The sequence below is a fragment of the Phyllostomus discolor genome, chromosome X (genome assembly GCF_004126475.2).
Source record: "Phyllostomus discolor isolate MPI-MPIP mPhyDis1 chromosome X, mPhyDis1.pri.v3, whole genome shotgun sequence".
Classification (NCBI taxonomy): domain Eukaryota; kingdom Metazoa; phylum Chordata; class Mammalia; order Chiroptera; family Phyllostomidae; genus Phyllostomus; species Phyllostomus discolor.
Window position 1 is genome coordinate 85,503,287 of NC_050198.1, and position 144,179 is coordinate 85,647,465.

General features: G+C 38.5%; 1 protein-coding gene across 1 annotated transcript; it reads left to right on the forward strand.

Annotated features, from left to right (window-relative positions):
* The first annotated feature begins 7,820 nt into the window (after positions 1 to 7,820).
* On the forward strand, positions 7,821 to 105,621 carry ADGRG4 (adhesion G protein-coupled receptor G4). Its single transcript, XM_028523373.1, is given in 24 exon segments — positions 7,821 to 7,846; positions 9,120 to 9,151; positions 10,439 to 11,044; positions 30,422 to 36,433; positions 37,774 to 37,868; positions 40,078 to 40,142; positions 42,062 to 42,101; positions 43,337 to 43,416; positions 47,811 to 47,974; positions 49,531 to 49,663; positions 51,673 to 51,791; positions 61,753 to 61,969; positions 64,728 to 64,890; positions 70,430 to 70,564; positions 76,772 to 76,891; positions 78,046 to 78,091; positions 79,845 to 79,948; positions 81,979 to 82,100; positions 84,948 to 85,213; positions 90,377 to 90,455; positions 96,652 to 96,932; positions 102,295 to 102,396; positions 103,287 to 103,454; positions 105,497 to 105,621. Coding segments are annotated over 24 exon segments (9,300 nt in total).
* Positions 105,622 to 144,179: the final 38,558 nt, after the last annotated feature.

Genomic DNA, 144,179 nt, shown 5'->3' on the forward strand with positions numbered 1-144,179 from the left:
CCTTTTCTTCTCCTTCTGGTATCCCTATGATTCAAATGTTGTTGCATTTCATGTTGTCCGCAGTTCCCTTAAGCTGTCTTCATATTTTTTTAGTATTTTCTCATGTAGCTGCTCTACCTGGGTTTCATTCTACCTTGTCTTTCAGCTCACTAACTTGGCCATCTGCTTCAGCCAGCCTACTTGTAATTCCTTCTGGTGTAATTTTTATTTCAGAAATTGTATTCCTAATTTCTTTCTGGTTCTTGTTTACAGTTTCTATTTCCTTTTTATACTGTTGTAGTTCTCACTCAGTTCCTTGTAGTCATCTATGAGTTCCTTGAGCATCCTTATAACCATTCTTTTGACTTCTATATCTGATAGTTTGCTTGTCTCCATCTCATTTAGCCCTTTTAGTGGGGTGTCTTCCATTACTTTTTATTGCAGGTTATTTCTTTGTCTCCCCATTTTAGGTGACTTTTTTGCTTGTTTCTGCACATCCTGATGCTCTGCTTTGCTAGCTGTCTTTGTAGGGTGAACTTCTATGGTAGGAGTTCTATGGGATTCTCTGGTGTGGTCTCTTTGATCTCCTTGTCTAGATGATCTAGTGTTGCCCTTTCTTCCACTTGTGTGGGCTCTCTTGTTGTAATTGGGTTTTACCTCTTGGTGGTCCCTTTGTTTGTGGGTTCTCTCCTCCAGCGGGTATACAGATGTTTCACAACTCCCATCTTATCTTGTATGTGATTAGTGGCAGGGTGAAGATGAAATGGTGTAAGACAATGGGAGAGTATTCTATGGAATTTAAAGTACTAACAAGTAGGTAACAGATAGGAGATCCTTTGGAGAAATACAGGGATAACCATGATATTTTACCCAAGTAGCCAATTTTCATAAAAGGTGAAAAAGAGATAAGATTCTTATTAGAGGGGAGAAGGAATGTGAGCTTAATTTAGAAAACAGAGTGCTTGTGTGAGGTTAGATGGTGAGATATAGTGAGAGTAAGAGATAGAAACTAGGCATAGTTTGTGAGAAAATAAAGTTAACCACAACAATAATGAAGCTCAGGAAGATAGTGAAATGGGCCAAGACCAGGGAGGGGTGCTGTGTCTGATTTACAATAATATGGAACAACAATAATTTACAATAACACAGGGACAACAGTAATGTGACAAGAAATATATGGTCTGAATAAAAAGATTAAAAAGTAAAAGACCAAGAGTAGTGTGTTATTGGAATATGAGTGAAGTGAGAGAAGAAAAATTAAAGTGCAATGTGAAAGGGAGAACAAAGAAAACCAGTCAAACAATGCAACTGAACAAACAAAATGAAGAAAACTAATCAGAAAGAAGAGAAATAAAAAAAGAAAAGAAATAAAAATAATGAAAAAAATAAAATTACAAAATAAAATGCAAGTTCTGTAGGATAGCAAAGTGAAATTTGTCTCAGTTTCTCAGTTGTTGGCAGTAGCCTTCTGATCTCTCTCTGGATCAGTTGTTGGTCCTTTTACAGCTCCAGGTCTTATTGTCTCACACTTGGGGCAAAAAAAAAAAGAGTCATCCTGCTGACTTTAAACCCGCCAAGCCAAGCGAGTTCTGCTGGTCTTCCTGGATGCTACAGGCAGAGGGAGGGTGGGCTTCAGTTTTTTTCCTTTCCTCTGGTTTTGTGAGAATGGGGGCTGCAATATTCACATATGCCCAGGCTCTAGCCCAAGCAGTCAGAGCACTGTGCTGCCCTCACTGTCCATCTGAGCCAGCCTGGTGCCTGTAATCTACCACATTGTGCCACCTGTGAGGTGCACTGATTTGGAGCAACTTGCACCTCTCCTACTCTCTGTTTGCTAGCCTGGATGTTACACACTCTCAAAGTCTCTTCCCAGCAGTTTAGTTCCCCGATTAAGTCTCTCTGGGCACTGCTAACTCTCTGAGCCCTTGCTGCCCTCCTGTGATTACTCTGTGCAGTGCCCCTCCTCCTCCTTCTTTGCCGGCCCAACTACTGTGCAGCAGAAGTACTTTCACAGTGGCTGTAAGCTGGTTTTTTTTTTCTTCAGTGATTTTCCCTAGGTTGTGGGCTGCAATTCTTAACAAGCACCCAGCTTTTAACACAGCCCAACTGTCTGAACAGTCCCGACACTCTCTGGGTCATAGTCAGTTGCGACCCAACACTTCTCCCATCTCCAGGTGTCTTCTTGCTCCCCAACCTCTCTGGTACTGTTCCAGCCAGTGACTACAGTCCAAGGTGGGGAACACCCCCTGCTGTGTGTCTCCCACTGTGTCTTTATTCCCCCAGCAACTTCAAGCATCCAGGTCTCTCCTAGGCAGGACTGGCTTTCCTGATCTGGGAGGGGAGGGAGCTGCAAAGTGAAATTGCTGACCTGACTCTCTTCCAAAGCTCCTAAGGCAGTAGGGACCAGGACCACAGCCTCCACATGATGGTCCCAGGCACCAGGCCCTGCGACCTTCCCATCTGCCTACAAATTTCTTTACTGCCCATTTTTAATGTCCTCTGCAGTCTTTGACTTCCTAACTCCATGTAAGCTGGGATTCCATTTGCTGTTCACTCTGTTCTTTAGAAGATCAGCTAGGTGTCCCAGTTAGGTGCATGAGCAAGTGTGTTAAGTTCCTACCTATCTTGTTGTCATCCTCCAACTCCAGTCTCAATAAATTTAAGAAAACTTAAATCACATCATGCTCTGACCACAGTGCTATGAAACTAGAAATCAATCACAAGAAGAACACTGAAAAACATGCAAAGACTTGGAAGCTAACTAACATATTACTAAACAATGAATGGTCAACAATGAGATCGGTGAAGAAATCAAAAGATACCTTGGAACAAATGAAAATGAGAACACAACAACCCAAAATCTGTAGGACACAAGGAAAGTAACCTTAAGAGGGAAATTCATAGCATCGCAGGCCTATAAAAAAAAAGAAACAAGAAAAAGCTGAAGTAAACAATCTAATTACACTTAAAGGAAATTGAAAAAGAACAACAACACAACCCAAAGTCATTATAAGGAAGGAGATAATAAAGATCAGAGCAGAAATAAATGAAATAGAGTAAAAAAATGACACAAGGGATCAATGAATGCAAGAGCTTGTTCTTTGAAAAGATAAACAAGGTTAAAAAACCTTTAACCAGACTCATCAAGGAAAAAAGAGAAACCAAATAAGTAAAATCAGAAATGAAAGAGGACAAATAACAACTAACACCAAAGAAATACAAAGGATTGTACAAAAATATTATGAACAACTATATGCCAACAAATTGGACAACCTGGATATAATGGATAAATTCCTAGAAACATACAACCTTCCAAAACTACATCAGGAAGAATCAGAGAATCTGAATAGACAGATGACACCTAGTAAAATTGAAGCAGTAATAAAAAAAATTCCAGCACACAAAAGCCCTGGACCAGATGGCCTCACTAGTGAATTTCATTAAACATTTTCAGAAGACCTAACACATCTCCTTCTCAAACTATTTCAAAAAATTCAAGAGGAGGGAAGGCCCCCAAACTCATTTTAAGAGGCCAGCATTGTCCTAATTCCAAAACAAGATAAAGACACTACAAAAAAAGAAAATCGTAGGCCAATATCCTTGATGAACATGACACTTAAATCCCCAACAAAATATTAAAAAACTGAATACAGCAATGCATCAAAAAGATCATATTCCATGATCAAGTGGATTTATTCTGGGAATGCAGGGTGGGTACAATATTCACAAATCAATAAATATGATTCTCCACATAAACAAAATGAAGGATAAAAACCACATGATCATATCAATTGATGCTGAAAAAGCTTTTGGTAAGTCCAGCACCCCCTTATGATAAAAACTCTCAACAAAGTTGGAATAGAGGGAACATACCTCAATGTAATAAAGGCCATATATGAGAAACCCACTTCCAGCATCATACTCAAAAAGCAAAAACTACAAGTGGCCCCCTTAAGATCGTGAACAATACAGGGATGTCCTCTTTCACCTCTGTTATTCAACACAGTATTGGAAGTCTTAGCCACAGCAATCATACAAGAAGAAGAAATAAAAAGCATCCAAATCAGAAAGGAAGAAATAAAAGTCTTTATTTTCATATGATATGATACTGTACATAGAGAACCCCAAAGTTTCCACCAGAAAACTACTTCAACTAATATAATGAATTCAGCAAAGTAACAGTATACAAAATTAATATCCAGAAATCAGTGGCATTTTTATATGCCAATGAACTAACAGAAAGGGAGGGAAAATCCCATTCACAATTTATTCAAAAAGAATAACATACCTAGGGACAAATCTAACCAAAGATTTAAAAGACCTGTAATTGGAAAATTATAGGACATTGAAGATACAAATAAGTGGAAGCACATACTGTGTTCCTGGATAGGGAGAATTAACATCATTAAGATGTCCATACTACCCAAAGCAAACTATAGATTCAATTCAATTCCAATGAAGATTCCAATGACATATTTCACAGAACTAGAACAAATATTTCAAAAATGTATATGGAACCATAGAAGGCCCTGCATAGCAATAGCAATCCTGAAAAAAAAAAAAAAAAACAAAGTTGGAGGAATCACATTACCTAATATGAAACTATACTATACTGGCATAAAAACCAACACAAAGATCAATGGAACAGAATAGAGAGCCTAGAAATAAACCCACATGTTTATAGTCAATTAATATTCAAGAGAGAAAGTAAGGACATACAATGGGCTAAAGATAGTTTATTCAATAAATGACATTGGGAAAATTGGACAGATACACCTAGAAAATGAAACTAAACCATCTTGGTACACCAAACACAAGAATTAATTTAAAATGGATCAAAGACTTAAATGTTAGACCTGAAACCATAAAAACTCTTGAAGAAAACATAAGCAGCAAAATCTCAGACATTGCTTGTAGCAATATTTTATCAGATATATCTCTCCAGCAAGGGAAACAAAAGAAAACATAAACAAATGGGACTATATCAAACTAAAAAGTTTTTGCACAGCAAAGGAAACCATCAACAAAATAAAAAGACAACTCACAGAATGAGAGAACATATTCTCCAATACATCTAATAAGGGGTTAATATCCAAAATTTATAAAGAACTTACAAATGTCAACATCAAAAAAACCAACAACCCAATTAAAAATAGGCAAAGCACCTGAATAGTTACTTCTCCAAAGAGTATATACAGATGGCCAATAGATGTATGGAAAAATACTCAATGTTTCTAATCATCAGAGAAATGCATCATTCAAACCACAGTGAGATATCACTTGTCAAAATGGTTATGACCAGTAAATCAACAAACAACAAGTGCTGACGAGGATGTAGAGAAAGGGGAACCATTTTGCACCATTGGTGGGAATGCAGACTGGTGCAGCCACTGTGGAAAGCATTATGGAATTTCCTCAAAAAATTAAAAATCTTTCTGCCTTTTGACCTACCTATCCCACTTCTAGGAGTACACCTGAAGGAACCCAAAACAGTAATTCAAAAGAACATCAGAACCTCTATGTTCATTGCAGCATTATTTACAATTGCCAAGATGTGGAAGCAGTCCAAGTGTCCATCAGTAGATGAGTTGGTGAAAGAACTATGGGACATTTACAGAATGGAATACTACAGCTGTAAAAAAAGAAATTTTTATCCTTTGTGACAGTATGGTTAGACCTGGAGAATATTATGCTAAGTGAAATAAGCCAGTTGAAGAAAAACAAATACCATATGATTTCACTCATATGTGGAATCTAATGAACAAAGTGAACTAACAAGCCAAATAGAGATAGAGTCATAGATAGAGAACAGGATGACAGCTAAGGTGGGAAGGTTAGAGGTAGAAGGATTGAGCAAAAAGGAAAAAGGACTCGGGGACATAGACAACAGTGTGGTGATTGCTGGGGGGAGGAGGACATAAGGGGGCTAAATGGTAATGGAAAAATACAATAAAAATTAAAAAGAAATAAAGTATTTGTTTCCCCTTAGGACCATCAGACAGTATTCTGTCTAAAATGTTATTTTAAAAGCAAAAAAAATGTATCTTATTTGTTGTTCTAACCTGTATTTTAAAAATAGTGAGAGGCCATCTTTTTAAAAAAGATTTTATTTAGGATTTCTGGCAAAGATGGAGGCATAGGTAGACACACTGTGCCCCCTTGCACAACCAAGATAGGGACAACAATAATTTAGAAACAGAATAACAACCAGAACTGACAGAAAAGTGAACTGTATGGAAGATGGACAACCAAGAAGTTAAAATAGACCCGTTTATCCAGACCGGTAGGAGGGGCGGAGTCAGGCTGCAGGGCGTGGGTTGCGGGTCGCTGCAGGAAGAACAGAGACTGTTGGGACTGGGCACATAAGGCATCCAGGGTGTGCAAGACCACAGCGGGTGGAACCTGAGTGCGCAAGTGGCAGCTGGCAGACCCTGGCTGAGGGGTGGCAACCAGCAGACCCAGTGAGGCGGTGATTGTGAAGGAAGGCACTGCGCACAACCCAGGATCCCAGCACTGGGAAATAGAGCCTTGGGGCACTGACTGAAAATACCTGTGGAGGTTGAGGCGCAGGGAGAGACTCCCAGCCTCACAGGAGAGGTCCTTGGAAAGTCCCACAGGGTGCACAAGCCCAGCCACATGGGAATTGGCACCAGAGGGGCCCAGTTTGCTTGGGGGAAGTGGCAGAAGGGACTGAGGTCCAACAGAGAGTGCAGCAAGCGCCATTGTTCCCTCTCGGACCCTGCCCTCACATATAGTGTCAGAACCCAGCAACTGGGGTGTCCAGCCCTGGTGAACACCTAAGGCTCCACCCCTCATATGTAACGGGTGTGACCAGACCAAAGGAAAAAAAAAAGATGGCTCAAACAGAAATGAAATCCTCAGAACCAGTACTTTTAAGCAACCAAGAGATAGCCAACCTATCAGATGCACAGTTCAAAGCACTGGTGATCAGGATGCTCACAGAATTGGTTGATTTTGGTCACAAATTAGATGAACAAATGAAGGCTACAATAACAGAAATGAAGGAAAATGCACAGGGAACCAATAGTGATGGAAAGGAAACTGGGACTCAAAACAATAGAGTGGACCAGAAGGAAGAAAGAAACAACCAAACAGAAAATAATGGAGAAATAAGAATTCAAAAAAAAATGAGAAGCTTAGGAACCTCCAGGACATCTTGAAACATTCCAACATCCGAATTATAGGGGTACCAGAAGGAGAAGAGGAAGAGCAACAAGTGGAAAAGTTATTTGAACAAATAACAAAGGAGAACTTGCCCATTCTGGCAAAGGAAATAGACTTCCAGGAAGTCCAGGAAGCTCAGAGAGTCCCAAAGAAGTTGGACCCAAGAAGAAACACACCAAGGCACATCATAATTAGATTAGCCAAGGTAAAAATGAAGGAGAGAATCCTAGAAGCAGCAAGAGATAAGGAGACAGTCACCTACAAAGAGTTCCCATCAGACTGTCAGCTGATTTCTGAAAAGAGACCTTACAGGCAAGAAGGGTCTGGAAAGAAGTATTCCAAGTCATGAAAGACAAGGACCTACATCCCAGACTACTCTACCCAGCAAAGCTTTCATTTAGAATGGAAGGGCAGATAAAGTGCTTTTCAGATAAGGTCAAGTTCAAGGAGTTCATCATCACCAAGCCCTTATTTTATAAGATGTTAAAGGGACATGTCTAAGAAAAAGAAGATAAAAAACATGTATAGTAAAAGGACAGCAAACTCACAATTATTAACAACCATACCTAAAACAGAAAAAAAGAAACTAAGGAAACAACTAGAACAGGAACAGAACCACAGAAATGGAGAACACATTGAGGGTTAGCAGCAGGGGGATGGGACGAGGAGAGAGCTGGAAAAGGTATGGAGAATAAGTAGCATAGATAGTAAGTAGAAAATAAACAGGGGGAGAGCAAGAATAGTATGGGAAATGTAGAAGCTAAAGAACTTATGACACATGGACATGAACTAAAGGGGGGGAATGTGGGTGGGTAGGGTGTACAGGGTGGAGGGGAATGAAGGGGGTAATGGGACAACTGTAATAGCATAATCAATAAAATATATTTTTAAAAGATTTTATTTATTTATTTTTAGAGAGGGAGGGAGAAAGAAAGAGAGGGAGAGAAACATCAATGTGTTGTTGGCCCTCGCATGCACCCTACTGGGGACCTGGCCCACAATCCAGGCATGTGCCCTGACTGGGTATCAAACCAGCGACCCTTTGGTTTGCAGCCTGGTGCTAAGTCCACTGAGTCACACCAGCCAGGGCAAGAAGCCATGTTTTTATATTTCTGTTTTAGTCAGTTGCTTCTTCATGTCCTTGCAGTTTGTTTTATATTAATATATTGCAGGGAGGAGAGGCCCTTGTAGACAATATAATATTATAATACATTCTCTTTTAAGTGACAAATAAGCTCTGGAGATTTATGGTCATCATAAAACTCATTCTTAAATGTTGTACTTGACATTATTTTGTAGGGTTGAACAGAAAAGCAATGTTAACTAACTACAATCAAGCCTTGGGTTTCAAAATTATTGCTTTGTTGGAATTCACTCTTGATTTATTAGCCACATAAAAGATGATAATATATTCACATAAGCCAGGGACAGATATATGCATTTTTTCATCCACCATGGACAGTTCAGAAATAGCTCCCTAGCAGGTGAATGGTATGAGTTCTGGCACATGGTTATGTGTATATGTGTGCATGTGTGTGCAGGTGACTGTGTATGTGAATGTGTATGAGCAGGCATGTATTTGTTTGCTTTTGAAAGATGTCCAGTGCAGCAATAGAGGGAGAGAATACTGCAAGGACAGAGAATATCTTGAAGGTTTAATTTGTGGACATCTCCTAGAGCAGGAGAGTGGTCACTTCTTGCCAACCTCTGTAGTGTGCTGTTACAGCTGTTAGTTTTAGATTGGCAGTCTCAAGGTTATACCTCTAATTCAGAGAGAAGTTGGAATTCTGTTCTTGCTGTAAAGCTTTTTTATTTTTTATTTATCTTATGCTGTGCTGGGACTGAAATTAGGTTGATGTTCAGCAATCATATATTTGCCTAATGGCTTAGGGTGTGAAGGTTATAATGGTGATAATATAGTAATTCATCAATAATTTTCTATATGAAACAAATAGCATACTCAATTCTAATTTTCTTTTTTAAAGTAGTTTTATTTTTTAAAGAATTTATTTATTTACTTTTATTTATTTATTTTAATTTATTTATGTTTAGAAAGAGGGGAAGGGAGGGAGAAAGAGAGGGAGAGAAACATCAACGTGTGGTTGCCTCTTGCATGCCCCAAACTGGCAACCTGGCCTGCAACCCAGGCATATGCCCTGACTGGGAATCAAACCGGTGACCCTTTGGTTTGCAGGCCCGCACTCAATCCACTGATCTACACCTGTCAGGAATTCTAATTTCCATAGATATTGCCAAATTAACCATCAAAATACTGTAATAATGGACATACTCTTCAGCAATATTTGAGAGGACTTTGCATGTATCAACTCATTTAATTTTCAAACAATCCTTTGAGGTCAGTAGGTAGGGGTATTTTCTAGCATAGATAATAATGTGAATGGTGGCCCCTAGAGTTGTGCATAAATACAACACTGTGTCCCTGAATCCCAATTTTACTGAAGCAAACACGGAGGCATTCAAAGGTTAAATTACTTGTTCAAAGTTACACAGATGATGAACGTCAGGGCTGGCATTCTGCCCCAAGCTGTGTGACTCATGAGCCAGTGATAACTGACTCCATGGTCACCTAGAGCCTCTTAAAGCTGCTGCTTAAAGCTGTAGCCCCTCTTGAGGAAATAGAGTGATAGAATCAGGATACACTCAGAGTTGTTCCATTTCTCTCATTCCTGGGTGCAAACATAAGCCCTGGCATTTCGTATTGTCCAGCTGGCTGTCCTTCAGGCCCTTGTCAGTGCCTTCAGTGAGAAGCGGTCTTCAGACACAGAATAATCAGATAATTTGGCTCAGGAAAAGGCTTTGGAGAAATAAATTGCTATTGCGCCATGAATATAATAAGGCAGTTAGGTAGACAGAAATTTTTATCTTTTGATTATGTAAGTGAGAATTATGTGCAGCAAATTTTAAGTCCAAGCTGCCTTTTTCTTGGCCTCCTCCCATTCCACTAACCATACACTTCTAATTGCTCCCCAAACTGTCCAACTTGTGTGTGCCCTGGGAACACTAATCTAAGTTTTCACATTACCCCAGGCAAAATATAATTAGGAATAAACTCTTATGCCAAAAAAAGCCACATACCAATGTGAAATAGAGATGATTTTTGTATATCTACTATTTGGCTTATTTTCACCAGTATTGAGTCATAATAGTATTGCATAATCTGGATTTAACTATATGGCTAAAGAAGATTACAAAATTGATTTTTGATACTAAAATTTCATTTGTTTTCTCTTTCTCCTTCCCAAAATTTGGACAGATGCACTTTCACTAAAAGGAAAACGGCTGGATTTTTATGAAAGAGCTGACACATACGTAAGCCTGACCAAAACCATTCCTGAACTCAGTCGATTCACAGCATGCATGGACCTGGTATTTGTGAATGGCAAATCAAGTGATTGGATGGCTTTTTCCTATATTACTAATAATATGAGAGAAGACATAGACCTTGGACTTTCAGGAGATCATCAGCACTTAATACTATACAACTTGGGCAAGACCTTTTATATCCATTACCATCTGACCCCATTTCAATGGCATACAGTATGCTTGATATGGGATGGTGTGAAGGGCAGATTAGAGCTCTTCCTGAATAAAAAAAGGATACTAATAATAATGGATCAACCACAAAACCTGACACCTAATGGAACTCTGGTTCTAGGGCATTTTCTGAAGAACAGGGACATACAAATTAAAAGCATGGTGCCTCCCTTCACTGGCAGCTTGTACTACTTTCAACTCTGGGACCACATCCTGGAAAATGAGGAATTTATGAAGTGCTTGGGTGGAAATGTAGTTAGTTGGGAAGACGATGTTTGGCTTGTCAACAACATCATTCCAACTGCTGATGTGAAACTGCGCTGCTGTGAGTAACTTACAAACTATCCTCCTTAGCAAGGGTAGCAATGATGCAATACTGTTCTGCTCCCTACTGCAAATAACCCACTCCTATGCTATGGTGCTGTGTTCCTCAGAGAGGCCAAAGCTTACCAGTTTTGTCATCTACTTTGTAATATAGAACAAATACTATTTGTCCTTTATTTTGATAAGACTTCAAACTTACAGAAATATTGCAATAGGACAAAGAACTTCTATATATTATTTACCCAGACTCAACAACTGTTACATTTTCCTCATATGTTTTATCATTCTCCCTGTCTTTCTCTTTCTTTTCCCTCCCCCCCCACACACTATTAACAGTTTGAAAGTTGCTGACATAACATCTCATTATCCCTAAGTATTACACCCAAATATTGCAGTGTGTATTTCTTAAGAATGAGGACATTCTTTTATGTAACCACAGTGCAATGATCAAAATCAGGAAATTAAACATTGACACATGCGACTAATGTGGACTAATGTGACTAATACATCGTCCACATTCAAATTTAGCCAATTGTCCTAATAATTTCCTTTATTGCTATTTTTGGCTTGGTCCAAGATCCATTCCAGGATCACACATTGAATTTAGTTATCATGTCTCATTAGATTCTAATCTAGAAAAGAACATTCTTTCCTTATCTTTCATGATGTCAATTTGTCCCATTACTGGTGATGATAACTTTGATCATTTGATTCTGATAATGATTGCTAGATTTCTCCATTGTCAAATTACTATTTTTTCCTTTGTAATTTGAAAGTAATTTCTGGGGAGACATTTGGAGGCTATGTAAATATCTTGTTCTTATCACACTTTTACCCAGTAGTTTTACATCTGTTGATGATTCTTATCTCAATCACTTATTATTTTAATGGCTGCAAATTGATGATTTTTAAAGCTCCATCACTTTTCTACATTTATTAGTTAGACTTCTATTGTAGGTAAGAGTGTTCCCTTCTTTCCATTTACTTATTTATTTTTTCAGTTGTTTATGTGTTTGTATCAGCATAAACTCATGGACTCTTACTTTAGGTTACAATTTATTGCTATTATTTATTTTGATGTTCAAGTTGGCCCAGATTTGGCCGGTGGGAGTCCTTCAATGTGGCTCTTGTGTCCTTTTCACATATTCCCATAATTTTTTGAGCATTTCCTTACTTTTAGCACAGCAAGATGTTAGAGGCTCATCTTGTATTTTCTCTGTTCAGCTCAGGAATCGGCAATTTTACCAAAGAGCTCTGGTTCCTTTTAACAGGGAATGGTATTTACGAACCAATTCATTTTTATTTTGAAAATAATAATGATATTGGAATGGAGTTCTTGTAAGAAAACTGGCTTTTTGGAATTACCCATATATTTCCCACCTTCTTTCCAATTTTGATGAGGAATATAAGATTTTTTTTCTCTGTACAACTCCACAATCCCCTCAAGTCCAATCTTCTGCATCATCAGCGCAGCAGTCCTGAAGTGTGGGTAAAGTCAGTGATAACAGTATCAAGATTGGACTTTATCTCATTTCCTGAAATGTTCACTTATTCTTAGAGGAGTATAATTTACTGCTCTTGGGCATTTCAGGTAGGGGGTTAATTAGTGAGGAAATGGGGGCTAGATCCATGCCTAATAGAGCTCTCACAGAATATGGAGATATGTTTTTACTAATTGTCTTGATGCTGTTGTTTCAGCTAATGGCAGAGGCACATTCCAGAGGGTTGCCGTGTTTCTTTTGAGATCAGACTAATGCAAAGGAATAGGACAGCTATTCCTTTGAGTTACTTACTACCTGAATACATTTGTTCTCTTTTTCTGAAGCCTTGAAAATAAAAGAGAATAGTACTACCTGGCTCTCATTATAAAACTGAGCTGAGTACTAGTAAAGTGAAGTCTGAACAGCTTGCTCAAATCAGTTTAAAGTGATTTTATCTTTGACCCAAGGAACCAGAAGTATGGTTCCACCAAATCCACATGGTTAGCAGTGGCCTTTGAAAACCTAATCTGACAGAGAATTGCCATGACCCTTCCTACCACTTTGCTGGTAAATCAGTAAATCTAACTGATGTGTCAAAGTGCTAGACAACCCGCGTTTATTTTGCTCTTCTATACACTTAATGTAAAATATATAATTTTGGTCTGATTAAATCCTGGTAGCCATAATACACAAATAATCTCACACAACAAACAAGCAAAAGAAAATACAATCTAAAATAATCAGCAAAAGGAGTACAAAATGTTACTTCTACTACTCAGATTTCTTAAAATGTTCTTTCCAAACCTTAGACCAGGGATTCCTCACCTAAGGTCTAGAATGGCATTGATAGGTGCACAAAGACCTTGTATGCAATATCCTAAAAATGCAAGGTGTATTTTTTTCCTGAGGACAGAGTCTATAGTTTCTATCATATCTATCAAAATAACATGATAATGACTGCTTTTTACTAAGTTCTTACCACATGCCAGGCATTTTTCAGAGAGGTCAAGTAACTTTATTTGAAGGTTACCCATAAAATAGGTAATGGAGGTGGGATCTGAACAGAGATTTGTCTGGTAGCAAAGCCCATGTTCTTTTCACCTCCCATATCATTAGTACTTCCTCAAGGGAGGCTCTGGACGCCCAAAATGTTATGAATCAGTGTCTTAAAATTTTCCTTTGGTGGGTATTACTGGTGCTGATAACCCACCTGGGGAAATTAAGATGCCAGCTGCAATCACTGCCTGCTCACCATTGAAGAAACTGTAACACCATAGAATTTCTTCTACTTCTATCTTGGTCATATGACATCTGAGAAAAAAGGGACAATTACATGAATCATTAGGAGTGATTACAACATGTCTAGCTTCAGCTTTCACCTAAAAAATTGTTATTTATGGTCCATAGAAGGATTATGACATTTAAAAATAAATTTTAATGAGCACATTTCTAGATTAAAAATTTCAATAAATCTACTTACACATAAATTATGTATGTATATATTTATATATTCATGAGAACAAGGCTTTTGGGGAACATTTGCTGAAACCTGTGAACCTTACCTGGGTTTAATAAACAAGTACTTCATATAATTAGAAATGTCTCAGGGATATTTAAAGAGCACAATGATAAATAATAATAACAGCAAAATTGCTAGTCATTAGTAATTAGTTTTGGAGTAGTTTTAGTCTTTATTTTTAAAAATGACAAATGTATATGTTATGATTGTGAATAAAATTAACTTAAGTAATACAATAGTACATGAAGTATAAAGTAAAACCTACCCCAAATCCTTTCCATGGAGATGTCTATTTTTGGATTTTTTTCCTCTGGGTTTAAGTAAGTGTGTGTGTATGTGTGCATGTGTGCATGGATGTGTACAGTTTAAAACAAAACACACAAAAAAAGCCCTCGCTAGTATGGCTCAGGGGGTTGAGTGCCAGGCTGTGAACCAAAGGACTGTTGGTTCGATTCCCAGTCAGGGCACATGCCTGGGTTGCATGCCAGGTCCCCAGTAGGGAGTGCATGAGAGGCACCCACACACTAATGTTTCTTTTTCTTTCTTTTTACCAATTATTTTAAAAATAATTTTAATTACTAGAAGAACAGGAATACAGGTTACTTAGTACTTTTTTCTTCAGCAAGGATATTCACATGCCATCAAGATGTAATAAAAAGTTCCACATGACTTTGCACCTTATGTATGTCCCCCTTTAAGAAGGGTCTGTTCAGATCCTTTGCCCATTTTTAAAATTTTTACATATATTTATTTTTAAAAAGATTTTATTTATTTATTTATTTAGAAAGAGAGGAAGGGAGAGAGAAAGAAAGGGAGAGAAATATCAGTGTGTGGTTGCCTCTCACATGGACCCCACTGGGGACCCAGTCCACAACCCAGGCATGTGCCCTGACTGGGAAGTGAACCTGTGAACTTCTGGTTTGCAGCCCACGCTCAGTCCACTGAGCTACACCAGCCAGGGCTATTTTATTTATTTTTAGAGAGAGGGGAATGATGGGAGAAAGAGAAGGAGAAAAACATCAATGTGTGGTTGCCTCTTGTGCACCCCCTACTGGGGACCTGGCCCTCAACCCAGACATGTGCCCCAACTGGGAATCGAACTGATAACCCACTGGTTCTCAGGCCCACACTCAATCCACTGAGCTACACCAGCCAGGCTTCACCCATTTTTTAATTGGATTGTCTTCCTGGTGTGGAGTTGTGTGAGTTCTTTGTATATTTTGGAGATCAAACCCGCATCTGAGCTATCATTGGCAAATATATTTCCTGATATAGTTGGTTCCCCTTTCATTTTGCTGATGTTTTCTTTAGCCATGCAGAAGCTTTTTAATTCGATGAAGTCTTATTTGTCTATTCTATGTCCCTTGCTCTAGGGAACATATCGGTGAAAACATTGCTGCATGGGATATCTGAAAATTTCCTGCCTATGTTCTCCTCTAGGACTTTTGTGGTGTCATGGCTTATATTTAAATCTTTTATCCATCTTGACTTTATTTTTGTGTATGGTGTAAGTTGGTGGTCGAGTTTCATTTTTTTGTGTTCTTTTTTATTGTTCAATTATCGTCCCCATTTCATGGTTTTTCTCTTCCTCTCTTTCCCCCTCCTTTGCTCTTTCTCTAAAAATAAATAAAATCTTAAAAGAAAATAAATAAAAATAAGAAAACAAAAATAATATGTATGTAAATATGTATTGTTTTATAATTTATTTTACCATGTTATCATGGACACATAAGTACATTTAGATGTACTATAACTTACTTAACTAATTCATCATTGATGAATGTTTAACGTGCTCTCAATTTTTTGCAATTACAAAAATGCTACAACAAATTACCTTATATACACATCTTGGTATCTGTGGGCTTGTAATTTCATAGGACACATTATTAAAAGTAGACTTTCAAGGGAAAAGGATATAAACTTTTATAAATTAACTTGATTTTCTATTTTTAATAGTTCTTTTGTTTATTTTTAAAAGACTTTATTTATTTATTTTTAGAGACAATGGAAGGGAGGGAGGAAGAGATAGAGAGAAACATCAATGTGTGGTTGCCTCTTTTACGTCCCCTACTGGGGACCTGGCCTGCAACCCAGGCATGTGCCCTGACTGGGAATCAAACTGGCAACCCTTTGGTTTACAGGCCAGTACTCAATCCACTGAGCCAGACCAGCCACACCAGAGCTGTTAACAATTTCTTATGTATTTTTGCAGAAACAATTTGAAACTTGGGATCACTTGATCTTTGTTTTTTGTTTTCCACAGTTGGAATTATTATTATATGTATAGTCTTCTCTATCTTTTTTTACATTTAATAACACAGTTTGGAGATATTTCCATATCAGAAAACATAGAGCTATCTGATTATGAGGGGTGATGCTGATTAGCATGATAGAATAAGATCATGCTATAATTCATTGAATAAGCTCCCTTCTCAGAGCTGTTAAGTTGCTTTCAGGTTTTAGCTCTGACAGTAGTCAACAATATTATTAAAAGGAATGAATGGTGACAGGTGTTTGTTGAAGTAACCATTAGGGACTGATCATAAGCTAAAATTCCTCTGTGGGTATGTTGAAAATAATTTCCTAACCTCAGTTCACATGATCCAATAAAGTATTTGTTCTGACTTGTGAATGTATGAAGACTCTTCCTAAAAATATGCAGATTAAATTACTCTGAGTTATCCCTCTTTGATAAGAATGAAATAACACGAATTGAGTCCATCCTGGGAAATTTATACTGTATCAAAATTAGGGTCCCTGTATCTGTGGAGCTATTGGTTTGCTAGGACTTATTAATTGATATAATGCTCCAGCTGCTTTCAATTACTTTATGAATGTACCATTCTTTAAATGTGCAGAGGTTGATTACATAGTTTATGTGCTTTCTAAGGCCTTCACTTGACCCACAATTAAGCCTTCTATCCATTTATCAGCTTTGGTATGAAAGGTTCCATGGCGATGGGCTCTACTGACTAAAGGGTAATTTTGTTTTGCCCTTGTACATCAATTCTCTGTGCTAGTCTCATTTTTCATCATAATTATAAGCTGGGACTCTTTGCTCGGTATTTTCAGACTATAAGACGCACCTTCCACTCCTTCAAATTTGGCAGGTAAAATGGTTGGTAATGCTGCTGTCGAGTTCTATTTACACTTACATTGGTGAAATATTATGTTATTTATGTTATTAAATATTTTACCACATTTTTTCCTCCTCTAAAACCTAGGTGTGTCTTACGGTCCAAAAAATATGGTAGTTTGCTCAAACCTTCTTATTTGTATTCTCCTGCACGGGGTGGTATTCTCCTGTAGATTCAGAGATGGAAGCTCTAGCTAGTCTCTCTCCCTATCACAGAATTCATTTTTTCATATCCTTGCCTGAAAACTGAATACAGACACACTTTGAAAAAAATTTTTTCTCATCATTTTAAAGATGCTCATTGTATGTGTGTGTGTGTGTGTGTGTGTGTATTTACCTAACAGGTAAATATGTCTGTGGTAGTTTCTGGTCACCATTGTCTATCACAAATCTAATAAACATACTCTGAATTATATTTACAGAGGTGATTGAAAGAAAATCCAGATATAATATGTAGGTTAGAAAAACACAAAGATTTAATATGAGGTGATATGCCCAAATCACAAGGAAAATTGGGTACCTTAGCAAATGTTCTGCTTAACATTCTGTTGGCAGGTACATCTGCAACAAAATGCCTCATAAATATTCAGCTACTCTATACCTCTGTTCTCCAGCTTCCAATGGTTGCAGTAATACAATTTTGTATATAGTGAAGGAGCAAATGGCAATTAAACCCACAGGCCCCTATGAATAAGCATGGATTGTCCCCACTTTAAAATATAGAGATGGCTTATGCAAATCATTTGTGCAAGTGATCACTTGTTCACAAATGCAAACAGAATGAATGTGGCAAAACATGTTTGTGAACCCTTTAAAAATGGAGGTCAGATTCCATGGCTTTTGCCATTCTTTCAGTATGAATACTCAGTAGTTGCTCAACTGCTTGCACAGTGTGGGCTTTTGCATTTGATTTTTTTAATTGAATTTTTATTGAGCTGGGTACCCCTTGCACATTTTGCCCAGGTTCCCCCAATAGTTGCATTTTTGTAAAGTTATAGTATAACAACTAGAATTTTGGCATTGATAACATTCTCCAATCTTACTTAGATTTTTCTAGTTTTACTTGTACTCATTTCTGTGTATGAAGTTCTATGCAGTATTTTTCCACCTGTGGATGCTTCTCTCCACCACCACAGTCAAGATACTAAACAGCTTCCACACACAAGGATTCCTAATGTTACCCTTTTATAAACACTCCCACCTCCCTTCTACCCTTCCCACCACTCCACTCTACTCCCCGCATCCCTAACTCTTGAGAACCACTAATCTGTCATTCATTTCTAAAGTTTTGTCATTTCAAAAATGTTAATAAATGGAATCATACAGTATGTAACATTTTGGATTAGTCTTTTTTTGTTACTCAGCATAATTCTCTGGAGATCCATCCAGGTTCTTGCTTGTATGAATATTTCATTCTGTTCTATTGCTAAGTAGTATTTCTTTTTTTTATTTTAAATTTTATTTTAATCATTGTTCAAGTACAGTTTTCTCCCTTTTACTCCCAGTCCAGCCCACCCTCCCAACCCTCTCCACTTCCCTCCCATTACCACCCCCCCTAGTTTTTGTCCATGTGTCCTTTAAATTTGTTCCTGTGAACCCTTCCCATTGGCCCCTGAAATTCCCTCTTCTCTCCCCTGTGGTCACTGTCAGCCTGTCCTCTATTTCAGTATCTTTGGTTATATTTTGCTTGTTTCTTTGTTTTGTTGTTTAGGTTCCTGTTAAAGGTGAGATCATATGGTATTTGTCTTCCACTGCCTGGCTTGTTTCGCTTAGCATAATGTTTTCCAGCTCCATCCAAGCTGTTGCAAAGGGTAGGAGCTCCTTCTTTCTTTCTGCTGCATAGAATTCCATTGTGTACATGTACCATAGTTTTTTGATCCATTCATTTAGTGATGGGCATCTAGAATGGCCATCATAAACAAAGCAACAAACAAATGTTGGAGAGGTTATGGAGAAAAGGGGTCCCTAGTGCACTGTTGGTGGGACTGCAGACTGGTACAACCACTATGGAAAGCAGTATGGAACTTCCTCAGAAAACTAAAAATGGATCTGCCTTTTGACCCAGCAATTCCACTGCTGGGACTCTATCCTAAGTATACTAAAACACCAATACAAAAGAACCTATGCATCCCAATGTTCATAGCAGCACAATTTACAATAGCTACATGCTGGAAGCAACCTAGATGCTAAGTAGTATATCATGGTCTGGATATACTACAGTTTGTTTAGCCATTAACCTGTTAAAAGATACCTGGGCTGATTCCGATTTTTGGCTACTAAAAATAAAACCTGCTATTGCCCTGGCTGGTGTAGCTCAGTGGGTTGAGCCCAGGCCTGCAAACCAAAGGGTCTCTGGTTCGATTTCCAGTCCAGGCACATGCCTGGGTGGTAGGCCAGGTCACCATAGCGGGTGTTTGAGAGGCAACCACACATTGATATTTCTTTCCCTCTCTTTCTCCTTCCCCTCCTCTCTTTCTAAAAATAAATAAATAACAATCTAAAAAATAAACAAAAAACCTGCTAATAACATTTGTAGACAGGTTTTTGGATGGACATAATTTTACTTCTCTGGGATAAATGCCCAGGAGTATGATTTCTGGGTTGCGTGGTGGTTACAAATTTAGTTTTATATAAAACTTTCAGACTGTTTTCCAAAGTGGCTGGACAGTTTTACATTCAACAGCAATGGATGAGTGATCCAGTTTCTCTTCATCCTTGCAGCATTTGGTGTTGTCACTATTTTTTTATTTTAGCCATTCTGGTAAGTGTATAATGATGTTTTATTGTGGTTTTAATCTGCATTTCCCTAATGCCTGATGGTGTTGAACATATTTTGCTGTGATTATTTGCCATCTGTATATCCTTTTCAGTGAACTTTCTATTCCTGTTATTATTCCTGGTGTTTCTGTTTCACCACCTGGTTTACTCCACTTAGTATAATGCTCTCCTCTTCCATCCATGCTGTCATGAAGGGTAGGAGCTCCTTCTTTCTTTCTGCTGCATAGCACTCCATTGTGTAAATGTACTACATTTTTTTGATCCACTCATTTACTGATGGGCACTTAGGTTGCCTCTAGCACTTGGCTATTGTAAATTGTGCTTCTATGAACATTGGGGTGTGTAGGTTTTTATGAATTGGTGTTTCAGGATTCTTAGGATATAATCCTAGCAGTGGAATTGCTGGGTCAAAGGCAGTTCCATTTTTGTTTTTTGTTTTTTGGTTTTTTTTTGAGGAAATTCCATACTGTTTTCCACAGTAGCTACACCAGTCTGCATTCCCATCAACAGTGTACAATGGTTCCCTTTGCTCCACAACCTTGTCATCACTCAATGTTTGTTGATTTGGTTACGATAGCCATTCTGACCAGTGTGAAGTGGTATCTCATTGTGGTTTTAATTTGCATCTCTCTGATGACTAGTGATGCTGAACATCCTTTCATATGTCTCTGAGCTCTCTGTATGTCCTCCTGGGGAAGTGTCTTTTGAGGTCCTTTGCCAATTTTTCAATTGCATTGTTTGTCTTCCTGGAGTGGAATCATGTGAATTCTTTATATATTTTGGAGATCAAACCCTTGTCTGAGATATCATTGGCAAATATATTTTCCCATATGGTTGGTTCCCTTTTCATTTTGCTGATGTTTTCTTTAGCCATGTAGAAGCTTTTTATTTTGATGAAGTTCCATTTCTTTATTCTTTCCTTTATGTCTCTTGTTCTAAGAGACATATTGGTGAAAATATCGTTGTATGGAATATCTGAGATTTTCCTGCCTATTATTCTCCTCTAGGACTTTTATGGTATCACCACTTATATTTAAGTCTTTTATCCATCTTGAATTTATTTTTGTGTATGTTGTAAGTTTCATTTTTTGCATGTAGCTGTCCAGATTTTCCAACACTATTTGTTGAAGAGGCTGTTTTTACTGCATTTTATGCTCTTGTTCCCTTTTTCAAATATTAATTGAACGTAGAGACTTGAGTTTATTTCTGGGCTCTCTATTCTTTTCCATTGATCTATGTGTCTGTTCTTATGCCAATACCAGACTGTTTTGATTACCATGGCCATGTAATATAGTGTGATGTCAGATATGGTAATCCATCCTACTTTGTTCTTCTTTCTCAGAATTGCTGTGGCTATTCGGGGTCATTTATAGTTCCATATAAATTTTTGAAGTGTTTGTTCTGTATCTGTGAAATACGTCATTGGTATTTTGATAGGGACTGTGTTGAAACTACAAATTGCTTTATAGATTCCCTTCTCAGTAGTATGGACATTTTTTATTTTATTTATTTACTTTTAGAGAGAAGGGAAGGGAGGGAGAAAGAGAGGGAGAGAAACATCAATGCATGGTTGCCTCTCCTGCACCCCAACCTGGGACTGGGCCTGCAACCCAAGCATGTGCCCTGACTGGGAATCGAACCAGCAAAACTTTGGTTTGCAGGCCAGCACTTAATCTACTGAACCACACCAGCCAGGTGAGTAGTATGGACATTTTGATGATGCTAATTCTTCCAATCCATGAACACAGTATGTGCTTCTATTTATTTGTGTCTTCTTTAATTTATTGCTTCAGTGTTGTATAGTTTTCTGAGTACAGGTATTTTACCTATTTGGTAGAGTTTGTTCCTAGGTACTTTATTTTTCTTGTAGCTATAGCAAATGGTATTTTTTTCCTCATTTCTGTTTCTGATATTTCATTCTTTGTGTACAAAAATGCCTTCAGTTTTTGAATATTGGCTTTGTATCCTGCTGCTTTGCCAAATTCACTTACTAGGTCAAATAGTTTTTTGGTAGGGTCTATTAGGTTTTCCATGAACACTATAATGTCATCTGCAAACAGTAACAGTTTTACTTCCTCCTTTCCAATTTGTATGCCTTTTATTTCTTTTTCTTGTCTGATCACTGTGGCTAGGACTTTGAATATTATGTTGAATAGAAGTGGTGAAAGTGGACATCCTTGTCTTGTTCCTGATCTTAGTGGGAAAGCTTTTAGGTTTTGCCCATTGAGTATGGTGTTGGCTGTAGGTCTCTCCTATGTGGCCTTTATTATGTTGAGGAATGGTCCCTCTAGTCCCATGTTGCTGAGTGTTTTTATCATAAATGGGTGCTGTACCTTATGAAATGCTTTTTCTGCATGTATTGATATGATCATGTGGTTTTTGTCTTTGCTTTTGTTTATGTGATGTATTACATTTATTGATTTGTGAATATTGTACTATCCTTGCATCCCTGGGATGAATCCCACTTTGTCATGGTGTATGATCTTTTTAATGTATTGCTGGATACTATTTGCCAACATTTTGTTGAGGATTTCAGCATCTATGGTGATCAGCAATATTGACCTGTAGTTTTCTTTCTTTGTTGTGTCTTTACCTGGTTTTGGGATTAGGATGATTCTGGCCTCATAAACAGAGTTTGGTAGTCTTCCCTCTACTTGGATTTTTTGGAGTAGTATGAGAAGGATAGGGGTTAGTCCCCCTTAAGTGTTTTGTAAAATTCTCCTGTGAAACTGTCTGGTCCAGGGCTTTTGTGTGACGGGAGTTTTTTTTTTTTTTTTTTTAAAACACATTTCTTTTTTTTAAGATTTTATTTATTTATTTTTAGAGAGGGAAAGGAGAGAAAGAGAGAGAAAGAGAGGGAGAGACATCAATGTTCGGTTGCTGGGGGTCATGGCCTGCAACCCAGGCATGTGCCCTGACTGGGAATCAAACCTGCGATGCCTGGTTCTCAGCCCGTGCTCAATCCACTGAGCTACGCCAGCCAGGGTGGGAGTTTTTTTTATTGCTGCTTCAATTTCACCAGTTGTTATTGGTCTGTTTAATCTTTCTGCTTCTTCTTCATTCACTTTTGGAAGATTATGCTTTTCTAGAAAATTTTCCACTTCACTCAGGTTTTCAAATTTCTTGGCATGTAGTTTTTTGTAATCATTTCTTACAGTCCTTTGTATTTCTGTGATATCAGTAATAATTTCTCCTTTTTCATTTCTAATTTTATTTATTTGACTCCTCTCTCTTTTTTCTTGATAAGTCTGCTTAAAGGCTTATCAATTTTGTCTATCTTTTCAAAGAACCAGCTCCTGTATTTATTGACTCTTTGAATTGTTCTTTTACCCTTTATGTCCTTTAATTTTGCTCTGATCTTGATTATTTCCTTCCTTCTACTCTAAGCTTTGTTTGTTGTTGTTTCTCTAGTTCTTGGAGATGCAGGGTTAGGTCGTTTATTTTAAATGTTTCTGTATTTTTTAGATAGGGCTGGATTGCTATGACCTTCCATCTCAAGACTGCCTTCGCTGTGTCTCCAAGTTTTGGACTGTTGTGAGCTCATTTTTATTTGTTTCCAAAAACTTTTTCATTTCTTCCTTGATCTCATTCTTAACCCATTCATTGTATAATAGCATGCTATTCAGTCTCCATGATTTTGAATATTTTTGAATTTTTTCCTTGAGGTTGGTTTGTAGTTTCAAGCCCGTATGGTCTGAAAAAAATGCTTGATATGATTTCAATTTACTTGAATTTGTTGGGGCTAGTTTTGTGTCCTAACATGTGGTCTACCTTTGAAAATATTCCATGTGCATCTGAAAAGAATGTGTGTTTTTCTTTTTTTTGGATAAATGGTTCTATATATGCCAGTTAAGTCCACTTGATCTATGACATTCTTCAATGCCACAGTATCCTTTTGATATTTTGTTTGGAAGATGTATCCATTTTTGATAGTGGGATGTTAAAATTCCCCACCATAATTATGTTGTTGCCAATATCTTTCTAGAAGTCCTCCAAGAATTTCCTTATGTATTTGGGTGCTCCTATGTTGGGTGCATATATGTTTACAATGCTTATGTCTTCTTGATGGATTCTGCCCTTGAGTATTAGGAAGTGTCTTTCTGTGTCTCTTTTATGGCTTCTGTCTGGAAGTGCATTTTGTCAGATATAAATATTGCTACCCTGGCTTTTTTTCCTGTCCATTTGCTTGGACTATTTCTTTCCAACCCTTCTTTACTCTTTGTCTCTGTAGGTCTTTTGTTCTGAGGTAGGTCTCTTGTAGGCAGCATATGTGTGGATCATGTTTTCTTATCCATTCAGCTGCCCTATGTCTTTTGATTAGAGCATTTACTCCATTTACATTTAAGGTTATTATTGATAGTTACTTACTCACTTCTCCCCCTTTGCACCTGTGTTCCTCTTTCCCTCACTGTTTTCTTCCTGCTCTTAAAGCAATCTCTTTAGTATATCTTGCAATGCTGGTTTGGTGGAGGAGTATTGTTTCAGCTTTCTTTTGTCTGGGATACTCCTTATTTCACCATCCATTTTAACTGAGAGCCTCACTGGGTAGACTAGTCTTGGTTGCAGGCCTTTGTTTTTTATTACTTGGAGTACTTCTTGCCATTCCCTTCTGGCTTATAATGTTTCTGTTGAGACATTAGCTGCTAGCCTTATCAGGGCTCCCTTGTATGTTACTTCCTGTTTCTCCCTTACTGCCTTTAAGATTCTTTCTTTGTCTTTGAATTTTGTCATTTTAATTATGATGTGTTTTGCAGTGAGCCTCTTTGGGTTCCTCTTGATAGGGATCCTCTTTGCTTCCTGGACTTGTGTGGCTTTTCTTCTCATCAAATAAGGGAAGTTTTCCATCATTACTTTTTCAAATAGGTTTTCTATTCCTTGCTTCTCTTCTTCTCCTTTTGGTGTCTCTATTATTGGATATTATTCCATTTTCATGTTGTTGTGCAGTTCCCTTAACCCCTCTTTGTTCTTTTTGAGTCTTTTTTCCTTTTCTTGCTCTTTCTGGGAGTTTTTTTCTACCTTGTCCTCCAGCTCACTGATTTGATTCTCTGCTCTATCTAGCCTGCTTTTGATTCCTTCTACTGTGTTCTTCAGTTCAGATATTGTATTCTTCATTTCCTCTTGGTGCTTGTTAATTGTTTCTATGTCCTTTTTTGCTGATGTAGTTTACAGTAAATTCCTCATAGTTTCGTTGTAGTTTTTGGTAATTCACACTGAACTCATTAAGCTTCCTTTTAACCATTGTTTTGAACTCAGTGTCTGATAGTTGACTTGGCTCTATTTCATTTAGCATTCTTTCTGGGGATTGCTCCTTTCCTTCCACTTGTTTTTTTTTTTTTGTCTTTCCATCATTTGTGATACTCTTCTTGTTTGCCTCTGCTTCTTAAATTGATCTGTTCTGACTCCCCGAGTTTGTAATGTGAACTTCTATGGTAGGAGGCCTGTGAGATTCAGGGGTGCAGTCTCCTTGATCACCTGAACTAGATGCTCTTGGGATGCCCTTTATGCCATTTATGTTGGCTCTCTGGATGTTATTGGGTGTTGATTGTTGTTGAGTCATTCTTTGGTAGGTCTTTCCCTCTACCTGGTTGACTGAGAGTCACTCCACCCATCACATCTTGTGTGCTCTTGTGCAGGTGCTGCCAGAACAAAACCACAAAGCCCAGGAAGCACACCCAGACCCACAAAAATACCAGCCCCCACAATCCCACTATCAACAACAAATGAACCAGTATCAATAAGGGTGTAAAGAGATTAAAACTATTATAAGAAATGAGAGCAGATATGAGATTACCTACTAAAAGAAAAATGATTTTGAGAGTGTAGACGGAGTAGCACTAATAAGGGTTGGGAGTTGGAGCAATGTGAAGAAAGAAAGTGAAATTTACATCATGAATAAAAAAGGAATGAAGAATACGGAATGGAGTATGAGAAGGGAAGAGTATAGTGTTAGGTTTAAACAGAAATTGTTCCACTCGTAGATATAATATCTATCCTCCTTTAAAGCAGAAGGTCATCAGTTTGATTTTCTCTCTCTCAAAGTTCTTTAACGACTGTTTTTCTATGTTGGCTGTGTCTACATTCTTCTGCTCCATTCTTTGGTTTTAATCAAGATGGAGGTGTAGGTAAACACAACTTGCCTCCTCATACAACCACAGCAAAAATTACAATTAAATTACAAAACAACTGTCACCCAGAATCATCAGAAAATTGAGCTTTAATTCCTTGGTCTGACAACCAAGGAATTAAAGAAGTTGCATTCATCCAGATTGGTAGGAGGGGAGGAGAGATGGAGATACAGAGATGCAGAGCAGGCAGTCTCAAAATGTGTGGTGGATGAAAATCAGGAGGGATACCTCAGGAATGAGGGATCCCAGCCCCACACCAGACCACCCAGACTAGGGTTCCAGTACTAGGAAGGGAAGTCCCCATAACTTCTGGCTATAAAATCCAGTAGGGGTTGGGGCAGTAGAAGAAACTGTGGGATTTTCAGAGGTATCTTCTTAAAACGCCTACAACAGTCTTAGGATATATGCAGACTCAATCCCCTTGGACTCCAGTACCAGAACAGCAGCTTGAAGGGCACCATGGCATACGGGGAGGAACTGAAGTGTCTGGCATCAGGGTGAGTGCCAGAGGACAGCTTATTCCTGGACAAAACTCCAGAGGCAGGCAGTGGCCATTGTCTGTTTTCTGAGCCCTCCCCCACACAGAGCCACAGAGTGCCAACACCATATCTGAGACTCCATCAACCTGTTTCACATGGGTTGCCCTGCCCTGGTGATTACCTAAGGCTTTCCCCCATACAACTTATGGGTGCACTTTTGTACAATAAGCCATGCTACTAACACAGGGTACAAAGCAGCTCTATCTAACACAGGGAGGCTGCCAAAATGAGAAGACAAAGAAATATGGCCCAAATGAAAATACAGAAGAAAACTCCAGAAAAAGAACTAAACAAAATGGAGATGTGCAGTCTATTAGATGCAGAGTTCAAAACACTGGTTATCAGGATGCTCAAGGAACTCATTGGGTACTCCAACAGCATAAAAAAGACCCAGGCAGAAATGAAGTTTACACTAAGTGAAATAAAGAAAAGTTTACAGGGAATCAACAGTGTAGTGGATGAAGATGAGAATCAAATGAATGATTTGGAATGTAAGGAAGAAAAAACATTCAATCAGAACAACAAGAAGAAAAACAATCCCCCCAAATGAGGATAGGCTAAGGAGCCTCTGGGACAATGTTAAACATACCATCATTCAAATCATAAGGGTGCCGGTAGGAAAGAGCAAGGAATTGCAAACTTATTTGAAAAACAATATAAGAAAACCTCCCTAATTTGGTGAAGGAAATAGACATATACATTCAGAAAGCACAGAGAGTCCCAAACAAGACGGATGCAAAGAGGACCACACAAAAACACATCATAATTAAAATACCAAAGGTTAAAGATAAAGAGAGAATCTTTTTTAAAGAGAGAGAATCTTAAAAGCAATAAGGTGATATCTACCTCATAAGGTTGTTAGGTGCATTAAATGAGATAGCATGTAGCACAGTGTTTGGTCTGTAATAAGTGCATGAAATTTGCTATATTATCTTCTCTTATCTGTCTGTCCACCTTCCTCTTCAGGTTCCATCCTAGTCTGATATTCTTTTTCACACCTATCCAACATACTCCCTCCCAGCTAGACTAATGTTTTCACTGTCTCCATATTCATTGCCCCATGTCTTGCTTTGTCTACCCAAACTCCATCACTTCTCAAAGGCCTGTATCTTCTGAGAGAAAGCTTTGTCCTTAGCTTGAAGCCAGAGTTGCTCTCTCATTGCAGTGACCACACTGCACTTCTAGAACCTGGTTAAATTCTATTGTTCAATTTATTGTAAATGGTGTTATTACTTTATTATGTTTTTATTGTTTTTTAAAATCATGTTGTATATGAGTGGGCAAAAGTAGGCTTACAGTTTTGAGCATATGAAACACAGTTTATTCATATATTGTTTATTTATTATTGTTTACAACTGTTGCTTGCCATTGTTTTTATTTAAAAATATTTTAGTAGTTGCCCTCAACAATGTGGCTCAGTGGGTTGGGCATTGTCCTGCAAAGTGGAAGGTTGTCAGTTTGATTCATGGTCAGGGCACAGGCCTGGGTTGTGGGCCTGGTCCCCTCAGACATCAATGTTTCTCTCCCTCTCTTTCTCCCTGCCTTCCACTCTCTCTAAAAATAAATAAATAAAATATTTTAAAATATTTTAGTAAAATTAGATTTTTTTCAATGTGTGAGCTCTTTGAGCAAAGGAATCATGCTATAAATTCTACATATTTTTCACAGGACCTAGTGTTCACAGTAGTTGTTAAATTTAATTGACTTGAATTGAGACATAAGCTAGGCCCCAGTGGTCTTCAAAGTATGATACACAATTCTATGCAGTATACACACAATACATTCGAGTGCAGGAAGAAAATATTGTAAAACTTCCATGTATACTTATTTTATCATATCCTTTGACATTTCTTTTGTTGTGTATGTTTATAATATCATAAATTTATTATTACATGTATATATAATTGGTACAAAAATAAATGCATATTCAAGAAATTTTAATATTGTGGTTCCAAATCAAAACATTTTTTTAGCCCTGGCTGGTGTGTCTCAGTGGATTGAGTGCCAGCTTGCAAACCAAAGAGTCACTGGTTTGATTCCTAGTCAGGGCACATGCCTGGGTCCAGGTCCCCAGTAGGGAGTGTGTGAGAGGCAACCACACATTGATGTTTCTCTCCCTCTCTTTCTCACTCCCTTCCCCTATGTCTAAAAATAAATAGAAATTAAAAAAAAAAGAACTTTGAAAAAAACTCATTTTTTTAAAAATCCTCTTCCAAGGACATTTTTTTCTCATTGCTTTTAAAAAGAGAGGAAGGGAAAGAGCAAAACACTGAAGTGAGAGAGAAATATTGATTGGTTGCCTCCTTTACATGCCTGAACCTAGGATCAAACCCGTATCCTAGATATGTGCCCTGACCAAGTATTGAACTAACAACTTTTTGGTTATGGAATGATGCTCCAACAGAGCCACACTGTCCAAGGTGAAACATTTTTTATTCATAGTATTTATATGAATGATAGAAATTTGACCAAGTCTAAAATAGCAAGTCCATGGTGGGCACACAATGTAATATACAGCTCCTGTAGTATAGAAATCTACATTTGAAACCTATATAATCTGATTAATCAATGTCACCCCGATAAATTGAATTAATAATAAATAAATAAAGGAAAAAACAGCATACCTTTATTTACAACAGTTAATTATTTTTGATTACTTACTGTTTGCCAGGTGCTATGCACAGTGTCTTACATGCTTTATAAAGAATGTATTATTATCTTACATTACTGAGGAAGACATTGAATCACAGAGAGGTTAAGTAACTAGTCCAAGGCTACATAATGAGTAAGTGATGAGCCAGGATTTAAAACTACATTTGTTTTAAGCCCTGGCTGGCATAGCTCAATGGATTGAGTGTGGGCTGCGAACCAAAAGTGTCGCAGGTTCGATTCCCAGTCAGGGTACATGCCTGGGTTGCAGGCCATGACCCCCAGCAACTGCACATTGATGTTTCTCTCTCTCTCTCTCTATCTCCATCCCTTCCCTCTCTAAAAATAAATAAATAAATAAAATCTTAAAAAAAACTACATCTATTTTAATCCAAAGGTGGTCTTATTTTTTGAAGAATTTTTTTGGCTTAATCTTTACTGTATCTTTTTCCCATTACCATTTAGTCCCCTTATACTCCCCTCCCCTCATCAATCACCTACCACACTGTCGTGCATTTCCATGAGTCCTTTTTCCTTTTTGCTTAATCTCTACACCCCTAACCTCCCCTTCCTCCACTAGTTATCATCTCTCCATCTATGAGTCTGTCTCTGTTTTGCTTCTTAGTTCAGTTTGTTCATTAGATTCTACATACAAATGAAATCATATTAACTAGACAATTTGATTTCTTTAATAGATCTAATAGGACTATTCAAGTTATCTATTTCTTCTTAAGTTTTGATAATTTGTGTCTTTCAAGAAATTAGTACATTTCCCAAAGCTAATCTTCTCAATTAGGCACTACTGTAGCATGTGAACCTCTTTCAGGAATATGTGTGTATGTATGTATATACATACGTATACACTCACACACACACACACACACACACACACACACACACACACATATGGAGAGACTGTAAAGTAGACTTGTTACTTAACCAGGGCATTATGAAAACCATATAGAGATTTTAGAAAGTAGAAAATCATTGTAAGACAAAACAAGTAGTTAAGTGATTTGATTATATTTGATATTTATCTTTTAAAAATATAAGACAAAATTGGAGAAAACATTATACAGCTGTTTCTTGAAGAATTGTCTCTTATGTTTTAAAGTTGAGTCCAAAGTAACACAGGATTTCTATTTTTGCAGCTGTTTCTGAAAATGTAACAATTCAAGAAACAAGTACAATTCTTTCACAACAAATAGATTCAACAACCCTATCCCAAGTTACTGGATTAAAACCACAGAAGACTATATATTCTTCTACAATGATGCCTAAAAGCATGCCTGTATTTGAAACTAATTATACAACCATATCATATTCCAATACAACACCTCCACCTCTGGAAACAATGACTGCACCAACATTTTTAAAGACATCCACAGTTGAGACAGCTACATTTGCAGCAGACATTTTGTCTACTTCAGCAGCCATTGTTCTACCTACCAAGAATACCTTCATAGGCACTACTACCAATGCCACGAAAACAACTGAATCCCCATCTTCAGAGAGCACAATGACAACCAAAAAGGCTGAAGTCATTGTTACTGAGACCTTTCATCCAACTACAGCTACTAATTTTCTATATGCATCTGGATTTACCAAGAATTCAATTGTATCTAAAACTTCAGTGATTGGATCTCAGGCAGCTATTATAAAGACAACGCCTTTATTCTCATCTATAGAGTCAGCATCCATGTCTACAACATCTTGGCCCAAACACAGATCCACAGGCATCAGAGTACTCCCTAGCTCCACAGCTCCCCAGGAGTTTCTTGCATCTACAGTTGCTAGAACTGTACCTTGGTCCACAGTGAAACAGACTTCTACTCACATTGGGACTGTATCAGCATCCCTGCCAGAGTCTGTGCTTATATCCACAACTGCTACAGTGGATACTATATTTCCTAGAAATCAGACAGCATCTACATCGGCAACAACTGATAAGAAACTATCACTTACAGTTCATTCAATGACGTTCCCAACTAAGCCTATTGAGATGACTCCTGAGCAAAGAACGGCTGAAACAGAATTAACATCTATAAATTTACAGGATGTCTCTTCACCCAGAGTAGAGAAATCAATGTTTATCTCCATGCCAAAAGAGGCACCTTCTACATTCCTCTCATTCAAGACACCCTCTTCATTCACCAGAACTCAGAGTATACAGACAGTTATTGATGCTGAGACAACATATAGAGCCTTGTCTTCTGGAATCACACTTGCACCTACAGCAGCTGAAAATATGCTTCCTCCTACAGTCTCTGGGCAAGTATATACCCAGAATACACCCACAGGTGGTGAAAACATGTTTTCTTTCATTTCCGCTAGACCAGCTGCCACATCCAAAGCATCTGAGTCTGGCCCCACATCAATAAGTGATGAAGGTGCCCATCTATTCACCAGTGAGGTCACTTGGACTCCCAGAGCAGATCAGACCCTATTGACATCAGCATTCCATGGCAATACTCCTAACATAGAACATTCATCCACAATTACTGATAGTATTGTCCAACCAGAAGCATCCACAGAAAGTGAGGCTACCACTACCACTGATAGTATTACTACTACTGATGCCATTATTGACAGATATACAACATCTCTATCCAATTTGACATCTCTGTGGTTGGCTAATTTCTCCATAATTTCTGGAACCACATCTGTAGCCAAACTGCCTGAGTTTAAACTTTCTACCTTACTACTAAGAACAACCCCTGTGTCCACAGTAGTTGGAAATGAACTTCTTTCAACACCAAGGGAGACAGTTGTTCCACCAGTAGATATAATATCTGCCCTCCCTGATGTTGAGCCACATTTTTCTACCAAAGAGAGTGCTTCTGAGGCCACACAAATGAAGATAAAAAGTACAATTGCATTCGGAAAGACAACAATCCCTGTTCCAGAGTCTGGAACAACACAAAGACTCAATGCTACTGTGACAAGGAAAGAAACAACTTCCCATTATCTTAAGGGAAGATCAACTATAGCAGCAACAACTGAGGTTTCTCCATTTTCAACAATGGTGGAAACAACAAATCAGTCTGTGCAAGTGGTGACTGCTTCTGTCACCATTTCCCCTTTTCCTGATTTAGAAACATTGATTACCCCATTGGATAATAAAACTGAAACTACTGAGGTGAGAGTGAGTTGGATTTCTCCAAAATCAGTGAAAACCACACCTAAGACTTTATACAATGGAACTACAGAAATTTTTAATTCCACCCACATATACACAACACACTGGAGTTCAGAGACTCCACATAAGAGGAATCCAACTCCATCTCTCACTTCTGGGAGCACAAAGACATTCCCTCAGCCCCTGGTTTCTTCTACAAGGATACTGGAGAGCAGTTTTACTACTATCCCTACAGACAGGACAGCTATATCCTCATCTACTGGTATCTTGCCTCCACAGCCTACAACTACTCACTCCTTAGCATTTCCTGGGCCTATTACCCGTATGTCCTCATTGCCAGTTAATGTCTCTGGTGTCACCTCTATGGTGGTGTCTGAGGAGACCATGTCTGAACCTTCTGCACTAAAGATAGCTTCCTCCACTTCTGCACTCTCAGATGTCTCAACTCTGTCATCAGCTACAGTGACCACAGCATTGCTGCCACCATTGGATCAGACTGCTTCCACAACAAGCAATATCATATCGACCCACAGAGACTTTACTCACACCACTTTAGAAGCCACAGTAAACTCTGTCAAGATGACACCCACAGCATTTTCCTTTCTGACAGAAACTCCAGTCTCCTCACTGAGACCTACTGCTCTTGCAGCAACTAAGGCTAAGACTACCTATTTCTTCACCTCAGCTGACACAGTAACTTCATCCACACCCACTCCTGCTTTTTCTCAATCTCTCCCTGACAATATTTCTGTTGTGTCCTCCACTCATATGATCTCAACTATGTCTACACCAGTAGCAACCCAGCCCATATCTCAAGTGGAGGAGACTTCTCCCCATGTACCCGGCTTTCCACATACTTCCAGTGGTAGTGGACATGTTGTTAGCTTGGTTACTGGCACCACAGAAACTCCTGTTATTGATGAGATCATGCCCTCACACACCTCTGCCAACAAGCTTACTGCTTCAGATGGTCACGTTTCTCAATTTTCCACACATCTTACAAGCACACTGGTCCCCACCCTATCAGTGACTGACATTGCTACCTTGTCTTTTGACAAGGAGCAGATGACCACTTCCCTAGGAAACACCTCTGGAACTATGGGAGTGACCAAAATGCCTCCATCAAAGAATCTTTTTATCTCACAGTCCCAGACTACTTCATCCTTGGAAGTGACAGAATCAGAATTTGCTGAGACCACAAAAATTTCCAGTCATCACACACATTCACCTTCAGAGATTCCACTTCTGACTCCACCTGATGGGATTTCAGCTTTATCTTCCACTTCTGGGAGTACACAGACTACACCTACCACCTGGACCTCACGTAACACACATGTTCACATTTCAGAAATGTCTACCAGTCTTGGGAAAACAGCTCTCCCTTCACATGCTCTGAAAATTACCACATTTTTGTCTCCTAAAAAAGAAAGCAATAGTGCCCCTTCAGTATATACTCCCAGGACTGAGAATATCACAGTAAGCACCACCTCTGTTACTCACCCTTCCTCATACCACCAGAATACTTCATTTGTAGATACTATAACTTCCAGAACAACCAGAATATCATATCCTATAAAGGTAAACACAACCCTTTCACATTTGCTTTCATCCAGGACTAAACCTGAGGTGATTTCAGTTGCTTCTCCCACTTCTGAAAGCACACAGACCTCCCCTGAGTCCCTGTCTCTTTCCACAAATGGACTATCTAGTGCCAATTTTACAATGATCTCTACTGACAGGATCACTACAGCCCTTTCTGCTCCAAAGGTAACTACGGCACTTCTTGGTAAAACCTCTATGGCAACATCCATTCCTAGCTACCACATATCCTCAATGCCAGTTAGTGTCACTGCCTTCACCTCCAAAAGAGTTTCTGACACTTTAACAATACTGGTGACCAAATCTTCTAAAACATCACACCCAGATTGTTTGAAAAGACCCTCTATAGCCACTTCCGGTCCTGTGTCTGAGATGTCCTCAATGTCAGTTCATGACTCTGCTTTCTCACCTCCAGCTGTTTCTTCTGACACTTTCACAACAGTTGGATCATTTTCTATTTTATCGTCTTCAGTTAACCCTAGGACTACTATGACAGTACAAACATTTACACTGGATGTCACACCTTTGACATATACTGGACCTACTTCAAAAACTACAATGGTTTCCTCTACTACTTCAGAAATGACAGGGATGTCCTCCAGGATCATAACTACGTCCTTCCCCTCTCCAACAGAGCCAACTTATTCTTCTGTAAAAATCATCCCAACTACTCTTATGGATGGGATGGTGACTCCATTTGTAGGCACCACTACCTCCTTTCTACTTGGTTCTAAGAACACTGAAGTTATTTCTTCCATTCCAAAAACCACATTTTCACCATTTCTATCAACAAAACCACAGTTATCCAAAGGATATGAGGCTACAACTCTGGGCATATCATCTGGGCTTATTAACAACTCCCTATCTACAGTAAGCAGTTGTAGAGCAACGAGTCTCACAAATACTTATTCCAGAACTGCTGCTCCTAAAATTGTGATTTCATCTACTCCTTCAGAGAATCTTCATACTTCCTTGAATATTCAGGTTTCCCCATCTTTGACTAGCTTTAAGAGCACTCCTGGGCCCACAAAAAGTATAAAAGCCACCACTTCCCTTTCTTCAAATACACAAAAAATTACTTCCTTGTCAGAAAATACTTCTACAGCTGAACTAACAAAAGGTGCTGCATCTGTGAATACCCCTGTTTCATACCATCCATGGACTTCATCCAGTGCAACTCTGCCCTCTTTTACACCATTTATTGTTTCACCTCATAGCACTAAAACCAAGTTCTCTACTCCAAAGACTTATCTTCCTCCTACATCCCAAATGGTTGAATTTCCAGTTCTGGGAACAAAAACCACAAATAGTAACACCCAATCTCTGCTTATGACTTCCTGGAATACACCCATAGCTGAAGATTCTCAATTAGCAAATGTCACCACTGCTCATGTTCCTACACTCAACAAGATGGAAACAGAGACTCCATACTTTGTTCCTGGGTCTTTGTCAGCATTCACAGCCTCACAGACTGGTCTTGTATCTGGATATGTTATGGCAATGTCATCAATTTCCACATCAGGAATTCTTCCTACCTTGCAGATGTCTGAGAACCCTTCATTATCAATATCTTCAAGATCTATCCCTACCACTTCAGTTGACATTAAGCAGATATTTGAGAAGACTACCTCATCTATAACTCCAGGAACGACACCCCCATCAAATCCTTCTGGTGCCACTTCAAGATCTATAATTTCAAAGGCTACTACTACACCCATGCTGACCTGGATCTTACCTAGTCTCTCTTCACGTTCTCCTCTGGTATCTGTTTCTAATACTCCTCACATTATAACTTCCTCTAAAGTAGAGATGTCAAAATCTACATTTCCTACTTCTGACATGACACCAACATACCCATTCACTAACCTTACAACACTATCCTTTGCTCCTGTAAGCCCCATACTTACCAAAACCACTCTTACAACTACAGTAGGTGGTATCACTACTGGCTTCCCAACTTCTCTCCCGATGTCTGTAAAAGTCACAGATGACTTCGTGTACATTTCCAAATCCCCTGAGGCTTCTTCCAGAACCACTGTGACTGCCAACTCCAGGACTGTGTCTCAACCTTTATCCATTAGCAGAATGAGTAGTTCACCTCCTACAACTGATCATACCCTATCTATTGGTTCCATGCCTCTGCCTAACCCTACAATAACATCTGTGTGGAGCAGAATCCCAGCTGCATCAGCATCCCCTACTTTAGTTTTTCATAAGTCCACAGTGGACTCCCTTCCAAATATAACAACCACTATACCTACAGCTACTGAAGTACATCCATTCATATCTACTGGAGTAACACATCCTTCTACAGCAACAGTGTCTTCATTACTTTCCTCCTCTTTTGAGACATCCTGGCTGGACTTCACACCTTCCTTTTTATCTACAGAAACATCGACTTCACCTATTGCCACTGAGTCCACAGGTATGTTCCACAATGTGTGCAGTGTATCACTAACAGAATGCATGCACAATGAGTCATGTGTTCTCCAAGGTGGCCAGTTTTCTGAAGGCAGAAAAGGATAAAGAGGGGCATGGGCATTTATTATCTCCATCAGATAGTGGATACCTTACTCAAATACAGAACTCTTTAGCCATCTTTCTCATTTTTGCTTTATTGAAATATAATGCAAATGTATCTTTTTACTCAGTGTGACATTTCTAAGTCTCTTTTTCACCCATTTCGTTCTGATGCACTGACCCTAACTCTGACAATGTGAACATAGATCAGGAACCTCACCCCTTCCCAATAAGAGGATTATATAGTTTTAGGAGTAACATGTTGACCACATTCCAGAAATCACCAGAAGATATTCTAGCTTGCCCTTTTGGAATTCCTCTGGTACAAATCTCAACCTTCTCTAGTCTTCACCCCCAGCTGGCTTGAGTCATGGAGTATTTGGCTTCCATATTGCCCAAAGTTTGGATGTTCCTTCAACTTTTTACATTCATTAAAATTTGATAGGGCAGACAAAAGAAAAAGGAACTACCAAGAGAAAAACCTGAAGCAGAAAGACAGACCAGAAAAAAAATATTTCCTCAGGACAAATGATTTTGTGAGATCATGTTTAACTTGGCTGTTAAATGGATTGGAAATCCATTGGTCAATAAAAATTGAGAGTTTAGGAGGTTTGTAGAATGTCTATCAACTGCATAGGGAACTTCCCAAATAATTTAGAAAATGTGATGGTACACCCTGTTTTGCTTTTTAAAATTATTTTTATTTTTTTTTCAATTACAGCTTTATTCAATATTATTTTGCATTAATTTTGGGTCTGTAAAATAATGGTTAGACAATCATGTACTTTGCAAGTGTTCCCCTGATATTCCCAGTGCTCACCTGGCACCATACATAGTACATAGTTATAGTACATAGTTATTATAATATTATTCACTGTATTTCCTATATTGTACTTTACATCCCCATGACTATTCTGTAACTACAAATCTGTACTTCACTTTTTTTCCAATCTGTACTTCTTGATCCCTTCACCTTTTTCATCCAGTTCCCCAACCCCCCTTTCCTCTGACAACCACCAGTCTGTTCTCTGTATCTATGAATCTGTTTCTGTTTTGTTTATTCCTATTTGCTTTTGAATGTGAAGCTAAGATGCTGGTTCTTGAACTTGGAGTTAAATTAAGCTAAGTTTAAGAATGAGATTTCACTGTTTGGTTTCTTTAAATAAAGATAATTTTGACCAAATTTATACAAGTTAAATGTCTTTACTATATAAATAAAATTAATCTCCTTATTTTTAATTACAGTTTCTTTCTATAATATTGGAATGAGCTTCTCTATCTTTGATGAAGAGCCAGCGATCCCTATTACCAGTGTTGTAAATGGATTAGCAGAAAATTGGGTACATTGAGCTTTTAAATATTTATGGTACATATAAAATATGGAATATATATGTGTATATATAACAAAGACTGAGTACATTAAAACTAGGATTTACTTTTTCTACCCATATACATTTCACAGCGAATTAGTTTTGATGTTTTTGCTGAAAGTTTATCCACTCTGTAATCAACACCATGAAGATGTATGTGGTTTTTCTTTCATAGCGCCGATGTTGAAAGCTTTTATGAGATATTAATATTTTAATTTGTTTAGAAGTGTACATTTTCTTCCACTTATACAAATACTGGGTTTTGCCAAATTTCCCTATTTGGAGAAACTGGGAGAGCAGTGATAACAAAGTCTATGTCATTGTATTTAGATATTTTTGTTTTCTGAATTTTAACTTTTTCTCTCTCTTACACAATAAATGTTTTACTTATTCTTACATTTTTCTGATCATAAGAATACTACATACTCTCTGTAAAAATCAAAAAACTGAAATTTGAAACCCAGAAGGTATATGTCCATTCTAGTACTGCTCCTTGTATTAATTACTCTGAATAGTTTGAAGTATATTCTCTCAGATTTTTTCTATGCATTCAATGACATTGATGCATGTATGTTCTTTTATAAAAATAATGGGAATCATACTAATTATGATAACTTGCTTTTTTCACTTAACCACCTATCTCTGAGCATATTCATGGTTATAAATATAGACACCTCATACACTTTAACAGATGCATAGGACTTCCCTAGATGATGTAAAGTAGTATTTTTTAATCTGGATATCCATTGGTGGCCATTCATGTGTTTCTATTTATTTTTATTTGGAAACAATTTTGACAATAATGCTCTTGTGATAAATTTTGGGGAAGCACTTGAGTTTCTAGAGGGTACATTCCTAGAATTGGGCTTTTTGAATCATAAACATTTCACATGTTAATAGCTATTGCTAAATGACCTCCCAGATAGGTGATACGAACTTGCATCCCTACCAATAGTAAATGATCACATCTATTTCCCTTCTCTCCCCATCAGCATTTATTTTCAAGTGTATATGACATGAATATAAGTGCTTGACATGATTGAGTATATTTGTCTACTAAGGTTGGCATAACATAACAATATGATTCACTGGGTGTCTTGAACAGCAAACGTGTCTTGGGTTGGCCAAAAAGTCTGTAAGGTTTTTTTTTTTTCCATAAAATAAAAGATACATTTTTTTATTTTCACCAATAACTTTATTGATTTGGATATTTTTAGTGTGTCAGCTATCTCCCACATGGTATAACATAGATTGTTTTCAATTAAAGTCTTGCTTTGATCACTATCAATTTCAACTGGTCCACCCAACCTTGGAGCATTGGCCAGCAAGAAGTCTCCAGTATGAAACTTCATGAACCACTTTTGACATGCTCCATCAGTCACAGCACCTTCTCCATACACTGCACAAATCTTTGTGTGTGTGTGTGTGTGTGTTTCAACACTTCTTGAAATAATAAAGCATAATGTGCTGAGAATGTTGCATATTTTCTTCCATCTTCAATATTAAAATGGCTACACAAAGATTCACCAATTTTGATAAGTTTTTAAAAGGTGCATGCTAATATGTCAGCTGTCACAATACAATCTAATGGAATTGTTTGAATGGAGTTAAAGACAACTAAGTGCTACTAGAGCCATCTTACTGAAATAAAAACTTTTTGGCCAACCCAATATTTTCTCACAGTTTTGGAGACTGGAAATCCAAGATCAACATGTTGGCAAGGTTGGTTTCTGGTGGGTCTCTTGTTGGCTTGTCGATGGTTACCTTCATGTTGTGTCCTCACATGGCCTTTTATGTGTATGTGTGGAGAGAGAGAGGGAGAGAGGGAGGGGGTGGAGAGGGAGAGGGAGGGAGAGGGGAGAGGGAGAGGGAGAAATCTCTGGTGTCTTTTTCTATAAGATTAAGGTTTCACTCTTAAGACCTCATTTAGTCTTAATTACCTCTGTAAAGGCCCTGTCTTCAAATACAGTCAAATTAGGGGGTTAGGGCTTTAACATATGAATTTTAGGGGAACAGCATTCAGCTCGTAACAGTAGGTATAAACCAAGTGGAGCAGAAGGCAATGTTGAACCAACTGAAATAATGAATGAAGCTTAATAATCACAAGATCTTAGGTAACTTTTCTGGGTTAATATAGAGGAGTGGGAATACTAAAACTGGTATGTTTTGTTTTTTGCAGCTGAATTCTATATTTCAGGACAGTGAATTTTCTCTTGCTAATCTGGCTATTCAAATTAAAAGCAGGTATGTGAGTGTCAACTTCTATGGGTTGAAGGGTAGTTTGAGGGCACTCTGGGTTTATTATTACCCAGAATAGATTTCTTTTGTTTTTGTGTGAGATGTAGGGACTGCTGCATTTTGAGTTGCACCTCCCCTTCTGAATGTTAGGTTCTCTTTGGAATAAGAAAGAAATTTGTATTATTACTATAGGGTATAAAGCCAATGGGAGAACAAAAATGAATAAAATAAGTAGGGAAACAGTGGAATCGAACTCAGTTACCTCTAATTCCCCCTTGAGCCTTAAAATGTTATGATTATGCCCTTGCTGGAGTAGCACAGTGGATTGAGTGTGTAGTGTAAATCAAAAGGTCGCTGGTTCAATTCCTAGTTAGGGCACATGTCTGGGTTGCAGGCCAGGTCCCCAGTAGGGGGCATGTGAGAGGCACATTGATATTTCTCTCCCTCTCTTTCTCCTTCCCTTCCCCTCTCTCTAAAAATAAATAAATAAAATATTTCAAAAAATGATATGATTCTAGAACTTAGGGGAAATATCATAGCTTAAAATATGAAAGGCTCAGAATAACCAATGCAGGAGAATTTATAAGACCTTTTATTTTTGGGTAATGCACTTCCAGGAATTAGAAATTCCAAAGGTAACTTGAAATGTTTAAAGTGAGGAATTCTGACTAGTCCAAGACTTTCCTGGGGCACAAAATTGGAGAGCTGATTGCAGTGAAATTGTCAGGCACTAAGTAGTATCAAGGAGACTATGACCAAGGCAATTGGCCATCTAAGAAATATTTCCTCTGCTCTTGCACTGCACATATACTAATCCTCTGTTAAAGGAACATCAGAAAAATCCCTTTGAAAAATAAGCATGCCTCTGGCATACCATGTAAGCTGATTGTTAAAACCGTAAATGTGACTGCTTATCTTCCACACTGGGATTTTGGTTTCTACTGCATGTTGAAATATAAATAGGTTCAAGCAAAACAGAACCAGAGACTTGGAAATAAAGAGCATGCTGACAGTGATCAGAGTGGAGGGTGATAATGGGGGAAAAGGGGGAAGGGGCAAAAAGGGAATGTGAATAGAGGACTCATGGGCATAGAAGATGGGAGAGATTGACTGTGGGAGTGGAGGGGTGGGGGTAGGGGAGAGCAATGGGGGAAAAGGTGGGGCAACTGTAACTGAACAACCATAAACTTAAAAAAGGTTTATAGAAAGTAATAGAAGTAAATATATGTTAGGTTATTAAAAGAAAACTGGGGGTGTTTGCAGTATGCAGCATTCTTTTAAAAATTATGTCAATTATTTTCCTTATTACAAAAGTAATATGTGAGCATTATAAAATCTTAGAGTTTTACAGAAACATATAACCTGGATAGTAAAAATCTCCAGAAACCCACCTTTTCCCACTCACTCCAAGAACTCTAGTTAACATCTTACATTATATATTCCTCTAGATTTGTTGCCATGCATTTACTAAGAGGATGGGATCCTACTCATGTGTTTCTGGCTTCCTTTTCTTGCTTTAGAATACATCATTTATATCTTTTCAGGCCAATATGTACAGATTTAGCTTATTCATTTTTATGCCTGAGTAGGATTCTTTTGTATGGGTGTGCTATGGTGTATTTGTCTAATTACTGTTTCAGTTATTTCCACCCTTGTACATACATATATTTTTATGTACCCTTGTCGGTACTGTATTATGGGATAGACTCTTGGAAGTGGGTTTGTTGCGTCAAAGGCTTACCATTTTGGTATGCAAATAACGAGCAAGTTCTTTTGAAGTGCCTCCTTGGAACCCTACTATCATGTGAATTCCAAGCTGGGGGAGTATACTGTTTTTCCTGAGAGTTGTGTTTCTCCTGAACTTGTGCCCCTGTGTATTTGGTACTCTATTTCATTTTTCTATAATTTTGATGCTTTTGATACAGAGACACTTCTGAGGAAGAACTAACCACGGACCAAAATTTTGTAAGTAATTTTTCAAAACAAATGTACTTGTAACCCATCTATACCTGGTTAGATGTAAGTAAATAGCTCTTCCATCCAAGTGTATATTATTAGGCAAGGTTCAGTTGTGATCACTAATGGTCAAAATACACTATCTTCCTTAGAATCTGCATAAGAAGCCATTAAGGAAACCATCCTCTGCTTTTCTGAATTATCTGTGTGGCAGTTTTTGAGGCACATTTTATAAGCTTTAGAAGTATGGAATGATTTTGGGATTGTAAATGGTAAATGGAATTTCTTAGCTGTGGACTTCTTGCAAAAAAAGGAAAAGCCTGGATTTTCCAAGAGTGACACAGTTATTTGTGAGGCTTACATTCACATAATGAATTCACCCTCTGTTTGTATACATTTGAAGTCAGGGTGTGACAAAAGTATCTCCCATCATCGCTGTCCCAATTCTCACTGCTTATTCCTATGCCTTAAAGGTCTACTATGTTAGGCTCTGAAAGGGTTAGTAAGCACGGAGATTTTAAGGTATTTAAATATGAGATACATATTTTGGCTCTACAAAATGCAATCAGTGAATTCCAGATATCTGTCATCATTTAAAATACTATCTATAAATAGCTGAGTCAGAATTTTAAATTTAATACATGACAGATAATATGACATAAACTTCCTCTCAAATAATAGGTGTTAAAGTCTTTTGGTGATAATGTGGTCCCCAGAATAAGGCTGCCTGGGTTAGAATCTCTGCTCTTCCACTTCCTGACTGTGAGACCTCGGACTACTTAATTAACCTCTGTGTGCCTCAATTTCCTTAGCTGTGAAATGAGGATAACAATATTACCATTCCTCACAGGGCCATTGGCAAGACAGAATGAGAAAATTTATGTAAAATGCTTAGCACAGGACATAAAGCATAGTAAATGCTTGGTAGTATTTACTATTGTCATCACTATGTTAGGCTTCTGATCCAGAAGGCTTAGATTTTACTTCCAGTTTTTTGACTCATCCACTGTGTGATACTGGGCAGGTCATTAAACTTCTCTGAGACTTAGCTTCCTCATGTAGAAAATGGGGTGACAAGCCCTGGATTGCCCATCCTACAGGGTTGGTTTGAGGACTACATGCATTGATGTTTTTGATGGTGATTTGAAGATGCAATGTGTTACATAAATATAAAACATAATTATGACTATTGTTGTTAACAATAAGCCCTGTACTCAATTGTGACTTTTGTTTAAAGATTTCAGTGACTATGCACTTTTCTTTTGCATTATTTGGAACAGAGAGAAAGGCAAGAAATGGCTCCAGTTTCCCATGTACAATACAGGTATGAGCTGAGTTTATTCATAGCTAGTATATTTAGTTCTGATTTCCCTTCCATTTAATTCTGTTATGTACAGCTTGTTGGTCAGAGTTGTCAGGACTAGATCAAGCTATGGTGGTTATTTTACAAGGCAGTAATTGGGCTCTTTTTTGCCATCCATAAGGAATTTACTTGTTTTAAAAAAAACCCAAGTGCTGGCATTGTCCAGAAAAATTCAACAGGTTTATTTATACTGTTGGAAAGTCGAGCTGCTGAAACTTGTTCACTGAAACATTTTGATTTGCATCAATGCTTTTATGTCTCCATATTTATATTAAAAATTCACCCACAAATGAAAATGGAAAAACTGCCAATACCAGATTTCTGTCCCCCATTTTCTACTTGCACTCATATACTTAGGTACCTTTTGACCCCATGGAAATAAATATCCAACAGTCAGAACTACCAATAACAGGAAGAAGACAGTTTTTTTTCATTTCAGTACTTTATTTTTTAATATATTTTATTGATTATGCTATTAACAGTTGTACCATTTTCCCCCTTCACTCCCCTCCACCCTGTACACCCTCTCCCACCCATATCCCCCCTTTTAGTCATGTCCATGTGTCCTACTTATAAGTTCTTTAGCTTCTACATTTTCCATACTATTCTTACCCTCCCCCTATCTATTTTCAACCTACAATCTATGCTACTTATTCTCTGTACCTTTTCCCCCTCTCTCCTCCTCCCACTCCCCTGTTGCTAACCCTCCACGTGATCTCCATTTCTGTGGTTCTGTTCCTGTTCTAGTTGTTTGCTTAGTTTCTTTTGGTTTTGCTTTAGGTGTGGTTGTTAATAATTGTGAGTTTGCTGTCCTTTTACTATACATGTTTTTTCTTTATCTTCTTTTTCTTAGATAAGTCCCTTTAACATTTCATATAATAAGGGCTTGGTGATGATGAACTCCTTGAACTTGACCTTATCTGAGAAGCACTTTATCTGCCCTTCCATTCTAAATGAGAGCTTTGCTGGATAGAGCAATCTGGGATGTAGGTCCTTGTCTTTCATGACTTGGAATATTTCTTTCCAGCCCCTTCTTGCCTGTAAGGTCTCTTTGGAGAAATCAGCTGACAGTCTGATGGGAACTCCTTTGTAGGTTACTGTCTCCTTATCTCTTGCTGCTTCTAGGATTTTCTCCTTCATTTTTACCTTGGCTAATGTAATTATGATGTGCCTTGGTGTGTTTCTTCTTGGGTCCAACTTCTTTGGGGCTCTCTGAGCTTCCTGGATTTCCTGGATGTCTATTTCCTTTGCCAGATTGGGGAAGTTCTCCTTTATTATTTGTTCAAATATGTGTTCAATCTGTTGCTTTTCCTCTTCCCCTTCTGGTACCCCTAGAATTTGGATGTTGGAACATTCAAAGATGCCCTGGAGGTTCCTAAGCTTCTCCTCGTTTTTTTTTTTTTTTTTTTTTTTTTTTTTTTTTTTTTTTTTTTAAATTCTTATTTCTTCATTCTTTCCTGTTTGGTTGTTTTTTTCTTCCTTCTGGTCCACTCTATTGTTTTGAGTCCCAGTTTGCTTCCCATCACTATTGGTTCTCTGTGCATCTTCCTTCATCTCTTTTATGGTAACCTGCATTTTTTCATGTAATTTGCACCCAAAATCAACCAATTCTGTGAGCTTCCTGATCACCAGTGTTTTGAACTGTGCATCTGATAGATTGGCTATCTCTTGGTCACTCAAATGGATGAGCCCTGGGGCATTGATCTGTTTTTCTGTTTGAGACATATCTCTCTCTCTCTCTTTTTTTTTTTTTTTTTGGTCTGGTTGATCCTGTTACAGTGAGGGGCGGAGCCTTAGGTGTTCGCTGAGGCTGGGCACCCCAGTCGCTAGATTGTGACATTGTACGTGGGGGCGGGGGAGAATAATGGCGGTAGCTCGGCTCTCCTGGGACCACAGTCCCTTCCCTGGGATCCTGGGCTGTGCGCTCTGTCCCAGTCCACAATCACCACTTCACTGGGTCTGCCAGCTGCTGCTTGAGTACTCAGGGTCGACCTGCTGCGATCCTGCATGCCCCTATGCCTTAGCGCTCCCAGTTGCCTCATGCACCCACTGCTCTCTGCTCTCTGCTCTGGGACCTGGACCCATGCTGCAACCCATGCCCGGCTGCTTGTCTCCGCCCCTCCTACTGGTCTGGATGACGGGTCTACGACTACGGGTCTACTTCGATTTCTTGGCTGTCTGACTTCCATTCAGATAAATTCTCTGTCAGTTCTGGGTGTTATTCTGCCTCTAAATTGTTGTTCTAATCTTGGTTGTGCATGGAGGTACGGTGCGTCCACCTATGCCTCCATCTTGCCAGAAGTCGAGTTTCTTCCAGGCTTTAAGGTTCAATTGACACACTCAGGATGGTGAGGCTCTGGGACCTCCTACACGACTAGCCACATTCAAGATCAGAAGATAATTTTTTAAAGAATGAAATGTTTCTTATCATAGTGGACTCTTAAGCATGTTTTCCATGTATGTGGCATGCTAGCTGGATATCTTTTGGCATAATTGTTACACATTTGGCATGCATAGCACATAGGTTGGTGTCTTCAAAAAGTCCGACCAGGTAGACTTAACTTGCCTCATGCAAAGCATCAATAACTGCCATTTGGAAGCACAGATCTCTGTTGAAGACCTGAGCGATTTATCACACCAGATGCTGGAAGGGAAATTTGTGAATGAGATGTTCAATGGACTTTTGATAATGTCTGATTTCATGAAGTGCCACAGTACCAGACCTGTAAGGATGAGGTTTTTTCACCTCTCCAGTAGAGGGCACACTCTTGTGAGCAGCTTTGGTAGCCAGTTGCTTCCTCCGTGCTTTACCACTGGTGGATTTGCAGGCGGTCTACTTTGTACAAGCAATGGAATAGAGGAATAGAGACCTCTTTACTTACCCGCTTCTCCTTTGGCTGGAGCTCAGCAAGATAGAGGAGGCACTGGTGTTAGAGAGAGGTGGCAGCTGCAAAAACAGTTCTGTAATTGGGCTCTTGCCTTCATGAAATAAGTTGTTTCAGTTGGTCATGGCACAGCCTAGCATCCTGCCTGCTGCCTCTTTGTAGAGAAGAAAAATGAGGTCAAAAGTAGTCATAATTTGGAGGTGGGGTAATAAAGTGTTTGTTGTCATCAAAAAAGTCCACAAAATTCTGAGCAGGAAAATTGAAAAAGCAACACAAAAAGCATCCTTGGTCCTGTTTAGACTTGTGGTCCAGCTCCTCCCAGAACACCAGCTATTGGGTTGTTTGATGCAACCCAAGAAGGACTTATAGCCAAAGAAGGCTCATGGGAAGGTTATTAAATGTCCACAGTGCTAAGAATAGAGAGTCTGTTGCAGCAAGAGGAGAGGATTAAAGAAGACGAGTCCTCTTCAGACTGGAAAGATGAAAGCTAAGAAGAGATACTCTTCAAATGAAATAGGTAGGATAAACAGGGACTTCAGCAAATATGGATCAGTGTGAGGGCATGTGTTAGATGCTCTATTGACATAGAATTTTTGAGTGTACACAGGCACATCTAACTTTCAAAAGCTGGTAGGAAACATAGGGAATGTGTTATTAAAAAAAGATGTATCTACAAATGGAAATGGAGGAAAGGTACAGGTAAGTTTGTGAACCTGAAATGTGCTCTGTAATGGAGCAGTACAGGAATTTAGAATGTTTGAGGACCTTGTTACAGAGGATAAGGTCAAGGACAGCCCTGTTTTTGTTATAACATGTCTTCTAGTGGAAAGAATATTTAGAAATGATATAATAGATCTTTGTGACCTTGGCTAAGGTTCAGTTTTCTCATGTGTAGAATGATGATAATAATAACATTGCCTCATAAGGCTGTTGTGAGGATAACACAACATGGAGCAAGAATTCCACAAGTGTTAGGTACTGTGATTATCATTATCATTATTATAACTATTATTATATTATAGAAATAGGCCTTTTGTAGAATACATCTTTATAGACTAATTGAGCAAGTGCCTATTTACCTTATTGCAGTAATGATGCATACACTGGAGACCAGGAAGATAAAAGGTTTTCTATGAAGTAATAAATCCTGAGTACTTCATCTCCTCTATTAATTATCACAAACTCCTAGAGAAATAGTATGTGTAATCAATTTGAACATAATGCAAATGTTGCTGACAGTTCTTTTGAAAATGGGTTTTGAGTTGTTTGCTTTGGATACAAGAAAATTTATCAGGAGATTTCAGTATGCTGTCTTCCATCATTTCTTATGATTTTCCACTTAATAGCTGTAAAATGTTTGATATTTATGTACTATCGATTAAATCATTTGGACAAAATTTCATGACCACAGGCCAACTTGCACACTGTTGACATAACTGCAACATACTTCTCTTTTGTTCTGCTTTTCAGCTGTGTTTGTCAGGTCATCATAAAGGCCAACTCTCCTTTAGCATCCACTGAATTGATTAACAGGATCAAAAGTAAAATACATGGTAACTTGACTCATGGAAACTTCAAACAAGATCAATTGACATTATTAGTAAAGTCTGAACATGTTGCAGTGAAAAAACTAGGTAATTTGGGTGGGGGTATTTCCATATTAATTCACTCTCCTTGTTATAAAGCTCATAATGCATATATAGTAAGAGATCCTGAATTCAGAGGGTGGAGAAGTGGTTTTCATGTTCCTTCCTACATCCTCAGTGCCCAAATGACCTGAAAACCTTTCTATCTGTCTCTATCATCTCTATCTCTATCTCTATCTCTATCTCTATCTCTATCTCTATCTCTATCTATCTCTATCAGCTCTATCTCTCTCTATATCATCTATGTATCTATCTGTCTAGAGAGAGAGAGAGAGTGCCAGAGGGGTTAACAGAGACTGTTGGTCAACTCTGTCCATCAGTGGCATGGAATGATTGTCTCTCTTGCATAATATCCAGACACCTGGATAGCATCCTAATTACACACAATAGCTGCCCAACAAATATTTTCTAATTTATTGATTGATTTAGCCAGCCTGTTCATTTTGGAAATTGATCTGGGAATGGTCCAGAATTTCTCTCAGGGACATTTACTTTTTAGATTAGCAAGGCTTTAATGGTAAAAGAGAAAAACTATCAGGCCACTCCACTTCCTTCTCATTGATGCCTGCTTTCTTCCTTTTCCCCAATAGAATGTGGTAAAAATATTGAGGTAACCCAGATAACACACATGGGCATAAGAGAACACAATTCTTGGGAACAAACTAATTAGGTGGTGGAGGGCAGGCTGTGATTGCAAATGAGAGTGAGATGGAAGGCAGAATAGTGTTGAAGCCACAGGCAGAGGTGCCATACAAATGATGCTAATGCATATGTCCTGAGAGTGAACAGAAGGCCCCTTTCATCCTCTTTCAGAGAGGAGATGGGGATGGCTGGACAAGGCTATTTGGACCACTTCTTGGATCACTCTGTCAACACCTTGAGGGAGAGATTATTGGAATCAAGATCACAACCCAGTGGGTGGTTAGTAAAACCTGGGAACTTATTGCATAAACAGTTCAGGTCATATTTTCTTAAGATGACAACACTTGGCAGCAAAATCTTGCCCTCAGCACGAATATCAGAACAGGCTCTCGTCTATGTCCGTGATGGCAGATGCATTGAGTTTACTAAAACCAAATCCATGCCAGAGTCCATTTAGAAGCAAAGAGCCATCCAGAAAGAGGTCAGCTTTTAGTCTCCTGTCACTGCAACTCACAGTATTAACAGTGGGTGCCTTAGAAGAAGGGCAACTGCCAGGTAGGAACTTTGATTTTTACTCTATGCCTCTTTGTGTGGCTTGAATTATTTTCAAGGTATATGTATCATTTTTAAAAAAAACAAAACCAAAAATTCTTTCCTGTCAATTGGTAGTTTTAATGAAAAGGACTGGCTAAATGTGAAGGTGTACTGGGAGGATTATTTTTTAAAAAGACTCCATTTAATGATATTTTCAGTGAAGCCTGATTTAAAAGGTCTGGTAAAAAAGGTTCCTATTTTATTTGCTGATGTTTGTGTACAGGTAATAATAATGGATCATAATGGATGTTTGCAATACTTTTAAGTGCCTTTTTGCTCTTTAAAATGTGCACATGTTTTCTCTGTAGAGCCGGGAAAGTGCAAACCTGAGGAGACAGCCTCTAAATACAAGGGCACATATAAGTGGCTCTTAACCAATCCTACTGAGACAGCACAAACTAGATGCATAAAAAATGAGTCTGGAAAAGCTACTAGAATCTGGTATGTACTGGCCAAGTTCTAAATGCTAGTTCAGACACAAAGATCTGCAAACTGGGGGCATGTTCTGTGTCATTTGTGTGACCATGTTCCTTTCCTCCCCTGCTACTGCCACTCTTTCTTTCTTTTGGACGTACTTAAGCATACAATGCAACATTGTAACAATCAAGAATTTCTGAGAAGACAAAAGAGGAAAAAGTCACACAATATCCCATCATCTGAACACAGCTGTTTTCAGGCTAACTAGTCTCTCATTCCTTTGTTTTATGTAGTGATGATCAGTACTCACATCAACAATGGAATTTATCCTTTCACTCAACGATTTATCAACATTTTCCATGTTTTTTAAAAGACTGTATTTATTTATTTATTTTTAGAGAGAGGGGCAAGGAGGGAGAAAGAGAGTGAGAGAAACATCTATGTGTGACAGAAGTGTTGATTGTTCCAACTGAGGACCAGGCCTGCAACCCAGGCATGTACCCTGACCAGGTATAGAACTGGTGACCTTTTGCTTTGTGGGTTGATGCCCAACCCACTGAGCAACATTGGTCAGGGTTACAGTCATTTTCTTAATGACAATTTTGTAAAACTGCCTCAGAAGCTAACTTACCAATTGACCATAATAATTTACCAAGTCACTCTTCTTGGTAGGCTTTATAATTCTCCTTCTTAAAATCATTAGCCTCTATTTTATTATTCACTGATTTTAATGGTTTATGCCATTAAGTGAGCACACCAGAGGGGAAGCAGGTTTTGACAGAAATTAAAAGCTTTCTTTTAGAGGGCAAAATCTTGAATTGTAATCTATCTCTTACTCTCTCTCAATGATTCATTGACTGATTATACCTAACCAGTCAATGAATCAAGCAGCTTTTACAAAATGTCAAATTCAGAGCTCACATTTATCCTGTCTTTTACATCCACACAGCCACTACCCTGGTGCAGTCCCTTACTATCTCTTGCCCACTATTAGTACAGTTTTCTTGTATTCTAGCTGTCCACTACCACCCTCACCCACACCTATACTCCATACCACAGTCAGTGTGATTTTCCTAAAGGGTGGTTGTCATTATGCCACTTTCTCACCCTGGTTTCACATTGCTTCAAGAATTAAGTCCAAACACTTACCAGTAAACACAGCACTCTAGACCGCAGGCTCCCTTCTTGAATGCTTGCAGCCAAAAAGGGCCATTTGCCAATTGTGGACTCAATGGATGCTTCCTTGTGTCTTTCTATGCTTATGCCATTTGCTCTGCTGCTGCTGGTGGTGGGGGAGCTTTTTCCATCTCTGGCCTTTCAGTGAACAGCTTAGCTCAGTGGTTGCAAATATGTTTTCCTTGCTTGGTGGTTTGATAGAGTCAGTTTTGTTTAATAGTACTTTTCTTCTCCTATCTTGCCTGTTAAATGTAGTTACATTTACAGTCTCAAACCACCAAATTACAAGCTCCTCAAGGGATGAGACCCTGTCCTGTTTGTCTTCACTACCTACTACCAGTACTAGAATATAGTGGGTGCTCAACAAATGTGTTAGTTGACTTGACATGAACTGGTTTGAATTGGATGAGGCATATGGAAGGGTAGATGATGAGGGCCAATGAGGTACAGATAATGTTACACTATTTGCCTTGAGTAAATTAATATGCTGAGATAGAGGCCACATTCTAACAGGAATGGAGATAAGAAGGGAAAGTGAGGGTAAGGAGTCATGTCCAGAAGGGCAAAATCTCTGCCTTGACTCTTGGTCTGCTGGACATTGTCATGGCCCATCTTATGCTCTTTTGCCTATTTATATCTCCTACAGGGGACCCTAGATTCACTTCTTCCCCAAGCGCAGTTTTCTTCACTTTGCAGGCACCAGGCTCCCACCTTTGCTATCTCAGCCAGGAGGCCGGGAGTAGGTAAAGAAGTGAGGCATGCCAAAGATAAACCATGGTCCTTCGCCATTTGGTTTAAGAATATTTTGGCATCACCCGCTGATGAAATCTTTTGTTCCTCTCTCCTCTCTTTTCCAGCTCAATCAGTATGGACACTGGCAAATCTCAGTGGGAAAAACCAAAGTTTAAACAATGCTACTTGCTTCAAGACCTTTCTAATAAGATTGTGGATCTTGCTAATATTACTATCAGTGATGGTAAGGCTGTTCTGTACAAATTGAAGAAATAACAGAACCTCAATTAGTCTACTTGACCTTAGACCAGAAAGAGTACAGGCAAACCTCTCATAGGAAAATCTACCTTACAGAAATCCAGTTTCAGAAACTAGGTAGTTAATGTTGGTGGAGGTGGGAATGGAGCATAACAAGTTAAGACTATCAGTGTTTTTGTTTCATAATGTTTTTACTTTATAATTTTTAGCTAATTATTATTTTTATTTCATTTCATTTTCCAAAATTTTAATATATAATACTTCACATAGTTTAATATTGCAAAAAAAACCCCCCAAATACTGAGAAAAAGCTCCTTCCTACTGCTGATTCCAGTCATTCAGTTAATATCCACAGAGATATTTTATGCATCTCTAAGGAAATTTATATATATATATATATATATATATATATACATATCCAATAATATACATATATGTATATTCTCCTTTCCTTTTTATACACAAAATGGACCATGCATACATGCTGTTCTTTACCTTGCTTTATTCGTTTTTTTAAAAAGATTTTATTTACTTATTTTTAGAAAGATGGGAAAGGAGAAAGAGAGGGATAGAAACATCAATGTGTGGTTGCTTCTTGGGTGCCCCCTAGTGCGGACCTGGCCCACAACCCAGGTATGTGCCCTGACTGGGAATCAAACCAGTGACCCTTTGGTTCACAGGCCGGCACTCAATCTATTGAGCCACACCAGAAAGGGCTTCTTTTTTTCTTTTAATAATATGTTGAAGAAGTGATCATATTAGTATATGAAGGGCTTCCTCATTCTTTTTCCCACTGCATTGTATTATTCTGTGTGTATTTCTTTAATCTGTTTCCTATTGATGGGCATTTAAGTTGTTAATAACATTTTTTTAAAAAAACTGCTGTAATAGGTATCATTCATATGTCATTTTGTGCAAATTCAGTATTCTTGAAGCATAAATTCCTAAAGTAAAATTGCTAGGTCAATCATACTTTTGATGGTGTCAAAATGCTTTCTGTAATAGTTGTACCAATTTATACTACCACTTGCAAAGCATGAAAGTGCCTGTTTCAGAACTCCTACATCAACACATCATAATATCAGATTTCTCGACCTTTGGTGATTTGATAAGTAGAAATTGATATCTCAAAGTAGTTTAAAACCTTTTTATGGAGATATTCATATATAATAAAATTTACTTGTTTAATGTGTACAATTTCATGGTTTTGGGTGTTTTCTCTAGACTGTGTCATCATCACCATTAATTCCAGAATGTTTTAATCATTCCAGAAAGAAACACTGTACACATTAGCAGTCATCTTTCATTCCCCTCTCCTCCAGCCCCTGGAAACATGTAATCAACTTCGTTTCTTCTTTAATTTTATTTTTTGTATTAATATTTAACATGAATCTACCCTTTTGATAATTTTTAAAATAATTTTTAAAATCCTCACCTGAGGATATGTTTATAACTTAGAGAGAGAGAGAGAGAGAGAGAGAGAGAGAGAGAGAGAGACATATTGATGTGAGAGAGAAACATTCACCAGGGATTGAACCCACAACCTAGGTATGTGCCCTGACTGGGAATCAAACCTGCAAAATTTTGCTGTGTGGTATGACATTCCAACCAACTGAGCCACCAAGTCAGGGCCCTTTTGATAATTTTTTAAGTACTAGTAAATGACTATTGACTTTAATAGATACAATGTGATACAACAGCTGTCCGGAACTTATTCATCTTGCTTAACTGAAACTTTATATCTGTTGATTAGTTATTTCCTATTTCCTTTTGCCCTAGCCCCTGATAACCACATCATATTCTGTGCTTCTCTAGTTCAACTATTTTTTTTAGATTTTACATATAAGAGACACAGAAAGATACTGGATCTTTCAGAAAGAAAGGCTTATTACACTTAACATAATATCCTCTAGGTTCATCCATGTTGTTCCAAATTGCAGGAGTTGCTTAATTTTGTGGCTGAATAATATTCCATTACACACACACACACACACACACACACACACACCACCTTTTCTTTTTTAAATCATTTTTTATTTTCAATTACATTGACATGCATAATTATATTAGTTGCATGTGTACACCCCATTGATTACACATTATATTAAATAATAAGTGACCATCCTGGTAAATCATGCACCCACCTGACACCATACATAATTACTAGAATATTATTATTTTTTTAAAATATATTTATTGATTATGCTATTACAGTTGTCCCATTTCCCCCTTCTCTCCCCTCCCCCTGTACCCCCCTCCCACCCACATTTCCCCCCTTTAGTTCATGTCCATGTGTCATACTTGTGAGTTCTTTAGTTTCTACATTTCCTGTACTATTCTTGCCCTCCCCTATCTATTTTCAACCTACATTCTATGCTACTTATTCTCTATATCTTTTCCCCCTCTCTCCTCCTCCCACCCCCCTGCTGCTAACCCTCCATGTGCCCTCCATTTCTGTGGTTCTGTTCCTGTTCTAGTTGTTTACTTAGTTTCTTTTGGTTTTGCTTTAGGTGTGGTTGTTAATAATTGTGAGTTTGCTGTCCTTTTACTATACATGTCTTTTCTTTACCTTCTTTTCTTAGATAAGTCCCTTTAGCATTTCATAAAATAAGGGCTTGGTGATGATGAACTCCTTTAACTTGACCTTATCTGAGAAGCACTTTATCTGCCCTTCCATTCTAAATGAGAGCTTTGCTGGATAGAGCAATCTGGGATGTAGGTCCTTGTCTTTCATGACTTGGAATATTTCTTTCCAGCCCCTTCTTGCCTGTAAGGTCTCTTTGGAGAAATCAGCTGACAGTCTGATGGGAACTCCTTTGTAGGTTACTGTCCCCTTATCTCTTGCTGCTTTTAGGATTCTCTCCTTTGTTTTTACCTTGGCTAATGTAATTATGATGTGCCTTGGTGTGTTTCTTCTTGGGTCCAACTTCTTTGGGGCTCTCTGAGCTTCTTGGATTTCTTGGAAGACTGTTCCCTTTGCCAGATTGGGGAAGTTCTCCTTTATTATTTGTTCAAATACTTGCTCAATCTGTTGCTTTTCCCCTTCCGATTCTGGTACCCCTATAATTCAGATATTGGAACATTTAAAGGTGTCTTGGATGCTCTTAATCTTTTCCTCAATTTTTTGAATTCTTATTTCATCATGCTTTCCTGCTTGGTTGATTCTATCTTCCTTCTGGTCCACTGTATTGTTTTGAGACTCATATTCCTTCCTTTCACTATTGGCTCTCCTCCACATGTCTTCCTGCATCTCTTTTATGGTAATCTGCATTCTTTCATCTAAATTTCGTCCAAAATCAATCAGTTCCGTGAGCTTTCTGATCACCAGTGTTTTGAACTGTGCATCTGATAGATTGGCTAATTCTTGGTCGCTCAAAAGGATGAGTCCTGGGGGACTGATCTGCTCTGTTGAAAACATCCCCCCCCCCCGTCTCTCCTTTTTTTTTTTTTTTCAGTCTGGTTGCTCTTGTTACGGTGGGGGGCAGAGCCTTAGGTGCTCACCAGGGCTGGGCACCCCAGTCGCTAGATTGTGACGTTATATGTGGGGGTGGGGCGGGAGCGGGAGCGGGACGGGAGAAAACAATGGCGGTAGTTCCGTTCTCCTGGACTCAGACCCTTGTCTGGGCTTTTGGGCCGCGAGTTCTGCCCTGGTCTACAATCGCTACCCCTTCTGGGTCTGCCAGCCGCAGCTTGCGTACTCAGGGATCACCACTGCCTTCTTGCGCCCCCGGATGGCTTTTGCGCCTATTTCGCGCCAAACCTTCCCCCGACCTCCGCACGCCGCCGACCCAAGCCAGCCCCACGCCCGCCCGGCTCGTCTTCTCCTACCAGTCCGGATGAATGCGTCTACTTCAACTTCTTGGCTGCCCAACTTCCATTCAGATAAATCCTCTGCCGGATCTGGGTGTTATTCTGATAGTAAATTACTGTTGTAAATTATTGTTTTTCTAATCTTGGTTGTACGAGGAGGTACGGTGCATCCACCTATTCCTCCATCTTGCCGGTTAGAATATTATTGACAGTATTCCCTATGCTGTACTTTACATCCCTATGACTGTTACAACCAATCTGTACTCCTTAATCCCTTCAACTTTTTCACCCATCTCCCTAACACCCTTCTCATCTGGCAACGATCAAAACATTCTCTGTGTCTATTCTGTTTCTGTTCTGCTTGTTCATTTATTTTGTTTGTTAGATTCAATTGTTGATAGATGCATATTTGTTGTCATTTTAGTTTTCATCTTTTTTAATCTTTTTTGCTTTTTCTTAAAGAAGACCCTTTAACATTTCAAATGATATTGGTGATGAACTGCTTTAGCTTTTTCTTGTCTGGGAATCTCTTTATCTGTGCTTTGATTCTAAATGATAGCTTTGCTGGGGAGAGTAATATTGGTTGTAGGCCCTTGCTTTCCATCACATTGAATATTTCTTGCCACTCCCATCTGGCCTGCAAAATCCCTGTTGAGAAATCAGCCAACAATCTTATGAGGGCTCCCTCGTAGATAACTAGTTTCTTTTCTCTTGCTGCTTTTAAGATTCTTTCTTTGTCTTTAACCTTTGGTATTTTAATTATGGTGTGTCTTAGTGTGGGCCTCTTTGGGTTCATCTTGTTTGGGACTCCGCACTTCATGGACTTGTGTGTCTTTTTCCTTCACCAAGCAAGGGAAGTTTTCTGTCATTATTTTTTCAAATAGGTTTGTAATTTTTGCTCTGTCTTCCTTTTTTGGCACCCCCACGATGTGAATGTTGGTACACTTAAAGTTGTCCCAGAGACTCCTTACACTAGCCTCCTATTTTTGATTCTTTTTTCTTCTTGCTGTTTTGATTAGTTGTTTTTTGCTTCCTTATATTCCAAATTGCTCATTTGATTCCCAGCTTCCTTCACTTTACTGTTGATTCCCTGTGAATTATTCTTCATTTCAGTTAGTGTATCCTTCATTTTTGACTGGTTCTTTTTATCCTGTTGAAGTTATCACTAATTTCATTGAGCACCTTTATAACCAATGTTTTGAATTCTGCTTCCAGTAGCTTGCTTGTCTCCATTTTGTTTAGTTCTTTTTTTTTTTTTTAGTTTTGTTCTGTTCTTTCATTTGGGCCATATTTCTTTGTCTTCACACTTTGGCAGCCTCCTTGTGTTTGTTTCTATGTATTAGGTAAAGCTCTTATGTCTCTCAGGCTTGGTAGAGTGGCCTAATGTGGCAGGTGTCCTATAGGATGCTTCCCACAGAGAAGGAATTACTTCAGCAGGGCTCTGGTGCCTGCTGAGTCTGCCCCTTGAGTATACTACTTGTGGAGGTGGTTGGGTGGTGGTGCTTCAGTGTGGTCTGAAGCTGTCCACTGGGGCCTCCAAGGAGGTGCAGGCCAAGGTCAGCCAACACCTGTATTCTGCCTGGGGCCACCTGGCATAAGTGACAAAGTGATCTGCAGATGGCTGCTACTTGTGCTGGGCTTGGAGGTGCCCAGGTGAGGCCAAGCTGTGAACTAAGGCTAGTTGCAGCTAGTGCTGGGCCTGAGGCCACTTAGCAAGAGGTATGGGGCATGCTGAGGCCAGATGCTGCTTGTTTTAGAGAATATAGGAAAATCTGAGACATAAGCCAGGACAAGCCATTCGTTTGGAAAAGCCACTGGAAATAGCTTGTGTAGGCCCAAAAGTTGGGAGGGGCAGGGCCTCAGGGAATCACCAAAATGGGGCAAACCATGTGAACCAGATTGATAGATTCTCAGATATGGCACCCACCTGCTGGCTCTCTAGGGGGAGGGCTCATCAAAGGAACACTGGCCTCTGCCAGCACTTCTGTCTGGGAGAAATCTGCCCCTCCAGCTCTCACCCTCATGCCAGACAATTCAGTTTCTCCCTATATTTCTCTGGTGCTGTTCAAGCTGCTTTCACCTTACTCCCCAAGCTGGAGCTCGGGGGGAGTGAATCCAAGTAAATTTGTGTGCTGGCCCTTTAAGAGAAACTTCCTGGAAGTCCAGAAGCGTCCATCTTCCCCAGACTCAACCCCTACTGGTTTTTACAGCCAGAAGTTATGGGGACTTCTCTTTCTGGCACTGGAGCCCTGGGATGGGGATCCTGGTGTGCGGCTGGGACCCTCTCACTCCTCAGGGGGGACCTCCCTCCCAATTTTTATCCACCATACGTGGGTGTGGGACCAGACCATTCCACATCTTCAAGCATCCCACCAGTTTCAATGTGGTTTCTTAATTCCATAGTTGTAGATGTGAAGATCTAAATTTGATATCCTTGCCATAGAATATCTAGAAGAATTAGAAAAGCAAGCATAGCCCTGATGGTTTCTATATCTGAAATCATGAGTCAGGGCAATAGGGAGTGTTGCAACTTGGAGTGGGTGGCAAGAGAGAGAGAGAGAGAGGTCTGTGTTTCATGTCAACCTCCCTCCTTCTCAGTGATACATTTTTCTTAGACATGCCAATAGAATTTTCTCTGTGGAAGAAAATGTTAACAACTGTAACAACAGAAGCATTGCATTGGATTGGGATTTTTAGAAAATTAACTGTCAGAACTCATGTTGTAAAAAAAAAAAACTGCAGAGGAAGAAGACAGTTGCATGGTAGTTGTAAGTATACCTATAACTGAAAGATAACTTTTTAAGTTTATTAGCATTGGAGGAATCCTTCTTTTCTCCTTGCAAGTTAGAAGCTTAATGAAAAATAGGTACAGTATAAAGGAAAAATACATTGACATTGAAACATTTTTTCTTTAGCTTTCAATCTTGCTGACAAGCATTTGATAACTTTGTTAGAAAAAACTCATCATTTTTCCACTTAAATATTCATTTCTGATAACTTTTTAATATCACAGAGTTAGAAAAGATACCCTTATATAAAAGGTCTGTGGGTTCTCTGCTGTGCTCAATTTTTGTTACCTCCATGATATTGAAGATATAGCACATTCTAGTGAAGTTGGCTGGAACTTTTCACAAAACTGTTTCCTGTCTGTGTGCATCCCACTGTCAGGGTAGGATACTGTGTGATTGAGATTGAATAATGTAATTCCAAGCTACATCAGGCAGAACTGTTCTAACCCCCAACACCATGGAGAAAAGCACAAAACACAGATGCTATAGTAGAAAGTGATATTGAATAACATTAGCTTTGGAATCAAACAGTCCTGGGTTAAAATCTGGGTTAGAACTTCTGCATCTTTATTAACCTGTACAAAGTGAATAATAATAAAGTATTTACCACATAGGATTATTGTGGTAATTAAATGAGGAAATGTCCATATAATGCCTTGCTGTGGTATCTTCTCTCTAAAATGCCCACCATCAATTCGTTCCCTCCTTGTCAAGTGGGAGTTAAATCAGGGCTGTCTTGTGACTGGTTAGCTTAGTAGAATTTGACAGTAGTGACACTGTGCCAATTATGGGACTAATTTTCAACAGGACTGAATTTTCTGCTTCTGTTCTCTTGGTATGCTCTCATTTAGGATTCTTCATCTTATAACTCAGACACCATGCCATGAGAAGCCCAAAGAGAGGTGTGTTAGAAAAGGTTTAATAAGCAGCTCTTTCAAAGAAAAAGATAATGATTTATAGCTCCAGTACAACACAAGCCAAACCCCCCCATACAACAGCCTAAGCCACTGGGAGAGACTATGTACCAGGAACAGTGTCAACTGACCCAAGTGACAAGAGCTCCAACTGACCATGCTATGGTACTATTTACTGGCAGCCGTGTGAGTGGGCCATCTTGGACATCCAGCCCAGTCTAGCCTTCAGATGACCAGTCCCAGCTGCTAACTGACTGCAGCTAGATGAGAGATACCAAGTGAAAATTGTTCATCTGAGTGTAGTCAGAACACAGAACCATGAGGGATAATAATAAATTGTTGTTTTAAGCCATTAAGTTTTGGGGTGGATTGTTATGCAGCAGTCAAGAACTACAATAGTGGCTCATAAGAATTGCTCAATAAATAACAGATAATATTATTATTTTGTCAGATTAATTGTAACCATTTTAAGTAATGGGAATATATTTATCCTACAATAATTAATGGAGGATTCCTTTTATTGCTTTTGCTTCAGGACTTAGAGCTTTTATACAAGTGTAATTGTCCTAAAGTTTTACTTAAAAACCATGTAACTCTAGATGAAATGTCTAGAATTGCTTTCTACAGTACAGTTGGTCTCCTAGTGGCCTGTTGTTTATTTTCATTCTGCCACAGCAGGGACTACATAAAGTGAAGTCACATCACTGCCGCCCAGAGAATAATGACTGCAGGTAGACAGCTCTAGCTATACATTTATAACAGAGCCTGGATGATTTAATAACATCAGTGGAAAGATATGCGAGTGAATAGGCTATATTTTCCTTCCATTCTAGTCTTAATGTTTTCTCAGTTTCTTTAACTGATCACAAGATAGATGTAACAGGGGCAAAATATTAATTTAGAAGTAATTAGTACAACCTTGTTCAGTCTCTGCTCTTTCTTCATCTCCTCAGAGAGAATTCTCTGCCCACTCAGTTCCTATGTAGACTGCAATGATGGTTAAGAGCAGGGGTGTCAAACTCATTTTCACAGGGGGCCACATCAGCCTTGAGGTTGCCTTCAAAGGGCCAAATGTAATTTTAGGACTGTATAAATGTAACTACTCCTTAACTAGGGGTAAGGAGCTCTACATTTGGCCCTTTGAAGGCAAACTTGAGGCTGATGTGGCCCCCAGTGGAAATGAATTTGACACCCCTGGTTAAGAGCATGGGGGGTAAAATTAAGAAAATCTCAGTTAAGATTTCTTAATTTACATTAACAATGAAGGGGAGAGAGAGATAATGAGAGTGATATTTTATGCTTTATTATTCTGTCTTTCCAAACGGAGTTGGTTGTTTGTAATGTGACATGAGTTAAGTGTGTTATGAACATAATATCTCTGGAATTTTTCTCAACAGATTTTATTTTTCAATCATTTTCAATTTTATTTTGTTACTTTACTGGAATATGAGTGCTTTAAGCTAGGAGGGTACCACAAGGGAGCTCAGCTTTATATGGGTTGTACTGAACCAAATTCTAATTTCTGTTATTTGTTCAACGAAGCTCTTAATTTTAAAAGTCACTGATGATTCAAACAAAAACTATTTTTAAAAAACATTTATGAGACAATTAGGGACATTTAAGCACTGGGTGGCTATTTGATGGTTTTGAGTGTTATTGGTAACCTTTAAAAGTTATGATGCTAGTATTGTGATTATGAGAAAAATAGGTCCTTTGTTTTAGAGATGCATACTAAAGTATTTATGGATGAAGTGATATAATGTCTGGAATTTGAAAATAATCTGGGGTTGGGAGAAGGTGGGTGGGAATGTAGATAAAATCAGATTAGCTATGCAATGACACTTGTTGAAGTAAGATGATTCATAAAATACATGAGGATTCATTAGACTATTCTTTCTACTTTTGTGCATGTTTGAAAATTTCCATAACAAAAAGTGAACAAAAAAGTGGGCGATTATCTATTGCTCTTACTTGCTAGAAAAATCTAAATTAACTTGCTTTTTATTGGTATGTGGTCCAAATTTGCTATTCTTCTGTGGGCTGATGGTTCTTGATATAAAAACTATTACCACCCTTGATTATAAAAATGTAGACTGAGTGTTTGCTGACATTTGAGTACCGGTGGGATATACTTAACTAAATCTAATGCTCACAAGTCTTAACTTAATTGAATCTAATTGCAAGATAATTCTTCAGTGACAAAAAGTTCTCTCTGGTGTATTTAAAAAAGGATTTAATGAATAAAAGCTTGACTTATGTGTTACTTTCTAAGACTCCATCTATTGTAGAAATTAAGGTCCAACGTTTTCCTTCTGTAAACTTTATTTTGTGAGTATTTCATTTCACAGTCTTTACTTTTTAAAGGGAAGGAAGCAGACTAGCATGGCTCAAAACTAAGTAATGCAGGTTTTACATTTCTATTTTGTTTGTCCAGAAAATGCAGATGATGTTGCCAAGCACATTTTAAATTTGATAAATGAATCTCCCTCTCTTGATGAAGAAGAAACAAAGATTATTGTTTCTAAATTATCTGATATTTCACAATGTGATGAGATAAGTATGAACCTAACCCAGATTATGTTACAAATAATCGATGCTGTTTTGGAAAAAAAACACAATTCAGTATCTGATCTGCATGAAGTAAGCAACGAGTAAGTACTAATACTTTAGAAAAATAAATTATTTTGTGAAATTTAAAATATTTGCTGTTTTCCACACACAGTAATCACCAATTTTATTTTTATTTATTTATATTTTAATTAGATCACCCAGATAACCTGTTAATATTTTATCTATTTTTTAAATTTAACTGTATATATTTCTTATTGTTCAAGTACAGTTGTCTCCATTTTCTTCCCACAAGTGTCCTTCACCACAGCCATCCCCACCTCCCACCCTCAAACCTACCCTCCTTTTGTTTTGTCCATGTGTCCTTTATACATGTTCCTGGCAACCCTTCCCCCTTTTTTCCCCATTATCCCCTCCCCTCTCCCCTCTGGTCCCTGTCAGTTTCTTTTTTTATTTCAATGTCTCTGGTTGTATTTTGTTTGCTTGTTTGTTTTGTTAATTAGGTTCCACTTATAGGTGAGATCATGTGGTATTCCTCTTTCACCACTTGGCTTATTTCACCTAGCATAATGCTCTCCAGATCCATCCATGCAGTCCCAAAGGGAAAGAGCTCCTTCTTTCTTTCTGCTGCATAGTATTCCATTGTGTAATATACCATAGTTTTTTGATCCACTTATTTACTCATGGGCACTTAGGTTGTTTTCAACACTTGGTCATTGTAAATTGTGCTGCTATGAACATTGGGATGCATAGGTCCTTTTGAATTGGTGTTTCTGCATTCTCAGGGTATAATCTCAGCAGTGGAATTGCTGGGTCAAAAGACAGTTCCATTTTTGTTTTTTGTTTTTGTTTTTTTGAGGAAATTCCATACTGTTTTCCATAGTGGCTGTGCCAGTCTGCATTCCCACCAACAGTGCACTAGGGTCCCATTTTCTCCACAATCTCACCAGCACTTGTTTGTTGATTTATTTATGATAGCTATTCTAACTAGTGTGAAGTGGTATCACATTGTGGTTTTAATTTGCATCTCTCTGATGGCTAGCAATGCTGAGCATCATTTCATATGTCTCTGGGCCCTCTGTATGTCCTCCCTGGAGAAGTGTCTGTTGAAGTCCTTTGCCCATTTTTTAATTTGGTTGTTTGCCTTCCTGACATTGAATTGTGTGAGTTCTTTATATATTTTAGAGCTCAAACCCTTGTCTGAGGTGTCATTGACAAATATATTTTCCCATATGGTTGGTTCCCTTTTTATTTTGCTGATGTTTTAGCTATGCAGAAGCTCTTTAGTTTGATGAAGTCCATTTGTTCATTCTTTCCTTTATGTCCCTTGCTCTAGGGGACATATCTGTGAAAATATTGCTGCATGGAATATCTGAGATTATCCTGCCTATGTTCTCCTACAGGACTTTTATGGTATCAGGACTTATATTTAAGTCTTTTATCTTGAATTTATTCTGGTTTATGGTATAACTTGGTAGTCAAGTTTCATTTTTTTTGCATGTAGCTGTCCAGATCTCCCAATGCCATTTTTGAAGAGGCCATTTTTACTCCATTTTATGCTTTTTCCCCCCTTCATCAAATATTAATTGACTGTAGAGACTTGGGCATATTTCTGGGCTCTCTGTTCTGTTCCATTGACCTATGTGTCTGTTCTTATGCCAGTACCAGGCCGTTTTGACTACAGTAGCCTTGTAGTATAGTTTGATATCAAGTATTGTGATCCTTCCACTTTGTTCTTTTTTCTCAAGATTGCTGAGTCTATTCGGGGGTCATTTTTGACTCCATATAAATTTTTGAAATATTTGTTCTAAACCTGTGAAATATATCATTGGTGTTTTAATAGGGATTGTGTTGAATCTATTACATAATTTTCATTTTTGTATTACAAAATCTTTTTTATTGTTGTTCAAGTACAGTTGTCTCCATTTTCCCCTCACAACTCCCCCCACCAGCCATCCCCACCTGCCACCCCTGATCCCACCCTCCCTCTGTTTTGTATATGTGTTCTCTATAGATGTTCTTGAAAACGCTTATTACATGATTTTTAAATTCCTTAAATATTCCTAGAATCATCTACTTCTCTCTGTCTTTACACCCCTACCCTAGTCCTAGGTCCATTTCTCTCAGCTGACTTTCTATAGTAACCTTCAAACTGTTCTCACTCTTCTGCTTTTGCCTCCCTATGGTTTATTTTCTACATACCAGCCAGAATGATCTTTTAATGTACATATCATATATCATTCTTTTGCTTTTAAAACTACTTAGTGTCTTTCCATTGCATGTAGAATAAAGTCCAAGTTTCTTGGTCCATCAGGACCTGCAGGATCTGACTTTATATACAATATATTTTTTCCTCAAATATATTTATTTATTTTTAGAGAGAGGGCAAGGGAAAGAGAAGGAGGGGGAGAGAAACATCAGTGTGTTGTTGCTTCTCATGCACCCCCCACTATGGACCTGACCTGCAACCCAGGCATGTGCCATGACTGGGAATTGAACTGGTGACCCTTGATTTGTAGGCCAGTGCTCAGTCCACTGAGCCACACCAGCTAGGGCTCCATACAATAGTTTTATTTAACCTTTAAACAATCTTTTGAGAAGAGTTCTAGTATTACCTCTGACATTGCAAGTGAGAAAAAAATGGAAGCTCAATGAAGTTACTTTACTTGCCCACGTAGTAATTAGAGGAGCTAAGAAGCCAGTGCTCTTATCTAATAATCCCTAAACAAAAAATATAGTGATTAAAACTCAAAAGTCTCACATTGAGGAAATCTTGCAAGGAGGATGGATTTTTGCATTTAAAAGGAAGTGATGTTCTTCTCTACCTGTGGTTCCTTGCAGAATTCTGCAGATAATCAGGCGAGCTGGTCACAAGATGGAGTTTTTTGGGAGGACAGCAAATCTGACAGTGGCCAGCCTGGCTTTGGCTGTCCTGCAGATGGACCACACATTTGAAGGCATGGTCTTCAGCATTCGCTCCTATGAAAAAGGTACAGATCCTGAGGTGAGTGTAGCTCAGGGTACTGAGAGCCAATCAGCCAAGCATTATTCCAACTCTTCATTCATTTACTCCTTGGGAGGGAGAAGGGGTATTTTTTTAAGATTTTAATCTTTAGGGTACCTTATGAAAATACAAATGTCCCAGGGAAGGTTCATATATAATGTTCAGTAGGCTAACACCTTGGTTGGAATAGTGTCCATGAGATGTGCAGTGATACCTCCTTTGGTTCTATGACCTGAAGTCATCTCAAATGTCAGTTTATTATTTGGTACCATTTATGGAGTGTTTATTATATATTGTTCCCATCTGTCTCCTTTGTACAGATAAGGAAACAGAGAAGTTAAGTAACTTGCCCAAGGATTCACAGTCTAATGGATGAGCTGAGATTCAAATTTATGTCTGGCTAGATTATAGTCTGGGCCCTTTCACCACACCACATTACCTCAGCCTTTGGCGTGCCATAGTCTGTCAACACCTCTTCCAAACAACCTTAGAGAACAGCATTTTTTAAACTTATTGTTAAAAAAATTATAAAATTTACATATAGGGAAATGCACAAATTCTAAGTATACACTCTCTGAATTTTGACAAATGTGTGTATTTGTGTAACTTATACCCCATCATGTTATGGAACATTACTATAACTCCTAAAAGTCCCCTCATGCTTCTTCCCAGTCAATCCATGAAACTAATACCTCCATTGGCAGCCACTAATCTGATATTTTTCCACTATAGTTTTGCCTGTTCTAGAACTTTATATGAGTGGAATCATGTAATATGTACTGTTTTGAGGGGATAGTTCCACTCTTTAAAATTTTTATTTTTAAATTACAGTTCATATTCAGTATTATTTTGTATTGGTTTTAGTTATATAGCATAGTGGATAGACAATCATACACTTTGCAAAGTGTTCCCCAGGATAGTTAAAGAGCCCATATGGCGCTCTACATAATTATTACAATTAATATGTACTGTCATGTATAAGGCTTCTTTCATGTAATATACTGTTTTTGTTGTTGTTGTTGAGATTCATTCTTTTGTTTCTGTTATTTATTCTTTCTATTGCTGGATAATATTCCATTGTATGGGTATACTACAGATTGTTTGTCTCTTCTCCTGTTGATGGACATTTGGATTGTTTCCATTTTTGGCTATTAAGAGTCATGCTGCCTTGAACATTCATGCAAAAGTCTTTGTTCAGACATATGTTTTTATATATGTTGAATAAATCCTAAAAATGGAATTGCTGGCTTGTAAGATGTATGTTTAAATTTGTAAGAACACAAGATATTGTTTTCTAAAGTGGTCAATAATGTGCAGTGATTTTTCATTTTGGTAGTAGCCACTTGTATATCTTCTTTGGTGAGGTATCTCTTAAAATCATTTGCCCATTTTTATATTGGGTTGTTTATCTTCTTATTATTGAGTTGTAAGCATTTTTTATATACTTTGGATAAAAGTCCAGATATATGTTTTGAAAATATTTTATCTTTGGCTTCTCTATTTCCACAATGATGTCTTTTGATAAGCAAAAGTTTTAATTTTGATGTGATATATAATTTATCATTTTTTCTTTATGAATAACAATACATATCACTTGTCCAAGAAATCACCTTTAAGCGGAAGCTAATCAACTAAACAAACAAGCAAGCAAAATAGAACCAGAGACATTGAAATTAAGAACAATCTGACAATAACCAGAGGGGAGGTGGGAGGGGATAATGGGGGAAGAGAGGAAGGGTTTTCAGGAACAACTATAAAGGACACATGGACAAAACCAAGGTAGGGTGGGATCAGGGGAAGGGGGTGGGGATTGCTGGGGTTGGGGGGAGTTTTTTGGGAAAAATGGAGACAACTGTATTTGAATAACAATAAAAAAATTAAAAAATCATTTTGGCTGTTTTTAAAAAAGAAATCTTTGCCTACCAGCAGCTCATGAAGATATTCTCCTACACCTTCCTTTAAAAGATCTATGGTTTTAGCTTTTATGGTTAAGACTACAATTCTAATTAATTGAATTAAATTCAGTGTGTGGTGTAGTATATGGTTTGGAGTTCATTTTGTTCATTATAGGTATCTAGTTATTCCAGTAACACTTATTGAAGACTTTTCTTTCCCATTGGCTTGCTTTGACACCTTTAAAAAATTAAATACTTGTGTAAATGTTTGAATTTCTTTACCATTCTTTCTCTCCTTTCCTCTTGGGACTCAAATTACATGTATGTAAGAAAGAAGAGAAAGGGCCATGAAGGAATATATATATAAAGGACACATGGACAGAGCCCAAGGGGGTAGGATTGGGAGTGGGAGGTGGGTGTACGTGGGGTGGGGGAAAGTAGTGGTAGGGAAATGGAGACAACTGTACTTGAACAACAATAAAAAATGTTAAAAAAAATTTTTTTTGATGCTACCCAAAAGGTCCCTGAGATTCTGTTCATGTTTTAATCATTTTACTATCTATTATTCTGATAGCGTAATTTCTACTGAATTATCTTCAGGTTCCTTGACCTCTGTCATCTTCATGTTACTACTGAACCCTTCCAGGGCAATTTAAAAAAAAATTAAGTATATTTTATTGATTATGCTATTACAATTGTCCTAATTTTTTCTCCCTTTTATCACACTCCTCTGTGCACCACTGCCCCTACCCTCCAGCATCCCCCAACTTTGTTCATGTCCATGGGTCATACATATAAGTTCTTTGGCTTCTCTATTGCACTTACTATTCTTAACCTCTCCCTGTCTATTTTGTACTTTCCATTTATGCTTCTTATTCCCTTTACCTTTTCTCCCCCTTCTTCCCCTCCCTCCACTGACACCCCTCCATATAATTCCCATTTCTGTGACTCTGTCCCTGTTTTAGTTGTTTGCTTAGTTTTTGTTTTTATTTTTTAGGGTCAGTTGTTGATTTGTGAGTTTATTGTCATTTTACTGTTCATAGTTTTGATATTCTTTTTCTTAGGTAAGTCCCTTGAACATTTCATGTAAAAGGGCTTGTTGATGATGAACTCCTTTAAGTTGACCTTACCTGGGAAACACTTTATCTGCCCTTCCATTCTAAATGATAACTTTGCTGGATAGAGTAATCTTGGATGTAAGTCCTTGCCTTTCATGCCTTTGAATACTTCTTTCCAGCCCCTTCTTGCCTGCGAGATTTCTTTTGAGAGATCAGCTGATAGCCTTATGGGAGCTCCTTTGTAGGTAACTCCCTCCTTTCTTCTTGCTGCTTTTATTTCCAGTTCTAGAATTCACACATTTTTGTTTTTCTGCTTGTGTTCCTCTGCTGTTACTTCCCCTTTTTGTATTAATTGCAAGTACATTTTATTTTAAATACTTGAACATAGTTATATTAGCTGCTTTAAAATTATTGTATACTATTTATTTTTTGCATGTCTTATTTTTTTAATTTTTTTTGTTGTTGAAGTCCAGTTGTCTCCATTTCCCCTGCATCACTTTCCTGTTCCCCACCCACCCCTACCTCCCACCCTCAATCCTACCCCCTTTTGTGTCTGCTATTTCTAACATCTGAGTCATCTCAAAGTTGATTTCCATTGATTGTTTTTTCATTGAAAATGAATCACATTTGTTTTTTCTTCACATATTGAGTAATATGAGATTATGTCCTGCATATTGTGAGTGTTCTGTTGTGGAAACTCTGTATTCTACTATATTCCTCTGAAAACTATTGATTTTTGCCATATCAATTAATTTGATTGGAATCAAACTGTATATTTCATCTCCTGGGGAGCATCTCAAATCTTAGTTATTCTTACTTGAAGTTTGTCGTATTCATATGTGGTTCAGAGGTCAGGCAGACTTCATACTCAGAATGTTGACTCCTCCTTTTCTAGGTCTCTTTACTGTATGATTTACCTTTGACCTTCCAGTGACTGTGGTTGTCTAGACCTTTGTTTTTGGGTTCTTCATGCAAGAAAGACTGCAGAATTTCTATCAAAATTTTGAGCAACCTTAACAGTATTAGTTTCAGCCTGCCAGCAGTCTAAAAGCGATAAAAACAGTTAATCCACCTTGTCATGTTATCTTTTCCCAAGTGTCTATTATTCTCCAGAATCTGCCTGCTTTTGTTTATTTTCCAGTGCTTTCAAGTCATGGTCATTTGGTATAGTTGTTATATACAAGAGGGTCAAGTCTATTAGGAACTATTCAGCCATACTGGAAGCAGATGTGGACTTCCCATTGCTCTTTGGTTACATACAGGACATTTTATTATAGATCTTGATTGAGAAATGAGCCAACGAACCCCCATCACATTCTTGGTACCAAAGTGCTTACATGTTGAAGCTAAATTATAACCTCTCTATGGTACTTGACTGCCATAGTAGAGTTCATTTGTGCCAGAAGAGCTATATGGCTACTGGGGTCACAAGTCATTGTTGGATATGTCATAAACTTTCTTTTCTCCATGATGCACCCATCTAGATAACAGTTCCTTTAGAGGCAGCATAGATAATGGAGAAAATGTGGGACAAAATCACACATCTTTGTACAACTATGTCCCAGCTATGTGACCACAAGCAAGCCACTTAACCTCTCTGAGCCCCCATTTCCTGATAGCATAATACAGCATACTTTTTGGAGCTGACAGAGGGATTAAATGACAGACTACACATAAGAATGTCCATATACTTTGCTTTGTCTAGGAGAGTCCAGGTTTATAACTGTGGTCCTAGTGTAATTATTGGTAAAGCCCCCTTTCACTGTCAAAAATGTTCCAGTACTTATCAAACATTTTTACCAGTCAAATTAGCAAATTCTTCTGATAGTGAGCCTCTAAAAGAATTCCTAAGGCCTAAGACCTCCCATCCTGCCCCAGCTTTTTAAAAGATTTTATTTATTTACTTTTAGAGAGGGGGAAGGAGGGAAAAAGAGAGGAAGAGAAACATCAATGTGTGGTTGCCTCTCACACACTCCCTGCTGGGGATCTGGCCTACAACCCAGGCATGTACCCTGGCTGGGTATCAAACCAGCAACCCTTTGGTTTGCAGGCCAGCACTTAATCCACTGAGCCACACCAACCAGTGCCCTGCCCCAGTTTTTAATGAAAGTGTTGCTGAATGAACTATGGAGCAAGAGCCTAATGCCATTGTATTGGTTTTTGGTTGTCGTTGTTCTGTTTTTTCTCCCCTCTTTCAGAACTATATGGAAGAAGGCTGGCCTTTATTCCTGAGAATTATGACAAATCACCTAATTTGTCATTCCTCTTTCCACTTCTATAAATACCTAGGTGGAAGCAGATAAAAGGGAAAGAAACTCAAGGATATGTTTAGAAAAGAAGGGATAGTGTGTATGTGTTTATATCTATGTGTATTGGGTCATGTCTTAGCCTGTGATCTGAATGTGCATGTGTGCATGTGTGTGTGTCTCTGTGTAAAATATATAGCATAGCTTATGGAGCTAGTTCTCATCCTTTAGCCCTCCAGGTGATACTCTAAGGCTGAGGCTGGGCTGGAGTGGGAGGTGGAGAGGACTTTAAGCTCATGGGTGATGACTCTAGTTTTTATTTCTTGGCTTTTCTTGGCAGATTTACTTAAGTGAAATCCCTCTGAGGAGGGTTTTGGCTTCCATATATTTGCCCAAATCACTGAGGGAAAGAATGCCTCTTAATAGCTTACAGACCATCTTGTTTAATTTCTTTGGCCAAACTTCACTCTTTAAGGTAAGTTCTCGCCTTTGATAACTATCATGTACTGACATATGGTGACTCATAGTAATTATGAACTCTTGCTATTTTCATGGTGTTCTGTTTATTTTAGAATATGCTTTCTGATTTATTCTACAAGTCTCCTGTCACAACCCCTGGCCCTCTACATGAATCACATCTACTTTCATGATATTCCCCAGTTTTTTTTAATTTTCACAGCTTTTCAGCTTTGGAAGGGACCTTAAGGATTATCTGGTTACCAAACAGAAGCCTCATGATGTTTGAAAGCGAGAAAAGAACAGCAAGTTCTGATGAAATGCTGCTTCAGCTTGTCAGTGCTTACCTCCCAAATCTTCTTGGCTTCCTGAAAGCCAACATGCCCACTCTCCCAGGCTAATTTATTTGAAGCTGAGTAGTGTCCAGAAGGACAGTTGCTTGCAGGAATTTGTTGCTCCTTCTCACCACCTCCACAGCACCTTCCTGAGGGCTCCAGCCCTCACCCATTACTGAAACAGAGAGGCAGTATAATGTGGTGGTTAACAGCATGGACTGTGGGGCCAAACTGGGTGCATTTTTTATTGTTTATTTATTTTTATTTTAATCATTGTTCAAGTACAGTTTTTTTGTCATTTACTCCCATCCCAGCCCACCCACCCATCCCTCCCCACCTCCCTCCCACTTCTACCCACCCCTAGTTTTTGTCCATGTGTCCTTTATATTTGTTCTTGTAAACCCTTCCCATTCTCCCCTGAAATTCCCCTGAGATTCCCTCCCTTCTCCCCTCTGGTTACTGTCAGCCTGTTCTTTATTTCAGTGTCTTTGGTTATATTTTGCTTGTTTGTTTGTTTTGTTGCTTAGGTTCCTGTTAAAGGTGAGATCGTATGGTATTTGTTTTTCCCCACCTGGCTTATTTCACTTAGCATAATGCTTTCCAGCTCCATCCATGTTGTTGCAAAGGGTAGGAGCTCCTTCTTTCTTTTTGCTGCATAGAATTCCATTGTGTAAATGTAACATAGTTTTTTGATCCATTCATTTACTGATGGGCACCTAGGTTGCTTCCAACACTTGGCTATTGTAAATTGTGCTGCTATGAACATTGGGGTGCATAGGTTCTTTTGGATTGGTGTTTCAGGGTTTTTAGGATATAATCCTAGCAGTGGAATTGCTGGGTCAAAAGGTGGATCCATTTTTAGTTTTCTGAGAAAATTCCATACTGTTTTCCATGGTGGTTGTACCAGTCTGCAATTCCACAAACAGTGCACTAGGGTCCCCTTTTCTCCACAACCTCTCCAACATTTGTTGTCTGTTGCTTTGTTTATGATGGCCATTCTGACTGGTGTGAAGTGGTATCTCATTGTGGTTTTAATTTGCATCTCTCTGATAGCTAGTGATATTGAAGATTTTTTTCATGTGTCTCTAGATCCTCTGTGTGTCCTCCTTGGAAAAATGTCTGTTCAAGTCCTTTGCCCATTTTTTAATAGGGTTGCTTGTCTTTTTAGAGTAGAGTCATGTAAGTTCTTTATATATTTTGGAGATTAAACCCTTGTCTGAGGTATCATTGGCAAATATGTTTTCCCATACAGTTGGTTCTCTTTTTATGTTAATACTGTTTTCTTTAGCCGTGTAGAAGCTTTTTATTTTGATGAGATCCCATTTGTTTATTCTTTCCTTTATGTTCCTTGCTCTAGGGGACATGTCCATAAAAATGTTTCTGCGTGAAATATCTGAGATTTTCCTGCCTATGTTCTCCTCTAGGACTTTAATGGTGTCACAGCTTATATTTAAATCTTTTATCCACCTTGAGTTTATTTTTCTGTATGGTGTAAGTTGGTGTTCAAGTTTCATTTTTTTTTTTTTGCACGTAGCTGTCCAGTTCTCCCAACACCATTTGTTGAAGAGGCTATTTTTACTCCATTTTATGTTGCTGCCCCCCTTTGTCAAATATTAGTTGACTGTAGAGACTTGGGTTTATTTTTGGGCTCTCTGTTCTGTTCCATTGGTCCATGTGCCTGCCAAACTGGCTGCATTTAAAGGTGGTTATGCTGTAATCGACCTGTGTGACCTTGGACAAGTTACTCAACCTCTATGTGCCTTAGATTCTTCCTATGTAAAACAAGATAATAATAAGTACCACACTGGGCTGTTGAAGTATCAAAAGAGTTAATATATAGCCAAGGCTGGTGTGGCTCAGTTGGCTGGGCATCAGCCCATAAACTGAAAGGTCATCAGTTCTATTCCCGGGGTGGGGCACATGCCTGAGTTGTGGGTTTGGTCCCTGGTCAGGGCATGTGTGGGAGAGGCAATTGATCAATTTCTCTCTTACATCATGTTTCTATTCCTTACTTTCTCCCTCCTTTCCCTTCTCTCTAAAAATAAATACATAAACATTTTAAAAAATAATAAGTATATATAAAGTACCTGGAGTATTGCCTGGTACATAATAAGCACCATGTAAGGTTTTGGATTGCTATTATTACTTTCCTTTGTTGGCGCTCTGCCTATCAAATGTTTCATTCCTTTAGCCTGCTCTTTCTCATGTAGCTGTTAGGAAGAAAGCAATCAGAGTTTGCATGAAGTTGTTGATGATGATGCTTATTAATTGTTAATATTTACACTCATTATCTCATGTACTTCTCACAAGAAACTGATACTCAAAGAATGCTGTGGTCTGAATATTTGTGCCCCCCCCCCACCAAATTCTTGAGTTGAAATCCTAACCCTCCAAGGTAATGGTATTAGAAAGGAGGTGTTTGGGAGGTGATTAGGTCGTGACAATGGAGCCCTCATGAATGGGATTAGTGTCCTTATAAAAGAGGCCTTAGAGAGCTCTATTGCCTCTTCCAGAGGACACAGCCAGAAGGTGCCATGTATGAATAAAAAAGTGGGTTTTCACCAGAACCTGACCATATGGTCCCTCTGATCTTAGAATTCCAGTCTCTAGAATAGATAACTAGAATAGATATGAGAAATAGATTTCTGTTGCTTATAAGCTACTTAGTCTGTAATATTTTGTTATAGCAGCCTGAACAAACTAAGACAAAGAGGCTAAGTAATTTTGCCCAAGGTCACATAGCTAGGAAGTAGCAAAGCTAGGATTCAAACCCAGGCTATCTGACTCCACAGTATAAATATTTAATAGGTCAGTACATTAACTTGCCCATGTGTGTTTTCATTTTCTAATGGGGCTATCAAAAGGAATGAATTTCTAATGGTCAAATATTTACAGAGCTATTTTGGGATTTGGGGGTAAGTTGTTCTGGGCCAACTTAAACATACCCATACCACATACCAACTCAAATATACTACATCATCTCCAGCTGTGTGTGTAGGATGTTCACTTTTACCGGAATTCTCTAGCCAGTCCTCCCTATCTATCTAAATTCTATTTATTCCTGTGGGCTTATCTCAAATAACACTCCAGATGCCTCCCTGAAGTTTGTGAGTCCCTGTTCTCCTCCACACCCCCTGCTTTTTTCTTATTTTATACTTCTGCCTAGTTTTCAAAGTAGGCTACGTCATACATCATGGCTCAGACATGTTTTATTTTCATGGTACCCAGCACAGGGGTAGGTACTCAACATGTTTTCAGTACATATATATATTTATTAGACTTTTTAATAGAAAAAATTAAGTTGAAGACAGAAGAAGCCAGTTGATGAAAAAAATTAATAAAAATTAAGAATGTGATTCATAGCTCTCTGACCATTTTGGTAGGCTTGTAATTTCTCTGTATCATCTAAAATGCCATTATTTTGGTAATTTTCTTTTTATTTAGAGGGCTGTGCTTGTGTCATAGAATAAAAAATAAACTTGTTTTTCACAGATTTCATACCTAATAAGTAATTTTTATTCAGTAACACCTTCCATTTAAAGGGATTAAATATCTTTGCCAAAATTAGCCTACAGACGTCATAGTGCCAGATGAAGGATTAGACCTATTCTGTCATCAAAATCATAGCAGGAAAGGTGCTTATATCTCATAATGTCTCATCTACTCACTTTACCAATGAGGAAACTGAGACCCAGATATGGAAAGGGACCTGCTGAAAGTGACAGAATTTACTCATTTATTCATGCAGTTATTTATCAGATAGCAAATATTTATTGAATTCCTACTATGTGTCTTGCATGGTGCTGGATGCTGGGGATACAATGGTGAGCAAGAGAGATATGATGCCTACCTTCATGGTACTTACAGTATAATGGGGGAGAAGAGAGACCTGAAGGTTCTAACAATGAAAGGGGTGACCCAAGAGTGGGACCTGTACCACTGGTTGCTGGGGAGTGAGTACTTACAAGAGGTGCCACCTTTTAACTACCATTTCTTTGAGTCCTGACTCTTACAGACTTGCTTTCTCACTGCGTCTTTTAACATATTCTGATCAAAATCTTAACTGTCATTACAACATATTACTGAAAAAAATTTAAGACACTACTCTTGGAAAACATGTATCTCCTCCTCTACTCTTCCACTAGTGGCCGTTTTCAGGTGCAGGGACAAACTACTAGGCAAAGTACAGTATGGCACAGGGACTCTGGGAGCATAGAGGATGGCACCTACCCTTGTCTTGGAGATCAGGGAAGGCCTAGTGTAAGACAGGTGTCAGCTGAGACCTAAGGTTGAGCAGGACCTAGAAGATGGAAGACAGTGAGGAAAAAGAGAAGTGTTTCAGGCAGAGAAAACAGCTTCTGTAAAGGTGCAGAAGGGAAATAGGTAAAACTTGAATGTAGAGCTCATAGGATGAAAGACTTAGAAATGAGTTAGTTCCTTTCCTTGCACAGCAACTATTTCATATGTAAGGAAAATAAAGCCAGAGAACAGGTTAATTAAGTCCTGGGTCATTGTGTTTCTTCTCCTTTGGCCTTTCAACTATAGAAAACTGTATGTCTTGAACTAAATTGGGAGGGTTGTTAGATATCGTCTGGTTCACCTTTCTTTGTGTCACAATGTCCCCTAAAGGGGAAATGACTTTGAAAGAACAGGGTGGCTTGTACTCACACTTGGTCTTTTGACTGTCAGTGAAGGCCTTTTCCATCATATCCACCTCTACATCAGGCTACCTTGAGAAATTCCTTTGTGAAGGGAGCCTTGAAACATTAGGCTGGGTTTAGATGAACAGAATTGGTCAAGAACAGGAAATGAGTAGCTTCTTTTTGGAGACGTAGGGTGAGTTCACAAGGACTCAGTTCTCAGTGGCTGCATGACTCAGAAATATGAAGGTCTGGCATCTTCTAGAAGTGGCCTAGGAGGCTCCTCAAGGGACATCATCTGGGTTCACCTCCTCTAAGCTTTCTTGACAAATCCTCAGAGGATTTGCTTCCTCTCCCTCCTGTCTTGCACCTGCCCTATATTTCATCTTTTCATTTGTGCCCAGAAGAGGAAGTCTTCAGCTGCCTTGCCTCCTGAAACCTTGACATTAGCCCTGTTAATTATCAAGCTCCACATCTCAAGGGCTACATTCTAGTTTATTTCCTTTGAACCAACCTTTGTTAAGCATCTCACTAGCTGTGTGAATTTTGTTCAAGTTCTTGAGCCTCCACAAGCCCCAGTTTAACTGGAAACAGCTATATCTTTTCAGTGAGCACTGAAGATAGTGTATAAGGAAGGAACCTAACAAAGTAACCAACTCACTGTGGGTACAAAATAAAATACATACTATGAGCTAGACCATGTGGGAGACAACAGGACACATAATGCCTCTGCTCTGACCTCAGAGTTTATGGCCTCCTTGTGAGGGGATAAATGTCCTCAAAGACTTGTTCCAAGCTAGATGTTGATCAACCTGCTTCCATCTCCAGTGCAGATGGAACAGGAAGTAGCTTAAAACTAAGTCATGATGGATTTATTTTCCTTATAAAGAAGGACTCCCTAAAAGTAAGGATGGTTGAGGGTTAGAACTGGGATAAGTTGGAACAGGTCAGGATCCAGTGAGTTATCAAAGTAGGAAATAGTTTTGTTCAGTTGCTAGTGCAGTACTAAGTAGCAGGCACAAAACCAATGCATGTTAGATAGATATTTGGATGTAGATGCGTGTGTGGATTAATAAATTGTTCTAGCTTGGTATAATTGAGATCTTATGTGAAGACAGGAGATGAGCTAAATAACCTCTTAAAAATTCTTTCTTACCTTGTGATTTTATTTTCCATATCACTGATTATTAACATGCAAAATATTTAAAAATTTAGGACCTGAAATCCTCTTCCTTATGTTTCATCTTGTAGACCAAAAGTGCCACTAAAGCATTAACCACATATGTTGTGAGTGCCAGCATTTCAGATACAACCATTCAAAACTTGGCTGACCCAGTAGTTATTACTCTACAGCATATTGAAGGAAACCAGGTAACATATCTATTTTCATCTCAGAATTAAAAGGCCTCAGAACCCCTCGGTGACTTTCCCATTAAAAACAATTGCCTAGTTAACAGATGTGATGTAAGACTTAATGAAGATTATTCCATTCCAAGCAGCTGAGGTATGTTGTAACTGTAACTTCTAGATACAATGCCTTAGCCTAACAGGATAACTAATGGTGTGCTTCTAGCACTGTGACAGGTTGGCAGAGGAGTGACTAGAGGCAGGTGGATTTTTGGTTGTCCCATCACACCAAATGGTATTTAGTTCCATTTATTTTTGAGTGAGACAAACAACAATTCAAAATAATTGAACATTTTATGCTCTGAATTTCCATGAAGAACATTAAAATATGTGTTAATTATCACTGAAGGTTTAAAACCATAGTCATATGGCAACAAATAAGGTATTACTAAAAGATCAAATTTAGCCATAGTGTAAGAATAAACGACTATTACATTCTTTGATGTTAATGTATGTCCAGTGTGGCGTCTTAATAGCTTTCTTTACTCCCAATCCAAAAGATGAAATGGTACAGCATATTTTTTACAGCTCTTAATTGTAGAAGAAAGAATGGGAGAGGGAATTTTTAAAAAGCAGATCTAAATGAAACATGTTAGGTGGGTAAGATCTCAATTCCACTGGGGACACAGCTCTCCAGCATACCCCAATAAACAATTTCTCATTGTCACTCGTCCTGGAGATCACAGGGCGTGGTGAGTTCTCAGGAGTATTCATTGGCCTAATAAGGAGGCAGTTCAACCTTGTATCTATAAGTCTTCAATTCACCTGTGAGCTCCAAATTAAAAAGTTTCACAAGGAACACTTACCACTCATCAGACCTGCACTGACCATCCACATCCTCCTCCTGGGCCTCACACCAGGAGGGTGTGAAAAATTCCTTTGTTACCAAATATTTTAAAGGACACACATTAGATCACCATGCAATATAGCATGCTGTTTTCTTGCTTGTAAATCCCAGGTTACCTGGGGTTACTCTTAAAACCAACTCACAAATGGTCCATGTGTGTGTGTGCCTAGTGTTCAAAAAAACTTTGAGAAAAGCCACTTGTGTGTAGATGTCATTGTGTGGTAACTATCACAAGGAAAGGTGTTTACCTCTGATTTTTCTTTTTTTCTAGAATTATGATCAAGTTCACTGTGTCTTTTGGGACTTTGGTAATAACAGTAAGTATTTTTCTTAGCAAACTTTGCCTTTGGCTTTCAATGAGACTTTGCCTCTGACCATTTTCCTGTTTGGCAACTGAAAGGAGAGAGTCACACGGAAGCTACTGTCTTATCAGACCTGACAGAGACCTCTGAATGACCAAGATACAAATATGAGTTTTATAAACTATTAGGGTATTGGGGTTTTAAAAATACTTTCTTTTTGATAAGAGACTTATTTAGGAGATCAGAAAATCATACAACACAGGGGTAGGCAAAGTTAGAAGAAAGAAGGCTAGAGGATCCAGTACAGAATAACCTCAAGCTGTTTGAAGAAAGTTGAGGAATGAACACCTGACTGTCTGTGTTTTCCCATGTCTTCTGTAGGAGATTTGCAACATCTACTACTAGTTCCTTCTCTTATTTTCCTCATCTCTTCTGGCCTGATTGTATGTCCCTGGGAAGTCCATTTACTCTCTTGGGGCTCCAATCTTTGTATCTTTTCATTGAGGGGATAAGACTTCCTGCTTGATTTCTAAGGGCCCTTCCCAATTGGCTAGGTATGAGTCTTTGGGGACAGTAAGAGAAGAGGATAGGAATAAAATGTTGAATGGGTCCATCCTAAACTTGCCACCTCCATTGAAATCTTCAGGGATATTGCCAAATCTCAGAAAACTTCCACACAGAATCAATTTCCCCTGGAATGCCAGGAATGGCCATGTGACCAGTCCTTCTACCTGTGGATAACTCTTCTTGGAGCTTGTCCTTTTTCAGTATTCTTGGAATTCTGAGAGAAAAGAGAAAGTCTCTTCCTACTGAAGTCCTTGGGATGTGGGAATACTACTCTTTTCCTACAACAGAAATAACATTATCCTTTCCTGTTCCCTCCAAGTCTCCCAGGATAAGAATCCTGAAAAATGATGAGCTGTGTCCCCAACAGCCTGAATAAGTTGATCTACGTGTTCATTAATGCCAGTTCCTGGGCTCCACCAGTCCACCCTTTGCCCTTACCCCTCTGTACATGGATCCAGAACCTCTGGAATCTATGGAATTATCCTGGATGGAAAAATGTTAATCATCCTGGGCTGCCTGCCCTAGAATAACCTCTTTGGTCTGGTGCTACCCTGGCGGTTTTACTCTAAATCTGGTCTAGTACCCAAGATCTACAGGTTATGGAGTTTTGAAGGTAGTTGCTGGAACCCTGAATATGCTCAGGAGGGAGAAACTAGGAAGGTGTTAAGTACACCAGAGGCTATATTGGCCCTAAGGAACTTCAGACCATGATCTGGCTTGAATGTAAAGCACTTGAGATCATTTGAATTCTGGGTTGAACTGGTAGTTTCAAATGTTTATTCTAGTCTCACTGAGTAGGCCCAAGTGTCAGCTTATATTCCACAACTCATGTCCTTCAAAGAGTTTAAGATCTACCTGTTTCCTGTTTGTGCTACTTTAAAAAGTACAGCCCTTACTCCATCACTCCAGCATGATGGCAGGACTGTTGTGCATGATTAGAGTCTGTCATAATCTGTACAAGAACAGGAAAAATGAAAGCCAAGAAGTTATGACACTTATGAAGTCCCCTGAAATCAATTTAGACTTAATTTACTAGACTTACTAGACTTAATTTAATTCCATTGTTCAATTATACTTCTATCTTGCTGACTTAACAAACAATACTAATTATAAGACACATTCAGAAGGTGCATATAATGAAAAGTTAAATATTTCTGAGAAAACAAGAAATGGCTTTGGAATTTCCTTTTGTCTCCTGCAGATGGCCAAGGTGGATGGAATTCATCAGGCTGTAAAGTAAAGGAAATAAATGTCAATTACACAATCTGTCATTGTGATCACCTCACCCATTTTGGAGTCTTAATGGTGAGTTGTGTCTTAATCATTCCTTGAGAGAAATTTGACTTTTATTAGATTATAGGTGAGGAATATATTTGTGAACTAAATTATAGAAAAGTGTCATGCAAGGAAAAAAAGCTCACCTCTGTTCACCTAGACTAGAGCAGATGAAAGTAAATATTTATTTTTCTCTTTATAAAACTAATGCCTGCTCCTCAAAATTTAAACATCACAGAAAAGGTTCCTACAACCCCTGCAAGAGATCATCACGTTTAATACATTTATGTATATCATTTCAGAATCTTTTCCTACATGTATATTAATATATGTGTGTTTTATCAAAATGAGATCAAGTAATTTATACTGTTTTTACCACTTGCTTTTCACCTAACAATATATATTGGACACCTTTCAGGAGAATATGTATCCATCTCTTTCAATTTTTAAATGTCTTCATATTATTCCATTGTGTATATTTAACACAATGAATTTAACCAATCCTCTATGGGTAAGCATTTTAGTTGTTACTGTTTTCTCCATTATAAACAATAGCATAATAACTGGTTTTATTCATTTATCTACTAACACTGCTATAAATATTTATGTAGGATAAATTGATGGAAGTATAACTGCTGGAGTATATAGTATAGTAATTAAAATTTTTAATTTTAATGAGTATTGTAAAGTTGTAGTGAATGAAAGATGTATTTTTTTTTTTACAAAAGTACTTGCAGTAGTTAACCAACAAGGGCAATTCACATACCAAGGCTTAGAGTTTCAGAGTCATTGCTAACTCTTCTATCTCCTTCATTCCCTATCATCCTTCTTAACATCAGAACTTGTTGAATTTTCCTTCAAAATGGCTCTCAAATATGTTCTTCTCTGCTCACCAATGAGCATTTTCTTAGTTCTCTTCAATTACTTTATTATATGTTATATACTGTTATTTGAATGTGTCATGAATAAGTTCCTTATTCTACTAATGGTAAACTCATTGAGGGTTGAGGGTCTGCTTTATATTTCTTTATTTTTACCATATTTACTCAGCAAATAAGAAGTAGTCTACTGATACTTTTTGAACTGTCAGAATTTTGTTTAGCTCCTTCCAAATTGGTTGGAACATTACCATAGATGTCAAAAGACCAGGGTTCACATTCCAGCTCTGTCACTAAGTACCTATGTGATCTTGGTCATGTTGTTTCACTTGTTTGGGCCTTAGATCTATCTTCTGAAATGTGAAAGATTGGAGTAGATGAGGATTTCTTAACTTTGTCATTATTGATATTCTTGAGCAAGTCATTGTTTGAGGGCATTTTTCAGTGCGTTGTAGGGTGTTTAGCAGTATCCCTGGCTTCCACCTACTAGATGCCCATAATATCCTCCCCTATTGTGACAAACAAAAATGTCTGCAGACATTGCCAAATGTCCCTAGAAGAGGGACAAAAATCACTTCCAGTTGAGAACTGCCAGACTACTACCTCTTAACCTTTTATGAGTCATGAATCTCTAAAACCATCTGACAAAAGCTGTGAATCTCCTTTTCAGGACAATGTACACACATACTCACATTATTTTCTATGCCATTTCAGGTCTTTTATTGTCTTCAGGTTAAGAAATTACTGGATTATGTAATCTCTGAAGTCCATTTCATCTCTTAATTTTATGAAAGTTATTTAAGGTCTAAGCAAAAGGAACATTTGTATTTTGATGATCTGTGTAGTGTTTTCCGATAGTCAGTTCAGATAATGATTCACTTTGCATCCCCAATTCACATCTATTAGTTTCATTGTATTTTAAGTGTAGAACATGTTAATGATAGTAAAACCAAGGACTAAATGTTCTTTCAGTGCTGTTGAAGGCTCTTTATGCCTCGTACACTGTAAGTTGCACTAGGCATATTCAGCAAACAATATGCAGTCTTGTCATATACCCACCTACATACTTTAGTTTAAATGATGCTGCATACCCTAAGAACTGCCTGTTATTGAGCACTGGAAATGTTTTACCATAAACTTGCTCTGGAAAATGTATAAAATACAACACATTGCTTTCCCTAGGATTTATCCAGGACTGCAGTGGATACAGTGAATGAACGGATATTAATGCTTATAACATACACTGGATGTGGAATCTCCTCCATTTTCCTAGGAATTGTGATGATGACATACATAGCTTTTCAGTAAGTTAATAAAATCTTGCTCTAAGTAAATTTAATTTGGTTTGATGGACATTGTTTTTACTTTAACCTTGTAAATTTCATAAAAGGCTCTGATTCATCACAATAGGAAGAGGTCAGATCCACTAATTATGAAGTAGACAGGTTAAAAAAGGAAACAACCAAGGTTCTTCTAAAATAAAACATTATAATGGAATTTTTTTTAAGCAAGAAGGTCAAGATATAAAAATATTTCTCTAATAAGATACAAAAACACTAATCATAAAAGAAAAAGTTGATAAATTGGACTTCATTAAAATTAAAAAAAATTAGAAAATTTATTGTTGCTCAGTTACAGTTGTTCTGCTCTTTTCCCCATTGTTTACTGCCACCCTATCTCCCCCCTACTCCCATAGTCAATTGCCCTTGTTGTCCATGCCCATGAGTCCTCCATCTGTGCTCCTCTACTTGCCCTCTCCTCTTCATTAAAAACGTCTTTCACCAAAAGACATCATTGCAATAGTGCAAAGGCAAATCATAGATTGGGAGAAGATATTCTTAAGGCATATATTTTACAAAACACTTATATGCAGAATATATAGAAACTCATATATCAAAAAGCAAAAGACATGCAATACAATTTAAAAATGCACAAATGACTTGAACAGGTACCTCACAAAAGAAGATATCCATGCCAAACTTTAATCTTTACCCAAATGGCTAATAAACATATGGCAAGGTTATCAACATTATTACTTATCAGGGCAATGCTGATTAAAACCACAATTATAGTTCTATACATTCACCAGAATAGCTGAAATTTTAAAAGTTGAAAATAGCACGTATCAACAAGGGTGTGGGGCAGTTAGAACTCATACATTGCTGGTGGGAATGCAGGAATGGCATAGGCAATTTGGAAAATTCTTTGGCAATACCTACTAAAGATAAATATCATCTAGCCATTGACCCAGAAATATCACTATTAGAGAGAAATGATTACATGTGTCCACCAAAAGATATATATGAGAATATTCACAGCAGCTTTATTCATAGTGGCCAAAAATTGAAAAACCCAATATTTATTAACAGGTGACAGATTAATAAATTCTGGTATATTTATAAAATAAAATGCTTCATAGCAGCTAAAAAAAAGGGCCCTGGCCAGGTGGCTCAGTTTGTTGGAGCATTGTCCTATACACCTAAAAGTTGCTGGTTCTATTCCTGGTCAGGGCACATACTTAGGTTGCAGGTTTGATCCCCGGTCAGGGTGCATATGGGAGGTAACCAATCAATATTTCTCTTCTCACATTGATGTTTCTCTCTCTTTCTCTCCCTTCCTCTTTCTCTAAAATCAATAATGACATATCCTTGGGTGAGGATTAAAAAAAAAGAATGAGCTACTTCTACACAATGCACCATAATATCTAATTCTCACAGACAGAGTTGAGCAAAGGAAGCAAGTAAGATAAGATGGTTCCATTTACATGAAGTTCCAAGTACAGGCAAAACTAAATCTATGGGGATAGAAGTTACAATATGCTTACCTTTAATGGGGGGTATTTAATGGGAGAAGGAATGTAGGAGATTTCTGAGATGTTTAAAATATTTTACTTCCTGATCTGGGTGGAGGTTCCTTAGGTATATTCACATGTCAAGACTCATTGAGTTCTTTGTTGTTGGTGTGGGTTGAATGAATACATTTATTCTTACTGAAATGCCCTAAAAGTTAACATTAGACTAGTGTCAGTTTTTAAAACTATACATGCTAAAGTGTTATATATAAAAGCATTCTGATATCTTGAAAAAGAGAACAGCTCTCAAATTTCCATCATGTCAAATGGTAATCACATTGGTATGATACAAGTAAAATATTAACAATAAATAAAAAGGGCCCAAGCTATAGGAAATTCCAAGAAAATATTATAATAAAGAATCCTTGGACTGTTGGAGACATATTTTTTCCAGACTCCATTTCCTGTCTCCAAAACATTCATATATAAAAGGCCCATAAAAATTAATGAAAATGAAGCTATATCCCAAGAAATTATTTTCCTTAGAATTAAGTTAGAGTAATGTTCACTTGTTTTATAATTTTTATTATTTTAAAACTTTTTAAAATTGTTGTTCAAGTACAGTTGTCTACATTTACCCCCCAGCATACCCCCCCGACAGCCATCCCCACTTCCCACCCTTGATCCTTTCCTCCTTTGGTTTTGTCCATATGTCATTTATAGATGTTCCTGAAATTTATGTATTTCACTATTTGTCACAATTAAAAAACTCCCACAAACACCAGATGAAAACTGTAAAATTTAAATCAATAAATATTTAAAAGAAATAAAAAAGAATGAAAGGAAAATGTGTATTTTTCTAATTTGGAAAATACAGGGTCACTTTTCACAAAGTACAATTGTAATCATGTAGTGAAATTTAAGGTCATATTTCCATGATGCCAAATGTCTGGATCTTTGGAAATATCGAAGTAACTACTTGAAATGGTTTACATAGTCACCTTGCTATTTGGTCATATGTAGATACAGCCTTGAGTCTGAAGAAGGAGTGATAGTAGAATTGTATATCAAGTATATTCCTTCCTTTTTTCTCTCCCAAAAAGAAAAAGAAGAAAAGGAGACTGCTTAGTTGATAGAAGCTATTATTAATCCTGTTAATAAAAGTCATTATACTTAGGATACTTTGACTCAACTTGGAAAGAAGGCGGGGGACTCTAAAATTCAGTACATGTAAGGTGATATGAGTAATTTAGTTTTAATAGGCAGTTTTCATTCTGTCACTTATTATGCAGATAGGATGTAGCAAGTCTTGATTAAAAACAGAGACCCCACTTAACTAAACATATCCCTTTTCTTTTAGCAAACTTCGAAAAGATCATCCTTCCAAAATCCTGATCAATTTGTGTACCGCACTACTGATGCTAAACCTGGTATTTCTGGTCAATTCTTGGTCATCATTTCAGACAGAGGGACTTTGTATTGCAGCAGCAGTGGTGCTTCATTACTTCCTGCTTGTTTCTTTGACATGGATGGGCCTGGAGGCAGTCCACATGTATTTTGCTCTAGTTAAAGTCTTCAACATATACACTCCCAATTATATCCTTAAATTTTGCCTAGTTGGTTGGGGTAAGTATGCTGCCATTGTCCTTGGTGCCTCTGTTTTAAGACTGTGTATCTTTAGTTCTAATTCTGGCTCCATTAGACAAATTATTTGGGGTCAAATTCTGTTATAATCATAGACAAGGAATTAAGATTGTCTCACTGATGTTTGGGTGTACATCTCTTTTTCTGCCTATGTTGATCTAGAAATTCAACTTCTAACCTTCATGATGAGGAATCAGTCTGCAAATATTTAGTGAGCACCTGCTTGTGTATAGGCTATTTGCTGATCTATACTAGTGACCTGTCTGATTTTATCCTTCCCTTTATGGAAGTCACAATCCCAACAAGAACTTACTAATACAGCACTTACATGTGCTAGAAAGTGTTCTAAGTGCTTTACATACTTATTTAATCCTCACAAAATCTCTATGGAAAAGATCCCATTATTACTCCCATTTAATAGATTAAGACAGTGAGCCACAGAGGGATTAGGTAATTTGCCAAAACTCACACAACCAGTTACTAACTGGAAGAACTGGGATTTGAACCACGGGGGCTGTCTTCACAGTTTGGATTTTGACCTCTGTGATATCATATTGCCTAAGGAATAAAAAAGGACTTGCAATGTATGAAAGATGCTCTATCAGATATGCTCTCATTCTTACCATACCTCATGACTATCACCATCACTGCCGCCCTCTGGAAGAAGCCAGGAATGGAATTCAGCATGAAAATTTCCTAAATTAAATGTCATTTTATTGGTTTGTTTTCCTGTATTTCTAACTGACAGGGTCAGTTTATCTAATTTCTCCCCTCCTCCTTTCCCTATTTGAAACAGATTTTGAATTCAGAAAATGTGTTGGACACATAGGAGATGTATATTAAGTGTTATGCATAGAATACATAGGGAGACAGATTTTATCTTCCACTGCCTTTCTAAAGACAATAGCTTTTCAATTAGCTACTCATCTTTTTAATGAGTTCATTGACATAGTACAAGCTTTCATCTGGATACAATCAGTGTTCTCATCTCTGCTAATGTGAGAAGCAGAGATAGGCAAACGCTAAACAAATAAAAATCTAAAAAAATGTTTTAGTACACTTTGGAATCTGTCAGAAACAGAGCCAAAAGCAGTCAATACTCTCTCATTTACACCCTGCAGCCTTTATCTGTAAACTGTCAACTGGAAGATTGAAAAAGTTGTGAAAGAGGCTTCACAAATAATCCAAAGAGCTGAAAATACACATATGGCTAACAGTGAAGGGGCTGTAAATAGTACTCAGGACTGGCCTTCCTTCTCGCTCATCATCATTCACTTTCAACTTCCTCTTCAGACCCTTCCTTTTTCGGATCCTTGCTCCTTAAATGTTGGTGTTCCCCAGGGCTGACTTCTTACCACTTTGATCATCTTCTACAGCCACTTCCTAGGGTACTTAAGAATTAGGAAAGGCTAAGGCTTGATACTTTGGAGGCAGGAAAAACTTGGGTAATGTCAAGTACATACACAAGCTAAAGCAACTGTTGTATTCTGTTTATCACCTACATTGATAGTGAAAGGAAGAGTAGCTAAAGGTGTTGTTAGTTCCCAAGACTTTGCCTCACACAATGAAGAATGATACCAAGACAAAAGGGAACAGATGGCTGCCACATGAGTTGCGGGATTCCTTGTTGTTGAATAGCCAGCACTAAACTGAAGCTATGCCATACAATATTCTGCAGCTCTGTTTTGAGAAGGCAGGGTGCAAAGCTCCACATCTCCTCAGAACTTGGAGGCAATGAAAGACTCCCAGGGGAAATAGAGAGGAGAGCAGGTGATATCCTTGGAGCACCTCATAGGCCTGCTGCCTTCTTGAATTTGTGGAAGATCAGAAGCCATTCCACCAAAATTCAGATTAATTCTGATTCAAGAATTTGCCTAGTGGATGCCTGCAAGGTCACCAGTGAGCCAGTGCAGAGCTGTCCCACCACAGGGAGTTTTGGAGCATTTAAATATTTGATAAACACAATCAACTCTAAGGAAAAGGAATATTAGCATCTGTTTATGTTTGGAGTTCTGTCTTTCTAATAACAATGCAACCAACTGAAAAGATTTTAGTCTTTTATTTAAGTCCCTGTCCAAAGCAATAGATTTGTCCATATTGAAAAAAGTACAACCAGAAAGAATCTTTTTTTTTCAGTTTGAATTATCAAAGTGTAAACACAGCTTGGGGACTGCCTCACAACTTCCATTGTAGTGTGAACCTCCCATGATCCCTCCCCGCTTTGGTGTCCAAGTAGCATTTTTTTCAAAAGTGTACATCATACTAGGAACTCTGCTGTATGAGCAAAATACATATCTGAAGGGACTGTCCTGTTTATTACAGAATAGGACAGTGGGCCCAGGCCCACCACTAGCAGGAGCCAGCCTAGATTCACAACTTAGCTTCACCGGGGAATCTCCAAGCCCAGCACAAGTGGCAGCCATCTCAGATTGCTTTCTTGTTCAGATAGGGTGGCCCTGGGAAAAACACAGGTAAGGGCTCACCTTGGCCTGTACCACCTGGAAACCCCAGGGCCAGTGGACCTTGTGAACAGCTATAGACCACCCTAGAACACCAGCATCCTACACCTACAAAGCTGATCCTTTATGGAGGGAGGAGGTTGGTGGTCAATGGTCACAGACAATCTTTGCAGTGGACTGGCCTGGGTAAATCCTTCCCATTGATCTGGCAACAGCAACTGAGGCCCAAATACAAGAGGAGGGTGTACTCAGCCCACACAAAGGATGCACCCCAATTACCCAGCTTGGGTGATAGGGGAGGCTGTGCACTGGGCCCTATAGGACATGTACTACATTAGGGCACACCACCAAGACACGGAGTCAAAGCAGTTGTACCTATACATAAAAACAAACACAGGGAGGCTTCCAAAATGAAGACACAAAGAAACATAGTCCAAATGAAAGAACAGATCACAACTCCAGAAAAAGACCTAAATGAAATGAAGATAAGCAACCTATCAGATGCAGAGTTCAAAATAGTGATTACAAGAATGCTCAAGGAACTTAGTAAGGGCCTCATCAGCATAATGAAGGTATTTTTACCTTCAGAAATGAAGGACATACTAATTGAAATAAAGAACAATTTGCAGGGAAACAACAGTAGAGTGAATAAAACCGAGAATCAAATCAATGATATGGAAAGTAAAAAAGCAAACAACAACCAAACAGAACAAGAAGAAAAAAAAATCCAAAACATGAGTATAGCTCTGGATGGTGTGGCTCAGTGGATTGAGCACTGGACTATGAACCAAAGGGTCACTGGTTGGATTCCTAGTGAAGGCACATGCCTGGGTTGCAGGCCAGGTTCCCGGTGGGGGGCACTCGAGAGGCAACCACCCACTGATGTTTCTCTCCCACTCTTTCTCCCTCCCTTCCCCTCTCTCTAAAAATAAATGAGTAAAATCTTTTTTAAAAATGAGAATAGTATAAGCAGCTTCTGGGACAAGTTGAAGAGGTCCAAAAGGAACAAAACAAAACAAAACAGGTCTAACATTTGCATCATAGGGATGCCAGAAGGAGAAGAGAAAGGGCAAGAAATTGGAAATCTATTTTAAAAAATTACAAAAGAAAACTCCCCTTATTTGGTGAAGGAAATTGACATGCAAGTCCAGGAAGCACAGAGAGTCTCAAACAAGATGGATGCAAAGAGGTCTACTCTAAGACACATGATGATTAAAATGACAAAAATTAAGGGTAAAGAGGGAATCTTAAAAGCAGCAAGAGAAAAGCAGAGAGTTACCTACAAATGAGTTCCCCTAAGACTTTCAGCTGATTTCTCTACAGAAACTTTTCAGGCAAGAAGGGACTGGCAAGAAATATTCAAACTCATGAAAAGCAGGGACCTATAGCCAAGATTGTTATACCCAGCAAAGATACCATTTACAATCAAAGGGCAGATAAAGAGCTTCCCAGACAAGAAAAAATGAAAAGAGTTCACCATCACCAAACCATTATTATATGAAATGTTCAAGGGACTTATTTAAGAAAAAGAAGATCAAAACTATGAACTATGAAATGGGAATGAATAAAAATCTATCAACAATTGAATCTAAAAAACAAACTAAGCAAATAAGAAGAACAGACAGAATCATGGATATGGACAGCATTTTGATGGTTACCAGATAGAAGGGTGGTGTGAGACAGTGGGCAAAGAGGTGAGGTGATTAAGAAGTAGAAATAGGCAGTTACAGAATAGCCATTGTGATGTAGAGTACAGCATAGGAAATTGAGTAGACAAAGAATTTATATACATGACCTATAGACATGAACAATGGAGGTATTATTACCTGAGGAAGTGAGGGATGCTGGGTGGAGGGGGGCCAAAGGGGGAAAAATCAGGACAACTGTAACAGCATAATCAATAATATATAATTTTAACAAAAAGAATAGAACAGTGGGGAATTTCTCAAGATGCTTGTCACTCTATAACAGCTTTTTACAAAACCCCTAAAATGTGTGCAGATGTAATAATGCTCTTTATTTAGGAGAAATACATTGTTAGAAATAAATATATAATTTAAGCTTTGCAAATGTACATGAAATTGGATTTTTAAACCTTGTGTCTATACTCACATTCTGTTTGACTACTTTAACTGAACAGATTGCTTTATTATAGTCTGGCTGAATTGACTTGTCATTAACTGGTCAATCTAGTCAAAATGTCAAACTAATAATGAGTGTAAAAACAGGTCCTCTGTCAGAAAAACACTGAAAGCTGCAGCTAATTGCCTGTGTCCTTCATGCAAGGTGACCAAGACCAAAAGATGCCAGGAAATGAGGGGCAGTATTGAACAAGAGAAAAAATTAGTGGCTCATCATCTGAGAATAAAGGCTTGATGTGAACTTGCATTCCAATGAACTAGATTCTTCCATTGCCAAGTTGATTTTTGGTACTTGAGCTATTTTTAATAACCAGTGGGTGTTGTATTGGAGCCATTGGCATGCTGTTTAATTTAGCAGATTGGAGAACTCCTAGAAATGTTTAACTTGGAAGAATTTACAAACATTTTGCAAACAATAGTATTTTGAGGCCCACACATCCGTGGTTCATTTAAAGTGTCTTAACATAGCACACAGAGTCACTCATTGATCAGGATATTTCTCCTGCTTCCTAATGGGATGACTTTGGTTTGCTTCCCAACACTAGGGGTCCCAGCAATTATGGTGGCAATCATACTCACTGTGAAGAAAGATCTATATGGAAGTCTGAGCTCCACATCTTCATTGTAAGTACCAACATCTCTGCTTCTTAGGTGATGATGTTCTTGACCAACAGGGTATGGTAGGATGTTCCAGGCCTGGGCTTGGTCTTGATGCTGAATCTTCAGGGAAGGTTCAGCCTCAGCCTTTCTGGCCTAAACACAATCACAGACACACTCACAGAATGATTAGGTGCATGGGCTCTGTACTGCCTTGGGCAACTTAGTTTACTACTTCTTACTTCCATTTCCTGCTCTGGAAAATGGGGATATTAATGTTTGCTCTCAAATTAAAATGACATCATATATATAAACTGCTAAACATGTGCCTTGTTCCATGGGTAAGTGCTATACAACTGGCAGCTATTATAATTAGAAAACTTCCAGAACTTGGAAGGACATGGAGTGGCCACTATAAGGAAATATAAAGACATGTTGAAACATTTTCTACCTCTAGACAACAAAACTCCCCTGAAGATGACTCCATCTCTTCCCTTTGTAAATTAGCTTTGTTGTCTTACTGTTTTTCTTTTCTTTTCCTCCCCCTCTCTTTCTTTCTTTCCCCTTTTCTTCCCTTTCTTCTTTCATTTTCTCTCTCTTTTTTTTTGAGGTATAAATCCATCCCTTTGGATCTCTCATTTATAGCAAAACAGGCTAGCCATTTACTTTGCTTCATCTCCCTAGAACTTCCTTTTTAAAAATTATTTTATTGTTGCTCAATTACAGTTGTCTGCATTTCCCCCCAGCACTTACCCCCTACCCCAGTCAAACCCACCTCCCTCCCTTGCTTCCACCCTCCTCCTTGGTTTTGTCCATGTGTACTTTATAGTAGTTCCTGAAAACCCTTCTCCCCACTGTCCCCTCCCCCTCCCCTCTGGCTATTGTTAAATTGTTCTTAATTTCAATGACTCTGGTTATATTTTGTTTGCTTTTTTCTTTTGTTAATTATGTTCCAGTTAATGGTGAGATCATATGGTATTTGTCCCTCTCTGCCTGGTTTATTTCACTTAGCATAATGCTCTCCAGTCCCATCCATGCTGTTGCAAAGTGCATAAGCTCTTTCTTTCTCTCGGCTGTGTAGAATTCCATTTTGTAAATATACCATAGTTTATTGATCCACTCGTTTGCTGATGGGCACTTAGGTTGCTTCCAGCACTTGGCTATTATAAATTGTGCTGTTATGAACATTAGGGTGCATAGGTTCTTTTGGGTTGGTTTATTTTTAGAGAGAGGGGAAGGAAGGGACAAAGAGAGAAAGAGAAACATCAGTGTGTGGTTGACTCTTGTGCACCCCCTACTGGGGACCAGGCCTACAACCCAGGCATGTGCTCTAGACTGGGAACTGAACCTGTGACCCTTTGGGTTTCAGGCCAGCACTCAATCCATTGAGCCACACCACCCAGGGCTACTTACCCATATCCATATTTTTTAGCATTGCCTGTCAAGCACTTTTTAACTACAGATTTCCTCTCCCACTAGAATGAAATCAATGGTAGGAAGTCTTATCCCCCAGGCTTCTCTGTTTTTCATACTGACATGACAGTTTTCAGAAGGTCAAAATACTACTGTCAGCATATGCTTTCTAATTAAAATTTCTTGTTATCTGTTCTTTCTCTCCCTTTTCCCTACTCATCTAATCTTCCATCCTCCCTTCTTGCCTGTTTTGTGACTTAAAGTGCCCCCCATTATCTATCTAATGGTTATTCTTCTTCAAAGATGAAAAGCAAAAGCAAAGTCAGAACAAAACTAACTCCACTCCCCCTGAAAACAGGCCTTATATATGTGAAATGATTAGTAAGAGGCAGACTTTTCTAAGATCTTAAAAAAATATATATATATATATTTTTTGAAGAAATAATGCAGATACAATACATGGCACAAATTCAAATGTATACAAGGGTAGAGGATGGAAAATAGGCTCCACTCCCAGCCCCAGATACCCAGTTTCTCTCTCCTGATGCAACTCTTATTACAAACAATCAAATTTGTATAGATATTCTCTTGCACACTTTGTTATCCAAATGGTAGGTATACATTACTTGGTATTGGGTTGGCAAAAAAATTCAATTGTTTTTCCCCCATAAGATGGCTGTAGTAACACTTAGCTGTCTTTAATTTCATTGAAAACAATTTTGTTAGATTGTATTGTGACAGCTGTCATATCAATGTGCATTTAAAACAAACATCAAAATTGGTGAACTTTTGTGTAGCCATTTTAATATTGAAGATGGAAGAAAATATGCAATGTTCCCAGCATATTGTGCTTTATTATTTGAAGAGAGGTGAAAACATAACTGAAACACACAAAAAAGGTTTGTGCAATGTGTGGAGAAGGTGCTGTGACTGATCAAATGTGTCGAAAGTGGTTTGCAAAATTTTGTGCTAGAGATTTCTCACTGGACAGTTTGATAGTAATGAAATCAAAACATTAATTGAGAACAATCACGTTTTACCACACTGGAGATAGCTGACATAGTCAAAATTATCAAATAAATAAAGTCATTAGTGGAAATGCAAAATGTGTCTTTCATTTTACAGAAAAAAAAACTAAATGGACTTTTTAGCTAACCCAATACTTAACACTATGTCTTGGAGATGATTTTCTATCTAAACATATAGTGCTCAGGGACTTCCAGTCAAGGTGGTAGCATAGGTTACTACAGCATACCTCTTTGTACAACCACATCAAAATTACAGCTAAGATATACAACAAGCATCACACAGAACTGTCAGAAATCAAGTTGAATAGAAGTCTGACTACTATGGAATTGAAGAAACCATAAGCATCCAGACTGGTAGAAGGGGCAGAGATGTGGAATGGGTTGGTCCCACATCCACGTGTGGTGGATAAAAATTCAGGAGGGATATCTTGGGAGCAAGAAGTCCCAGCCGCACACCAGGACCTCATCCCAGGGTTCCAGTGCCAGGAATATAAATCTCCACAACTTCAGGCTGCAAAAAACCATCAGGGATTGAGTCAGTGAAAGAAACTTTTGGAGTACTGAGGAGTTCCTCTTAAGAAACTCACACATGGCCTTAATCAGACTCACATCCTCTGAGCTCCAGCAATAGGGTAGGAGTTTGAAAGGCACCAGTGGCATATAGGGAGGCACTGAAGTGTCGGGCATCAAGTCAAGAGCTGGGGGACAGCTTTCTCCAAGACAGAAAGGCAGGCAGAGGCCATTACCCCCTTTCTGAACCCTCCCCTCACCACAGAGGCACAGAGCTGGGAGGCTCCATCTGAAACTCCATATCTGAAACTCCATCAACCTGGATAACACTGTTTTCCCTGCCCTGGAGACCCCTGAGGCTCCATCCCACCCAACTCACAGCTGTAAACGTTGGCTTTTCCATATCAGTGGCTGGTTTTGGCTCATGCTTCACAACTTCCTAAATCCTTTCAAACAATCAACAGTTAGCCTCAGTGAGTCACAGTCACAGTGCCTCTTGATAAGTGGCCCCAGGCATGATACTGATACTAGCAGCAGCCAGCCAAGATTTACACTTGGCTTCACCTGGGAATCTCCAAGCCCAACACAAATAGCAGCCACCTCAGATTGAGTTATAACTCAGGCAGAGTGGCCCTGGGAAAAACACAGGTGAGGGTTGATCTTGGCCTGCACCACCTGGGAAAGCCCAGAGCCTGCACACCCAGTGGACAGCTACAGACCACATCAGAGCACCAACAACCACCCTGCCCCAACACAGGTGATTTTTCCACAGAGGGTGGATGTTGGTGGTCTGTAGTCACAGCCAGTTATTGAAGCTGACTGGCCTGGGTAAATTCATCCCATTGATCTGCCAACATGAATCAAGGCCCCAATAGGAGAGGAGGGTGTACTCAGCTTACACATAGGGTATACCTTGCATTCCCATATGGCTGAAAGGGGCTGTGCCACTGGACCCTACAGGACACCTACTATGATAGGCCATGCTAACAAGACAGGTAGAGTCATAGCAACTCTACCTAATACATAGAAACAAACACAAGGAGGCTTCCAAAATGAAGAGACAAAGAAACATGACCCAAATGAAAGAACAGATCAAAATTCCAGAAAAGGAACTAAACAAAATGGAGATAAGCAATCTATCAAATACAGATTTCAAAACAGGGCTTATAAGGATGCTCAAGGAACTTAGTGGGGACCTCAATAACATAAAAAAATATCCAGTAAGAAAGGAAGGATACACTCATTGAAATAAAGAACAACTTACAAGGAAACAACAGTAGAGTGAATAAAGCTGAGAATCAAAGCAATGATATGGAACATAAGGAAACAAAAAACAACCAATCAGAACAAGAAGAAAAAAGAATCCAAAAAACATGAAGACAGTACAAGCAACCTCTGGCACAACTTCAAGAGGTCCAACATTCACATCATAGGGATGCCAGAAGGAGAAGAGAAAGAGCAAGAAATTGGAAACCTATTTGAAAAAATTACAAAAGAAAACTCCCCTTATTTGGTGATGGAAATTGACATGCAAGTCCAGGAAGCACAGAGAGTCCCAAACAAGATGGATACAAAGAAGCCCACTCTAAAACACATCATAATTAAAATGCTAAAAATTAAGGGTAAAGAGGGAATCTTAAAAGCAGCAAGAGAAAAGCAGTTAGTTATCTATGGGAGAGTTCCCATAAGACTGTCAGCTAATTTCTCTACAGAAACTTTGCAGGCAAGAAGGGACTGGCAAGAAATATTCAAACTCATGAAAAGCAGGGACCTATAGCCAAGATTGTTATAACCAGCAAAGATACCCAGCATTTACAATCAAAGGGCAGATAAAGAGCTTCCCAGACAAGAAAAAATGAAAAGAATTCATCATCACCAAACCATTATTATATAAAATGTCACCCTGGCTGGTGTGTCTTTGTGGATTGAGTGATGGCTTGCAAATCAAAGGGTCACTGGTTTGATTCCTAGTCAGGGCACATGCCTGGATTGCAGGCCAGGTCCCCAGTCAGGGTTATGTGAGAGGCAACCACACATTGATGTTTCTTTCCCTCACTTTATCTCTCCCTTCTCCTCTCTAAAAAATAAATTAAAACAATCTTTTTAAAAAGAAGTAAAAATAGGTAGTTATAGAATAGCCATGGGGATGTAAAGTACAGTATAAGAAGTGGAGTAGCCAAAGAACTTATACACATGACCCATGGACATGAACAATGGTGTGGGGATTGCCTGAGGGAGTGGGTGTGCTGGGTGGATGGGAACAGAGAGGGAAAATTGGGACAACTATAATAGCATAAGCAATAAAATATAATTTAAAAAGAAATAAAAATGCAAAAATACATATAGCTCTGTCTTTTAAAAAAGTTTTCTATAGCTTCCTTTAAAGCTTAAGATGATATTCAGGGAAGCTTAAGTATTAAGCTTCTATTAGGGTAATTAAATGCTTCTCCCATTTCTCCCAAGATACACAAACATATGCAAACTCACACATACATGAAAGTATCTACATCAACATAAGTAATATGATCACAAGAGATTTTCCTGGTTCTGGAAAGGGGGTTTCAGCTAAATTGACATAGAGAGGAATTAATGAAACTTGTCTATATTAATAATTAGAGGTAATACCACCAGTAATAGGAAATGTTATTAGATGAATATCCATTCTCATAAGTTACCACATATTTCTTTTTAAATAGAAATGGTAGAGCCATTAATCACTCCAGTGGCCAGTGTTGCCTTCTACAGTCGAAACTGGTAGCTGTGCTTAGAGTTTTAAAAAATATATATATTATTTTAAAGCAATACAACCTGAGCTCTTTTGTTACATTTGCATTAACTCTGATAAGCTCATCATTGATGTAACATTCAGAAAAGCCAGTCATTACCCTTGTCCTTTTATTGTGACATTTATCATGCAAAGCAAAATTTGTACTGCATATAAAAACTCAGGTATAAGATGAAGGAAGGCCACTTTGGGGGCAATACATAACTTATTTTTATGCTGTTGAGGAAGAGAAGAGCCTCCTAGGGAATTGGACTGAGAGGTTTCTGAATATGTAGGGCAGAAATATCCTCTGGGTTTTCTGATTTTGACACTAGAAAGAAGCTTGAACTGTGTGGCTCAGGAGATTGAGGTTCTTGTCCCAGAGGTTTGTCAACTAGGTGTTCTCAGGTGGAATGAAATTGTCTAGGGGATCTTCAGATTCTCACTGCAAAATGTGAGTTTATGTTTCTGTACCTCACAATGGTCTTGTCTGTTTTGTCTCTTACAGCTGTTGGATTAAAGATGATTCTACCTTTTACATCTCAGTTGTGGCTTATTTTTGCCTCATATTTCTCATGAATTTCTCCATGTTTTGCACTGTTCTTGCTCAACTGAATTCCATGAAATCTCAAGGCCAGAAGACTTGGCGGAACATGATCCTGCATGACCTCAAAGGCACAACAAGCCTGACATTCTTACTTGGCCTCACCTGGGGGGTTATCTTTTTCGCTTGGGGACCTGTGAGGATCTTTTTCTTGTATCTTTTTGCCATTTTTAATACTTTGCAAGGTAACATTTTCTTCTTTGTATTTTGGAAAATAATCTCATCTTTCAGGGATTTAAAGGAGGGAAAAAAAGAAAGATACTCCAAGAGGTCTCTGCTGCCAGTGAATTGGCAGACAGCCATTGAAAATATTAGCTAGATGTTAGGACTTCATTAAATAGCCCAATCTCTCTTCCTCAGGGCTGTAAAGAGAAGCTCAGATAGCTCACTGAACTCCAGCTAGTTTTCAGTCTATAACAAACATTGATTGGCACTACTTCTTCTTGCATTGCATCAACAATATTGTGCTTATAACTGTAGAGATTTGAACTTGTGTTGACATTTTGAAGTGCACTATCCAGTTGAACATAGCAATTACTGGACAGTAGAAACGTTAATCTTTTGACCCCATAGACTATGGCTGCATCAGATATTCTAATACATTGTAAAAAGGAGCCAGGCTAGGAAATTGTAGAGTCACAGAAGAATGAAGGTGAAGAGCAAAGAGCAGTGGTGTCAAGGGAAGAGGCTAAGTTTCTAGTCTTGGTTTTGTTACAAATAAACCTTGAAAAAGTTGCCAGAACTGGTTGAATTAGATGATTCTAAACTAATGGCTCTATAGCTCTTTAATGTCCTTCCTATTTTCTGGTGAAAGGAGGAAATAACAATGGAGTAATTAAATGGTAGGTCAAAGATGGTGTGAGAAGTAAAAGCTAGGGTTCTGGTTAATATATCTCTGAGTAATTGTTGATGTTCATTTTAGACTGATTTTGCCTATTACAAACTCTTGGAAGAGGCATGAAGAGTGATTTCCAGGGAGTCACAAACTCCACCCCATGCTCTTATCCTCAAGTTTGGCCCAGTTGATTTGGGCCACTGCAGCAGGCTGCGGGTCGACTTGGGCAGTTCATTGAGTTAGGGTCTCCTTTAGTACTTTTAACTATTCATTTGATAAATGCTTTTTACCAGAGTGCAGTCCATTGGTAGTCCCATGGGGTGCTCTAGGAGGAAAATGGTTCTATGGTCAAAGAAGTTTGGGAAATGTGGCAAACTACATGTCCCATTCTTGAAATGGCACAGTATACATTAACATGGTGAAAGTCTTGAGAAATTATGTTGGAAAAAATACCTTTAAAATTATCTTAACCCAGCATTAAAAAAACTTCAGAGCACTTTGTCATTGTGGTTGTTAACCCCTGAGGAATCTTGGGAAATATGAATTGGTGTGCAATTATGGTATGCCAAGTATTTGTCAGGTGCTACATGGAAATGGGGGAACAATCTAGAATAAGAAATATATAGTGATTGAAGAAACTATTTTGTTTTGCAGCAGTGAGGTGTATCAACTGAAACTTTTTGTCCCACCAGGTAATGCTAGCCTTATATAGCTATATTCTTATTAGATTGTGAAAAGACACAAAATGTGTTGTTCTTCTTTCACATGCCATTTTTATTCCTTGTTATAATAAGGACAAAATGTTTGTGAACTCTCTACCCCCACTCTCTCTTGGTTTCCTTGGAGGCTACCAGCACTTGGTTGTATCCTAGATTGTTGACTGAGACACTGGTGATGATTCTATACTTTACCTCTTGATGGAACTACCTGAATTACACTGAGATTACCTTGGTCTCAGTATCATGGTGTTTTAAGAAATAACTAATCTCAGTGTAGAATGTACAGAGTAGATTAAGAACTAGGTGCCTATGCAGATTTCTTCCTCAGCAATAACTCCAGGCTTCTCTCTAGGTCACTCACTTCGAGGAGAATGTACTTACCATATGGAAAGAGGGGTTAAAGGGAAAGCTGACAAAAGAACCAGAAAGCAAAGCATTTTAAAACTTATAAGGAGAGAGGGGTGTTTTCAAAACAGCAAGTACTTCATTCCTATGGTGGAAGGGAATGTAGTATCTAAGCAGGAAGCCTATATGGGTAGAAGCAGAATCCAATTGGAGTTTTCCTGAGAACTAAAACCAAAGTCCCATAGATCCAACATCAACAGAGCTAAGCTGTCTCTGTCTATCAGATATGCTTTATGTCAACTAAGCACCAAGCATTTCTAGTTCCTAGTTCTGCCTGCAAGAGAGAACATACCATCATGCAGAAAGGGTGTTTACAGGGCCCGAGTTTTAAACTCAAGACACACACAGACACACTCACACACCCCAAATACTCAAAACAAGAATGCAGTGAAGCAAGTGAACAAATTAGACATTTAAAAGATGGATGGCAAGTTTGCAATTTTAGGTGAAGGGGGTTGACCTGTGGTCAGGTGTGAAAAAAATTATAATCATAATGAGCCATTTCTGAAGGAGGAATACACAAATAAAAATGCAGGTGACAAAAACCTGACATTTTCTCTCATGCTTATGTTCTAATGAGTAAGCAGATCAATCTGTTATTGGAAAGAAAAAGGAAGGCTGTCAGGCAGAGAGGGAGAGCTGGCAGGCAGCTCATTGGAATTCACGGGATAACCTTTAAGTCTGAGAACTAACTAAACTCCATGCAGGAAATCAGAGCAGTAATAGGGGCTTGTTGTCACTGTTGCCCTTTTTCATGCTGGAGCTGGAAGAGTTTTACTTGCTCTGAGACTAGGATTTTATCTCATTGGGTTGCTGTACCACTTTCCAGGTGACTGCTGCTCAGAAAAGGATGCTGGATTCATCACCACAGTTGTTTGGTTACAAGTGGAGTCAAAGCCTTCAGGGGAGGTGATGAGACTGTTATTCTGCTCAGCCTCCAGATTTCTGTCTCCCACCTGGAATCAGACAGTCTCAAGGCTGGGACCAGGGAACCAAAAACTTCCTAATCCAACTTGCCATCAAGTGATAGGAAGGCATGTGCCTCTACCTGAAAATTTTAAGTGACAGAGAGCTGACTATTCCACAGAGCAAAACATTTAACTTCTCTCTTTTTTACATTGAAATGTATTTGGCATATAACATTGTATAAATTTGAGGTGTACAACATGTTCATTAAATACATTTATATATTATAACATGATTGCCATTGTAGCTTCTAAACAACTCTGAATCTTATCCAGGTCATCCTTTTCTGATAGTAGTATAGTGGAGTGGTTAAGCCCTTGGTCTTTGCAGCCAAACTGCCTATCATTAGTCTTAATGCTGCCAGCTCCACATCAGCTGAGCTGATGACTGGGTCAAGTTTACTAGACTTCTGGATCTCTAACACCTCTCATCTATAAATATAAGACTAATAGCACAAAGTTTATGGTCTAGTCATTGCTTAGTACATATTAGCTGTGATTTGTTACTACATGGTTGTCTGTAGCTTCCTCCCATTGTTTCTAGTTCTAACCTGGCAACCACACTGAATAAGCCTAATTTATCCTTTTCATGACAGCCCTTTCAGATGGTAGCTATGACTATAGTTACCATCTCTCCCCACCCTTTATTCCCCACTCCAAGTTTTCTCTTATCCAATACAAAAACTCAGCTCTTTTAGTTTTTCCTCAAGTCCATCCCTATTCTTGTTTCCTCTAAGTATTCTTGAATATTTCAATTTTTCATTATCTTCTTAAAACAAAGTCTCCCAAATAGAGCATGGTACTGGTAGGAGGAAGTACCAAACCAGGGCAGATGGCAGGAAATTCTCACCTGCCTCTGTTAAGATCCTTTACTCCCACTAATGTCCTAGCTGAAGTGAGCTTTGGGGGCATTTACTGTTGACTCATACTCAGCTTGCAATGAACTAAGACAACTGTGATCCATCACTAATTGCTGCCTTCAGGATAACTGGCCAATGAGAGAGCAAGCTGAACACTGTTTAGAGAACAAAGGTTTCAAAACTGCACTTGGGCCAAAAGAAATAGTTTGAGACCCAAGAAGGTATTACTAGGGTTGCAGAAGGCTGTGAGAGTTTGTGTGTCAAGTGCCTTGGGGTTCAAGTCAACAAATAGCTATTGAGCTGATACATATAGTACTAGAGGAAAAGGGAGTAGTGATATAAAGATGAAAATGAAAGATATTTCATCCCTGAAACATATTACAGCTAGGTGGAGAAATTGACAATACATGGAGAATAATATGGCCAAATATAGCAAATATAACGAAGTGCTATGGGAATTCAGAAGAGGGAAAGATGAGTTTTAGTTTGAGGCATCTGGAAAGGCTTTGTGAATAAAAAGACTTTTACCATGGACCATAAAAAAAGTCAGGATGTTTATAAGAATTATTTCTGCCCATTCTACCTCCAAACCTTAGGAAATTCAATTGGCTTTCTAGGGCATTGTAATCAGGATCATCTTGAGTCCTACTTTTATCTCCCAAGAAGATATTTCAGAGGGTAGGTATGGGAAATGGCCAATATTGCTGGTAGACACGTTCAGCTCCTGTATCCCACTTTCAGGGAAAAATCAGGGCTGGCAGTGGAAAAGTAGGGGACCAAATTTATGATCTCCACTCCCTGTAATTATGTAAATGATGAGTGTATGTATTTGTTATTTATTGCTGTGTAACAAATTACCCTCAAATTTTAGCAGCCTAAAACAATAAACACACAATTTCTGAGGGTCATGGATTCAGGAGAAGCTTAGCTGGATGACTCTGACCCAGGGACTCTTACAAAATTACAGTCAATATGCCAGCCAGGGCTTTAATCATCTGAAGACTTTACTAAGTCTAGCAAATCTGCTTCCAGGAAGGCTCACTCACATGGCCATAGACTGGAAGCCTCAGTTTCTCACATGTGGGCTTATCCACAAGGCTATTAAGGTGTCCTCAAGACACAACACTTAGTCCTGGCTGGTGTGGCTCAGTGGATTGAGTGCTGGCCTGTGAACCACAGGGTCACCAGTTCAATCCCCAGTCAGGGCACATACCTGGGTTGTGGGCAAGGTCCCCAATAGCGGGTGTGTGAGGCGTCTACACATTGATGTTTCTCTCTCTGTCTTTCTTCCTCCTTTCCCCCCTCTAAAAATGAATAAATAAAATCTTAAAAAAAGACACAACACTTGGATTCCTTCGAAGTGAGTGATGAGAGGAGTGGGGAGAGAGAGGTCTTTTATTACCTAATTTTGGAAGTGATGTACCATTACTTCTACCATGTCCTCCAGAGGAAACTATATGAGGATATGAATGCCAGGATGTTGAGATCATTGAGAGCCATCTTGGGGGCTAGCTATCAATGTAGACCTGATCTCTCAAGCTCTAAGAAGGACATCAGCCCAAGGGTTGACATGAAATCTTGATACAGATCATCTTGCCATCACTGCCTTTGGCAGGGAGGCTAGGAAGATGAGATCAGAAAGCCAATAATGGCCATGGGATTTTTTAGAAGGTGTGTCTATGGTGAGAAGAGTAGACCTGAATCTAGGCATTGGTGACAGCTAGTAAAAAAAGCTGAAAAAGACTAACCTTCTTCTGTTATAGGATTCCTCATTTTTGTGTTCCACTGTGTGATGAAGGAGTGTGTGCGGGAGCAGTGGCAGGTATACTTCTGTTCTGGGTGGTTGCAATTGGACAACTCTTCAGGTAAGATGCCAGTTTGGGTAAGGTTTTGAAAATTGCAGGTTTTATAAAGCTAATCAGATTAACTTGTCCCCTTACTTGAGCCCATACAGCATCAACATCAAAATGGAGCTGTTTCCATGTCATGGAAATGATTTGTACTTCTGTGCTGAGACTAATGAAGTCAGGGGAAGGATGTGACTTGGGCCATATTTTAAGTTAGTGAAGCTTCTCTTTTGGCCCAGGTTCCTTGGATTGCTTGTCCTCACTGTCACCTGAGTCTTGATTCAATTAAAAGAACATTGATTGAGTGCCTACTGTGTTCTAGACACTGTGTCACAGGGGCTTTCTGGCCCATAGCCAACAGTGGGTTGAGTGAATGTGGGAACTAAAAAGGGATGGTGTAGGTGGGGAACTTGTCAGCATCCTTAACATGCCTGGCTAGAGGGCTCCATGGATGGACCAGTGTCCCTTCCAGCACAGTGGGAGTTATAGCAGAGTCTGATTAAGCCTCTGAGAATATCTCCAGTCCAGGCAAACTAATTCTATGTTTATAAAAAGCCTCTTCCATCCAATTCAGGCAGCTTCTCTGAATCTTGATGCAAAACTCCTTTAGGTAAGGCAGTGCTTGAATTCAAAGATTCTGTAAGTGATACAGGAATTTTACTCCTTTATGCTGGGCATGTCAGTAAAACCTGCTGGTCCCTGTTCCAGGCTCTAGGGAAAGCAGGCATCCTTGGTAGGGGAATTGGCTCTGCTTATATCACTTCATAGAAAATCTGACTCCTTCCAGAGAAAATACTCTGTACATTGGACTTTATATTTTTTAAACAGGATTATGAGGTATAATTTACCCATATGAAGTATACAGTTTGATGAGTTTTATGTTTTTAACTTTTTTGGTGTCATTTCAGATTGGAGTTGCAGGTATGAGCTAAATGTTGGGTGTAAGCAGAAACGAGTGAAGAAAACCTTTGAGCACAAATTGTTGGCACCATCCCTCAAGTCAACTGCAACTAGTTCCACTTTCAAATCTTTAGGCTCTACACAAGGCACACCTTCAGAAATAAGCTTTCCAAATGGTGAGAGAAACAGCTGTGTTGTCTACACTTATATTTCAGAGATTCTGAATTAATGTGAGGCCACATATGTGGTCTTGGGAAATTCTTCTTTCTGAAACCTAAAAGCACATGTACATACATGAGCTCATTCTTTGCTGAGAAAAAATGTGTATAAAAGCACTTAGTATGTACAGATCTGGGGGATTATTAGACTAATGGAGGAGAAAAGAGACTGAAGGTTAAAAAAATGGGTAATTAAAAGCAACTATATATATTACTAAAACCAGAAGAAACCTTAGGCATTGTCTAGCGCAATCCCCTCATTTTATAGGTGAGCAAGCAACCTTATGCAGAAAAAGCAAAATGCCTTGTGGACAGTCACTCAGCCCATCAGCAGAGAACTGGAGCCAGGGCTCGAGCCTCCTGACTCTCAGGCTAGTGCTCACTACACTCTACCAAGAATACCCCCTGAGCTGTACAATACTCATAGATGCTCACCTTCTTCCATAGGAAGCCAAATTTCTAGGTACAGAAACAGGTGTTGAAGTGAAGATGGGTATTGGGAGGGAAATATGGGGAAATAATTGGCCTAAAGGCCTTAAGTGAAGAGAAAGGTAAAGAGAGGAAGAACTTAAGTATTCAAGTCGATGTGATGACTCTGTGTTCTGTGCTTTCAGCTGGATGATGGTGAAGTGGCCTTTGGTTGCTTTCTTAAAGACCAAAGTAGACCCTAGTTCACACACACAGAACTCATTTGGTGGCCTGGCTATAATCATTCTCCCACCTTCTCAGCACTGGCTGTAAAACTTCCTTGTCTGCTTATATTTTTCATTATGTTGGTTCCATATGAAAGTTCTATTTCCAAGGGCTGCAGCCAATTTGGAATCAGCATGGTGGTTTTTTTTTAAAGCATCAAACTTGGAGTCAGAAGGCTTTGAATCAAGTCCCAGCTCTGTCACTAATCTTGACCTTGGGGATATTATTTTTCTATTCAGAGCTGCATTCTCTCTATCTTCAATTCAGTACTGTTTAAGGCAACACTATTTTCCAGTTTAGGCTAATTGGACTAGTGTACAAATGGAGTCTCAGTCTACATTTCTGCATGGAAAAGTTGGTGCATATGAAAAAAATTTTTCCTTGGCCACAAGTGTCCATCAAACTCTGGCCAACTAGCAGATATGTTCTGGTGTTCCTATGGAGGCACTGGGGAGCCACGGCATATAGACAAGTAGGGGCTATGGAAGTTCCTTAATACATAATAATTGGGACTGATTGGGTAAAGTCATTTTTTAAAGAGTAGATGTTTTTTTTTAAATACAGAGTAAAATCATTTTTGCAAAGGGATTGATTAGTATCAGTTCCCCTGCTGTCCCTGTGAGATAGTTTCATTAGCAAATATATGAATAAAATGTACACATTTTGCTTATGAGGAACAGCAACAAATTCCACATCCAGGATATTAATGTTGTACCAAGCAATAGATCCAGAGAACTAAGGTGCCTGGATTTGTAAAGTAACTCAGCCAGTGGGGCAGGTAGTCTAGCCTTTTAGGCCCAGATTCTAAAACTGCAATCTGGATGTTGCCATCAGACCTGTGGCAGCCAGAAGCTCAATTCTATTAGTGCAGAGTGAAAACTTGTGCGTTCTGTACCACTAGGCCCTCTAAGGCTGAGAAACAGCTAAGCTTCCAGAGCAAGAACATTAAATTCACAGATGATCTAGATTTCTGTGTTACCATTTTATGTTGTCTCTCCTGGAGGCCCCCTAGGTTTGTCCATGCATATCATCCCCTACGTTAAGGTTGCTGTGAATGACACAGTTTATTATTTACAATGCAGGAAGAACATATGTACTTGTAATTGTCTAAACGGTGCTGTCAAGATAAATTAATTCACCCTGAATTTATATTAAACTATCTATGGAAAGCACCACACTTTTACTTCCTTCCAAATTCCTTTATTCATTTCTTCATTAGATAAAATATTCTTATGCTTGTGCTATATACAAAGTCCCCAATGATATGGCTGAAAATGTTCTTTTTGTTTGTTTGTTTGTTAATACAGGTGACTTTGATGAAGATCCCTACTTTTCTCCCTTGAGTTGTGATGGTGTGCCTTATTGTGTGGAAAGAATATTACCTGAGGAAATCAAAATGAATTCTATTCATAAACAAAGATTTCTTCAATAAATTCCAAAAGAGGCATCCACCTCCCCCTACCCCCAGGTTGAGGAAAATGTTGATTTGTGAAGCCATCTCCTCCAGCTTCATTTTCTAAATATTATTTTGGAAGGGAAAGAATGAGATAGCACTTAGTGAATATTAAATTCAGAATATTTCTCCTATTATTGTTATAGTTATTTCTTTTTTAGATAAGATTTAAGGTTTTAGTTATATTAGGGGAGAAATGTCTACAGCTTTTGAGATTTAGTTTAAAAAATCTAATTGTCTACATACTGTTGAAAGAAAAAAAAAATCAAGATAAGGGTTCTTACTGCCTTGAGAGTCAAACAATTTCAGGTGGCCAAAGTTACTGGATACCAAGTTGACCTGACACCCACAGAGTAAGCAGATAGGAAGAGCCACAAGGTGATACCTTGTAGGGGGAAAAACACACAAAAAAACCCCCCTCACTATCCTGTTGGTCTGTCGTGACAAATCACCTGCAATCCTCATTATCTAAGTCATTCTTTTGATTGCAGCCCCTTGTTAAAATATAAACATGTTTTGTGAAAAGGGTGGCTCATCAATCCACAGATACCCAAGAATTCTCTAGTGGGGATACATTTCTCAGCCAAGACAGCATGTGAGGCAACAGTAAGCAGGGTTCAGAGGAATGTAACAGAATAGGAACTATCTGAAGCTGGACTTTCTCTTTAGGGAGGAAAGGAGAAGTCAGGGTAAGCAGGACAGTAGGAGATAGAGACAAGAAGAGTCATCCAAAGGCAAAACAATGAGCATTGAAGATGAATTTTGCCTGCTTTACATTAGCATGATGGGTGGCCTTCTTAATCCCATTCCAAATACTGCCACCGAGGCTTCTCAGCCAGGCAGGCTGCTTGCATTTGGCCTTGGGTAAAAATGAGTAAAGAGATGAACATTCTAGAAGGATACACAAACAACTGATATCATGAATTGCCTTTAGGAAGTGTAACAGGGTATATTTATATCTTTCAAATCTTGTACTGAGAGAATATATTACCCCTTCAAACAATAAATAAATGTATACATAAATAAATAAAATACCATTGGACTCTTCCAATTAGAAAGAAAGATAAACTCTTTGTTTTTAGTACCATACATCTAATATCCCATTACCATTGTGAGTATGTATGATGTGGTGGGCTGCAAAGACAACAGACATAGGTTCAAATCCCAGCTCTTGACAGAGATGTGACAGATTCCTACATGTGACACTTGGGGAAGTAATAATAATAGTATATTCAACCTTGAGCTGAACTGATGTTTAAATGATGTGATGTCTACAAGTTTTCTAGCATAGTGAAACACAATATTTTAACCATTATCTCTATCCCCCACCCACTTACCTCTCACCCCTTTATGGCCTCACCCCCATGTCTGCTCTATGAATGGTACCACATCGAATCCTTTAAGTAAACTTTAACACTAACTACTACATAGACTGGAGAACTGGTGTCTGTCACTGGTATAAAATTCTTAAACTCTTCTTTCCCCCCCTTTGCCATCCCACATAATATAAAAAGATAGGTACACCCTCAGGCCCCTAGTTTTCTACCTCAGAATCAATCTCCTTGCTTATGAAATTTTGCTCTTAGGAAACTCCACATCCTTTGTTCCCCATAAGGCTTTGTGTACTTTTTTGTTGTAGAGGAAGGTGAGCCAGTCAGTGAGTGAATAAGGATTAACATAAATGATGAGCAAAGTATCTCAAATGTTAGAAAATACCTTTGAACTGACAATATTGTCAGCTTCATTCAAAAACATTTAGGGATAAGACTTGAGTGCAGGTAGCAAATGTACTAATACTTACCTCTGAAAATGCTTTGATTTGGGGGATCATTTTTGGCTGTGAAAATGCCCATGATTGTATTTATTTTCAGAGAGTAATAGAATTCTGATTGTTCTGCTGTTGCTGGATTAATGAATGTACAGCCTGTCTATAATGACCTGACATGCTGTCAAGAACAGAAATACTATTTTATAGAAAAGTTCATGATTCTTATCATAACTTCCCCTGCTAATTAGTAAAACATGGGTTTACCATAAATTAGATGGCAGTTTGAAATTACAGGAAAACACTGATTAAATATCCTTCAAGCATCCTTTGGTTTTCTCTTCCTAGGCCCACAAAATAGCTGAAACTTCTGTGAAGACAGATCTAAGTGACTGTGGAAAAAGGTTCTTAGAATCTTTGAGCTGCTTTCAATCAACAATCAATTACCAAGCATTCATTGAGTCCTGACATGAAGAGAGAGATTCGGACATATCATAATTATGCCATTACCTCCAGCTACTTACTATTTACCTGGGGAGACCAAATATACACACTGGAATAGTGAATGATTAAAACAGGAATATGGTAGAAGAGAGGTGTTTCACCAGCAGGAAATGTTGCAGTATTTGAGTCAGGGCTCAAAGTATCATACTCGAGTTTTTCTTGGGGGACAGCTTGGGTAAGGCAGGACTCCATTTGTCAATACCAAGAGCAAATCTTCATTACTAAGTCAACAAATTTACAAAGCCCCTTAGAGCTTTCAGGGTACTGGCTCTGGGTACCCTGAAAATGACTGTGCTTTGGGTACTCTGTGGACAAGCTGGAAAACACTGGCTAGTACTGAACTTTCTCTGGAGCAAGTTTGTAGAGGCTCTTGCCCAGGACCCTAATCCTTTTTTTTTTTTCAGAAGTCCCAAAGGTGGCAGTGACAATCTGTGATGGCCTACCTCCCCTATATCCAGGGATATGGAAAGGTTGGGAAATGGAGGGGTTAAAGGAGGTAGGGCTTGCATCTTCAACAGTTCAGTCTTATGGTTAATTGATGTTTCTAGTCCTGACCTTCAGAGACACAAGGAGTTTGGAGTAATGGGGAAAGGACCTAGTTATAAATCTGTTGATTAGGCAAAACAAATGATATGGATTAAATTCATATTTACAATGTCTGGCACCTTATAGACATGTCATAAACATTTGTTGTATGAATGAATGAGTGAATGAATGAATGAATGGTGTAAAGTACATGTGTATATGAAAGCAATGACTGACTTTTCCTACTTAGGATTTTTTATCTTAGTGTTCAGTAAACCTACGTTTTCCACTAATTTTTAGGCTTCATAAGGGCATGAACCTTGCCTGTCTTGTTGACTAATGTACTGTCAGTGCCTACCACAATGTTTCAGCCAAAGTTCTTTGGCTGCCAACAACAGAAAGCAAATGTCTTTGAACTGATAATATTGTCCATTCTGACTACTCAAAGAAAAGGACATTGGTTGAAAGGGTTTTGACAACTCAAGAAATTTATGGGAAAGTTAAAGAACAGGGCTCGAAAAAAGATAGAGGTTTGCAAATCAGAAACCACAGAGGTAGTCTCCTAGCAGGGAATCTTCTTGTGAGGGTACTACTACTAGGAAGAATAAACTGTAATTTCTTGTAGTCTCATGTTACCAGATTAAGATTCAGCATCTCATGAGATACTTCAGATACAACTTCTGATACTCATGAGATTGAGCAGTGAGATAAGGATGTGACAGAAGAAAGCCACATCTTCAGGGACCCCTTTGTTTTTGACAGTTGTAAGACAGAAGCTTAGATTTACCATTCCACCAAGAATACCCATACTGTGGGATAAATCATCTTGCAAAAAGAAATTAAGGTGCTGTTAGGAATGGATGAGTAGGTGAGGAAAACCCACATATGTCCACTACATACAATATAGACTGATGGTACTTTGCTTGAATGAATGGCTAACTCAATAACATACATCTTCAATAAGGGTACAATAATGTTTAAAATAGGTGGTCTCTCTCCCATACCACATGCCTCACATATGCATTCATTTATTTTTTAAAGGCTTAAGGTATACCAGGATGTTTTGAGTAAGCTTAAGAGCTCAATATAAGAATGATAGAGAAATGTTATTAGAAATGTGATTTTTAGAGACCTTGGGTACACAGGTTGACCTCATTCTAAGAAAAATCAATATATGAAATGAGTTTGTCTATGGTGTTGTCACATCTCTCCAGAGGAATTGACAACTGATTACATTCTTTCATGAAGATGCTTCAAACTACAGCTTTCTAAGAGTTTCCACAAATATTTGAAAATATATTTTGATACACACTTCCAGGACTCTTTAGCTCTGTTGAAAGATCACATTTGTCTAAAAAGAAAATGAGAAGGAATGCTGCTTGTATTCTTGCTCTTACCATGCTAAAAGCATAATATTCACAAGTGAGTTCCACAGAAAAGGGGAAGACATATGACATTCAAGGCCCTGCATTGGAGGACTCTGGTGTGACTATTTAAAAAATCCAAAAGATCCCTGGCTGGTGTGGCTCAGTAGATTGAGCACCAGCCTGCGAACCAAAGGGTCGACTGTTCGATTCCCAGCCAGGGCACATGCCTGGGTTGTGGGCCAGGTCCCCAGTAGGGGGTGCACAAGAGGCAAGTACACATTGATGTTTCTCTCTCTCTCTCTCCCTTTCCATCTCTGTAAAAATAAATAAATAAAATCTTTTTAAAAAAGAAAAACTACAGATGTTTCCTTAATATATGCAGTCTTAGGAGAACAATTATGTAAATTAAACAAAGTTGGAACTGGCAAATTCCCAAGTTTCCAAGATTTTCTTATGTTAACCTAGTATTCATCATGGGAACAAGGCTGTAGATTTTTGCTTACACCCCATGTCACTTAGATGTGAGAGGAGGCAAGAATGAAGGATATGCTACATTAATAAAGGCATTCAAATCAGGGGATATGCTAAATAGGTGGTAGATAGATAGATGATAGATAGATAGATGATAGATAGATATTACCTTCAAAATGTTAGCCAGCTCATCCATCATGCTAGTTGTGGGCAGCAATGGAAGTAGAAATTAAAATGAATCTTAGTGAATTTTGATTAAGGCCTAGTTCATGCAAGAAAGATTTTTGAAAAAAAAATCATGAGCCAAAAATTCCCCTAGAAATGGAAAGCTTTAGAGGGAGTTATGGGGGAAGAATAAAGACCTAGTGTAACTGGCTCCATAAATCTTCAGACATGGACCTTTTCAGGGGTTGAGACATAGGGTTGTACTTTATGGTGGAGCAGACTTCATCAGCTAGCATCATCTGGGTCTTTTAGTGAACCTCAGAAATCAGGTTGTGAAGGCGGACAGTGAATTAGATTAGACGCTAACTATCTTCCACTCAGAACATAGTCTTCCTAGTCTCTCTCCCCTTCCTTTATTATATTCAAATGGTAGTATAATGTACATACTCTTCTGCATCTTGACTTTTAAAATTTCTGCTGTTTAATATTTAGCAATGTATCAGGACATAAAGAAGTTCTTTTTCTAAGAGACTATACTGTATTCCATTGCATGGCTCTACTATAACTTTTTAAACATGTTTCCTAATGATGGTTTCCAAACTTTTGCTATTTTGAGTAAATGATGCAATAAATAGTCTTGTATAAATTTTAAAAGAAAGGTTGTGGGTTTGAGGTTAGGGGAATATTTCCTAATATTGGAGCTAGTGGCTGTGAAGGTAATGAGTGCTTTTCTCTCTGCTTCCCTTTAATCTGAATCCATAAATGTGAGCAACTAAATGTTTCAGGAAGATTTAACATTCTTTTAATCTGTTATATACTCAAATATAACATGCTGGTCATTACAGGTACTTCTTCTGTGTCTGTCCTATGCCATAGAGGATGGAGCAATGAATAAGCTAAAGTTCTGCCCCTAACAAACTAGGACTGTCTTTGGGGTCCATATCTATAACAATTTGTCCTTGGTAACATATGTTAACCTTTCATGTGTGGTTGAGACTTTTAGACATAATAAACAGTGGCTACTTAATTATGAATCTAATTACAGAAATATTTATTGAGTATCCAGTGTATTTGACATACTGAACAAGACACAGTTCCTACAATTGTCTGAGGAGACAAAAAATTAAATGAGCAATAACAATACAGTGTGTGATATTTTCATGTATTATTATTGGTGGTTCCAATTTACACAACTGGTGGGAAGACAAACAGGAACAGCCTCTTTGGAAAACTGTTTCGTAGTTTCTAATAAAAAACTAACCCTGGTCAGGGCACGTATGGAATCAATCTCTCTCTCTCCCTCCCTCCCTCCCTTCCCTTCTTCTCTTCTTTCCTTCCTCTGTCTCTAAAAAATCAATAAAGCATATCCTTGGTGAGAATTAAAAAATAAAAAAATTAAACATACTTCACTAACCAGCAATTACATTCCTACTCATATACCTTAGAAAGATGCAAACATGTGTCCACAAAATACTTGTACACAGATGTTCATAGCCACTTTATTCCTAACAGCCAGCCAAAAAAAGTGGAAAAAACCCAGATACTCACCAAGAAGTGAATGGATAAACGAATTATGGGATGCTTATACAATGGAACTCTATATAATGGTAAAAAAAGATGAACTATGGATGCACATAACAACATTGATAAATATGAAAAATATGTTGAGCCAAATAATACACAAAAGAGTATATAATATATGAGTTCATTTACATGAACAGACAGAAATAATTGATGATTATAGAAGTCAGAATAATGGTTATCTCTGGGAGAGAGGTATATACTGGGAAAGTGCATGGGGAAAGCTTCCTGGGGGCTGGAAATGGCATATACTTTGATCTAGATGGTGGTTATACAGGGTACATATACACATATAAAAGTTCATCCTTGCTGCATACTTAAAATGCTGCACTTTATTATATGTATGCTGTCTTTCAATTGAAAAGTAGAAGGAAAAAAGCCATACAAGTTTTTTTTTGTTTCTTTTTTTCTTGGTGGCTCCCTTGTGTGGCCCCATCCCATACATGTCTTACAACTGAATGTGACTATTTATGGGTTTGAATCTCCCACAGAATGGATTCACTTCTTTTTAAAAAAATATTTTAATCATTGTTCAAGTACAGTTTTCTGTCCTTTACTCCCATCCCAGCCCACCCACCCATCCCTCCCCACCTTCCTCCCATTTCCACCCACATATGTGTCCTTGTGTCCTTTATACTTGTCCATGTGTCCTTTATACTTGTTCCTGCAAACCCTTTCTATTGTCCCCTGAAAGTCTCCTGAAATTCCCTCCCCTCTCTCCTCTGGTCACTGTCAGCCCATTCTCTATTTCAGTGTCTTTGGTTATATTTTGCTTGTTTGTTTGTTTTGTTGTTTAGGTTCCTGTTAAAGGTGAGATCATATGGTATTTGTCTTTCACTGCCTGGCTTATTTCACTTAGCATAATGCTTTCCAGTTCCATCCATGTTGTTGCAAAGGGTAGGAGCTCCTTCTTTCTTTTTGCTGCATAGAATTCCATTTTGTAAATGTAACATAGATTTTTGATCCATTCATTTACTGATGGGCACCTAGGTTGCTTCCAACACTTCGCTATTGTAAATTGTGCTGCAATGAACATTGGGGTGCATAGGTTCTTTTGGATTGGTGTTTCAGGGTTTTTAGGATATAATCCCAGCAGTGGAATTGCTGGGTCAAAAGACAGATCCATTTTTAGTTTTCTGAGAAAGTTCCATACTGTTTTCCATGGTGGTTGTACCAGTCTGCAATTCCACCAACAGTGCACTAGGGTTCCCTTTTTTTCACAACCTCTCCAACATTTGTTGTTTGTTGCTATGTTTATGATGGCCATTCTGACCAGTGTGAAGTGGTATCTCATTGTGGTTTTAATTTGCATCTCTCTGATAGCTAGTGATATTGAGCATTTTTTCATGTGTCTCTGGATCTTCTGTGTGTCCTCCTTGGAGAAGTGTCTGTTCACCACACAAGTTTTTTGAGGTCGCATTTGCATTATCCATCCAAACTTAAATGTACATATACTTATCCCAGAAATACCATTTCTAGCCTGTTATCCTAGCAAACAAATGCAAAGATTTATGGGCAGAGTTATTTACTGCAATCCTGGAATAGCAAAAACTGGAAATAAAGTCTAACAATATTATAATAGTTAAATAAATGTAGGCTATACATAATATGTGATGGTATGCACCTAATACAAAAAATAAGTTATATCAATATGATTAATAATATAAAGATATTCACAATATATTTTATGCTAAAATGCAAGTTGCAAAACAGTACATATAGTATGATAAAATATATGTTAAAAACAAAACTTTCATGTGTATGCATGTGTGTATATAAGCACCCAAAGAAGGGTATAAGGATACACATCTCCTTGTTAGTAGTGGTTTACCTCTGACTGGATGGGGCTTTCACATTTTATTTTATGTACTAATGCATTGTTTTTATAAAGATGTAATTTATTTTTAGAGAAATGGAGCGAGAAAGAGAGGGACAGAATCATCAATGTGTGGTTGCCTCTTGCATGCTCCCAGCTGGAGACCTGGCCCCACAGCCCAGGGATGTGCCCTGACTGGGAACCAAATCTGCAACCCTTTGGTTCCCAGGATGCCGTTGAATCCACTGAGCCACACCAGCCAGGGCCTAATTCCCTGTTTTAACTTGTTTAACAAGCATCTATGCATTGTAGTTTAAAATTTTAGTGATGATAAAAATATATACAGTGTTATGAGTTTCTCTGACTTGGTAAATCAAATGGCTGATGATGACATTCATTCACAGAAACTAACAGTGGAGGTGATCAGGGGAGATTGTTGAGAAAGATGATAAATTCAGCCTTGGACATCTGATTTTGAGATTCCTGTGGGACATTCATGTGAAGATGCCTAGAAGGGAGTTGGATATGTCCATGTGCAGCAGATAGGTGTGGTTAGGAATGGAGATAGAGATTTTAAGATACACATAGCAATGAAAGAATGGGGTTATAGAGGGATAGCATAGTGGAATCATGGAGGCAAGTAGGTCCAGAAATGCAGAACACCAAGGGTCAGATACAAATGGATCATCCTGCAAAGGACACCTTGCAGGAGTTACTAGAGAGGTAGGAATAAAACTAGGAGTATGAAGCATCATTCAAGCCAGGAAAGAAAGGTTCACAATGGACAAAGTACTCAATAGTGACAAATATTGGTGAAGACAGAAGTATAAGGAGAGGAATTGGTCTTCTGGATTTAGTTACAAGGAAATTTTGGTGATATTTAAGAGGCTGAGTATGTATGGGGGCCAATGTAGCTCTTTCAATAAATTTAGTTGCTAAATTGCTGGAGTTGGTGGTGGAGGTAAAGGTCACTGGAAAGGATTAAGGTTGAGAGATATTTTAAAAACATAGTATTAAAATCAGCAAGAGTTGAACACACATGGTGATGGGAAGTAACTAATAGAAGTATGGAGGTTGAAATGTTAAGGGGGAGAAGGTATAATTCAGCCAATAGAGCAAGGAAGGAGGGGATGGGACCAACAGCACAGATGTAAGGATTCCTCTTATGCAGGAGTCAGGGCACTTCATTGTAACAGAAAGGAAGGAGAAGAGGGTGGGTATGGATGCAGGCAAATTTCTAGATTTGGTAATAGGAATTTAAGGAAGCTCTCATTTGATAGCTTCCATTTTCTCTATGAAGTAGGAAGTGATGTAGCCTGCTGAGAGTGAGAGGACAAGTGATAGGATGAGAAGGTTTAAAATAGCTGCTATGGAGAATGGGAGGAAGCTCTGAGCAGGGAAACAGAAACATTTGTAAGCTTGAGGTAGAAGACCATGGTGTGCATCACTTGGGGGATTGTGTGAAGTCATCACCTGGAGGTGAGAGTGGAGGGTCTACACAATGTCAAAATCTCTGACCAAATGGGTTTATTGATTCAAACAAGTCAATTCAGTGAAGAAAACCCACTAACATAATTACTTTGCACTAAAGCAACCCAAATCATGAATACTAATCCAGTTGTAGCATTTGGATTTAGTTCCATCACCTGAGATTCCACAGCACACTGGAGAAAAGGAGACCCTAACAGTGGCTATTCATCATTCTAGTCACAGCTCAGAAGCAGCTCTCTTTCTTATTTGCACCCTCACCAACAATTCTTTTCTAAATTGGAATGCTTCTTATCTTAGTGTTATTTATGGTGACAAGGAGTTGAAGGCAATCTGGCATTCATCACTGAGAGACTGGAGAAGCAAAATGAAGTGGACGAACATTCTGGACTAGTTTTCAGCAATTAGAGGCAAGGGATTAGATGTACATAGAGCAACAATGCTGGGTGAAAATATCAAGAAAAATAATAATATATATTATATTATAATATATATGTATATATGTATATGTTATACATATAATAACACCAGTTAGAGAAATCATTCACTGAAGGACATTCACTGAAAATGATACTATACATTCTGTAAAAACACATACAAACAAAAATATAGACATTAAAGAGAAGAGAATGGTTGCTAATGAGGGAGGGAGGAGAATGTGAATAAGATGTGGGGATGACCAGTAATAAAGAAATCAACAAGATACCAACAATAATAAATGCAGCAGGACCTGGGTTTGATTAATTCAACTCTCTGCATCCAAGGCACCAACTAAATCCAGACATACTGGGTTGACTAAAACGTTTGTTTAATTTTTCTGTATGATGGCTCTAATAGTGCTTAGTTGTCTTTAACTTTATTTGAAACTATTTTTAATTTTGTTAATTTGTATTGTGACAGCTGTCATATCAGCATGCATTTAAAAAAGCTGAACAAAATTGATGAATTTTGGTGCAGACATTTTATATTGAAGATGGAAGAAAATATGCAACATTTTTGGCATATTAGGCTTTATTGTTTCAAAAAAGGTAAAAACACAACTGAAAACAAACAAACAAAAAAAAGATTTGTGCAGTATATGGAGAAGGTGCTGTGACTGATCAAACACATGAAAAGTGGTTTGCGAAGTTTCTTGGTACTATTGACATTTTGGCCAAATAATTCTTTGCTGTGGGGCTGTCTTATGCATTGGAAGATGTTTAGCGGCACCCCTGGCCTCTACCCACTAGAAGCCAATAGCGGGAGATAGTCAACATACTCAAAATATCCAGATCAATAAACTTATTGGTAAAAATGAAAAATGTGTCTTTTATTTTATGGAAAAAACTAAATGGACTTTTTGCCAACTCAATAAATGAATCAAAACACGTCTTAACCTTTGAAGACTTTGTTTCAAGCAACACATTTATCTCCAATCCAGAATAATGGGTTTACACAGGATCACAGATGGAGAAGACGATCCAGGTCATCTGGGGTTGCCATTCACTTCACCACTTATTTTATGGATGAAAAAATTGAGGCAATGAGAGAGAAAATGACTTGGCTAACAATACACACTTAGTTGCAAAGTTTAGAACAGACCCAGGTCTCCCAAGTCCAGTACTCCTTTTGAGAATATCTCTTGTTTTGTTGTTACTGTTGTTTGCCTCATAAATGAATTCAGCTTAATTCTATGGTTTTATCTACCTTCATATTTTTTTAATTTAAAAATATAAGCAGGAATAAGGTGTACTTCCCTGTGCTGCCTACATAGGGGAAGAATGGTTAAAAGCAGTGAAACCTGCCTGGCAGCAAGGGTTCTCAAAGTTTTCTTACATCTATGACACAGATTTGAATACTAGAATTTTTAGCAGCATGCTTGATGGTATTTGAAAAGTATACTGAACAAGTCAGTAATAGTAATAATGCAGTCCCTTCTTCATTGTAACAATGCCTCACAGGTGCCTGGAAGAGCATAGCGATATTTATCAGCATGCTTATTACCACATGTCAACACAATTTGAGTAAAACAGTTCCTCATCCTGACCACCCTCACTTATATACCCATGAGCCAAGTGAACATGTAATTTCTCTGGGTACTTGGTGATATTTTTCTGTGACAACTGTTTGATATTGTTTGGTGTTGCTGTATGCCTCTTCCCCCTACCATAAGTTGAACTCCAGTCTACTCTACAATACATTGCATGGCCTATTCAAATCAATATTACTTATGCCAGTCATCACCATAACATTTTGCATCCTGAGTTGTAACAAAATTACATTGCTTTCTTGGCTTTCAGGAAGGGTTCAGGGCATACCTACTGAGAACCACTGCTCCAGGCTACAATGGGAGGCTGTAGAATGAAGTGGTTAAGGGCATGGGCTTTAGTATCAGAGAGATCTGATTTGGAATGCTAGACTTGTTGCTGTGTAACCAACCTTTAGAAAGATACTTAAGCTTCCTAATTCAATCCAACAAACATTTATGGGCACACTATATGCAACATACTGCTCTAGGTGGCTTGGGAGCTTAGTAGCAAACAAAACAGATGAAAATCCCTGTCTTCGTGGAGCTGACATTCTAGTAGGGGAGATAGAAACCATACAATTAACATAATAAGTACACAAATTATGTGATATTAGAAGGTGATAGGTATCATGGATTAAAGAAAAAGTTGAGAAGGGTACTGGGCATTGGGTTGCTGTGGAGAGGGTGCAGGCTGCAATATTAAACGGGGTAGTCAGGGTAGGTCTTATTGAAAAGGTGACATTTGGGCAAAGAAGAAAGGCAATTAGCCACATGGCTACCTGTGGTAAGCAGACATATTCCTATTGAGATTAAGGAACAGGGATGCAGCAGTGAAGGGAGTGAGGAATGATTGAATAGTGAATATATCATATTCTGATATATTTTGAAGGTGGATCCATGGTCCATCATGATTTCATGAAAGACTGGATATGGTGATTAAGAAAAAGAAAGATTATCAAGAATGACCCCAAGATTTTTGGCCTGAACAACCAGGATAGAGATACTGCCTACATCTGATGAAGGGTATAGTTTGAAGCAGGTTTTACTTCTCATTATTGTGAGGAAAGATCAGAATCAGTGTTTTGGACATATTGAGATGCCTATTAGAAACCCTAGTAGATTAATATTGAACATCAACTGTAATTGAAAAATAAAAAAAAAATAAAAAGAAATCCTACCACAGATGAAATTGGATATGCTAGTCTGAAATTCAAGATAGAAATCTGGGCTGTAAGTAGGAATATGGGAGTTGTAGGTTTAGAGATGACCATGAGACTAGATAAGACCACCTGAGGAAATAGAGAAGAGCACTAAGGACAGAGTCCTGACACCTCATAGCATTAAAAAGTCAGAGATGGGACACAACCAGCAAAGGAGACTAAATAGTGATCAGTGAAGTTTGAAGAAAACCAAGACAGTGTGGTGTCCTGAAAGCTAAGTGAAGGAAGTGAATTAAGGGGGAGGGACTGATCCATTTAAATGTTGCTGACAGGTCAAGGAAGATTATGACTGGAAATTAAGCCATATATTAAAAATGTGGAGGTTATTGGGGACTTAACTGGAGCAGGTTTCTTTTAAGTGGTGGAGGCAAGAAACTGATTGGAGTGGCTCTAATTTTAAAATTGGAGACAGGGAGTGGAGACATCTCTTTAATGATGTTTGGTGTGAATGGGAACAAAGAAATGGGTGGTAGCTGGCAGATAAAGCCTTAGCTCCCTTTGTAAAAAGGGATCTCTCAGCATTATTTGAAAAAATTAAAAAGTGAAAAATGTTTGAGTATTGAGGTAGTACATGAAAGGTGTCTATCACAGACTAGGCACTCAATAAATGGTAGTTATTATTTTATAATGTGAACACCAGAATCAAAAGCATATTCTGATATCTTTTAAAAATAATGGGATTATACCCTAAGAATCCTGAAATACCAATCCAAAAAAACGTATGCACCCCAATGTTCATAGCAGCACAATTTACAATAGCCAAGTGCTGTAAGCAACCTAAGTGCCCATTGGTGAATGAGTGGATCAAAAAACTGTGGTACATTTACACAGTGGAATACTATGCAGCCCAAAGAAAGAAGGAGCTCCTACCCTTTGCAAAAACATGGATAGAACTGGAGAGCATTATGCTAAGTAAAATAAGCCAGGTGGTGAAAGACAAATACCATATGATCTCACCTTTAACAGCAACCTAATCAATAAAAGAAACACACAAGCAAAATAGAACCAGAGACATGAAAATTAAGAACAAACTGACAGTAACCAGCAGGGAGATGGGAGGGGATAATGGGGGTAAAGCAGGGAAGGATTTTCAGGAACATGTATAAAGGACACATAGACAAAACCAAAGGGGAGTAGGATCAAGGGTGTGAAGTGGGGATGGCTGGGGTGGAGCATGGGGGGGAATGGGGAAAACTGAATTTGAACAAAAAAAAGTTAAAAAAGAATAATATTCCCTTATTTATTGTAATACCAATGTGTGTAGAATGATTATGTAAACATATGAGGTTTGGCATGTAAAAAATAATACAGGTTTTAATGTCTTAGACAAACATATGAGTCATTGTGTGAGGGAACAAAAACATCTCAGAATAAGTTTTGCTGTAGTGCACATCAAACCACATTTCACAAGATGACCTCCAAAGAACACATCTGCTGAGGTTTCATCACACTAGTGTTCCCTAGGATATAATAATTGTATGTAACTACCAGAGGCCTAGGAAAAAACCCTTCTTTTAAAAACACAATCTTCCCTCTAAATGAGACAAGCATTTCCATTATTGAGAATGCCTCTTGAGTGTGACAAGGCCATAAAGTCACCCTCTTTTTTCCAGCATATGCATTATATTTTTCTCTTTCATCCCCTAATTGCCAACTAAATGCCACAGAAGTAAACTGACATCTGAAAATTTTCTCCTGTGCAAGACCAAAGCTCCTTCTAAAGTCTTTTTAAGATGGTGAACAAACAATATTACATAAGCTACAAGCTAAAGCCTGAGCAGACCTAAAGGGAGTTTAGTTGTGAAATAAAATAAAACTTAAAGTAAGGTTAACCTGACCAGTATGTATTGACAAGTGCTATGTGATAATTAGGCATAAATGGTGAGCAGTTAACATGAGTGATGCAAATTAGTTATTCTTTTACACAACCAAGCCTGATTGTTTCTTTCTCCTTTGTTAATTTTCTAGGCAGTAACATTTCTATTAATGATGATGTTTTCCAAAACACCAGATTATATTGTGTTTATTTGTTAATTCCTTCATGTATCAAAGAAAAGGTCTTCTTTTGTTCTTTATTTTAGATTTCCTTCATTTTCTTTATTTTTATCCATTTTTAGTATATTTTATTGATTACGTAATTACAGTTGTTGCAATTTCCCCCACTTTCTTCCTCCACTTGGTACCTCCAGTCAGTCCAGCAATCCCCACTTAGTTCATACCCATGGGTTGTACATGTAAGTTCTTTGGATTCTCCATTTCCTATACTATTCTTAACCTCTCCCTGTCTATCTTGTACCTACCAATTATGCTTCTTAATCCCTGCACTTTTCCCCGCATTCTCTCCCTTCCCCTCACTGGCTGATAACCCTCCAAATGATCTTCATTCATATCTATTATTCTGTTTCTGTTTCTGTTACAGGGTGCAGCCAAGAGGGGGGCCCCAAATAGGCATTTGAAATGGGGTCCAGAACTTAAGGTGTCCAGGGGATTTTGGGATGTCTCCATCCCCCCCCCTGGGGTGTGGGTGGGAAGGGACAAATGGAGCAGGGCCAGTGAGAGCTGTTTAGCATAGCAACAGTCTTGCAGCTAAGCTCTGGTGTGGTCGTTTAGCATATCTATAACATTTGACTGGTTGCATAGATATGTTAAGTAGCTGTGATCAGCTCTAAGCCAGGGGAATGGAAGTAACTTCCCCACCCAAATGTAACTGGGGGGGCGGGTCCCCTGAGTTACAGCACTTGGGTGGGAGCTCAGAGAGGATTGGCTCCAGGACACGGGGCCACGCCTGCCCAAACTCATGATGGCAGCCCAGTAAAGCTGGAAGGACACGAGTTCTGGCATGTGAAGCCGAGTGTGGGAGGAGTCGGAAATGAGGCTGCAGAGGAAGATTGGCCGCGGGGATTTAAAACCCAGATTTGGCGGCCATTGAGAAGGAGAACCACATGGACTTGACGGAGTGGAGACTCCTGCAGCCCTGAGAGAGGGAGAACCACGCGGCAGCCCTGGAGGAGAGAACCATGCAGTTTTGGCAGAGTGGGGACTCTCCCTTCCTGCAGCCCTGAGAGAGAGAACTACGTGCCTGTGGCAGAGTGGGGACCCCCACAGCTTTAGAAGGGGGAACCACCACCTGGTTTTAGCAGAGATCCCGGCGACTCAGCCGAGGGTGCCGGGAATCCAGGGAGGTCTCCCAGTCGAGATGGAGTTCTAACTGGGAAGAACCAGAAGACTACCTGAGCCATGGACTTCTATTTCCTTTCCTGAGATACGGTACTCTGGACTGGGCAAAGGGGGAAGGAAGGAAGGACTGTGTCTGTTTGTGGGTGTTTTAAGGGACTTTGGGATTTTGGTGAAGACATTAGGTCACTACTTTAAGTTTGTATAGCATTAAATAAACATTTCCTTTTCACAAATCTCTGGCATTGAGAGACGTCTTTCCTCTGGCGGCGGACATAACAGACCCGGGGCCTTCTTTCAATAATAGTATATTGTCCTAGGCCCCCCTTGTGTGTTTCTGTAACATTTCTGCTTGTTTGCTTACTTTGTTTTTGTTTTTTTAGATTCAGTTGTTGATAGTTGTAAGGTTCTTGTCATTTTACTGTTCATAGTTTTGATCTTTTTCTTACATAAATCCCCTTAACATTTCATGTAATAATGGCTTGGTGATAATGAATTCCTTTAGCTTTACCTTGTCTGGGAAGCACTTTTTCTGACCTTTAATTCTAAATGATACCTTTGCTGAATAGAGTACTCTAGGTAGTAGGTTATTGGTTTTCATCACTTTGAATATTTCTTTCAAGTCCTTTCTTGCCCACAAAGTTTCTTTTGTTTATTTAACACATCAATATTTTATTGATTATGCTATTACAGTGGTCCCAATTTTTTTCTCCCCTTTATCCACCCTCCACCATGCACTGCTGCAACCTCCAGTATCCCCTCCCTTAGCTCATGTTCATGGGTTGTACATATAAGTTCTTTGGCTTCTGTTTCCTATACTATTCTTAACCTCTCCCTGTCTATCTTATGCCTACCAGTTATGCTTCTTATTACATGTACCTTTCTGCTCCATTCTTCCTCTCCCCCTCCCCACTGAAAATCCTCCATGTAATCTCCATTTCTCTGGTTTTGTTCCTATTCTTGTTGTTGCTTAGTTTTTGTTTTTGTTTTTGTTTTTAGGTTCAGTTGCTGATACTTATGAGTTTGTTGTCATTTTACTGTTCATAGTTTTGATTTTCTTCTTTTTCTTAGATAAGTCCCTTGAACATTTCATATAATAAGGGCTTGGTAATAATGAACTCCTTTAACTTGATCTTATCTGAGAAGCACTTTATCTGCCCTTCCATTCTACATGATAGCTTTGCTGGATGGAGTAATATTGGATGTAGGTCCTTGCCTTTCATGACTTGGACTACTTCTTTCTAGCACCTTCTTGCCTGTAAGGTTTCTTTTGAGAAATCAGCTGACAGTCTTCTGGGAAGTCCTTTGTAGGTAACTCTCTCCATTTCTCTTGTTGCTTTGAAGATTCTCTCCTTATCTTTAATCTTTTTTATTAAAATATTTTATTTATTTATTTTTAGAGAGAGAGGAAGGGAGGGAGAAAGAGAGGGAGAGAAACATCAATGTGTGCTTGCTTTGCACGTGGCCCCTACTGGGGACTTGGCAACCCAGACATGTGCCCTGATTGGAAATCGAACTTATGACCCTTTGGTTTGCAGCCTGTACTCAATCCACTGAGCTACACTAGCCAGGGCCTAATCTTGAGTAACTTAATGATGATGTGCTTTGGTGTGTGCTTCCTTGGGTCCAACTTGTTTGGGACTCTCTGGGCTCCCTGGACTTCCTGGAAGTCTATTTCCTTTGCCAGATTGGGGAAGTCCTCCTTTATTATTGATTCAAGTAAGTTTTCAATTTCTTGCTCTTCCTCTTTCCCTTCTGGACCCCTATGATTTGGATGTTGGAACATTTAAAGCTGTCTCAGAGGTTCCTAAGCCTCTTCTCATTTCTTTGAATTTTATTTCTTCATTCTGTTCTGATTGAATGTTTGCTTCTTCCTTCTGCTCCAAATCATTGACTTGAGTCCTGGTTTCTTTCCCTTCACTGTTGGTTCCCTGTTTATTTTTCTTTATTTTACTTCACATAGCTCTCACTTTCTCCTCTAGTTTGGGACCATACTCAATCATTTCTGTAAGCATACTGAGTACCAGTGTTTTGAACTCTGCATCTGATAGGTTGGCTGTCTCTTCATCACTTAGCTCTATGTTGTTCCATTTGGTGCTGTATGTGGGGGAGGGGTCTTAGAGGGAACAGTGCCACTTGCTCGGCTCTTGCCCGCTTTCAGTCACTTCCCCTGCTACCCACAAACAAATTGGGCCCTTCTGATGCTGATTCCTGGGTGGGTGGGCTTGTGTATGTATTAGGGCCTTGTGGGTCTCTCCAATGAACTCTCCTTTGAGGCTGGTAGTTTCTTCTTCTGCTGAAACCCCCACAGGTTTTTACAGCTAGAGGTTTTGAGGCTTTCTTTTTCCATGCTGGAACCCTGGGTTGCTTGGTATGTTTCGCTCCCTAGTTGTTCCTTCCTGTTTATCTGCACAAAAATGTGGGACCACCAGGTTCACCAGCCACTGCCTTGCCCTGCATCCTCTCCACCCTGGCTACCTGTCTCTTCCTCTCCTACAAGTCTGAATGATGTTTCTTCCTTAACTCCTTGGTTGTCAGACTTCCATACATTTTGATTTTCTGGCAGTTCTGGCTGTTTTCTGTTTTTAAATTTGTTGTTGTCCTTCTTTTGGTCGTGTGAGGAGGCAAAGTATATCTATCTACCTATGCCTCCATGTTGGCTAGAAGTCTCCCTTTCAATTTTTATCTACCACCTGTGAATATGGGACCGTCCATTCTGCTACCACTGCCACAGCCACCTCTCCATGCCACACCACCTCTCTGCCCCATTTCTATGACTCCACCCCTCCTACCCATCTGGATGAATGTGGCTTCTTTAAATCCTTGGTTGTCAGACTTCCATGCAGATTGATTTTCTGATGGCTTTGGGTATTGTTTGTTTGTAAGAACTGGTTGTAATTCTTTTCTATGGTTGTACAAGGAGGTGAGGCATATCTACCTATGCCTCCATCTTTACCAGAAGTCCTGTCTTCCTTTCTAAGACACATCCTTTGATCACCTTTTTAGGGACCTATTTCCATTAATGCCCTTTCTGCCATTATCCAAATCTGTCTCTCTCTACTTATAATGCTCAAACCTCTGGCATACTAACATTCCTCCCCAGAACCTGTCTTCTCCTCCAGGCACTATTCTATCCTTGTTTTTTTCAACATCTAACCTTTTATGGTCCCTAGTTTCTCATTTTTCAGTCATTCTTCCTCCCTCTGCAACCTAGCTCCTTCCTTTGCTGTACCACTGAAACTGCTATGGTAAAAATCACCAATTACCTATTAATTGACCAATCTGATAATTTCCTTCCAGCCTTTATCCTCTTCAACCTCATATAGCAGTCCAAACTATTAACAATCCTTCCATGGTGAAACTCCCCCCACACCCTCAGCATCATTGACACCATTCTGTCCTGGCTCTTGTTGGCTTCTCTTAGAATTATCTTCTTGCTTTCTGTATTCTCCCTGAGACAGATACTTCACTTCTCTGGCATTTGTTACTAATAATATGCTCATAACTTTCAGATCTCTAGTCCAAACCTCTCTACTGAACTCAAGCCCTATATTTCCAACTTTTATCATACATCTGCACCAAAATGACTCAAACATGTGTTCACATCCAAGCTCATTATCTTAAGCCTCTCTGCCCCAGCCTATTCCATTGCTTAAACTAGAAATTTGTAAGTTGTTTTCAATTCTCTCTGATATCTATCCACCCACATTCAATTCGTTTTCCAGTTCTGAAATGCCTCTGGAATACTTACACTTCTCTTCTTCCCCAGGTACCATGGACTTGATTCAGGGTCTCTGTATATTTTACATGAAGTCTCTCTTCCCTCTTCTGGCCCCCACCAACTCTGTTTATTTCAACCAGTAGAGCTGAACAATACAGCATTCTCTGAATGTCCAATAATCTTTTATACTAAGGAACAGAATCTAAATTACTTACATTTTTAAATGTATTTATGATATTGCAGGAAATGCCATCTGTGTTCAACCTACGGTATATGCAAGCTGAGCCAATTATGCTACATAACTGAATATTCAGTACAAGAAAGCTCTAGTGCTGTTGGGGTGCAATGTACTTTGTTGCATTAACAAGGGCCAGATCATCCCCTTCGGGCTCCTGGCTCACCAGCCTGTGACCCCCTCCCTCTGCTCCTCTCTGGAAGTATTATGCAGATGATAAAAGACAGACTAATGACTGGGTTTCATTCAGGGGACTCCTGCCTTATTCTGTGCAATGGAGAGCTGTAAAAGAAAAACGTACAGTCTCTCACACAGAGTGAAATTGAACACCATGGGGAGCTGGAAAAAAAGCAGGCCTAATTCCTGTCAGCAGCCTTTCCCAGTGGCCTTCACTCAGCCCATTTGGAGAGAATGGATCTGATTGCAGTTCACTCAGGTCATTGTTAAGGAGTATTCAGATTTTAAAAAAGTATATTTTTAAAATATCTATGTCTCATTGTTACATTTTTCTTTCAGACAAAAAGTCCTAGCATAGTACAGTATTTCTTAGATCTTTCCCTCATTTTTTCCAGTCATAGCCCAAATGCACATCTTAATCACATCATTCCTGAGCAATTATATGATTTCTTCACCTCCCATGTTAGTCTGCATGACTCTTCTTTGCAAAGCCATTCACTTATTTATTCAGTAAGCCTGTTAGTTTGTCAGCCAGTAAGCATTAATTAACAGTTGTGCATTGACCACTGTGCTATATGCCCTGACATAGGGGAAGGGGAGGGAAATAAAAATTAAACCAGACCCCCACAAAAGGTCCATAATTTAGTTTGGGAGACAGACATCTCTGCCTGCAGAGACACCATTCTCTGTGTGAATGTGACATAGTTGTTTAAATGTGACATAGCTTTTTATTTCAGTTGGATAAATACGTAGGAGTGCAATTAATAGAATGATTTTTTCCTTTTTATTGAATTTATTGGGGTGACATTGGTTAACAAAATTATACAGATTTCAAGTGCACTATTCCACAACACATCATCTGTATACCGTATTGTGTGTTCATCACCCTAAGTCAAGTCTCCATCCATTACCATTTATCCCCCCCATACCTTCCTCCACCTCCCCTCATGCCACCTCCCTATGGAAATCACCACATAGTTGTCCATGTGCATTACTTTTTTTCTTTTTTGATTAATCCCTCCACACCCCCTACCCAGCCCCTGATTCCCCCTGCCCCAACAGCTGTCAACCAGCTATTTATGAGCCTGTCTGCTTTGCTTGTTAGTTCAGTTTATTCATTAGATTCCACATATGAGTGAAATCGTATAGTATTGGTGTTTCGCTGACTGGCTTATTTCACTTAGCATAATGTTCTCTAAGCCCACCCATGCTGTCATAATGTATAAGATTTCCTTCTTCTTTACAGCCGAGTAGTATTCCATTATGTAAATGTCCCACAGTTGTTTTATCCACTCATCTACTGATGTATACTTGGGCTGCTTCCAAATCTTGACTATTGTAAATAACACTGCAATGAACATAGGGGTGCATATATTTATTCAAATTACTGTTTTGGGTTTCTTCAGATATATACCAGAAGTGGAATCACTGGGTCATGAGGCAGTTCCATTTTTAATTTTTTGAGTTTGGAATACTGTATGCCACAGTGGCCGCACTAGTCTGTGTTCTAATCAACACAGACTAGGGTTCCCTTTTCTCCACATCCTCACCCGTATTTATTGTTTGTTGATTTATTGATAGCTATTCTGACAAGTGTGAGGTGATATAACTTTGTGGTTTAAATTTGCATTTCTCTAATGATTAGTGATATTGAGCATCTTTTCATGGCTATTGTCCTTCTCTATGTCCTCTTTGAAGATGTGTCTATTCAGGTCCTTTGCCTATTTTTAAATTGGATTGTTTGTTTGTTTTGGTGTTGAGTTTTATATGTGGTTTATAAATTTTGGATACTGAGCCCTTATCAGATGTTTTGGCAAATATGTTCTCCCATTTAGCATGTAGTCTTTTCATTTTGTTGATGATTTCCTTGTACAAAAACTTTTTAATTTTATGTAGTCCCATTTGTTTATTTTTCTTTTGTTTTCCTTGCCTGAGGAGATATATCAGAAAAAAATGTTGCTATGAGAAATGTCTGAGATGTTACTGCCCATGTTTTCTTCTAGGATTTTTATGGTTTAGGGTCTAACATTTAAGCATTTAATTCATTTTGAGTTCATTATTGTACATGGTGTAAGAACATAGTCTAGTTTCATTTTTTCCCACATATTGGTCCAATTTTCCTAACACTATTTATTGAATAGGTTATGTTTACCCCATTCTATGTTTTTGCTTCCTTTGTCAAATATTAATTGACTATAAAGGTATAGGTTTATTTTTGCATTCTCTATTCTATTCTATTGGTGTATATGTATGTATTTATGATAGTACTATGCTGTTTTGGTTACTATGGCCTTGTAGTATAGTTTGATATCAGGTAGCATGATTCCTCTAACTTTGTTCTTCTTTCTTAAGATTGCTGTGGCTATTCACAATTCTTCATGTTTAATCACCGAAACCAATGATCACAGGCAAAGGTGCTTGCTGTTCCTCCATGCTCCCCCACTGCTCTATTTACATCTTCACTGGGCTACCTGTTGCACTGGATTGATCATTTTCTCTTCTTTTGAAATAGTGATGTCCTGTAGAATAGGGACTAAGAGCCCTGTACATGCAGGACTTAGTGTATCAGAGACGGCTTAAACCACATTACATGCAGTAATACAACAAGAGTAAAACCTAATGCTAAATTGAGTTCCAAAAAGAATACCATTTGTTGGAGGGCAGGGACTTCTTTATTCTGAGTGACTCTTCTTCAGCCAGACAAACCTGCTTGCCACTCCATGAATAATCATTGATTCACCTGTCTCCAACTCCCAGAAATCCTGTTCTGAGCCTCCCTCCTGCTATAGCCCAATGCTTCTCAAACTTGATGTGCACACAAATCAATTGAGAATCTTATTACAAGGCAAATTCTCAGTCAGTAGGTCTGAATGTGACACCAGAGATCCTGCACGTATAACAAGCTCCCAGGTGAAGCCCATGCTGCTGGTCCAAGGACCAAACTTGGAGTAGTGAAGACTCTAGCTAGTTTCACCTAGTCTCAGGCCTTCTAGTCACTTAAGTCAGGACCACCAAGGCACCCAAATGAGGAGGATAATGAGGGCTGAAATCTAAACCATGCTCACCAGGTCCTTCACCATTGTATGGTACTAGCCACATATGCTGGGAGGAAGAGGCACATTTTCTCTTTTTTTTTTCTACTTCTCACCAAGGCTCTTTAAGCTCTGTGTACCCCCACAACTGCCTCCATAAGAAGCCAGCACCTTTTTCCTAATTCACACAAAGGTGCTATATGGTCTCATAGCCTCTTCCATGAGTGACACCCCAGCCTACCTCACCCCTGTATTGTTTGCTCCTTCCTGACTGATCACTCAGGTTGATGATTCTGTATACAATTTTTTAAAATGTAAGACTGAAAAACTGGTTATTAATTTTGATTGGCTAAACAGTGGCTTAGGAATAACTTATCTCCATTTAGCCCATTTTATCACTTTTGCTGCCTCACCCCCACCCCCACTCTGAGCCTTGATTTACTCATTTATCAAATGAGTATGGCTAAGACCTGCTGGACTGGCTCTTCTTGGTTATTGTGAGGATCAAAAGTGATAACCTAGGGGAAAGCCCTTTGTAAATTGTAAAGTTCTATGCAAATGTTAAGAATTATTAGGAATAGGTTAGGTGGCATATCTTTTAAATCCTTTTGTAATTTTCCCCAGCTTGGAAGAACAGTGCCCTGCATGTGGTGGTCTCAAAGCCTACTTACTACTGGTTGATAGACTGCAGGAGACAACAGTGTCCAAATCTTTCTAACAAAGCCTTACCTTGATGAATAGCACTGTGTGCCAGCTTTGGAAGGAACTGCTCCCCAACTTCATTAGCTTGCAGAGTCAGTAATAAGATAACAGTAATACGATAATCCAATCACAATGTTTTAATGGGAATGGTGAAGTAGAGAAACACCAAAGTAAAGACACATAGTTCCAAATAGATAGTTCCAAGGGTAATCTTCAACTGAGAACTTTTTTCAGATGTAGAGGGTTGACTCACCTGTTTATACGCTAAAAAGAACCCCCTTATTTTGATTTCTGAATACTTTCTCTCCTAGTAGTCAAACTTATTATGGAATAAAACATTTTGATAATTGCTTTTTAATATGATGAAAGGTTGGAACCTTTTCCAATGACAAGGAAATGAAAGAATATAATGGAATGATGTCTTATAATTTTTATAACTCCAAATAGCAAATGAGAGAATCGTTCATTTATTCACTGAAGTTTCCTTCCAGAATCACAGAATTACTCCTACACAGCAATTAGAAGGGGGAGATGAATGTTTAAAGATTAGCTGTAACTTGTCTTTCTGGGGAGGAGGGGACTAGGTTTAAGCTGTTGGCAATGAGAAAAGTTAGTTAACTAATAGAAAAATTTACTTATTACTTGCCTGTGTTCTGAAAAGATTTTCCAATTTCAAAAGTTAAATAAACCATCACTGTAATTATCAAGGTTTTTTTTTTTTTTAAAGGAAGTCAATGTAAATAATCTAAATTATTTCAAGTGTTAGTCTTTACTTTAAAAATATGCCTCTTTTACCCCAGCCAGCTGGTTCAGTTGACTGGAGTGTCAACCTGTACAACAAAAGGTTGAGGGTTTGATTCCTGGTCAGGGCACATACCTAAGTTTTCAGTTCAATCCTTGGTCAGGACATGTATGGGAGGCAACCAATTGATGTTTCTCTCTCATACTCTCCCTTCCTGTCTCTGTAAAATTAGTAAATATATCCTCAGGTAGGGATTTTTAAAAATATGCTTCTTTGAGTGGGAGGTTTCTTATCTATCATTTGTCAAAGTACAAGGCTGGGCTGCTCAGTGGGTAGGAGCATAAAGCTAATGATTTCACATATTCATTCCCTTGTAGGCCTCTCAGCTTCTCTCTATCTCAAAGTCACAGCCAAGCCTGCCACCTCACAAAGAGTGCTGGCCAAGGTGGGTGGGGCAGGTAAAAGAGAGCCATCTTCACTCCTGGAGAAATAGTTCAGAGTTGATGACTTACTCTCAGTGCCACATTTTCTTTAGACAAGGAGAGATTTGTAACTTCTCACAAATTATTTTCTTGATTGTGAGAAAGGGCAGAACAATTGCAACATTCAGTTGCAGTAACTTTTCTACCTTCAGTTCCTAGTCCATTCCTGTTTCTCCTCCTTTCCTGATGGAGTTGCTGATTTTTCTTTTATGTTTCCTTTAACTAATCTAGCTATATGTTCCCCCCCCCTCTGTGTGTGTGTGTGTGTGTGTCTCCCTCCCTCCCTCTCTCTCTCTTTCTTTCTGTAGGCCCCTTCAAATCTTTAGAACTTAGTGACTGTTAGATTTAAGGACAAGTGACTCATTTAATAGCATATCCCGGTGGGCAAAGGTTATTTAATCTTTTACCTTGAAACTTTGTTTCTTTTTTGACACTTCTTCACCTCTACTTGACATTTGTTTTCTCACATGGATACTTTACCAGTTAGGTCTGAAAAAAGAATAACAAAACATTAATGAAAAAGGACATTTGTGTTAGTATTTAAGCTCTTCCAAGAGAGCATTATTGTTTTGCTGAGAATTGTGTTTCTGCCAAGAGTGAAAAGGCAGAAAATAGGATTTTGAAGATGTATTTTTATTTCTTACTGCTTTAAATCAAGAGATTAGTTGTTACAACAAATCACTCACTTGCTGTCCACTTTAGCAATGTCTTAATTTTATATTTGTCCTACTGTAAACATATATGACTTTCAGGCCATGTCAAATCCTTTTGGGAAAAGATGGTATGTGAATAAAACACCTTTTGTACTTTGTCTGCTGTTTTACTCTTTTATGTACCATGGTTTGTCCCATCATTAATTCATTAGTACATCATTCAACAGTCATTCGCTCATTCAATAAACATTTAGTAAGCATATTTCTTGAGTGTGACAAGACCATAAAATTGTCCTATTTATCCTTTGTCCCAAAAAACTTTAGGATATTCACAAAATTTGGCTCTGAATCTTTGCAGTTCTGTTACTGAAAGTAAAAACTTCCCAGATCCCTCCTTTGCAGTACTCTCTGTTGAGTAACAAGTTTTTCTAGAATCTGAGCTACAGAGCATTTGATTGAAACCCTTCTGGGTCACAAATATATTTTTTGACCACTTTGAACTCAAGATGAAAAGCACAAATATTCATCCTTCTGCCCTCCATCTCTCTCTTTCCCTCCCACCCTCCACCCTCCCTCTCTCTCTCTCCCCTCTTCGCTTTTTTTTAAAGATTTTATTTATTTATTTTTAGACAGGGAAGGGAGGGAGAAAGAGAAAGAGAGAGAGAAACATCAATGTGCGGTTGCTGGGGGTCATGGCCTGCAACCCAGGCATGTACCCTGACTGGGAATCGAACCTGCGACACTTTGGTTCACAGCCCATGCTCAATCCACTGAGCTACGCCAGCCAGGTCCTCTTTGCTTTCTTCTTCCTTAGAGTGAGTCCTCTGTCATCTGGGGTATGTCCCCACTTCCTAGCCAAAGGTTAGGTCACTTACTCTCTTTCTTCCTACTTTAACCCAGACTTTTATTCTTTGTATGAAAGACTCTTGATCTCTAAATCCCTTTTGGAATTATGCTCAAGAGGCACAAAGGTCATTATATAGATTGGAATCCTTATTTTCTGGACTGTCAGCTCAGTCTCTGATGTGAATTTGCACATTAGGTTCCTACCATTACTCTTGCTTCATTAAAAAAATTATCAAAATACCAAGTTAATCAGTTATAAAGTCTTTATAAGGAAGGTAGTGTACCACAAGTCAGCATATGAACTCTGTCAGTAGACAGATACAGGTTCTGCCACTTACTAGCTGTGACCTTTGGTAAGTACCAAACTTTTCAAGTCTCAGTTTTGTCACCTATACAATAGGGCTAATGACTGTTATGAATATTAAGAGACAATCCAAATCAATCATATAGCACACTTTAAGACACATTGTAATTACTCTACAAATGTTTGTTATTATTGTTATTGCACTCCACATTGCATGCAAGCACTACAAGAGTGGGAATTTTTTAAAAAGATTTTATTTATTTTTTTAGAGAGGGAAGAGAAGGAGTGAGAGAGAGAGAGAGAGAGAGAGAGAGAGAGAGAGAGAAACATCAATGTGCAGTTGCTGGAGGTCATGGCCTGCAACCCAGGCATGTGCCCTGACTGGGAATCGAACCTGCGACACTTTGGTTCACAGCCCATGCTCAATCCACTGAGCTACACCAGCCAGGGCTAAGAGTGGGAATTTTTATCTTTTTGTTCACTGCTGCTTCTTCAGTACCTGGAACAAAATTTGGTACATAGTACATACTAATCAATTACTTGTTGAATGAGTAATGTATTTTATATATATTTTTGGTAATTCCCACAGTGTTAGGAGTTTCCCTACTTTCAGTTCAAGATGATTCTAAGTACTTTGGTTGGTTGAGTTATGTATTTCTAAGCTGGAATGAGTAACATCATCCAGGTTTCTAGAGAGTATATCATGGCTTCTGTGAATGGCAGAGTAAATGAGTTTGCCTGAGATGTCATCCTATGTCTGGTGGCTATTCACTGGAACATATAGATTTCAAATGCAACATTGTTTACCTTGTCATCTGAAATGAACATATGTACTTTTCTTGGTGATGAAAGTACAAACATTATTCAGGGTCTTTGTTATCTTTTAATTCCTACTTTTTGGCACACACTTGAATTTAGTTAAATATTAGTTTTTAGCCCTGGCTGGCATAGCTCAGTGGACCGAGCGTTGGCTGTGAACCAAAGTATCACAGGTTCAATTCCCAGTCAGGGCACATACCTGGGTTGCAGGCCACGGCCCCCCAGCAACCGCACATTGATGTTTCTCTCTCTCTTTCTCCCTCCCTTCCCTCTCTAAAAATAAATAAATAAATAATGTTTTAAAAATATGCTTTTAAAAAATATTAGTTTTTGTTTAGTAAATGTGCCCTCTTTTAGATCCTTTGTTATATGATCAGGTAGAAATAGCAGGAGTCAACCAAGGTTTTCTGTAAAGAGCCAGATAGTAAATATTTTAGGCTTGTGAGCCACACAGTTTGTGTCATGACTACCCAACTTCACTGAAAAAGTGGCCACAGACATAAACAAATGGGTGTGTCTGTGTTCTTATAAAACTTAATTTGCAGTCCATGTATGGGTCATAGTTTGCCAACTCCTGGCTTATAGAGTGGCAAGAGGGTTAGAGACAAAAATGAATAAAAACAATACATCTAGTTTGGAACATGTGTGCAAATGGATTTTAAGTATTTAATATCCATTAAACTAACAAGCAGAAGTTTAAGCCATAAACAAATTCATCTGAATTCTAAGCTTTTGTATTGAATGTTGCCTGGATCTGTTTTATCCACGTTAGTAAATGAATCAAGCAGCAAAGACCCAAACAAAATTAACAAAGCACAAATTAGCATGGAGGCCAAGAATGCAGTGGTTGAAACTTGATGCTTATTTATTCTTTTGGGTGCTTATCCTTAATTCTCTTTGAATGCTTATAGTTGTTGACCATATGGCTTAGGGTGTAGCTGGTCAGTGGCTCATGAGGACATTAAAGTGCTACTGTGGTATCTTGTTTGCCCTCTGCCTATTATTTCTACCCCAAAACCCATATAATAAAGTCTTTGCTATTGCTTTTTAAAATGTGTCAGGAAACAGCAAAGAGGAGGTAGTTATTCATTTTATCTGACAACCAACTGAACATCTATTCTATAACAATAATTATGGGAACCTAGAGGAGGAAGTTGAAAGGATGAAAAAATGCACCATCTCTATTTTTATAAAGCTCATAAGCTAGTGGGGGTGACAGATCAACAAACAGGCAATAACACATACAACAATGTGTGATATCATTAGTGTCATTGGAAAGCATTGGCTAGTCCTAGAGTTTTAAAATCATACAGCATATTATTGGATACTGGAGACTTAAATTGGATCTTGAGGAAGTTAAGACCTAGTAGTTAGTGTAAGTGAAATTAATTTCTATTATGAAAGTTAATTTATATGCATATGGATGTGCTTTAAACCAACTCTCATCCTTAAAAAATACACGTGGAAAATAAGGAATTATTCCCATTTGGTTAGCTTATGAAATAACCATTAATGATCCCAATGTTTGACATTTGTGTCAAAGGATAACAGTAAAACAGACCTGGGAAGAAGCAAGGGCTTTCATCCTCTCATAATCAACACTAGGCTGCAGAGAACATGGTGCAAAAATAAGGGAGAAATATCACTTGTTATAAATATAAGTCATGACTAAGCCTTATCTGATGCATTTGCCATGGGAGAATAAGTAGAAATTCTGTTTATGGTCTTATTTACATTGCTATTGTCAAAATGAATGATTTACTATAAGTAAGAGGTTTTTCCTATATTTGTCACTATCATGCCAGTGACTAAATTAATATATGTTTATATTTCCAAAACCCCAGACACATTTTTTGTGCTAACATTTATGACCAGTAGCTTACATTCTTCCCTAAATTAACAAAAACTTACCCTTCAAAATTGACATTTATTTGTTAATATGCTTTATTAACTGTTGAATAAAAAGACATATATAGCATAGGTAGGAGGAATGAAAAGATAACAAACACCAAAATATCCATTACCAAGAAATAAAAAATAAACACATATTTAAACAATTAAATTTATTCTTGTGTATTGTATAAGTTGGTGGTTGAGTTTCATTTTTTTGCATGTAGTTGTCCAGATCTCCCAACACCATTTATTGAAGAGGCAATTTTTACTCCATTTTATGCTTCTGCCCCCTTTTTTAAATATTAATTAACCATAGAGACTTAGGTTTATTTCTAGGTTCTCTATTTGGTTCCATTGATCTATGTGTTCTTATGCCAGTACCAGACTGCTTTGGTTACTATGGCCTTGTAATATAGTTTGATGTCATCTATTGTGATCCCTCCTACTTTGTTCTTCTCTCTCAAATTGCTGAGGCTATTTGGGGTCATATATGGTTCCATATAAATTTTTAAAATGTTTGTTCTATATCTATAAAATATGTCATTGGTATTTTAATAAGGATTGCATTAAATCTATAAATTGCTTTGGGTGCTATGGACATTTTGATGCTGTCAATTCTTCCAATCCATGAACCAGTATATGCTTCCATTTATTTGTGTCTTCCTTAATTTCTTTCTTCAGTGTTGTGTAGTTTTTTGAGTACAGGTCTTCTACTTCCTTGGTTAGGTTTTTTGTTAGGGACTTTATTTTTCTTACTGCCATATCAAATGGGATTTTTCCCCTTGATTTCCGTTTCTGGTATTTCATTGTTGGTGTACAAAAATACCTTCAATTTCTGAATATTGACTTTGTATCCTGCTGTTTTTCCAAATTCACTTATTAGGTCAAGTAGTTTTTTGGTGAAGTCTATGGGATTTTCTATGTATACTATCATGTCATCTGCAAACAATGACATTTTTGCTTCCTCCTTTCCAATTTGGATGCCTTTTATTTCTGTTTCTTGTCTGATCACTGTGGCCAGGACTTCTAATACTACGTTGAATAAAAGTGGTGAAAGTAGACATCCTTGTCTTGTTCCTGATCTTAGTGGGAAAGCTTTTAGTTTTTGCCTGTTGAGTATGGTGTTGGCTGTAGGTTTCTTGTGTATGGCCACCATACACAAAAATAAAAAGATGGAAAAAGATTTGAATATAAGTTGCGACACCATAAAATTCCTAGAGGAAAACATAGGCAGGAAAATCTCAGATATTCCATGCAGCAATATTTTCACTGATATGTTCTCTAGAACAAGGGATATAAAGGAAAGAATAAACAAATGGGGCTTGCTCAAAAGTAAAAAGTTTCTGCACAGCTAAAGAAAACATCAGGAAAATAAAAAGGGAACCATTGAGCGCGGGCTGGGAACCAAAGTGTCCCAGGTTCGATTCCCAGCCAGGGTACATTCCTGGGTTGCAGGCCATAACCCCCAGCAACCGCACATTGATGTCTCTCTCTCTCTCTCTCTCTCTCTCTCTCTCTCTCTCTCTCCCCCCCTTCCCTCCCTCCCTAAAAATAAATAAATAAAATCTTAAAAAAAAAAAAGGGAACCAACTATATGGGAAAATATATTTGCAAATGGTACCTTGGACAAGGGTTTGACCTCCAAAATATATAAAGAATTCACACAACTCCCTGGCTGGTGTAGCTCAGTGGACTGAGCGTGGGCCTGTGAATCAAACAGTCACCGGTTCAATTCCCAGTCAGGGCACATACCTGGGTTCTCGGCCAAGTCCCCACTGGGGGGTACATGAGAGGCAACCACATCTGATGTTTCTTTCTCTCTCTCTCTCTCTCTCTCTCTCTCCTTTCCTTCCCCTCTCTCTAAAAATAAATAAATAAAATATTAAAAAAAAGAACTCACACAACTCAATGCCAGAAAGACAAATAACCCAATTGAAAAATGGGTAAGTGACCTGAACAGACACTTCTCCAAGGAGGACATACAGAGGGCCCAGAGTCATATGAAAGGGTGCTCAGCATCACTACCAGTCAGAGAGATGCAAATTAAAACCACAAAGAGATACTACTTCACACTGGTCAAAATGGCCATTATTAACAAGTCAATGAACAACAAGTGTTGGAGAGGATGTGGAGAAAAGGGAACCCTAATACATGGTTGGTGGGAATGCAGACTGATGCAGCCACCATAGAAAACAGTATAGGATTTCCTAAAAAAAAAATGAAAAATGGAACTGCTTTTTGAATTGACAATTCAACTGCCGGGATTATACCCTAAGAATCCTGAAATACCAATTCAAAAGAACCTATGTACTCTAATGTTCATAGCAGCACAATTACAATAGCCAAGTGTTGGAAGCAACATAAGTGCCCATCAGTGAATGAGTAGATAAGAAAATTATGGTACATTTACACAATGGAATACTATGTAGCAGAAAGGGTAGAAGGAGCTGCTACCCTTTGTGACAGCATGTATGGATCTGGAGAGCATTATGCTAAGTGAAATAAGCCAGGTGGGGAAAGACAAATACCATATGATCTTACCTATAAGTGGAACCTAATTAACAAAGCAAACAAGCAAGCAAAAAATAATCAGAGACATTGAAATAAAGAACAAACTGACAGTAACCAGAGGGGTGGGGAGAGGGGACAATGGGGGCAAAAAGGAAAGGGTCATCAAGGAACATATATAAAGGACACATGGACAAAGCCAAAGGGGGTAGGATTGAGGGTGGGAGGTGGGAGCAAAATGGACACAAGTGTACCTGAACAACAATAAATAAAATAAAAACAATAAAATAATAAAAACAATAAAATAATTTAGTTTTGTAGAAGTAATGCATCATAAGGTACAAATTCAAAATTTACAAGAGAATACATTTGGAAAATTCTACCATTTTTCCCGTGCTTCGTATGTAAAACACATTCTTATTATTTCTCATAGCTGTGTAATATTCTGTTGTATAGATTTAACATCATTTATTTAACCAGTAATATACTGATCTATATGTTGGTTATTGCTAATATTTCGCTGTTACAAAAAAGCTGCAATAACAAACCTTCTATGCAAGCCATTTAACACATATACAAGTGTATCTGCAGAATAAAGTCCTTATAAATGAACTGTTTAGTTTAAAGCCATGCATTTTTAAGATGTGTATTTTTTAAATTGCTGCAATATGTTTTAATGTGAAAAGACTGGAAACAACCCAAACGTCAATCAAGAGTCATTGGATAAACAATGGTATGTTCTCACAACAGAGCACTTTATAGGAGAATGTTCTGTCTGGTTCTATGGAGTGATGTCCAATATATTGTTAAAGTAAAAAAGCAAGATCAAGGAAAGTATAAAATAGCATGCTATAATTTTCCATTTACTTATATTTTTAAATGGAAGGGTGAAATGGAAAAAATAGATTCTTATGGCAGAAATTAGTAATAAAATACAAGGGATATAGAATATAGACTTCTTTAAGTATAGCTCATTTTGTGGATTGACTTTGGAACCATGTAAATAGTTTTTACCTAGTTACAAAAAATTAAATAAAACTGCAGTTTCTAAAAATGTAGGAAAACCAAGTAAATAATCATAAGTTGAATTCGTGTTTGGGACATAACCACCAAGAGACACTGTTCTAAGTTATTTAAAACAGCAATTGGATTGTACATTCCTAATGGCATAAACCCTAAGGACAAAAAGAATAGCAAAAGAAAATTTGAATTGTTTTTTCAGTAATTTAAAAAATAATTTTGGCATTGTTATTCTGAGGATTTAAGACAATGTGTAATTATTTTAGTGATTTTGAGAAGGAAGTTTTCAGAATGAAAGAAGAGCATGTGAAAAGTCAATGAGGTTACACTCAAAACCCTGCAGTCTTGAGTTGAATTGGAGGTATCAGTATAAACTCATGTAGTGTTTTCTCTTAAAAGAAAAAAAAGAAGGAAACTAAGAGTATATATTTCCTAGCTCTGTCTACTAAAATCAAGAAACAAGGACCATTATGCTAAGTGAAATAAGCCAGGCAGTGAGGGACAAATACCATATGATCTCACCTTTAACTGGAACAAAATCAACAAAAGAAAAAAGCAAACAAAATGTAACCAGAGTCATTGAAATTAAGAACAATCTAACAATAGCTGGGGGTGGGGGGGGCAGTGGGGAGAAGGGTTTTCAGGAACTACTATAAAGGACACAAGGACAAAACCAAGGGGGAGGGTGGAAGCAAGGGAGGGAGGTGGGTTTGGAGGGGGTGAGGGGGAGGGGTGGGAAGAAAATACAGACAACTGTAATTGAACAACCATAAAATAATTTAAATAAAAAAAAAGAAAGAAACAACGACCAAACCTCTACCATTGAGCACACCTAGCACCAAGATTTTGATCTCCGGTTATCATTCTGCATTGAAGGGAACCATGCATCCCTGTGGAAATGGATGACTTCAGGGCTCAGGCACAGAATATACAAAATGAACTTGAACTGTCTTCTTAAAAATAACTGAAACTATTAAGCCCTGGCTGGTGTAGCTCAGTGGATGGAGCACGGGCTGGGAGCCAAAGTGTCCCAGGTTCGATTCCCAGCCAGGGTACATGCCTGGGTTGCAGGCCATAACCCCCAGCAACCGCACATTGATATTTCTCTCTCTCTCTCTCTCTCTCTCCCTCCCTCTCTCTCTCTCTCTCTCTCTCTCTCTCTCTCTCTCTCTCTCTCTCTCTCTCTCTCTCTCCCTTCCCTCTCTAAAAATAAATAAATAACATCTTTAAAAAAAATAACTGAAACTATCAAAGATCACCAGGGTTAGGTCAAAAGGAATCAGTGAACTTGAAGCAGTTACAAAGAGCCAAAAATAGCACGATTTGAGCAACAGCAAGGATAGTAACTACATTGGATTGAAACATGTATCAACTATGTACTCAGCGAACAAAACAGCTCTCACTATACCCACTCTGGAAACTAAGAAAGGAAAGAAAGTCAACAATTTATCTTGCTTTTCTTATACAGACCAATATTTTGGCTGTTACCCTATACAGACCCTCAGGGTAACCAAATACTTGATGAAAGGACTTTTCTCTTCACAAAATATGTCAGCTAATAAGTAAAAAAGAAACAACAGCTTTGGAATACTGTTTGCAATCCCTAAAGGAGACATGGGTCTATCAATAAACATCAATGACTGCTAACATCACAAAAGTCATTGGGGGAATGGTGGGGGGGGGATGGAGACAACTGTACATGAACAACAATAAAAAATGTGGGGGAAAAAGGTTTTTAATTTTCTTTCCAAAAAATGAGAGAAATAAAGAAGGGAAGGGAAGGGAAGGGAAGGGGAGGGGAGGGGAGGGGAGGGGAGGGGAGGGGGAGGGAAGGGAAGGGAAGGGAAGGGAAGGGAAGGGAAGGGAAGGGAAGGGAAGGGAAGGGAAGGGAAGGGAAGGCAGTTAACAAGAGATTACCTTCCACTGGAATTTCCTATTAACACCAAAAAAGTAGTCCTACAAAAGTAAACCTAACTAGACCCTGATTAAATCTGCAGATATAGCCCTGGCTGGTGTAGCTCAGTGAACTGAACACGGGCCTGTGAACCCTAAGGATTACCGGTTCAACTTCCAGTCAGAGCACATGCCTGGGTTGTGGGCCAGATCCTCAGTAGGGGGTGCACAAGAGGCAACCACACATTGATGTTTCTCTTCCTCCCTTTCCCTCTGTGTAAAAAATAAATAAATAAAATGAGACTAAAGAGGCATATCAACACATTACAGACCATAGGCCAAATTCAAACAGCCAGAAAATCATGAACCACTCAGAAATATTTGAAGGTATTAAGGAATTACTGGTAATTATGATTGGTATTGTAGTTTTGCTTTCTAAAAAAGTCCTTATGGTTAGAGATACATGCTGAAATATTTACGGATGGAATGATATGATCGATGTCCAGGATCTGCTTCAAAATCATCATAGGTGGGGTGAAAATAGAGATGGAACAAGAGTGGCCATGTGTTAATCACTAAAGCTGGGGATTTGGACATGGGCTCATTATACTAGTCTCTCTACTTTGTTTGTGTTTGCAACTGTGCATGATAAAACATTTTAAAATCTCCCTGCCAAGTACTATGAAACTGTCTCCTAGAAAGGGGTGCAAATTAATAGTTACAACTACTAACTACTCTGACCTGGCACAGACTGAAGCTGTGAAAGGACAAAGGACAGTTGGTTTCCACAAGGAAAGTAAGGTGAGAGAGAAGAGAAAATTTAAGATATTACCCAAAGAGAAGGCCCAGGCATAATCCATAGGAAGGGCACAAAGCAGCCCAGCATTCTATGTGGTGCTGTGATGACAAATCTCAGTGATGCAAACCACTGTTTTAGACTGGGCCTCTGTGGCATACAAGTCATCATACACCAGTGTAGGTGGGACACTTGTTCTGGAGAGCCCCTTTGAGCCTCGCCTGGGAGGTGACAGGCTTGTCCTTGGGAGCCACGCATGTCACCAGCAAGGAGGATGAGCATACTGCTGTGATATCTTAATTTTCCAGAATGTGGCCAGGCCCTCATACCTTGTGTCTTGCATAGGGGACTGGGTGGCCTGCAGGCTTCTGACTCGTCACATCATTTGGAAACACAACACTGCGATTAACAATTATTTTAATACAACATTGTAACAAACCAGAAAAGCAGATTTGCCTGCCTTGGTTCTGTTGTTGAAGAGATGGCAGCTGAGCCAATGGGAGGAAGAGAAAAACATCAAAGGCAACTCTTGATCACATTTCACTCTTTGACAAAATAAGACAAGGATAGTGTGCTAGAAACATCTTGATGGGCTTGACCACTAACCTGGCAACACACTTTCTCTGGCTTCATTTCATACTAAGGCAAATACAAAGAGTTTTTAAATAACATGTCTGTAATGAAATCTCACTTAGATTAACATATATTTGGACATTGAAACCTCTTCACAGCTCAGCCAACATCTAAATTCTATCCTGCATGGTCTCTCCTACCCTAGCCCACACCACACCCAGCCCTAGCTAGTCATTGGAAGGCATCTCTCCCAGGCTCTTCCATCTAAAGTAGAATATCAATCCAAGCATTTTCTTAAACTCCCTATGGCCAGGTGTTGCCTTACCAGTCTCCCTTGGCCAGGCCAGATTTCCACTGGGGGAGCAATTCCATATTTATCTGTGTGTTCTTTCTCAGTTATTTATCCTAGTGGGTCCAGTCTAGAAAGGAAGAGAGCTAGGTGTGCCCTCCCACAAGGAATAGGGTCAGCTCATATTTAGGGGCAGGTCAGATGGGAGGGAAAGGCAATAAGCTTTATTTATTCAGTTAGAATATCAGGTTATGTTTTGAAGTACAATTTCTCAAAAGGAATTAATTCAGGCAGAATCTATTCCTTAATGTTGGTCTTTTGGTGTAGAAGAATTTGTGTGGAATTCCCAGGTCTGTGTCTCTCTCTGGTGAGAAGGCTGGCAGGCCAGTGACAGAGGGGATGTGGGCAACAGCAGAATGCTGGGAAATAGCCAAGGACTAACACTTGTGCCACACGCAGGGCACGATTTTACCCTCAGCATGACTGTAACAATATAGGACTAACAACTACCTCAGACATACAGCATAAGTTTTCCCTCCCAGCTAGTTCAGTCTTGCAGTGCCATTCACACTGCAATTTCAAAAGCTGCCCATTCCCCTGGAAAAGAGATTTCAGAAAGTTAGTACATAATTGAAGGGAAGGGCCTTAAAGCAGGAAACAAAAGTGATGGCAGCAGTTTGCTTTGTGGCTTCCCTTCTGTGCAACTCTATGAGCCATAGTGTAGTCCTTCCCTGGACACCTGGGTAAACGGGCAGGTGGGCAGGGAGGGGAGATGTCTGTTGCAGTCATTGCTCATACCTTAGTCTAGATCTCCACACTGTATGCCCCATGCATCCTTAGAAGTTGCACAGAGACCTTGGACATGTGATAGAAATGAATATTTTTATACAAAGAAAATTTATACTTCTTTGAACAATGCATGAGAGTGCTTGTTTGCCCATACTTTTGTCAATGAAATGTGTCATTAAGCTTTGTCAATGTTATAAGTAAAAAAATGGTATCATGATGAAATTTAAATATGTTTCCTTTTTTAATCATGTGCATTGTTATTCTATTATAGTTGTGCCAATTTTTCCCACTTTGTCCTCCTCTACCCATCCCATCCCCTGCTCCCACAGTGAATACCCACACCATCTAGTCTTTTCCCCTTCTTTCCTCCATTGTCCCCCTACCCACCTCTGGTCACTGTCAGTCTGTTCCATGTTTCCATGTCTCTGGTTATGTTTTTATTATTACTGAAGCTGAACATCTTTTCATATGTCAATAGTAATTTGTATTTGTTCTTCTGTGAACTGCCTGTCGATCTTCTTCACCTATTTTTCTATAAGACTTATTGGTTCTTTTCCTATTGATTTGTAAAAGCTATTTGTTTAAGGAAATTTGCTCTTTATGTGATATTAACCCCACTTCTCAGTTCATTTTTCTTTTTACTTTGTTTTGGAGGGTTTTGCCACACAGAAATTCTTTTAAAAATTTTTATTAAAGTATAGTTTGAACAAAATAGAAACAGAACTATGAACACATGGAACAGACTTATAAGTGTCAGAGGAGAGGGTGGAGATGGGACTGGATAAAAGAAGGTGAAGGGATTAGCCAAAGAACATTGTGCATAACACGTGGATACCAAAACCAGTGTGGTGATGGCCAGAGAGGGAAGGGAAGGGGACTGGATGTAAGCAGGCAGAGGGGGAGAAAATGGGAACATCTGCATAGTATCAGCAATAAAAATCAAGAAAAAAGTATACCTTGACTTGGGGTTGGGCAACGT